At 43.0% G+C, this 144,179-nt stretch overlaps 1 protein-coding gene and 1 long non-coding RNA gene across 3 annotated transcripts; one reads left to right on the top strand and one right to left on the bottom strand.

Moving 5' to 3' along the window:
- Positions 1–25,001: 25,001 nt before the first annotated feature.
- On the bottom strand, positions 25,002–133,785 carry PARM1 (prostate androgen-regulated mucin-like protein 1). 2 transcript variants are annotated; one of them, XM_060113383.1, is made up of 4 exons: positions 133,470–133,784; positions 58,493–59,197; positions 37,173–37,251; positions 25,002–25,189 (listed from the first exon to the last, which is right to left on the bottom strand). In XM_060113383.1, exons 1-4 carry the CDS (start codon positions 133,510–133,512, stop codon positions 25,105–25,107), a joined length of 912 nt encoding a protein of 303 aa, XP_059969366.1. In that variant the 5' UTR covers positions 133,513–133,784; the 3' UTR covers positions 25,002–25,104. The 2 variants fall into 2 exon arrangements, with proteins under 2 accessions (XP_059969366.1, XP_059969376.1); XM_060113393.1 differs by lacking the exons at positions 25,002–25,189; positions 37,173–37,251 and adding an exon at positions 40,638–40,961 and having other exon boundaries at positions 133,470–133,785.
- LOC132499067 (uncharacterized) lies at positions 132,539–142,087 on the top strand. The gene is made up of 3 exons (XR_009533823.1): positions 132,539–132,753; positions 134,017–134,114; positions 141,763–142,087. It is a non-coding gene; the product is annotated as an uncharacterized LOC132499067 (long non-coding RNA).
- The last annotated feature ends 2,092 nt before the right edge of the window (positions 142,088–144,179 follow it).

Raw genomic sequence — 144,179 nt, 5'->3', positions numbered from 1 at the left:
TGACTTCAGTCAACTAAAGCTTGGACTCTGTTGACCTTTGTCCTAATTCCATGCTGAATTCTCCTCTGCTCAAGCCCCTTCATGAATATGCATGTTCCCTTAGCTTGAAACGTCCCCAGTTTTGCTGTTTGGGGAGACACTGCTTCGGGAAAGATCCCTGGTGTTCTTCTTACTTGCTGCAAATAATAAATCCTTCCTTCTTCTGATCTTCGGCTTCATTGTGTCTATTGGCCTGACACCCACCAAGAGGCAAACCCAGTTCTGGGGTAACACTAGGGCAGGGGCTTTAATCAGAACAGCTACCCTTCCTTGCTAAGGCTGAAGGCTTACCAAGCTGTCCAAGATCACGCTTCTTCAACTAGCACCTCCTTTTTGGTTTGGTCTTTGATTGTTGTCAAACAGAAAAGATTTGTGTATTTGGATCTAGTATTCTTTCTTCTGGTCTCTGCTTTGGAATGTCTCATTCATTCACTCATTCATTCATTCATTTTGCCTGTTTTAGTTCCACCTAGTTAAATCTTTACCTGAAGACCCCTGCATTTGGCTTCTTCTTGTCTTATCCAATGTCACTTCTTTTTGACACAGCTCACTCATTACAGGTGGCCTTCTTTCAGCCTTAAATATTCCAACCTTCTTTGATCTTTGGTCTTTTACCTATAATGGATTAATTTCCCTCCACCCTCATGTAACCCCTAATTCTGATTTATTAGATTAGATCGGGAATACATGTCATATGTTCCATGCTACCCTGTATTTCTCCCTTAGAGCATTTATAACATTTGAAATTAATTGCTATTGTAAAATGACTTGGGCTGACTTGGTCATTTACAATTATTATATCTTCTCCAGAACTCACAACCAGCAGGGATAGTACACTGAAGGCAAGTCCTCAAATGGATTCTGCATAACAAATATCATCGAGCAGGCACAAAACACATCACACAGCCTGTTCTGTAAGCTCAATGAAATCTTAGCACTCTGTCTTTTCATGCACCCAGACAAGCTCTTAATTAAAAGGTTCATTTGAGGCAAATGTGAAAATATTCTAGCAGCAGGACTCAGCTAAATTTCTACTCAGTATCAAATACTGCCTAAATGGTAGGATATGGAACCAGAAGAAATACCAAGGCCTAGGGCATCATTTCAAAAGATATAAGGCTACTAGATTTGCTAGATTCCTAGATTTTTTAATGTAATGGTGGTAGAGTCTATACAATATTCTTAGCCATTTCCTAAAACTGGAAGATCATTTATTTCACCAAAGAAAAATTATCTCCAACATCCGTTATACCAAGTAACATTTTCCGCTGTTGATAAAATATTAAGGTAACTGTAGTTTTATAGTAGCTGTCCTCGGAGGGTGGATTTTGATTAGAGTCTTTCAAATACCACCCCTGGAATGTGTATTTCTGATTAGAGTTGTTCAGATATTAACCAACTACCCCCAGAATATAAATTAAAATGTCCATCTATATATCACACAGTATAAGTAATACAAAGTAAATTGCAGACAATATAGCAGTTGTTAAATTTGCAGGTTCAGGGCTTCCCTGGTGGCACAGTGGTTGAGAGTCTGCCTGCCGATGCAGGGGACGCGGGTTCGTGCCCCGGTCCGGGAGGATCCCACATGCCGCGGAGCGGCTGGGCCCGTGAGCCATGGCCGCTGAGCCTGTGCGTCCGGAGCCTGTGCTCCGCAACGGGAGAGGCCACGGCAGTGACAGGTCGGCATACCCCACCCCCCCAAAATTTTCAGGTTCATGTCTGGTTTGCTTACTGGAATATAAGTTCCATGGGGGAGGGGGGTGACATTCATATCATATACCCAGAGTCTGTGCACTTCTAGACCCAGAGCAGGCGACCAAGAAATGTAGTTGGAATAAATGGAGCTCATTTGCCAAACTTTCCCCCTTCCCTCCCAATTCTGCCTTTTTACTTCTCATTTTCTTCTATCATTCTCCCTCCCTCCCTCCCTCCATCCTTCCTTCCTTCCTTCCTCCTTTCCTTCCTTCCTTCCTTCCTTTCTTCCTTCCCTCCCTTCCTCCTTCCCTCATTTCCTTATCTCTCTCCCTTTCTTTCTTCTTCTCTCTCTTTTTTCTCCCTTTGGGTCTCTCTCATCATCTTCCCCTCTCCCTTTCTCTTTTTATTTGCGTGGGAAAGTCACGTGGCTTCTTCAGAATTCTGACTGAATATTCTGCCATTGAAGAACTAGTGTTTGAAGACTGGCTTTAGCTTGATTTAGTTGCTTTGAGGCTTTGTACTTTCTTTGTTTCCTAATCTGTAAAAGGAGAATAGCAGTGATGCCTCAGTCAGGATGTTGTTTTGAGAATTGGTGGAGTATTGCCAGCACACTTAATTCTCTCCCGCCACCCGCCTCTAATTTAGACTTAGCCCCCCCCTCCTCATTAATGATTAGATTACTTTAATTTCCTTATCCATGATGTCATTCACTTCTTTCTCCAACTGGCCTTGAAAAGGTGAAAGTGTACCATCTTTGCTGGCTGTGTTCATGCGTGTGAGGTGTGTGGGGCGGGGCTGGCAGTCAAGGAGAAATGTTTTGCTCCACTCTTCTTTCTTTCCAAGCTGAGTTCTCTTAGATGCGTCAGTTAATCCCTTTCAGCTTTTGTTCTCCTATCTGTGAGAGGGAGTTATGATGCCCATCTCACATAGATGTCATGAGGTTAGAATGAGATTAGTACACGTGAAGACAGCTGGTCCAGATAGATGCTCAGCAAAGGCGAATAGAACTGAAACAATCCTTTCTAACCAATTGTAGTATCAGGGTTCAACCAGGAAGCTGACTTCTCTGAGCTATGGGTAAGGAATAATTACAAGAAGCAGACCCTATAAGTTGTGGGAGGCTGGGGAAGTGAAGGTGTACAGGGTGAGTTGGAGGATCACAGGAGACATCAGTCAGTCAATCTGAGAGCTAGGCATATCCAGCTGCCAAAGTGAGACTGAAAGGGGAGCTGATGGGAGGGCTGTAGGGAACTATTCTCTCTGGATCCACAACCACGCACCTTTTGAGGAACCTGAGATCTCTGTTAAACAGAGGTGAGCAGTCAGGTGGAAGAGCTTGACCTTGAGCGGAGGAGAGTGACAATAATGTGGAGCCCACTGGTACCTGCCTCTGTCTGTCACTCATGTCTAAACTTGATGACCTTAGAGATAATGGCTGATGCTCTATTTCCATCTTCCAAATCTCATGTAAATCCCAATTTTGACCAACTCTAACTCTGTATAATACCCAGAATTCTGGGAAATATAGTTTCAGCTTTACCAAGTTGACCTGGAAAAACCACCATACCAGTGTTTTCCATTTTACAGCTAACTCCTTTTGGCTTTGATGTAAATTACTTTTTTTTGTGGGGGGGAAATGCTAAAAATACTCCTTAACCATGATCTTAAGTTTATGGAGATACATAAAGTAATATTCTAATTGGGTCAGGCCTTCTACTTTGCACTTGAAATGCAATGTCACATAGGAGAAGGATTTTTAATGTAACCTGTATTAGTTTCCTTACAGGTGGGAAAGAAGGGTTTTTAATGTAACCTATATTAGTTTCCTTACAGATGGGAAAGGGAGATTTTTATTGAGTATAATTTGGGTTTAAATTTCAAATATACACTAGTAATGACCATATTTAGGGTCTGTAAATTTTATTCATTTGTTTGTTATTTGACAAATTTAAGTTTTAAGTTAAATTTAATTTAAAACTTAAGATTTTAAGTTTCATTGTCTTAAGATTTTAAGTTTCATTGTCTATCTTGCCATCTCTTCTCTGAGCCTCTTGGGACTGTGACATGAGAAACCTGGACTCTTTCAAACCTGTTCTTTTATATCTCCAGTGGGCCCAGAACACTGGTATGTAAAGACTAAAATAATAAATACCACCTCTAATTTGTTGAAGAGAAATAATTGTTAAGGCTCTTAAGTACTTAAGGTTAGGTCCTTAAAATTTTCTTAATATAATTTTCTTCCCTTTCTCGAGGCTAATAGCACACCTGTGAGGCTACTTAGTTCAATGTAGTTTAAAGCATTTATCATCTTCCTTGTTAAGCAATGGAGACTGGAAAGAGGAATAAGATGCTGGCACTGTCTCAAGGGATTTAAACTCTGGTGTGTTTGGAGGGAGGGGGAACAAAAATGATAAGAAAACTTTATGAGTGAGGTACTCTGGAGGAACACATGGCCAATTCTTAGGGAGGAGGGGGCAGAAATCAGGGGAAGCAAACCAGTTGTCATTCCTCTAAGATTTCATTAAGCATTAAGCACATTAAAGAAAGTAGGCAGGGTGTTTATTTCCAGTAGAGGAAACTTAAGGAGAGCTGAACATTTAATTAACCTTTTAACAGCCCTGGTTGAGTGAACTGAGACGTTTCATTCTTATTTTAACAACTTAAAGTCTGACAAGCATGGATATGGTAAAAGAGAGAGAGAAAGCAAAATAGAATGAGTAAATGGTTAAGGGAATGAAGTTTATTTCTAGCATCACCATTTATCTTCTGGGGCCCCCAACCCCCTTTGCACTGGGGTCTCAGTGACCTTCTGCTATCTCTGGTCACTCCCCCTGCTTTGATGACATTCCTTTGACTAACCAGGACCCTTTCCACCATTAAACCTTACTTTACCTTGTCAATTGCATTATTATGAACTTTCATCAAATCTTTAACCGTGGTCATTTTTAAGTCTTTTGTCATTTACAGACAGTTCTGGGTGTACTCTGATGCTTATGCAAAAATGTTCCTACAAAAGGGTTTCATCTTCAAGGAATTCATGGAAAAGACTCTGATAAGTACAGGTTTCTGGTAACTGACTATACTGCTGAACTGAATGAAGCATTTTCAGAACTCTAATGGAAAACTGATGAATTCATAAAAGTGCTAACAAAAGATCAAGATAAAAAAAATTAATTACATGGGACTGAGTGAACTGATGAGGATGATTATAATTTTTGTGACTTTCTGTTTGAATAAAAAAAAATCCCACAAGGACTCAGAGGCAAAAAATACACAAATCAATTTTCACTGCAAAGTAAAGGAGCTGTTACAGTGGAGGATTACTGGACTGACTGTCAATATTATGACATAGTATGAGTGTGTTTTGTGTTTGGTAATTGCAGTCATTGCTGCTTTTGTTGTGGTCATCCATTTACAATGCTTGGTGTCAGTTTATTTATCTCTTGTAAAAATAAAATACAGTATGTGTTTGTGAAAAAAAACAAAAAACAAAAACAAAAACCAAAATAAAAAACCTTACTTTACCTGTCTTCATCTTATTCTTTTGAAGCTCTGTTTATTAGAGTACCTCTTTACCAGGCACTCACTATCATCATTCAAATACCTTACATTCGTAGAGTTCCTTAAAGTATTCTAAGTGTTTTTAAGTATATTACATCATTTAATCAACTTATTTGAATGGATTAATATATTAACAAATAGGTCTCCCTAGGTAACATATTGATATGTTAACACGGGACTACTGGAAAGAGTACCATACTCTCCCAGGTCCCTTAGATTTGCATAGTTTTTTATACTTTGTAAAGTGTTTTCCATCTGTTTTTGATAAGGCTCCGGGGTAGTGGGAATGGGGCACTGGGGAGATTGGAAGAGAGGGTTCTTAAGGCAGAGGATCCTTTGGGGCCAGAGCCACCGCATTGCACAACCCCAGGGCATGCCATTGATGCTGTTGACCCTGGGATGGCACCCTTACAGCTGTGCAGGGCACTACCTGTGAGTAGCCAGACATAGCAGCTCTGTTTGTGGTCTTCAATTCACTCCCCTGGTGCCTCTGCCCGTGCCCCAAAATGTTGGCTTACACCTACCAGCCGGTAATGACTAGGAAGGGGCTGGATGGAGGGAATCCTAACCCTATACTTCCCAGGATGGAATAACTAAAGCCCCCATAGTACGCCCTTCTTCCAGGGACAGTCATAAAACTATGCTTGGCAGAGACATTTTTCTCTCAATGCTCATAGTAAACCTTCCTGGAGTTACAATTAGAGCAGAGGCCAGACATATAAATCCATAAAAAGCACAACATGATTTTTTCCTTTTAAAATACAATCCCATCTCTTAGGCAGCTGTTGTTTACAGCCCAGCTACTACGCTCATGTTGCCAAGGACCTGCACACAGGCTGCTGCGATATTCAGTTTTCCTGATGAATTCAGAAGGTACCTGCACTTTAGAACTAGTTTGTTTGAGTGCTATGTACTGGCTGTCAGAGTCCCTTCTTATCAATCTTTCACACCAAAGTAGTATTTTCAGGGCTTCTTGGTTCTTCTGCTATAAACTTTCTCACTGTAACATTTCTGCTTCATAGGGTGGGGAGGTCTGAATGGGCTCCCCAGACCACTGGTTGGCCCAGCAGTTTATCAAGAAGTCTTCAGAAAGTGTGAAACCTTTACAGGAAAAAGCAATAAACACTTTGTCCATATCTATTTCACATATTTGCAATGTAAGATTAATTATAGGCTTCAGAGAGATCCTGTTATATTCCTAGCAAACCAAAATATTCTAAAAGCATTGCTTGTGTCAAAAGGTCATGTGAGTCAGCTGTCCCTGCTAACATTTGGTTCATCTTCATTACTGTGTTTGTGCTGGGTGTGAATTTCAAAAAGTTTGCAAGCACTACTTCACACACAGACAGATCTTGCCCCAGACCACAAAAGGACCAAAAATAAATGGCAGAAGCAAGAGTTCTTTAAACATTTAGGCATCCCCTCCTTCCCACACCTCTCTTTGCCAGGGTAGAGGATATAGAGGCATGTGACCTTTTCTTAATCTAGGCTGGAAGCATGGAGACCCACGGAGATAATGTGATAGAGCTATGAGGGGCTTATAACAAGTGGATACAGCAGATGCTCCTCACGTATACTTAAGTGGAAAGTATCCATAATGCCACTTGATTTGAGGGTGGTTTTGAGAGTTTGAAGGGAGGAGGGTCTGTGGTTGTAGGAGCCTGACCTGTAGTCCCAGGTGCCATAGCCTTGGCCAGAATGGAGATTCCATCCTCCTCTATCTGTTCTCAACTGTTTTCTTTGAACTGTACTCTAACATTCAATTCCTGTGAACACTTAAATGGTTTTTACTTAATATTACAGATTGAAAAGTATGTCGATATTATCTTAGTCATCAACTTCTGATCAACATTCTAATTACTGTCATTCTTTGTCATCATCTTAGGTAGTTTACAGAGGTGAGCTTATATTACACACGTGCATACCTTTGTGCACTCACACCAAGAACTTCTTACTTTACGCTTGTCACACTCACAAGCTCTCTATCCACCTTAAACCTAAACTGGACGGGAGACCATTACAAACTATTATGCATAGAAAACATGGCAAGTTGAATGTTTTTCCCCAACCCCTCTTCACAATTGCATTTTATTTGGTGTTATTGATCATGTTTGTTATTTTTGATTTTCCAATCTCTCTTTACAATTGCATTTTATTTGGTGTTATCATCCATGTTTGTTATTTTTGATTTTGGCTGTTGCGTGATATCTTGATTTGACCAAAATAGTGCAAAGGCTTAAAAAGACTTATCAAAGTATAAATATGATGATAACAATAGCCACATCGATGCTGTAACTCAGAATATATGAACAGAACTTCTCAACAGAGACAGTGAATATCATGAACATACACTGTGAACTTCTATCAACCAGGACAAGAAAATCCATGGGAACAATGAATTTTCACACACACAAAAATGTATTGTTAGAAAGCATAACAATAATTATCTGAAATTGGAGTGCTACTGGCCTGACAATTTCCTCTAGTACTTAGTGTATTATATACTGAAAAACATCAAATAGAGACATGAAGACATAGGAGCCTTTGCATCTTTTTAAAACAAAGTATTATAATATATCCACTAGGAATAATTTCAGCTGGATTTAAGAAATTAACCCCCAAATAACAGTAGCTTGAATGGAAGGATATTAATTCCTTTTTCTCAAAGAAGTCAGCGGGCAAGCAGTCTAGGGTTTATATAGCACTCACATGAGCCCCAGGATCTTTTCTCTTTATTCTACCATCTGAGTGCCTAGCTCCTGTTCTTATTGTTACTTCATGGTCAAAGATAGCTGCTGTAGTTCTAGACATCACAATCCTACTCTAGCCAGCAAAAAGAAGTAAGGATAGGCACACCTGTTCTCTTTCAAGGAGACTTCCCAAAAGTCCTACACAAACACACCTATTTATATTTCACTGAGTGGAACTTAGTCACATGACCATCCTAGCTGCAAGGGAAGTGGGCAGGTAGTCCTCCATCTGAGCAGCATAGCGTCCATCTAAAATGTGAGGTTCTGATACTAAGGAGGAAGGGGAAAATTGGCATCGTATAGCAGTTTCTTCCACAAATGATCTCCACAGCAAACTAATACATTTTCCAAGGATAAGCACACAATGATGCTTTCTAGTATAATATCAACAAATTTTGTTGCTAAAGGCAAAGAAGAGACCCAAAAGGAAGAAGAATATTTAAAGTAGTACTACTCATGACAAAAATGAGCATTTATTGTACAAATCACAGGAATTTGTAAAACTAGTCACAAAGTTAATAAGTATTATGTTTGAGGGTTATTAGTAAAATTCCTTTATGACATGGTTCTGATGTGTATTGCTCAATATCAATAAAATGTAATGTGAAGGGGCAATTACTATCACAAGTGCACAATAATAATAAATATCTTGCTTTGCAGCTCTATAAAACCACTGATTTCAGAGTTTTAAAAAGCCCCTGACATTTGTCACATTAAGGGACAAGTGAGGGAAAATTGCTTGACAAGTTTTTGTTCTCTTTATTCCTGAAAACCTATGATGTGGGGAGGATTCTGTTCCTTTAATTAGTAATAACTTTGTAAGTCATGATGTAGGTAGGAAAATATACATTGAGATTAGTTCTGAAGGAGGACTAGTCATGTTTATAGCTAGTAAAAGGGATGCCATTGAAACATGAAAACACTTCCTGTTTTATTCACCTGGAATAGTTGGCCGTGAAGTAGGCCACAGGTTCTAATTTTAAAAAGTAGAGTGAAAGTCGTAAATACAAATAGTGGCTACTTAGTGCATTAAGTTCGGTGTATTACGCAAAAAATTGGGCAGCAAGTAAAACCTACTGATGGTAGGCAGAACACAGAGAGCCTGTTGCCTGTGGTGGCAGTAGAATTGTTCAATGTGTTAACAGTGGTGATATGGGATGCTACGTAGCTGACACCGTGACTTTGGCCCCCAAGCAGAGAATCCAACTGGGTCTGCCTGTCTTCTGACCTATAGAACTGGGTGTTGTTTTAAGCTGTTAAATTTATGGTAATTTTTTTACAACAATAGAAAATGAATACAAATGAATACAATTTGTTCCAGAGGGTTGGAGATAAACCCTAAGGAGATTCAGGGGCCCACAGCATCAATGTAATTTTTAGTCTAATGGTCTGAAACACTCTGGAACATTCCCTCTAGTTGTGGGCAGATTATTGCCTCTTGCACTTCCCACCACCAGGAAAGAAGACAATGCCTGATAGGTGTCTCTGATATCTGGGTGCAGCACACTGGGAATGCTGATTCAATCCATTTATGGGGTGACATGGAAGATGGCCAGCTCTGTGTGGGTCTCAGAGCAGACAAGGGATCTGCAGTTGGTCCAGGCTCACGGGCCCTTTCACACTGGGTTTGGCACCTATTCCAAACATGGGTTTGCCTTTTCTGCTGGCAAGGCCTCGGCCAGCACCACTGACGGAGGCTTATGAAGTGCTTGATCCATAAACGTGGGGTCCCACATAAAATTACATTGGCTCAAGAGACCAACACTATGCAGCAAAGGAGGTGAATGGTGGGCATGTGACCATGGTGTCTACAGTCCTATCACATACCCCACCCCCACACAGGCTGCTGGACCGACAGCACACCGGCACAGTCTGTTGGAGGTCCAGCTGAGGTGCCATCTTGGAGAGAACACTCTGTGCATATGGGATGCTATCCTCTAAGATGGAGCAGATGCCTCAAGTCATTACATATTATATGGTGCTGTGTTTGCAAGATGTGGAATGTATGGATCCTGGAAGCAAAAGGTGAAAGTAGTAGTGACTTTGCTAACATCAGCCCCAGTGGCCCCTTTGGGGGGTTTGTGCTTCCCTTCTCCACAACTTTGGATTCTAACGTTTCATTGTCTTCATTCTTAAAGGGATAATGGGTCCATCAAGGAACACAGCAAGACCATATTAAGGTCCTTAACAGGATTAAGCTCCTGCTCAGTTACTTTAAAGATCTTTCTCCAAGAGACCAGCAGGCAAAGACAGTAGTCACCATACTGGCAGGAGTAATTGACCCTGACTATCAGGCAGAGGTAGGGCAGCTAGTGGCAGGAAGAATATATCTGACACTCAGGTGATCCACTTGGGATGCTCTTGGTAACTGTTTGCCCAATTTTGATGGTAAATGTAGCAGCAAACACAGCCTGGGAAGGTCATGGTGACCAGTGGCCCATGGCCACTCTCTTTTTAAAAAATGTATTTTATTGAAATATAGTTGAATTACAATGTTGTGTTAATTTCTGCTGTATAGCAAAGTGATTCAGTTATATATATATACATTCTTTTTCATAGTCTTTTCCATTATGGTTTATCACAGGATATTGAATGTAGTTCCCTGTGCTATACAGTAGGACTTTGTTGTTTATTCACCCTATATTTAATAGTTTGAATCTGCTAATCCCAAACTCTCAATCCATCTCTTCTCCCCGTCCCTCCTCGGCAACCACAAATCTGGTCTCTATGTCTGTGAGTCTGTTTCCGTTTTGTAGATAAGTTCACTTGTGTTGTATTTTAGATTCCACATATAAGTCATATCATATGGTATTAGTCTTTCTCTTTCTGACTTCAATTAGTATGATAATCTCTAGGTCCATCCATGTTGTGCAAATGGCATTATTTCATTCTTTTTTATGGCTGGGTAGTACTCCATTGTATATATGTACCATGTCTTCTTTATCCATTCATCTTTCGATGGACATTTGGGTTGTTTCCATGTCTTGGTTATTGTGAATAGTGCTGCTATGAATATAGGGGTGCATGTATCTCTTTGAATTGTAGTTTTGTACAGATATATGCCAAAGAGTGGGATTTTTTGGATCATATGGCAACTCTATTTTTAGTTTTTTGAGGAACCTCCATACTGTTTTTCATAGTACTGTAGCTGCACCAATTTATATTTCCACCAACAGTGTAGGAAGACTCCCTTTTCTCCACACCCTCTCCAGCATTTGTTATTTGTAGATTTTTTAACGGTGGCCATTCTGACTGGTATGAAGTGATACCTCACTGTAGTTTTGATTTGCATTTCTCTAATAATTAGTGATGTTGAGCATATTTTCATGTGCCTGTTGGTCATGGCCACTCTTATCCAGAGATAGGTGTCTGTGTCATCTCTGTAATCTAGCCACCTAGACCAGCAGAGGTGCTAGTTGAGGGCAGAGAGATTCTAGAATAGGTGGTGGAGGACAGGCAGAATGAGTATCTGTTACTGCCTGTTCAATGGCAGGGATGGCAGTTTTTCTTACTAACCTTCCTCTTGTAAGATTCTCCTAGGAAAAGAAGCCAAACAGAATACTGGAAGATTTTCTTCCAGAATTTATTATATGAAGCAAGTGGATCCAAGGGGAGCAAGGAGTTGTCTACACAGGATGCCACGGTGTGTGCCACCCAGATCCCCCTCCAGCTTGTTTCATTCATTCCTCCAGCTGGTAAGAGTGTTGGTGGCAGGTAACCCTCAGAGAGTTCCCTTTCTGGGACTTTCTATAGGATGGAGAGAGCTGCCTTGTGCAAAGTTATGCAGAGGAGAGCCTGTAATTAATACCTCAATTTGAGACAACTTTGGAGGATCACCTCAGCCCCAGAGCTTCCTGTGGGATTGACTGAGACCTTTGTTGCCATGGTATTGCAATTCCAATTCACCTCTCCCCATCCCCAATAAGCCTCCTGCACACAAATCTCTATCTGGGAGTATGATTCTTGGATTCCTGACCTGTGACAGAAGGATTGTGCCAAATTATATCCTACTAGAAATACATGAAATAATAGTTTCATCGCAGAATTTCTGGTGTTGGATACCTTGGTTTTTAAAGTTGAGGATTTTTTTATTGTGTTTATCTAAACTTATGATGCAATATGGTGCACTAGTTTTATTTAGAATTTAAAAAATTATTAGCAAGGTTGAAAATATTCTTACACGTTCATTTGTAAAATGTTTGTAGGCATGACTACTATTGGACCTGGTCTTTATACGTCATCTGGGTCAATGGCCATTTCTTTGTCACTTTCCTACTTCTTTCACATGGCATACAGCAGAAGATTTTGACACATACTGGTCTTGTTTACCATCAAATAAGACACTACTTTGTCCTCCAACTTCGCAAATTCCTAGAAGGGCAAATCCATGAAATTGGCTTGGGAATATGCTCAATATAAATAAGTTATTTATTAAAGGGCTGTAAACATACCTCATGGCTTCTCTTTGTTTAAGCTTTTCAAGCTTGTGACTTCAACTCTTCCAAGGCTAGGCTATTTTCTCTGGATTCAGGGCTACGTATTTTAGGGCTAAATGTGCAGACATGTCACTCAGCATCCATGGCTCTGTACTGGGATCCCCTTCAGACTGACAAAAACTTCAGCTTTTATCTAATTTCATTAGGAAAGATTAAACAATATTAGGATATTTAGAAGCCTTTTCAAAAGTAAGAAATACTTTAATAACCCTCCAAACCGTACTGACATTTAAAAACCTGATTATGCAAAGAACTTCGTCTCTGGGACATGGGATTACTGACTGCCAAAAATAATTCAGTTGAGACCTGGAATCTTTTTTCTAGCTCCAAGAGAAGCGCTGCTAGTAGGATTAGTTAACAGACCTGAATCCCCATTTTGAGCAAAGACATCATATGTGATTAATGTAATATTTGGAAACAGATACCCCATAACTTAGGGTGGCTTAACTTGAGAAGTTCAAATCTTTACAGGCTTATCATAAATAGCACTTTAACCATAATGAACAAACTTTGTATTTATGAATACCTAATAGCTGAAGCTGATGTGCTTTTCGAATAGACTTAAGTCAATGCAAATAATCAGTGACAACACAATGTGGCGTGTTGATTTTTTTTTTTTTTTTTTTTTTGCGGTACGCGGGCCTCTCACTGTTGTGGCCTCTCCCGTTGCGGAGCACAGGCTCCGGACGCGCAGGCTCAGCGGCCATGGCTCACGGGCCCAGCCGCTCCGCGGCATGTGGGATCCTCCTGGACTGGGGCACGAACCCATGTCCCCTGCATCGGCAGGCGGACTCTCAACCACTGCGCCACCAGGGAAGCCCGTGGCGTGTTGATTTGAAAGGTGAAAACAACTTTTGATTATATGAATTCATGATTGGCTAAAGAGCATGCATGCTCTGAACTAAGCTATAAATTCTTAGCTTATCAATAAGGCATTGGTTGTCACTTTAAAAAAATCTTAGAACAGAGCTTGGGAAACCAACAGGAAAAGGTGGTAAGTGGAGTAAAGGATGGGTTAGTCATTCAGAAAGATACCTGGCTGGCAAATTTCAGATTTCAGGGGAAGCTGAATGGGCTCATATAAAGACAGGGAAGGCTTCTCTGGAGAAGTGAGCTGATGTCTTCAAAGATGAAGGGTACTGTTAAGATAGGTGCTTCATGCTTTTGAAAAAGGAGCAGGATGATCTCTGTAAGAGAAGTCACCTTTGAAACTCCTCCCTTGGAGTTGACCATTCACACTCATTCACTCATCAGTGGAAAATTTTTCCCCAAGAGAACCAAATATTGAACACTTCCAGGGTCCCTAGAGCAGTGAAAACTGGTGATTCTGATTACTAAGAAAATTACCAGGAAAAGATAACATCTTCAGTCCAATTTTCAGGAACCAAACAGCCTATGCCCACCCTCACTCACCCTCAAGATATTTTAAAATATAGATTTATATTCTGTGTTTGTTTTTACATATTAAATATGTTTGTCAAAGTGTGTATCCAAAGCGAGGGTTTTTCCCCATGATTATTTTATATTTTAATGATATGGAATGGATTTTATGGAGTGAAAGTCCAATTCAAGAGTCAACTCTGGGACTCTTCTAGCTGTCATCCACAAACTTTATTGTATATCATGGGTCAATAATATTTGCATTTCTAATTCCAGTTTGTCATACCTTCTGAGGCACGGAGAAAGGAAAAGAAGAAATGAGGGTTAACAGCCATTGAGCAGTGCTCAGTTTGCAGACAATATGCATAAAGGATCTTACTTAGTTTTTATAAGCACCATTGCCAAGTAAGTAATATCATCTACGTTTTTTTAGGTGAGGAATCTGAGGCTCAGGGAGATTAAGCAGTGTTTCCAGGGTCATCAAAGTTAGTAATTGCAGAACTGAGACCTAACTGCAGGTTTATTTTTGGAGGCTGCTTTTACCAATAATCTATCCTATAAGAAGATAAAGATATGGCATTACATTATTAATTTGAAAGTGACCTTTGTGACTTTTACTTCTTTTTATCCAAAATATGCCTAGCTCCGTGCTGGGTACACAGTAGAAGACCAACGGGGGTAGGTGAAGAAATGGATAAAGTATGACATTTGGAACTGTAGCTCTCAGGCTCCAGAGCCAACCCCCGGGCTCAATTCCTGGATTCACCACTAAACAAATACGTACCCTGTGGCAAGTCTGTTTATTCATATGGCAAAATGGGGATAATAATACTTATCTTTCAGGGTGGTTGTAAGGATTAATTGAGTTGATGCTACTAAATTACTTAAAATAGTGTCTGGTACATAATCAGTCCTCAGTGAATATTAGTTTTTATTATGATTGATCAGATAGATTCTGTCAGATTGTAGGTACGTGAACTTGGGTAAGCCTCAGTTTCCTCATTTGTAAAATATGGAAAAATAATTTGTCTTGCATGGCTATTTTATTCAGCAAGCATAGCTTTTGTCTGCATTCAGCAGGTATTAATTCACTTAACTTTTATAGCAGCCTAAAGAGGCAGGTACCCTTCTGATCCCCATTTCACAGATGAAGAAACTGAGGCACTGAGAGGGTAAATGTTTTTTTAAGGTAATACAACTGGTAATTAGTTGAATTGAGATTCAAACCCAGACACTCCAGCTCAGAGTTTGAGTTTGTAATGATGACTCAATGCTACAGATGCAATGAAATAATATTTGTAAAGCACCTGTCCAGTTCCTGACACATAGCAGAAGCTTAGTAGGTATCAGCTCTTCTCCCATCTTCTCAATAAATACCTTTTGAAATTCTCATGGAATGCAAAATGATGTGAATTTATCAGCTGGTCTACTTGCTCTCCTAACATGTCCAGGCTTGTGTGATAGCAACATCTCTGTGCTCTTTGGGGGCACCCAGAAATATGTGAACATATTTCTTTCAGATTAGGCCCATCTTAGATCATCTATTCTCTTAACGCGTTGGAGTTCCAGGAAGAAAGACATCAACGTGCACTCATGCGTGTGCAGTGATATCCTGGAGAGCAGCTGTCAGCGATGACTGTTTGCAGCAGAACAGCTGGAGGGCAGAGCTGATGTTTCTAATGACTGAGAACAAGTAATGGAAGTAAGGCAGCCAAAGAGATGGTGCCCGCAGCAGTGCACACCGCCCCACGCTACTGTTGAGAGTTCCCTGATGAGGAAGCCGTAAGAATTCCAGGTGGGACAGTTCTGTGCCATGCAGGACTGTCCTTAGAAAATCAACCTGGATTATTTCACACGTTGTCGGATTTGTAGCATTCTTCACTCTCAGCTACGAAATGCCAGTAACTCCACTGTCATACCAACGACTAAAAATCAAAACTAATCTATGCTTCCACACATTGCTTCCCTGCCGTTAAGAGGTGGTGTATCACCTCTGTTGAGAACTGCTTCTGGTCAGGCCCATGGGGTTCACCTGGGATTATGAGTAGAAGGCTTCATTTTATATTGCCTTGCAGCTTACAGTCAGGGGGCAGCCTGGAAAACCTTAGCATCAGCGCCCCCTGGGAGCTTATTACAAATGCAGCATTTATGCCCCACCCCCAAACTATGACTCAAAATCTGCATTTTAACAAGATCCCCTGTGATTTGCATGCACATTAAAGTTTGAGAAGCATTATCATACTAAATAGAAGATGGGCTTTGGCGTAAGAAGGACGGGATTGAAATCGAGACTGCCTCTTACTAGCTCTGTGACCATGGGAGGGTCACTTAACCTTTCTGGGCCTCAGTTTCTCCATTCTGGAAAAGAAGAGGCTGGCTAACAGCCAGGTGACGCTGGGAACCCTTGAAAGGCAACGGAAGTCTCAAAACTGTGCCCCCATGAGGAGGGCTGCTCGGTGAGCTTGACTGCTTTTCAGAAATGGGTGTTCAGGAGGAGACAGCAAAACCGCTCAAATAGCCTCTGGGCCTCAGGACCTGAGATTTAATCACCGTTGGGGGTTACTTATCCCGTATTTCACTGATCACTTATCAGCTCCAGAGCTTGTTTTCGTGGCTCAGTAAACCCATCTGCAGCCTGGAGTTTCCTCATCGGTGGGAGGTCGATTGGAGGGATGCGGAGGGCAGTGTGGCTGTTGGAACTTCCACGGTGAAAGTGAATAAATTAAAGGAAACCCTGCTCATCCCAGCAGGTCTCTTTATCATGCTCCAGCTTTCGGAAATCTGCATCCTTCTCCTCACAAGACCCCAAGCAGAGGCAGGGAGCTGGGAGCCATCGGTGGGTGGTTGGGGGCAGGGATGGCCATGTCTCTGCCTGCAGCAAGCAAAATGCTGAGGGGGGTTTTGAACCCTTTGTCTATCTCCTCCCCCCACCTTTTTTTTTTTTTTTTTTTTTTTTTTGGCGGTACGCGGGCCTCTCACCGCTGTGGCCTCTCCCGCTGCGGAGCACAGGCTCCGGATGCGCAGGCCCAGCGGTCATGGCTCACGGGCCCAGCCGCTCCCCCCACCTTTTTTTTCTATTTGTTGGGAGTGGATGAGTGGGCTGGAGGGCTAGTGGGAGGGGAGAGGGAAGGGCAATGAAAGTAGGGGAGAGGATCTGGTACATTATATGCAATGTGAGCTGTTCTCTCTCTTCCGTGTTCATTTAAAATTTAGGTCAAAATAAAAATATATGCATTTTGTGGGTTCATAAAACTTCATTTACTGTATCTTTAAAGAAAACAGAAGTAACAGCAATGTATATAAAAGTAATGACTTAATGACTATAAGCAAGACAAAGCAATAGCATTATAAAAACAGCGTCCAGTTCAGTAGCTCCCTTTCTTTTCTCCAGTCCCCAAGTTGTACTCACATTTTGACAGAACATTTGCGTTGCCACGTAAAGAACCACGATCAGAGGAGATGGTGGCTGAGGATAAAAGGAGCCTGCGAGTGGGAGAAGAAAGCTATGGACAGCAACGTGTCACGTGACTAGCTGCAGAAAGGAAGTTATTTGTACCTATGCATATTCTCCTCCTTGCTTTGATAGGGATATAGGTATATATATTAATCAGTTCCTTTTCTCTGCTTTCTCATGCCCCCTCTAGCCAATATAAAGCAGCTAACCCTATACTTTGGCATTTAAGTCACAGGAAAGCAAAGGAATATTGCATCTGAACTAGGAATGAATATTCTCGGAGATAAGGTGACATATGGGAGGCAGTGTCTTTCTTTTTCAGGAGCAGGTGAGTGCATCCTCAGTTGTGTAAGGGACAGTTGTATCACATTAGGGATAACATGATGTTATGTCTTCTGGGGGAAGTTCTAATCTGGGGAAAGACGAATGGACTGTACTGTCTGTGTTCAGCTCAGCATCGTTACCACCCTGTGCTCTGCAATACAGAGGAGCGGGCAGGAACCACGCTTCTTGCAATTCCCTTTCCTGAAAGGTTCTGGCTAGAACTCGTCCGTAAGAGGTTCTCAGGTACAATACGGAAAAGGCAAGGCCGTTCTCCAGAAACTGTCGCCAGCAGGTGTGTGGGCAGCTGCGGGTCTCCCGTGAGCTCCTGAGAATGACCTGCTTCACTGCTGCGGCCGGAGACATTGCAGCCTCCCAGAGACCCAAGAATGTCAGCAGTTATCTGGCACGGCTTCCCTCACCTCTTCTCTTCCCGCTCTCGCAAAGCCTGTGTAAGACTCTCATTTCTATCTGAAATCCTTAACTTCCTATTAAGATCTTAATATACATCCCAGAAATTCAAGGAAAAGTGTTTTTTGTTTTGTTTTGTTTTTTCCCCTGGTGAACCCTAGTTACAGGGCTGAATGTCCTGGCACAGGGGTTGAGCTGTGGGCGTTTGTGTCTCACACCACCCGACAACATCTGGCTTCTGACTGACTGGAACTTTTCAACACTCTGCCCAGCAGTGTTTGTTGCGGTGGTTTCTGTCCAAGTGTCAAGGGAGACATGGTCAGTGGGAGGATAGGAGGGCGGTCTGGACCATCTCACCATAGCTGCTGTGTGGTCTGGGGCCTGGGAAGGGTCAGCCTGGAGTCCCCTGCTGTTGATTACAGTGGTTGTCAGGTGAGTGACCTTGGCTGGCAGTGCCAGAATCTACACAGAGGCAGCTTAGAGTCTGGTCGGCTGGGTGCCCTATGAGTGGCCCCCTGGCTACTCTAGAAACCTTCCTACAGGTAGGGATCTTGCTTCTGCAGTGGGTACCCAGCCTTGGCCTTGGGTGGTCCCACTGGGTTCACTGGGATGGCTGGCCCAGTGTACGTGCCAGGAACCTCTGGCACAGAGTGAGGGCTCTGTGGAAGTGGTCAAGAGCATGGACTCTGGAGGTCCACCGGTGACATTTGAATGCTGCCCCACCACTTACCAGCTGTACGACCTGGGGCAAGCTTCTAAACCTTTCGGCCCTTAGTCTTCTCATCTGTACCGATGGGGATATTCACAATAGCTCCTTCACAGGGATGTTAATCCATGTAAAATGCTTAGTATCTTTGACACAGTTAGTCTATGTGAGAATAAGCATTATTATGACGACACCAAGGAAAAGACGAGTTAGCGCAAAGATGGAACCTTCGGACAAGAGGAGGCAGTTGACATCAAAGGCAGCGTCCCTAGTCCTGGCTGCTGTGGACTCATGTCCGACTCCTGGGGAGAGCAGGGAGGCTGCAAGGGGACAATAAGAGAGAGGTTTTCACGAAAACGCTGGGTGACAGCGGGGGCCTGTGTTCTTGCAGAACTGGGGGGAGGGGAGGCAGTCTCCCCCTTGGCAGAGAACACAGCCCAGCAGGGCAGCGGGAGTCAGCAGAAAGGTGACAGTGCCTGGCCGGGGGTATGTGCTCAGGAGCTGACTGGGCTTGCTGTGGGCTGCATACCAGGCACCCTCGGGATGGCCCAAAATAGCTGAGGGGGACTTTGCAAGGGATCTGAGAGTCTTAAGACCTGGCTTATATTTACATCAGATACCAACCAGTCCCGTGGGTGGAAAGGGCTCTGCTGACAGACAGACCTGGTTTGAACCCCACCTCTGCCACTTACTGAACTGTAAATGCTTGGGTAGCACGGGGCGTCGCATTCACTGTGGAGCACACAGAAGGATTCAGTCCGTGCGTGAATGCATTTAATACCCTGGAACCTCAGGTTCCCCATCTGTAAGATGGCAAGAGTGTAATGACCCCTAAAGCTGATGCAAGGGTTACATTAGACAATTGCCCACAGGCACCTAACGTTCCTAGTGAGTATACATTGCTTCTTTTTTTTTAGCAGTAGGCGGGCCTCTCACTGTTGTGGCCTCTCCCGTTGTGGAGCACAGGCTCTGGACGCGCAGGCTCAGCGGCCATGGCTCACGGGCCCGGCCGCTTCCGCGGCACGTGGGATCTTCCCGGACCGGGGCACGAACCCGTGTCCCCTGCATCAGCAGGCGGACTCTCAACCACTGCGCCACCAGGGAAGCCCACATTGCTTCTTTTGTTTTTAGTAAATATTCGGTGTCTTGCTTAAATTGAAACACAATACATTTGTTGACTGGAACGGATTAATGCTATCTTAGTGAAGAAAATGTAGTCCATTCTACACTTGCCAAAGACTACATCCTTTAAGAGAAGAGGTCATACCTCTTACAGGTGTTTTCCCAATTTGATCAGTGTTTTTCAGAGTCATTCATGACTCAGTCCTTTCTGACAAAAATCAAAATATAGCTACTAGCTATTGATGCATACTATTGACTATTAGGAGAGTAGAAGATTGAAGATAGGTTACTCAGTGATTGACACAGATTATGACCTGACTTGGAAAAGCTATAATACAGGGAAAAAATGGATCTGGAACCAATAATTCATAATATGTAAACACTATACATTATTATTAGGCTTTTTCTTTCTATACACACTTAATGTGCTTTCCAACCAATCCTGTTCAGGCAAGCTTGCAATAATGGAGCTGTTACTTGCTTTCGTGCCCATGGCAGGTCTTCGAGAAATGACCGAATGGTCAACGGGGAAGGGTCTGTTTCACGTCTGGTTCTCTTTGTTCATCTTGAGTCTTCCCCAGCAATCCTCCATGCTGTGCCACTGGAAGCCAGGTACCTAAACATATTAAATCTGACCTCAATTTTAAATCCATCATCAAATCAACTTGCTCTAGTTTGCAGGTGGATCCACTGCTCTCCTATGTTGCAAGATACATGGGCTTTGTTATTGCTGCCTTCTTCACAATCAGCATAGTCTTTGGTTGGCTTCTGGGGGTGGAAATTATATTCTGGATGATTGAAATTGCTTGCTGTTTAACTGTCAGATGGATGGGTATGCCGAATTTTTTGAAGGAGAACAAAGCAAGTATCAAATGTACTGCTACTGCCTTAATGTGACTTATCATGGATCACTACCTGTTTATTGAATCAAAGTGTTTATTTTTATAACTATTTTATAAGGCATGGTATATGGTTTTTTTTTTTTTTTTTTTTTTTTTTTTTTTTTTTTTTTTTTTTCTTGCTGTACGCGGGCCTCTCACTGCTGTGGCCTCTCCCGTTGCGGAGCACAGGCTCCGGACACACAGGCTCCGCGGCCATGGCTCGCGGGCCCAGCCGCTCCGCGGCATATGGGATCCTCCGGGATCGGGGCACGAACCCGTGTCCCCTGCATCGGCAGGCGGACTCTCAACCACTGCGCCACCAGGGAGGCCCAGGTATATGGTTAAGAGTAAAGTCATTGCTTGGAAAGTTTCTTCATTTCTGACATCCTTCAATTCTGTTTCAAGATCAGAGAGAACTTCCCACTCTGCAGAAAGTATTATTTATTGATGTGGGGTAAATTTTCTCTAAGAACAAGCCAGGACTACTTAATCTGAGCAGTACTGAGCATAGGAACCGAATGGCTTGAAGAACAAAACATATCAAAATGTGAATCAACACTGTCAGATGCAAGCTTTTAAGAACTTTAATTGATATAATTATCATTAATATGCAATACGTCTTACAACAAATGTAGATACAATGAGATCAAATATCAAAGAAGTTGCAAGTTTTTCCATCTTGAAATGATGTTGGCTAACTCACCCCCAAAAAGCAATCTGGCATTGGTCTCTTGGTTAGCACTATTACCAATATCAACTAGCACTTTAAAATCAAAGTTGAAATGGTACATTCATTTGCCAAAAAGAGATAAAAGGCAAAGAAGGTGAATCAACGTGCAAATTAGCATCTGGCCCAGTTGCAAAATTCATTTCCCAGATGCGAGGGATTGAACCATGCACCCTTGCAAGCAAGATAAAGGGCAAACAGATGACAGTAAACCAAAATCAACTCCACAAGGAACTCAGAAAACTTTGGGATGGTAAAGGCCAGGTCTACTGCTGTTAGCGTTCAGGTATCCATATGTGTTACCCTAACTCAATAGTCTGTGAGACCTATGTCCTGGGCCATCCTTTCATTCAGGGATGGAAACCATCCTTCATGGTCCCAGGAGTCAGGAAGCGGCATTGGGGGTTAGCTTGGAATTGTAACAGCTGTCTGCATCTAGTTACTATACAGCTGTCATTTCATAGATTTAAGTAAAAACAACACATCAGTCAAACAAGAAACTGAGATTACTTATACATTTATGTAATACTTAAAACGTCTATAAATATTTTTCTCCAGAAATTGAAAACACTGTAGACATGATTTCATTAATCCTCACAACACATTTGTGAGGTAGCATGGGGTGAGGTCCATAGGAAAGCATCACGCCCGACCAAGAAATGAAGACACAGACGTCCAGGGAGGGCAGGAGACTTCATTGGGGCCACGGTAAAAGAAAACAAACTTGAACCCCACTCTGTCATTTGCAATCTGTGACCTAGAAGAGGCTGCTGGCCTCTCTCATGCTCTGACATTCTCTCTAATGCATTATAACTAGTCCGGTCCCTGGAGAGTATATGGTTGTTTTAGATCCACCGGAGCCATTTCCCTTAAGTAGGCCTGAACAGACTCGCTCCCTGAGGTAAAGGACGTCAGTTATTGGCATATATTTCAGGGGTGTGTGTGTGTGTGTGTGAGTGTGAGTGTGTTAAGCAATATTTGTTGAATGCAGTTGTTAACATTTTTGGCCAACTCAAAAATAGAAAAATGCCCTTGGCAAAATAAGGTTCAACCCACTGGTATTTTACACTAACACAACAAGGAGCGTTAGAGCGTTTATGGGAAGCTGTCACCTTGCTGAATGCATCTGCTGATCCCTCTCTTTACCCTAAGGATCTGGAAATTAATAAGAGCAACCAACCCATCAAGTGCTCTTGTACATCAGCAGCCTTGGTAGGGAAAGATGCTAGTTGAGTCAGGATTCCCTGGGAAAAGGCTGGTCCCTCTCACCCAGTATTTATGACTGAAGCAACACCCAGAAGACCACCTCTCCAAAGGTGCTTCATGGACATTTTGTCAACACATCTGTGGCCGAGGGAGTAAAAAAATATATGGAATATCCTGTCATTATCGAATTGTCCTTTGCCGAACCGAAAGCCTATAAAGAGGGTGAGGGTAGGAAAGAGGGATAATTATTCAGGCCAAGCATGGTCAGAAGGGGTACCCTTGGTCATTCCTGGCCATTTTTCTGAGAATGTCCACTTTCTTTGTCCAATTTCTTTCAGAGCGGGGGATTGGCACATCATGGAAAGTGTCACCAGCCCTAATGTCTCTGCCACCAGAGAAGTTTAGCCCAGCATGGTAGCGGCTGTTTTCATGTCAGTACTTTTGCTGGGCCACAGTGAGTGACAGGAGGAGTTGAGGGTCAAGTTTCTGGAAACTAAACAGAGTCATGGCAGCAGGTCCAAGTTTAGAAATAAAATATGATGCAGTTTCAAGTTCTTTATGATAGCATAGGACACTATGACACATTCTGAAACAGAACCCAGTCTATATTTTCTATGCTATGAAATCAGGACATAAAATGCCAGCTGCTAATACACAGGTGTTTCAGAAGGACAGGGTTAGAGCCATGAAATAAAACCATCTAGAAAACACACAGAAATAAAAAGGCAACCATGCATAGCAAAAACAACCCATCCGCCAACAAACTAAATACTTTTAAGATTAAAATTGAACGAACCATTTCATTTAGGTAAAAGTAAAAACCATCACTAACCTGGGGCATCTTGTTTTGTCACAACAAGCATCACCATAAATTAGGGTTTCTCACACTCGGCACTATTGACCTTTGGGGCCAGATAACTCTTAGTTGGGGTAGGCTATTCTGTACATCGTGGGATGTTTAGTGCCTCCATGGCCTCTACCCAGTGGTAGCACCCCCAGATTGTGACACTCAGAAAATATCACCAGGCATTTTCAAATGTTCCCTGGATGGGGGAGGGGAAGCAAAATTACCTGCTGCTGAGAAGCACTGCTGGAAATGGATGCCCACAAAGATGATCAGTTCTTTCTCAAAATTCGTGATGCAGGATTTTAAAACTATGTACCCAGGGGTGTCCATTTATCAAACAGCAGAATTAGTAAGATAAATGTTTGGGAAAAATAAACGGATTAATCACCGTGTCTGTACGGAAAAGCCTCACTGAGCAACTGCAGACAAACTAGTGCCTTTAAAAAATTAACAGCAACAAGAACACCACCGAGAACAACCAGTTTACAGCCTTTATCCAACAGACAGTAAGGCAGTGAACCAGTTGCTTTGTGGGTAGAAAGCAAGGAGTCTACAGGCTCCTTCAGGCAGTGGATGTCTCTGGCAGTTACTGAGGGCTGATCTTACCTTCCCTAATGAGGTACGCGGTGTATGTTACACGCCCCTTCCCTCCCACCCTCCTCAACGCCCCCATTGCACACTCACTTCACACGTCTCTCCCTTTCTTTTCTACAGCTAAACTCATCTCACAGCCTTCTCCTGTGGAACCGCTGAAAGCTTGTGGGCTGGGGTCCCAGCTGCGGTTGACCAGAACAGGCATCCTCAGCAGAGACAGGTGTCCTGGAGGGGAGGCCAGGTAGCAGGCAGGCTGAGATCTGACAGCAGCCTGCTACTCTGCCCCTCGGCCAGCTGGCCTCCCCCAGGGCACCTTCTAGGTTCCTCTTTCCTTAATTAGGCAGCTAAGAAACTGGCATCCAGCTAGCAGAGCCAAGCAGGTGTCCTGTGGGACACAACCAGATAAATTGAGATTAAAAAGGAATCTGAGAAACCCCTGCTTCCTTACCTGCAAACTCCTCCCAGCGCTCATTGCCTTTCCCCTCATTGAGACTTAATGTAATCTAAGAAAAGTTTAAGAAATACCACACACTGAAAGTTCCCCTAAAAGTAACCCTTGACAACACAACTTGATCCCTCTTCCTGTTTCTTCTCGCAGTGGGACCTGCGCTGGGTACAGGCACCTCCACCGTGGCGTCCGGCCTGGATGGCTTAGGGTTGGCCCATGTCAGCTGCATGTCAGACTCCACTCACTTTTAAATAATTTTCTTTCTTTCTTTCTTTTTTTTTTTTTGGTACCAGAAAGGGGAAGTTGTAGCAGCCAGAGGAGAGGGAGGAAAACAAAACAACCAAACCAACAAAACAGGGCTTAGGATTGTCGCTCAATGCACATCAGGTACTTGTTTTAATTCTACTGGATAAGCACTGATAAATAAAGACAGTTATTCCTCATCCCAGGCCACCTTCCTTTGTTAGGAGTCGTCGTACAGAGGATTGTTGTAGTTTCCCCAGGACCCGTAGTCGTGGTCATCCAAGAGCCTTCCATAGGAGGAATGCCTGGTGGGAAGGAGAAGAGGGGTGTGGTTATTTGGAGAAGTTGCCCATCTGCGGACAGCCCCGTGCCCTGGGGCCTGAACTGGGGAGAGGAGACACAATTCTTCACTAGGACACCCCTCGGTAGCAGACGCACCAAGCCGGGAGGCCCCAGTCCGCAAACACCTTGTAAGTTATGACTCATCCACTGGGAGCCCAACTGGCGCCTTCTCTTGAGATCAGCTGGGTCCTTGTCTCTCTCCTTGACCTCCAGTGCTGGAGGAAGAGGCCCCTTTTCCATGGCTATTTAATAAGAAGTAATGGGAAAGGGAAGGTTGCATTCCTGGCATTTTGGCTTAGGTCCTGGACTTCATTTTCCCTGAAATGATAACGACACAACCAGAACCGCTGTTGCTCTCACCACCCCCTCCTGACCTTTATATAATGTTTTATAATCTACAAAGTTCTTCTATGTTCTGTGTTCACTTGATCCTCAGAATAAAACCATGGGCCAGGTATTGTTCATCCTTATTTCTCCGATTAGGAAAATGGGACTCAGAGATGTTAACTGGCATGCCCAAAGTCACCCAACTGAGCTATGAGTCGAACCCCCACCTCCGGGATCGGAACCCAGTTCTCTGAGCTCAGCTCCCTGGAGTCTGTTTAGCACCTTAGCTCAATGGCAATATGGGTTTATCCGGCTTTGCTGGCTCATTCTGGCAACCTGTTCCACAATTAATATTATGTCAAAAAGAAACTGAAATCAGATGCTTATCGCTCTTCGTGTGAAGCCTTTAAGTGGCCCGTCATCCCAGAGTCAAAGCCAAAGTCACTATGATGGTTTGCAAAGCCCTGCAGGGTCTGGCTCCTGTTACTTTTCTGAGCAAATCAGCTACTATGCCAGTGCCTTTTGCTCGGTTCCAACCACACTGGCCTCTTTGCTCTTTCCTCTCGTGACTGACACACTCTTGCCTCAGGGTCTTTGCACTTACTGTTCCCTCAGCTTGGAGCAATTGTCCTCCAGATCTCCACATAGCTCATTCCCTCATTTCCTTACATCTGCCCAAATGTCACCTTCTCAGGGAGGCCTTCCTTAGGAGCTCTATTTAAACTTGTAACTCCCCACCCAAAGCACTCCCTGCTTAATTTTTCTCATAGTACTCACCACCTTCTAACATGCGATACAATTTACGTATTTATTTTGTGACTGCCTCTCTCCTCGAATTAGACTATACATATGGATTATTTGCCTGTTTTGTTTGTTCTTGCCTCTATCTCCAGCACCTAGAGGAGTAAGTCCTAGATAAATGTTTGTGGCAGAAACAGTGATAGGAAAAAATACATCCTGAATATCCAATCTGTTCACAAGGTGGGAGCTTCCTGGAAAGGATTATGGCATTTTAAGAATAAAACCAATGAAAGGATTTGGAGAACACCACAAAATGAGCATCTGGTGCCTCTGAGGTTCAGGCTAGCTTGTGAATTTTGACACCTTGCCACTGGAAATCAGGTAGGCTATCTATAGTACAGATGAACATACCCACTTCCCCTAACTTTTTTCTCAGCTAGATATGAAAATTAAACAAAATGAAAATACAACCCGAGAGGCACAAAAAGCATTTGCTATATACTTCTATCTGTTGCTAAAATAAGTGCTGTCACTCTTCTAAGCTTATTTACATCTGTCAGGTAGTTGAAAAGAGATGCTTGATGTGCTGGCTTCAGACTCTTAGCTTTCAAAATTCTGATTTCAGTCCCGAGGGCTGGCTCAGTTGACCCAGTCTATACACCTGGAAACTTCCACAATATAGTTTGTTTTCCCTGAAGACCCACACTCATTTCTGTGGGTGTGAGAATGAAAGAGGTCACAAATAACACACCACTGATCTACTAATCCGCAGGAATAGGGGAGGGCAGTGTTGGTAAATGAGGTCCCACCCATCCATCGCCAACGCTTCCCCCACACCTAAAACCTCCAATTCCAATCAAATTCTTTAATAGGAGGGTTGAGAAATGGAAGTTATAGACTGAACAAGTAGAAACCTAGGGATTACAAGACTGGAGCTGGGCCTAAGTTTCAGCATGACTTACTGTGACAAGTCTGGCCAAAAGGGACCCAATAAGCACCTTCTTTTACTGATAGGATACTCTGTCTCACCTTTGTATGCTTTCTCACAGCATTTTTATATCTATCATATAATTTGATTCTCATGAAATGTCAGTTGAGCCTACAGATGTATGTCCTTGAATATATGTTTAACTCCCTGTTTCTTCATCTATAAAACGGAGAAACAAAAAAATTGCGTTAGGATTGGTGGGTGGGTTAAATGAGGTAATGCACATAAAAGACCTGGCACATAGTAAATGCACAATAAATGTTGCCCAATATTGCTTTTTAATTTTTATTATAATGAAACTTACACAAGTGCATGACTGATCTGCAAATAAAAAAGGATACTGAGTGAAAAGTGCGCCTCCCTCACTATCTCCAGGAACTCCTGAAACTAGGCCCCAGGCATAGTTATAAAACCAGCTTCTTATATTATAACTTAAAAAAAATGTTATCATGCTAGAGTGGGGTTAAAGGATTAAAAATCTTCTGGGCATCAGGTCTTACTGCTTGTGGTTATTGTAGGCAAGACTATTTGATCAGAGCTATACCTGAATCTGCTGTATTATAAGAGATGTCTACTACACACACACTAGTCAAATAAAGGAAAAAGATGGAGCTTTCATTTTTCTTTGTCTTCTCATTTGAATGAACTCTGAGTTGAGCAAAATACTGGGAAATGAGGGAAGCAAAGCAAGAAATAGAGATAAACCATGTTTGGGAGTGTACTGAACCCGTAGGGCATGTTTTAATGTAATAATGAGCCTAAACAAGAAGAATTGGGTGTGCTGGGATTCAAGCCAGGTTTGGATAAATCCTGTAATACTGTGGAAAGAGGAAGACAAACACATTTTGTGTGTGAGTGTGTGTGTGTGAGATAAGAAGAGAATCATTAATGATCACTTTAAACTATCTCTCTTGGTCAGAACCTCTTAAATCATGGCATGTTTTAGATGGAAATGGTGGAATTTTTCAGATTGGCATTTGTCAGGTCTAAAGTAGGGAAAAAACTCCCACTCTCAGGGCTTCCCTGGTGGCACAGTAGTTAAGAATCTGCCTGCCAATGCAAGGGACACAGGTTCGAGCCCTGGCCTGGGAAGATCCCACATGCCGCAGAGCGACTAAGCCCGTGTGCCACAACTACTGAGCCTGAGCTCTAGAGCCCGCAAGCCACAACTACTGAGCCCACGTGCCACAACTACTGAAGCCCACGCACCTAGAGCCCGTGCTCTGCAACAAAGAGTAACCCCCGCTCACCGCAACTAGAGAAAAGCCCGCACACAGCAACGAAGACCGAACACAGCCAAAAATAAATAAATAAACAAATAAACAAAAAACCCTCCCACTCTCAAGATTAAGAAGGTGGGGCTTGGCCCAAGGGATCTGGAAGACTGTCACTGTGACATACTGGGAGAGGTGGTACTAAAACTAAGGCCTGTTGGCTCTGCACTGCAATGCTGCTGCATTTCATTTCCATCTGAAGAGCATTCTGTATGAATGACATCCTCGTCATGTCAAGGCAGTTTCATTTACTCCGTTTCTTCATAAAGACCGGCACCCAGCAAGCCAGCATAGATAAGTTTTCCATTTGCTGTAGGTTGGCTTCCTTAGACAGTAAACCTTCCGGGGGCAGACTACATCTTACTTAGCTTCTCATTTTCTGAATGTCTGATATGTTGCTCTTAATGCAATGGTACTTTTGTAAATACTTGATAATAACTGCTTACATCCAGTAGCATATAAACAGTACACGGAGTAAATACACAGAGTTTACTTTGTCAGTACCAGCGGGGATTAATATGGCCTGTGGCAATGTGATGACATGGCTTTGAAGCACTCAGTATAGGCTCACAGTCCTTGTAAATCAATGACACTGTGCTTATTGTCACTATTAGCTAAAAGCAGAACCTGAGGGGACAAACTAGGGAATGATTTCTGTGAAGCCCTTGCCTCATTGCTTCCTTCTCAAGTGGTTTTGCTCTAACAAAGCAACACTCCCCACTCCCCACAGTCACAGTTGGTGATGCTTTGTTGGTGACAACTGGTAAGTGTGGTAGTGACATTTGTGGTTTGAGGCCTTCTCCACAACTGTGACAAGGTACCTGTTTTAAGGTAGCTCTAGTATCAATACTTAACGGAACTCAATGCTCTTTGAAAATGAATGAGGTGTTTAACTTTTTTCTGTGCTGAGACAAACATATTTTATTTTTTTATTTTTTATTTTTTTTGCGGTACGTGGGCCTCTCACTGCTGTGGCCTCTCCCGTTGCGGAGCACAGGCTCCGGACACACAGGCTCCGCGGCCATGGCTCGCGGGCCCAGCCGCTCCGCGGCATGTGGGATCTTCCGGGATCAGGGCACGAACCCGTGTCCCCTGCATCGGCAGGTGGACTCTCAACCACTGCGCCACCAGGGAAGCCCGACAAACATATTTTAGAAAACACCTTCTCCTTTATAAGGGTCAACCCCAGCAGGTCTCCAACTTTGTTTATTACTACTCCTTCCAAAGTCCTCTCTTCTCTAGTAAAGTGAGTCTTGCCATTCAATCATTGGTGCTTATTATGTGCTAAGAAGGGGAGTTACAAAGATGAATAAATATGGCTTAGTGCTGGGAAAACACAACTGAACTTGCAGCTCCTTGGTCATTAGCCATTAGGCCTTAGACTCTTAATCACCCATTAGCAAAGCTACTTTGGTGCAGCTGTCACTGTCTCCTTTGTTTTCGTTGGTGGCTTTCTTTTTCTGATTGTCATTTCCCTGCCTGGCTTCTTTCATTTATTCATTGAAAAGTTATCATCGATCAGTCCTTATTTTGGGATTTGGGGAATACTTCAGTGCAGTAAGAGACAGAAATCCCTGTCCTAAGGGGGCTTACATTCTAATGGGGGAAGACACAATAAATAAGACATGAAAAGTAATACGGCAGATGGTAATAAGTACAATAGAGGAAAATAAAGCAAGGAAGGGGAATGAGGGGTTCCATATGGGAAGTGGGGGCTGTAATTTTGAATATGGTGGTCGGGAAAGTCTCACGAAGATGTCATTTGAGCAGACACATAAAGGAGATGTGGATGAGCCATGGGGATGCCTGAGGCAGACCCTACAGACAGAGAGAACAGCATGTGCAAAGGCTCTGGGGCAGAAGCAAACAACACATCTGTGTGGTAGCACTGAACTGTAATTAAAAAAAACTTTCTATATTGGGATGGTTTTAGATTTATAGAAAAATTGCAAAGATAGTACAAAGAATTCCCATGAGCCCTTCACCCAACTTCCCTTGACGTTAACATCTGACATAACCATGGCCCATTAGTCAAAACTAAGAAATTAACATTGTGAACTACCAATTTGAAGCTAAGAAATCTGTGACCATTAGTGGTGAATTTATTTGCCCACAGTTAACCACTGCAAGTTACTGGCAACAGTTAGAGTATCATAATTCAGTATCTTTAAATAATCACCTTTACTTTGAAGGGGCAGGTAAAATTTTATATTTTAAAATCATCTGCCAGTATCATACTGGCAGACACTCATCACAGAAAAGGCCTGCACGTCGGAACACCTGCCTATTTGTCAACAAGTTCAGAGTCACGAGATAACTAGGGGAAGTCTATGGTTTAACAGATTCCCATCGCTTCCCCTTCTCTAAACCTAGTTTCTCCTGATCTGGAATAAACCAACACTGCTGCCGCACCCCAAACTTTCTTACCCAGAATCATTCACTCAGCCAGCAAGTATCTATAAAGCAACTCTTATATGTCAGGTATTGCCAGGGGCTCTCTGTCCTTCTAGTGGAGGAGACTGGCAGTGGACGCAATGATTCCAGTACAGGGAAGTGAATGGTACGAAGGAGGCACGGGCAGCATGAAACTCACCGTGGAGAGGGTGAGGGTGGGAGCTTCCCAGAGAAGATCTCTTTTGAGCTAGACAACTTGGAATTAGCTAGATAAAAAAGAGGTGAACCAAACACCTCTGGCCAGGGATCAGCATGTTCAAAAGAAACAAAGGCACGGAACAGCAGAGCATTATACCTGGGAAACTTTAGAGCCAAGTGCGTTTGAAGTGTTGGAGGAAAGGGTAGAGTAGGGTTACTCAAAGTCTGGTCCTTGGACCAGCAGCACTGGCATCACCCATGAGCTGGTGAGAGCTGCCAGTGCATGGGCCCCACCCTGACACACTGAGTCAGAACCTATGGGGCTGAGACCCAGGAAACTGTGTTTTTAACGAGCTCGTCCACTGGTTGTTTTTTTTTTTTTTTTTTTAAATAAATTTATTTATTTATTTTTGGCTGCTCTGGTTCTTTTTTGCTGTGCGGGGCTTTCTCTAGTTGTGGCGAGCAGGGGCTACTCTTTGGTGTGGTGCGTGGGCTTCTTATTGCGATGGCTTCTATTGTTGTGCAGCACAGGCTCTAGGCACGTAGGCTCAGTAGTTGTGACTCATGGGCTCTAGAGCACAGGCTCAGTAGTTGTGGCGCACAGGCTTAGTTGCTCTGTGGCATGTAGGATCTTCCTGGACCAGGGCTCGAACCCGTGTCCCCTGCATTGGCAGGTGGATTTCTTAAACCACCACGCCACCAGGGAAGCCCTCGCCCATTGGTTCTTATGCACATGGAAGTCTTGAGAATCACTGAGGTAGAGAATCAAGTCAACTAGACCTACAGAACGCCAGAAGCTGACCGGAAAAAGTCAACCTGTAGCTAACAAACACTGGAAGATCTTAGACTTCATGGCTGGCTCTTTATGGGCCTAGTTTTTCAACCTAACAACAACCAGGAAGAATCCAGTTGTAGAAAGTGTCATCACTAGAAAGACTTAAAGCAAAACAGGTGACTTCTACAAAGATGTCCTAAGGGCCAGGCCCTGTTGTGTCTACAAATCAAGATCACATTTATTTTTGTGAAGGGAACAGCCGTGTTGTCTGTCTGGGTTACCAGCACACCTAATTATAGCAGCATCCACGTTGCTGGCGATAGCAGATATGGTCTCCTGCCCAGGAGATTATCTCGTGACTGAACAGTTTTGAGCCAACTTAAACAAAACAGAACTGACTTACTTCACTCTTCAATCATCACTAATTAAAGACAACCTTCTGCTAGAGGCAGGCAGGGCTTTTGCTTTCTTTGAAAGTTGCCCTGGAATAAAGATTTCTCAGAGATAGCTTCTATTAATGAATGTATAATGTGGATGCCACTTCACAGGTGTTTAGAAAAAGCACAATGAAATTGCCAAGATGGAACATGGAAGTCTGCACGTCAACACGTAATTAGAAAACTGAGCTTCTGTGCTGTCTTCCTCCTCCTCCACCTCTCCTCTCTCCTTTGAATCCCTGATGCCTATGGAACGGGGCTGCTGGTGGCTACAGTTTACTGAGCACCTAAGTAGGAAGCGCATGATGACAATTACAACGAGGACAGCAGTTGGCCCTTCCATGGCTCTCACTTCAACCCCGGAACTGCGTGTTTATCTGTATCATAGTTTAATCCTCATAACAAGCCTGAGTTAGGTATTAGTATTCTAGTCCTATTTTACAAACAAGGAAACTGAGCGCAGAGTGATTAATGAACTTGCCCTAGAGTCCATATTCTTTACCACCATGTTATACGGTCTTTCCAGGTCATCTACATTCATTACTCCCCTTCATCTTCAAGACAACCTTGAAAGATAGGTGTTATCAGCTCTATTTTTGCAGGTGAAGAAATGAAGGATCAGGGAGATTATAATTTGCCCAAAGCCACCTAAATAGTAAGTAGAAGGGTCAGTATCGAACCTGACTGCAAAGCCCACGTTCCTCCCTCCACCCTACATTGTTGCCGGCTACAATGCGGGGGTGGATAGTAGAAAAGAGCCTTGGAAGGTTCTGGGCAGTTCATTTTTATAAATTGCATCCAAAAGTGGCTTAGGGGGCTTCCCTGGTGGCGCAGTGGTTGAGAGTCCGCCTGCCGATGCAGGGGACACGGGTTCGTGCCCCGGTCCGGGAAGATCCCACATGCCGCGGAGCGGCTGGGCCCGTGAGCCATGGCCAATGAGCCTGCGTGTCTGGAGCCTGTGCTCCGCGACGGGAGAGGCCACAGCAGTGAGAGGCCCGCGTACCACAAAAAAAGAAAAAAAAAAAAGTGGCTTAGGTTACAGAGAGATGAGGTCCTCCAGGCAGGAGATACCGTGACAAAACTAGGGGTCACGGATCCCTGAAGAGTAGGCGTGTGAAAACGGATGGCTGATCGGTTTTCTGACGCCTTCAGAGGGAGCTAGAATTTAGGAAAGTGGTGAAACTCCTGAGCCACTGTTTAGCAGAGCTCACAAGGAGTGCCCTTTTTCTGGCGGTGAGGCTGCCCTTTCAAGTGGATCTTCTTTTGCCTTTGCCAGGACATCGGCTGGGCCTGGGGTGATAGGGCGTGGTTGCAGGCCAGAAGCTAATGGTTCCCTCATGGGCTGTGATTTCAGTCACTTGCTGCTCCAGCCAAGTGAGCTAAAAAAACCACAGACAACATACTTCTGTCATGCTATTGTTCTCAGAAATGTGGGACAATAGGAATGGAGGAAATTTTCAGCCAAGGCAAAACTCAACCTTAGGTACACACACACACCCATGCATGCACATTTGTCAATTGAGCCAAGTGTGTATTTTTGATGAATGATTAGTGGGGCTTTCCAAGAATCTGGCAAAATAACACGTGAAGGGGTTTTAGCACAGCCTTGAGATTCATGAGAGCTATTAACCTCCTTATGTTATCATTTTTCCAAAATAATTACCAGAGCAGCAGAAAGAGGTTTTCCTTAGGGGGTTTCTAAACAGGGGTCTGATCACTTTATCCATCCTTAAGTTTGTAGTGCCAAAGATAAATAACAATCTTATACTTATACCATGGGGGCCTTTCTACATTAAGAGGGAGGAACTACATTACAGGGGAGAGAAACAATGACTAGTTCAATTTAATCATTCACTGAATTTATCTAGTGTTGAGAATGCTTGGAGAAAAAATATAATTAAAAAAAATTTTTAAATCTAAATTTAAAAAATTTATTTAACTTTAAATAAATTTAAAATTTAAATAATTTTTTTATTTTAAAATTAAATTTTATTAAATTTTTAAAAATTTAAATTTAAAAGTTTAAAAAAATTTTAAAGTAAAATGTTATACAATTTTAATCAGCACTCATTAGAACCAATTTTAATGGTATGTTAACAAAATTTTCCAAATCCAGTAAGTTCTGAGATGGCAGAACTGTGTCTTATGACTGATGTGACCCCATTGCTTGGAAGAGTTCCTGGCACATGGCTAATGCTCAGTAACTATCTATTGATCAGCTGTCCTACTGGCGTTCCTTCCAGCTGACCACTTTGATGATGATGATGATGATGATGATGGCAGTGCTATGTACTTGGGAAGCAGCATCCATTAATCCTTCCAACGATGCTACCAGGTAGTTAAAATTACGGCCCTCATCTTACAGAGGAGGGAAGTGAGGGATCTTGAAGCTCTGTTACATGTCCAGGTGATGGTAGAACCTGCTAGAAAGTGGTAGGGCTAAGATTGGAACTGAGATCTCCCTGCTCCTGGAGTCTGAATTCTTAGTCACTGTTCTAGTCTGCCTGTCTTATCATCAGTGGTAGGCTTCAGGTGGTAAAATTGAATTCTTGCCTGGAGTCAAGAAGAAGAGTCCTGAGGTTATTTTAACATCATTTCTGGCAAGTGTGTGGCGAGAGGGAAGTGTTTCTATTTTGTTCCATACTCTAAGAAGGCATTTTTGGTGACATAGCCCTTTGGAACTCACCACTGGTGATTCCAGAATGTCTCTAAAATTTCTCTGTAAGTTCCTTTCTTTGAGCCCCACCCCAAATCTCCCAAACACAAAGAGAAACTCTGTTACAAAGTGGGAATGAGGTACCCAGACTAGTTCATAAAAGCCAATTTAACTAATAATTAAAATACAGTGTATCTACCATGATAAACTAGTAATTAAGCCAGATGGAAAAGGGTAGCATTCAGTAAGCTATAATTCATAAAACTGTTTGATGCTCAAGGAAATATAGACTTAATGAAGAGAAAGATTGTTTTTTTAATTTGAAGACCTCTGGATCCTTTCATAAAGGCTTTTAGACACAGGTAATGCTGGCACTTTAATTCCGATTTCTCTTTGAAACCTGGCTTTCTTGTTCTTTGTACCTTAGATAGGGGTGATATTACAAGGCACTCTCATACTTGACACCAGTCATTAGATTGATTTTGTTCATTTGTAGAACAAAAGATGGAGGGAGATAAAAGGGAAGGGGGAGGGGAGGGTTCCCCAGTGGGCGCTGGTCTGGGCTGGGATGACAGGAGGAGATGAGAGGGGGCAGCAGAGGAGATGAGAAACTAAATACATGAGCTCCACGTGGGGAACCAGGACACACCTCTTAAGGGAGAAGCACAGCTGTGATGAGAAAAAGTCAAGAGTGTGCATGTGTGCACAACCGTGCGTGTGTGATTGTGTGTTGTTACGTTCAGTTGTGCATTTATTCAATTTATCGAGCATCTTCTTTATGCCAGCCCTGTGCTCACAGATAAAGTCTGGGTCCTCAGGCAGTTTACATTTTTGTGGGGAAAAGAGACAATAGACAAGCAAACAAACATATTAAAAAAACAAATAAAATCACATACAGTGAAAACAGCCAGGATGAAACTAATTGAGGCACTAGGAGAATAAATAACAAAGGCACCAAACTGAAGGGAAATCTCCTGGAGAATGTGACTTGAAAGCCATGTATGAGGAAGAACTAGAAGAAAAACATTTCAGGGAGAGGGACCAACAAGAACCAAGGGCCTGGAGAGACAAAGTACCTGGTGTGTTCTAAGAACTGGATGGAAAGCGTGTGACTGCAGCTCAGTGGTTAACAGGGAGAGAAATGTGTGATAAGCAAGAAGACGTGGCAGGGTGGGTCCATGAAGGAACTCACGCCAAGCTGAAGGGTCAGTTTAATTCTAAGGGCAGGGGGAAAGCCACTGGGGGCGTTTGAGGGAGGGAGTGACAGGTCGAAGTGAAGGAGCTTCCACAGAGATGGGCCTGGCTGTTGGGAGGAGAACGCATTGGGGGGTCAGGGACCAGTTGTGCTCATCATGGTGGCATGCGTCCTCCTGTCCCTGTTATAGGCACTGGGCAGACTGGGGAACCAGACAGCCACTTGCCTTTTGGCATTTTATAGCTGGAAGCACAATCAGTGTGAGTAACGTGGTTCTTGAGAGTTTTGATTTTACAGACGGTAGACGACAAAAGTGGAGGACTCACAGAGTACTGCAACTTTCTCTTTGGCTAAAGAAAGTAAAAACTCAACTACCATCTGTGACCACATTCTTTTCATAAGAGAAAGGATATTTTAAAACCCAAACTATAAGGATATAATCTCTGGGGGAAAAACCCAATTTTGTAGAAAACACTACACTTTCCTTGTATTTTCAACATTTTGCTTTAGAAGCGGTGAGAACCTCCTTCCAGGCTGGGTACACACTCCCACATCAGTGTTCAGAACATCAGTGTTTTGGAACCATTGAGCCTGCCTATCTCGCCCATTTCACAGGTGAGACAAGGTGAGGCTCAGGATGCATGTGGCTTTCTCAGGGTGATGATGTGAGTTAAGGGCAGAGGGCCAAGGCCCCAGTCCCCTCACTCCAGGTTCATTCTCCTTCCATTACATCATCACGCTGTATAGTCCGGATGATTTCTTCTGCTTTGCCAACTTTCAGATACTGCCCCATCTATTCCTGTCCAGGGTGCAGTATGCTGGCCATTTTCACTGCCCTGCCAAGATTTCTGAGAGCTGAGATACTTATCAAGAAACAAGAACTCAGCAAAACAGCTCACAGCCCAGAGCCTGATAAAAAGGAATTCCATTCTTTATAAAGAAGAGGAAGGTGCTGTCTTACCTGATCTTTAGATAGGCTGCAACTCCAAACACCAGCAATACCACAGCAATGACTGTCACCGTAATGGCGGCGATGCTGCCTGGGAAGGAGAAAAGGCACAGACAGAAGATGAAGGAAAGGTGTTCATTCCAGATCATTCTGCAATGCGAAACCCAGGAGCTTAATTCTGTTATCAAAATGTTTCTCAGGGGCTTCCCTGGTGGTGCAGTGGTTGAGAGTCCGCCTGCCGATGCAGGGGACGTGGGTTTGTGCCCAGGTCTGGGAAGATCCCACATGCCGCGGAGCGGCTGGGCCCGTGAGCCATGGCTGCTGAGCCTGGGGACCGGAGCCTGTGCTCCGCAACGGGAGAGGCCACAACAGTGAGAGGCCCGCGTACCGCAAAAAAATAAAAAAATAAAAAATGCTTCTCAGGCTAGGCTAAGTTCGGTAAATGGTCAATATTTATTAAGACCGTTTGGCTGGACTTGAGTCCAGAAAACAGTTCACAGTAATATTTGATAATTTTTTTAAGAATGCCACCAATCTGTTGCTGCTGCTGCTGCCGTCTGCAGGGGTAGTGGATTTAAAATCTCCTGAAGTATTATTTTCTTCTTTCATGTGCTTTAGCTTGTCTTTCTAGCATTTGCAAAATATTGGAAGACCTAGGATGCTTAGTCAAGGGTCATGACAAAATAATGCTGTTGATTTTTTAATAAAGCAGAACCACAGCGTTATATCAGTAGTGTCCACTTCAAAAGGGTCATCTTGGTAGGAGATGCACTAATTTTAATGATGCCATCAAATCAAAGCATTTTAAAAAAACACCTCTTTGGGTCATGTGTCCAGTTTTCAGCCCTGAAAGGTGAATCTGATTTTGTAGAGGATAAAGTCAACTTTGGTGTAGAAAATAAGGTCAAGTCTGGTAGGTAACGCTATGTTTTGTTTGTAGAAATAACCAGGTACAATTATAAAGTAACATGAATGTTTTATTGTGTAGTTTAAAATCTGTTTCCAAAGGCAACTATTAATGGGCAGTTAAAAAAAAAACAAACAAAAAACCCTTTGAGCACATAGCCTTGTAAGAATAACCATACTGCTTCCAGAGATTACTACTTTGGGGCACAATGCTCTTTTTGTGTGAGTTGGTGGCTAATAATGTATATATTTCAGTTTTATTTCACCTCAGAAATACCAAGAATCAATTGGGCTTTTGTCTCCTCATTGTTAAAGTGACTTTTTGGCATTAAAGTTGGTACTAGGGACCCCATTTGCTCGTTCAGGCCACTGAGAAATTATTTTCTACTTCAACAAATGAATGGGACTCTTAAACACATTGGAAAGAGCATCAGATCTGGAGTCTGAATATGCGGATTCAAGTGTGGTTCTCTCATTAGCTGTCTGACTATGGGCTAACTACTAAACCCTGTGGACCCATACACCACTCACCTGCTGTGACAGAGAAGGAAGAGCTGTTCTACCCACCCACATAAGTTGAAGAAAATTAAATGAGGTGCCCTGTGCACCAAGCCAAAGTCCAATCCAGATATACCTTCCTGGACCAGTGCCCATCTTTCATGAACTACATCGCAAAGGTGATGGATCTGTCCCACGTGTTTGGAAATTTACTATTTGTGGATGATTTTGCCACTTCTCCTTTATTTTTTCCCCCTCTCTTATGAATGGCTTTTGTATATTGTCCTTCTCATTAGCCCTTCCACCACAGGAATTAAAGCAGAGCTAAGAAGCAAATGAGTATTAACTCATTAACTCGTTAACTCTTCAGTAACTCCCCCAAAGGTCTGGGTGAAAGAAGGCTACAGGAGACATGCATGCCCCCGCCGGTTATAATTTCTAAAAGGCCAAGGAGGTATTGCTAACATTGAGACTAAGACCACAGTTTGATGTGTCTACACAGACCGACCATAATGTACCATTTTAGAGCTTCCACACTTCTGGACACTCACACGCCCATCTCTTTGCTCCTAGAGTCCTTTAGGGCCAGATTGGTATAATTATCAGTACAGTTCTCTTTCGCTTTTTACTATTGTCAAGGTAGAATTAAGGCACCGAACACTCAAATATGCAGACTGGATCAAGTAGAGAAAGTTTGAGGTCAGTCCCCTTACGGATAACCTCTACTCTGCACTTAGCTTCTCAGCCTCCAAACTGCGCTGAAACTATAACAATTCAAAGTTCACTGAAGCCTCTTAACAGCTCTTTTAAGAGCTTGTGAAATGAGGATTATTACTGCAAGGTAAGGTGATGGGGGTATTTCAAGATTCAAAAAGATACACTGATTGCAATTAGGAGCTTTGAAAACTGACCTTTAAATTTAATTTCCTCCTTTCAAAAAAATGGGAGGAGAGAAAAAATATAGTTGATTTCTCTGTAAGACCCTTCTTTCTTGCCCCAGGATACATTTAATTTAGGAAATCATAGGTTTGTCCTTCAAAGTTTCTTCCCTAACTCTAGGCAGTTGGATCTCCTCCAACTCTGCGATTTACTGGATATATTTAAATACCACCTCTACTGAAGATAAAACAGGCAGTTCCCCAACTCCAGTGCTGTTTTTTTTTTTTTTGAAACAGCAAGTAGTAGAATGACCGTCTTCCTCTCCATGTGACTGGTGGCTGTCTGGCTCTCGGTGTAGACCAGTCTTCAAACAGGGCTGTTCAAGGCCACCCTTCTTGTTCACAAAAGACAGCCGTGCAACAAGAGCTGGAATTAGCGGGTGATTCCCCCCATGGGCCCTTGAGGGCAGCTGAGCAAAGGGGCGTTTCTGAGGGTTCATATTGCCCAAAAGGAGGCCAAAACGTGTGAGGTGAAATAGATGGTACTTAAATATTCGGGCCACCTCCTTAACTATTCTGCCACCTACCAGCTCTTCTCAGAGGGTGCCATCATGGGGGCAAGGGTCTTCTGGAACTAGATGGGCTTCATCAGGCCCCCAGCCTGGGAGGGCTTGTGTCCTAAGCTCGCTTTCACCTCCACGTCAGCTGCCCCTCTCCGAAGCAGCCGGGAAGTTCATGCTGGGAAGTTCCACGCCTCAGGCCATCGCGGTTTGAGCATCTGAGGGGTTTGCTGAGCTGACAGTAGCCGAGGGTAGCAGGACTTTATGCAGGAACCGAAAAGGCCTGATTTCCTCCTTGTGAAAACAAATGCCATTTCCCCCTGAGTTCTGTTTAAACTAAACTGGATACTTTATGAGCTTTTTTTTTTTTCCTCTTAGATTCCATATATATGTGTTAGCATACGGTATTTGTTTTTCTCTGGGATAAGGAGGGTGGGAGGGAGGGGGACGCAAGAGGGAAGAGATATGGGAACATATGTATATGTATAACTGATTCACTTTGTTATAAAGCAGAAACTAACACACCATTGTAAAGCAATTATACTCCAATAAAGATGTTAAAAAAAACCAACAACACGGTATTGCTTTTATCTGTATTTTCATTAGCATTCAGTCAACTCAAAAAATGTATTAATTAATGACTACATTTTGTATGTGTCAGTCATAGGATGGGTTATTACTATAATAGCAGAAATTAAAATACCACTTATAAGGAAAAAAAATAAAGTAAACTGGAATTCCCCTTCTTGTACTTCTTCTTTTGAGGCAAGGCAGGGAGAGGAAAGATGAGGAAGGTGTGGCCAGGGCAGGGAAGCTCTGCCCTATGAGGAAGGTGTGTACACTGGGTGGGCAGTGCCCGGGGGATGGGGGATGGGGAGGTGGCTGGCATTTCTGTCTTCCTCATCTTCCCTGTTGGCACGTGTGAGTTTCAGAATGGGTGTGATTCACGCTGTGAAGCCCTGGAACCAGAAGAAATTAAGAGAGAACAGGAGGAAATTTATATATTTTCTAAGCCGAGATGCCAGAATATTCCACTGTGCCAACACGTTCTGCCTGACCAGAGGGCTGTTGAAGAGCCACGAGCCAAAGCCTCCTTGAAGTCTGGGTCTCTCTGATGGGGTTTCTCAGGGGGTCATTTCCCCCACTTTCATAACAACTCAGAACCAAAAAACAGAACAGGCTAAAGAATGATCTGTTCTACACTTGTGGGTGGTTACTTCGGTCTGGTGCTGGGCCAAGAACGTTACAGCTCCCATCTCATTGAATTCTCTTTATGAGATGAAGAGAATGATTCCCATGTGATGGATGAGCAAGTTAAGAGAGATTTAAGAACTTGATTCAGGTTTTATAAGCTGGTAAATGATTAAGCTATCATTTGAACCCAGGACTATTTCTTAGGCTTTGCATGTTTAATCATTAATATACTGGTGACATCCCTGGCCCTTTTCTCAGCTTGGCCAGCTCCTACACTTTCTTTATGACAACTAAATATCAACCCTTCTGGGAAGCTTTCCTGACACCCCCAAGCAAGTTGTAGTGTTGTTGTGTGTTCTCAGCTCTTTGTGCCTGCTTCTCTTAAACACTCTGTGTTGTATTTATGAGCTTCCCCAGACAGATTCTAATCATATTCATCTTGCATCTTATTCCCCTTCTCCCTGAACTCTCTGCACTGGGCACAGTCTCTAGCCCATAGTGGGTATTTAAATTATTTTTTAAAATGTTGAATGATTAAATGTAATACTTGTAAAAAAAATAAAAAAGATAACTGGCAGTTTTTGAGACCAGTCACTGTGCTAAGAAGGTCCCCAAGCAGCAGTCTCTCCACCTGTCCATCGTAGAACCCCTGCTGCAGGTCTTACCTCAGCATCTATTCCAGTGACTCTACAGCTATGGTCCAACCACCCCAGTGTGGGCTTGCGAGTCCCCATGGACGACTGAGCTGGAGGAGAGTTATTATAGGACTCTCTGTCTGAATAAAGTCAGAAAATATCCTTGAAGTAACCAGAACAAAATCCCAGAAGCTCACGCTTCTGGTTGGACCTGGTCAGACTACCCGAGGGAGAGGGTTTCCCTGGAGGGTATCACTTGCCCTGCTTTGACTCTGTTCTGTGCCCGTGCAGTCCTGGAATAAACTATGACATCATTTACAGGCTCTCTCCGCCGCCCCCAACACCTGCCTCTGTTTACTACGCTTCGGCTAGTCCTTCGCAGACACAGGGCGTCCTCCACACTCAGAGGGGACCCTGCTCCTGTGCAGACTGCCTCCCCATCACTTGTCCTAAAGGTGCCCTCCTGTCTTCCTGGGCTTAGCAATGTTCCCAAACCTCAAATGTTCCCCTGGGGACTCTTCTCATTGAGGGATTTTCCCCCCAGTTTAAACATCTGACCTCTTTGGCAGGATACTTGTCAATCATATCCCAAAATGAGAATGTTAGGATGTGATAGGATGAACCCGAACGACCTCCGAAAGAAAGAGCTCTCTTAGGCTCTTTAAAAAAGCTGTTATCGGGCTTCCCTGGTGGCGCAGTGGTTGCGCGTCTGCCTGTCGATGCAGGGGACACGGGTTCGTGCCCCGGTCCGGGAAGATCCCACATGCCGCGGAGCAGCTAGGCCCGTGAGCCATAGCCGCTGAGCCTGCGCGTCCGGAGCCTGTGCTCCGCAACGGGAGAGGCCACAACAGTGAGAGGCCCGCGTACCGCAAAAAAAAAAAAAAAAAAAAAAAAAAGCATGTGTCTGCGCATGTGCCAGAGGACGGAAGTGGGTGACTGGTGAGGAAAGGGGCTAGAGGGTTGACACCTGTATGTGCCCCAAATCAAATCCCTCTTTATTACACTAAGGAAAGGCTCTCTTCCGTCGTTACAGCAATAGTCTCACATCACAACTCCTTTCTCCAAACAACAATGTAATAAACAACAACAAGAATAAAAATGATAGCAACCGACACTTTACTTGCTCTGTGCCAGGGACTGTTCTATGAACTTCACCTATTTCAATTCAAGTAATCCTCATGAGAGCTCTGTTAGGTGGGTCCTCTTATTATGTCCATTTTACAGATGAGGAAACTGAGGCACAGAGAAACTAAGGACCCAGAGCCCATGCTATTACCTGCTGGGCTCTCCGGCCGCCTGGACCCTAGTGTTAGAACCGAGTCCACTTGCAGATAAAACCCGCCACTCTGGCACATCCCGTCTGCCTTCTGCTGACTGTCCAGGAATCAGGGCCCAACTTGGGGCCATGTGGGGTTTTGGGTCCTCATATGGGTGCTGGTGAAGGTGGGTCAAAGCTCAATGATTCTGGTTAACTGGGAGAAGGACTAGTTAGGAGCAGAAAACAGTCAGTACAGCCACCTAAGAAGGGCCATGTCATTGGTTTCTAGCGTGTGTTGTGGTCCAAAACACTGCTGGGAGTGTCACCTAAAGCTTACCTCGCAGCATATGTAATAGCACAGGATACATGGGGACTGTGATTTGCTTTGGGGCATGTGTCTGTTGGCGTGTGCACGCATGCATGTGCATGTAGGCTGTGATATGGGGGAGAAAAAGTGAAAATGAAAGTCTCCATTTTTGAATACTGTCACCTAAGTGGATCCTAATTTTACCATTATGGAAGGTCGCTTTGACTTCTGGCCTTGAGTGCTGCTTTGATTTTACTCCTGTTTTTCCTCCCACTCTATCCCACACCAGAGGAAACTAAGCTTATCTCCCTTTGACCTCAAATCAATATCACAAGCCTCTCCTGACTGAGCTCCCCGGGCTCCTTTTGAGCTAGGATGGTGCAGGTGGAGAGAAGCAACAGGCAGGGCTCTGAGGTTTCACTACCCAGTGGCGGAGACAAGAGTTAGGCCTGGGGACCACACAGGGGAGTGTAGCATTGAATGGACAGATAGGTGGGTACTTAAGGTGGGAGGTGGGTGGTACCAAACTCTGTATTTCTGCCTCTAACTTGGGGGAGGATGTGTGTCTATAAAAGCCAGAGTAGGGGGCTTCCCTGGTGGCGCAGTGGTTGAGAGTCCGCCTGCCGATGCAGGGGACACGGGTTCGTGCCCCGGTCCGGGAAGATCCCACATGCCGTGGAGCGGCTGGGCCCGTGAGCCATGGCCGCTGAGCCTGCACGTCCGGAGCCTGTGCTCCGCAATGGGAGCGGCCACAGCAGTGAGAGGCCCGTGTACCACACACACAAAAAAAAAGCCAGAGTAGGGAAGAGGTGGGAATGAAGATGTTCTCTAAAGGATGGGCTGAACTTGGACAGACAGCAATGAAATTTTTAGGCAAGAACCAGCTAGATGGAGGTACATATATACAATGGAATATTACTCAGCCATAAAAAGAATGAAATTGGGCCATTTGTAGAGACCTGGATGGACCTAGAGACTGTCATACAGAGTGAAGTAAGTCAGAAAGAGAAAAACAAATGCCATATCCTAACACATGTATATGGAATCTAAAAAAGAAAAAAAAGGTTATGAAGAACCTAGGGACAGGGCAGGAATAATAAAGACACAGATGTAGAGAATGGACTTGAGGACACGGGTTGGGGGGAAGGGTAAGCTGGGACGAAGTGAGAGAGTGACATGGATATATATATACACTACCAAATGTAAAATAGATAGCTAGTGGGAAGTAGCTGCATAGCACAGGGAGATCAGCTGGGTGCTTTGTGACCACCTAGAGGGCTGGGATAGGGAGGGTGGGAGGGAGATGCAAGAGGCAGGGGATATGGGGATATATGTATATGTATAGCTGATTCACTTTGTTATACTGGAAAAACTAACACACCATTGTAAAGCAATTATACTCCAGTAAAGGTGTTAAAAGAAATTAAAAAATAAAGGACATTAAAAAGAAAAAAAAATAAAATAACTGATTCTTCTGAAAGTGTAGCTATTGTTAAATTGAACTTTATAAGTAGTTATGATGCAAAATTGAAACTCCTTTATAAGGCATACAGCTTGCATGCAAATATGATACAGAACTGTTTTTTCTTTTTTTTTGCGGTACACGGGCTTCTCAATGGTGTGGCCTCTCCCGTGGTGGAGCACAGGCTCTGGACGCACAGGCTCAGCGGCCATGGCTCACGGGCCCAGCCGCTCCACGGCATGTGGGATCTTCCCGGACTGGGGCATGAACCTGCGTCCCCTGCATCAGCAGGCGGACTCTCAACCACTGCGCCACCAGGGAAGTCCCCAGAACTGTTTTTAATCAGCACAATCCAAGTTTGTCTCCATGTTAGTCCTCCTCTCTGCTGCCCCATCCCCTCAAATCTTTAAATCATTAAAGTACTGCTTAATCATTTCTTCACACAGTGGCAGAGGTAAACTTTATTAAAATTAGTCAAATATGACCACAATTGGAATCTTTTACTTCATGTTTATACTATTTTTTAAAAGCTAGTTAGTTTGCAGGATTGGTCAGTGGGCAGACTTGGGATTTAAACTTTGGGCAGGATCCCTAACATCTATACTTTTCCACTTCCTGTCATCAGAAGCCCTGGTTTGGGGACTGGCTTTACTTTTATCTAAAAGCATTTTACCTACTTGGGTAGCATATAGTTAAAAATGTATACTAGAAACACAAATCTCTGTTGAGATAATAAAAGATTTGCATTCACCCAAGCAAGTGTGTGTTTCTTTTCTCTTCATTTCTCTCTCCTGCAGGCACATCAGCTGTACTTTAAGGATGCAGGGAGCACAGGTTTGTAACCAATGCCAAACGGGGCACACAAGTCGGCACAGTTCCTGGTTACCATGGTTTTAAAATTTCCTTACTTCACTTACAATCACAATCTTTCCCAACACAAATGAAGCCTCGTTCCCACCTGGAATTTTTTTTTTTTTTTTTTTGCGGTACGCAGGCCTCTCACTGTTGTGGCCTCTCCCATTGCGGAGCACAGACTCCGGACGCGCAGGCTCAGCAGCCATGGCTCACGGGCCCAGCCGCTCCACAGCATGTGGGATCCACCCCAACCGGGGCACGAACCCGTGTCCCCTGCATCGGCAGGCGGACTCTCAACCACTGCGCCACCAGGGAAGCCCCCACCTGGGATTTTTTATAACTACCTGTTTAGGTCGCCCAACCCCAGCTCTCCTTTGACACCTGTAATATAAACTAGGCTGGGTTTCTAAGAATAGCAAACAGTGCCCCTCATCCCCTTTCCCTATAGCATCCTGACAAGCTGATGGCCACACAGCAGCTTCCCATCAACATCACGTCAGGGAGCATTCCTCTCATTCAGTGCTCTCCAGACCAAAAGGAGCCCACGGGGAGTAAGAATTCTTCCCGAAACAGGGGTGACCCCTACATCTGTATGCTATTAACAGACTCTCCTTAAAGACTGAATTCAGTCTTGGCTCAACAACATTTCTCAGGGGACATCTCTAGTATTGTGCCAAGAACAGTAATAAAAGCATTAAGAAAAACAATCGTGGTCATAGAAGTCTCAGTAGCCGTCCTTTACTGCAGTTCCCTGTGCCAGGCACTGAGCTAGGCAGAGTCAGGTAGGTATCTCCACTTAGGAGTTTAGCAAAAGCAGTTAACAAAAATCTATTCAACTGGTTAGTATGCAGAAATGGGATTCAACCTCTGAGGCTGGATTCCCCAAACATATGCTTCTCTACTTTCTGTGACCAGAAGACCTGGCGTGAAGACTGGCTTTATACATGCACTAGCTGAATAGTCTTGGGCAAGTCGCTTTACTCCTTCGCGCCTCTATGGCCTCATTTGTGTCCCTATCTCTACCTGTAAAGTGAGAATTCGTTCAATCATTCACACAACTGATGTTTATTGTTTACTACGTGCCCAACTTTGATGAATCACTTGCTTCCTCTCAGAGTGCTTTTACAAATTAAGCAGTGTATTTAAAATGCTTTGTCCATCATGAAGTGCATTACAAAAGTCTCAGTCTCTGGGCATCTCTTACCCATAAAAACTCCGAAGCCAGGAAGAAACTTGAATCCAGAAAAGATCTGAGCCAACCCTAGTATTCGAAATGATTGCAGATCTCAAGCTCAAGTTTTGCTTCCAGCCTGATCATGACCAATGGAATAATGTAATTTTACTGTTGAAAGGAAATTAAGAAGGTTGATTGCCTCTAACCCCTTCATTTTACAGATGATAACAAAGAAATTAAGAGATTTGGTTGAGATCAGACTGCATCAGTGGCAGAGCTGGGACTAGATACCTTTGAATTCCTGGTTTGCCTTCTTTTATATTTTCTACCTCTTGGTCTTATCCCAAGTAAAAGCCTTAAGGCACTGATAGCTGAGGCAATAAACAAAGACAAGACCTCATCCTCTATGTCACGACAATGTTTTCAAAATTCAAACATCTCTATATCACTCTCATGATTTTTGCCATGTCCACATCACTGATACTATTATTTTCTTAATATCTGTCTTTAAATTATTTTCTTTAGATACTGACTACATATAGCCACACCCTAAGCAATGATAGCTGTGAAATCATGAGTTTGATGTGCTATTTTAGTTTTTTTAAAAATTCATATTGAAACAAAAGCATAGATTTATTAGAATGAAAAAAGGTTCATCCTCTTGCATACTACCTGTGTAGGGACTTAAATCATACTTTTGGGAACACTGCTCCCACGAACCAAATATTCACAAAGAAACTCGGGGTGAGATGCTGGATTGGGGGTAGATCACAGCCCTCAGATCCCCTGGAGGAGGCCACGAAGAATGGAGGGCAGAGAGTCGGGGTCATCAGGGCCAGTGTCAACACCTGTCACTACTTTAGGGAATGTGGAAGCTTCATGAATACTGCTTCTTGGTGGAGGCCAAAACAGGGGAAATGTGGCACAGAAGGGACAGCTGTCCTGACTTACCCAACCCCCGGGGTAGCAGTGCAATGAACAGAGACTGTATTTCTAAGACCATGACGCTAACTAAGCCCTGATGATTGTCCCTAAACATGCTTCGTGTCAGTCTCTGCTGCTCATTCTTTCCTGCAGGGCAGATTCACAGTGCCTGGCTTTATAAGCCTATAATAACTCTTTCAAAATTACCTTATATAATAAATGTAATTCAGCCTGGGATGAATTATAACCTGTTCTGGGCTGAAAGAACCACACCTTGGCATGAGTGGGGATCTCAGCTCTGAGTCAGACCTACCCTAGACCTCTTGAGGGATGGAGGGACAGTGTTGGAGAGATTTCTGGGGAATAATTAAAAAAAAAGGTTAGAGAATCCCCTCTACTGTTTGTCCTGGATGAGGAGAAGTCTCCTCCTCTTGTGAAAATTCTGATCTATAGTGTGAGTGGGTGAGCAGTATCATGTTAGGTCATCAAATCCTTTGACTGAAGGACAAAGATATTTCTATTCAGGAGTCAAATCAGAAAGAGGAAAAGAAATCCTGACATCTCTCTGCTATCGGAGTATCTTTAATGCAATTAGCCTTGAGAGTATCAAAAAGATACTGGAAACCCTGAAAACCTGGGGGTTTTCCAGTTGGGGACAACTAGCTGTATGGCAGTGGGAAGGAGGAGGTATGTGTAGGCTGAGAAGTCAGCCTTTTGTAGCCTCTGACTTTCAACTTAAGGGGCCAAGTTGGGGATCTCAACTCTGAAGTCATCCCTTTGCAAATTTCCCCACAGAGAGGGGAGAATTATGTATCGCAGGTGCCATTTACCTCCACGAAGACAGAAAAAGAAGGTGTTTTGGTTGTTCTCTTTAGTATTTCCTCTATCTCTTCAGTATTCCAGTGATGAAAATGAGACATGACCACAGATAAAACAATACTGAAGGGGAAAATAAACCAGAAAAATTCGTATATGCCCTTTTTGAGACTCATCTAGCCTGCAGGTGAAGGCTCAGGCCCCTTTGAGGCTTATCAGCCTTGGCAAGTAAGGCCTTCCATGCTGGCATTTTCTTGGTTCCAAGGACACGGCAAGAAGGAAGGGAGGAACTTCTTAGGGCCCAAGACAGAGTCCTAACCCTGTTTGCAATGATAAACTTGCAGTGTGCAAGTTTATCATTTTTTTGTCATGGAAAAATGACTCTCGCTGGGGAGCAGAGAGTCAGTTTCAGGTCACCTGTCTCAACATCTTGACAAAGGGCAGTGACACTATAATTCCTGCAGCCCAAGGACTCGGGGATCTCTGCAGAACCATTAGTTAATTTAGCTTTGCCTCCATGTAATTAATCACCTAGGCAAGGTAGGAACCTGCTTTTGGAGACTGTATTTTACCAAGCTTTAATCCCAGACTCAGGATCCCAAGGTTTTAGAGTTAAAAACTTTGGAAAGAAAATAATTTCCAAACTTTGATGCCAGTTAGGGGAAGAAGGCAAAACTTCCAGCTCTTAATCCCCCACCCTCAGGTGCAAGTGGAGCCTCGGCAAAATCCTGTAAGCTCAGCTTTTGTATCCTCCCTCCTCCATGATTTATTTTCTCCCAGCTAGAAATCTCTAGTTGTATGCACTCTTTAACCCGTATCTTTGGATTTTCCAAGTTTCATGAAAGTGCTACTATTTCCAATGTGAACATAGTTACTTTTCTCTTTCACACTTTTTGTATTATCCTTTTCTGTATTGTGTTATAGGCAGGTGCTAAAATGGATCTTGATTACCTAATACTTACAGTAATAATCCTTTTGGGAGTCTTGAAGTGTTGTCACCAACATTTTATTTTTTCAAGTTAAAAAAACCCAAAGTCTAGAAGAGTCAAATTCTTGTTGGTAACCACACTGAGAATTAGGGACCCAACTGTAATAATAAGAGCAGCCAACATTTATTTAGTGCTAACTATGTAAGGGACTCTTTATATACTTGTCTCATTTAATTCTAAAAAGAATCCTATAAGGCAATTATAGTACTATTATTACCCTCATTTTACAGATGACGAAAATGTGACACTCACTGATGAATAAACTTGCCAGGTCATCCATCTAGTAAATGGCATTGGTGAGATCTGAACCAGGCAGTCTGATGCCAAAGTTCGTACTACAAGTAACATTCTTACCCTCCTAGAGCCTGGCTTTGAAATGACCCCATAATTCCACCAAACAGAAATATGGCAAAGTGTTTTTGATGGCCCACTTCATGGACTTACTGAGATTTTATGACTTTAACCTAAGTTCACCTTGAATTTTGAGCCTGTGTTCTATCCCTGAAGGCCTGTGGGTCTGATGATAAAAGCAAGATACTGTTAAATAAAACTCTGTCTCTTACTGGCCGATAATTTTCTTTCCCAGGGCCGGAGGACAAGGCATACTGAGGACAATATCAACTTAGTATCCATTATGTGTTCTCCTCATGCAATACTCCTGACTCAACCCACTTAAGGGGGGAAGTTCTAGAACTTTTTCTGAGGAAGACAATGGGTTAGTGCTGATCTGGTCTCACTTTCCTGTTATTGTTTTGAACAAAAAAGACATGCTCTTCTGAGTCAGAAGATTACAGTAAGTTCAGTCTGGATATGGAATCGGGAATATTCCAACCAGTTTTCCCAGTGAGCCAAAAAGCCATAGATTCATTTATGATATCAGCAGCTGTGCTTACAAGCTAAATTCCACTTCTCAGTGAAGTATTTCCAAAATCACTTTAGTCATATGTGACTAGTGAAAATATTTGAAGCAGGAAAAAAAGAAAGTGTTCCATGGAGACAAACTCTCTAAATGTAATGAAAGGTGAGACAAAGTATCTGATGGAGTTGCATTGCTACTAGATAACAATACCAGTGGTAACTAGCTGATTTTATTACCTTGCCATATATTTTTCAAAGGATATTTTGGAAATATTTTAAAACCAGATTAAGATTTAGGCAGTAAAAGTAAACCAAAGGAGAAATAAAAGTAGTAGAGACAAGAAGTTAGAATTATTTTTTACCTGAAATATTATCTGACCGTTGGAGCTCCTCATGGGAGTTTAGTTGGTGTAAGCAAGCTTAGAGGTTTAGTTTAAGTTTAAAGAATTGGGCACAAAAGAAAAAATGTGAGTGAGGATTTATAATCCATACGCTTATCAGCCTTGCAGTCCATGTGGACCAAAGACAGGAGCCAGCACGAGGGGAAAAGAGAGATGTGGTGGGATATGGGAGCTTTGACATGAGAACAAGAGTGAAGAGAAGTGGGTGAATTTGGGACCTACTAAGAGTGCAAACCAACAGCTCTCAGTGATGGAAAAAACACAGAGAGGGAAGGAGGATTGGACTAAAAGATGTTGGAACCATTCACTGTTAGAGGCCACGCCTGGGCATGTCATGATTTAATATTTGTAAAACTGAGTCTAGGATAGATACAATATTTTTTAGGATTATTGCTTTCGGATATATTTTGGGCAATCTGGAAGAATATGATCAATAAACGTTTAATGTTCTTTTACGTTTTTTTGTTAAATCCTCATTTCCCCCTTTAATATATTTTGAATATATCATCAAAATATAATGGTCATTAACTTACTATTGTATTACTTACAATACATATATATATTTTTTATTCCTAAAATCTTTCTATGTATACTTTAAAAATGATTCTTCCCCCTTTTCTAGGAGTTAATTCATTTTTCAAATCTATATCTATCCTAAGAGTTGGTCTGGAATAAGGAGGTGTTTTGACAGCTGAAAGTCCCTTGCAGGTATGGATGCAGAGAGGATTAGATATCTGTGCCTGCCTGGTGTCCTTTCTTTCAGGGTATTTATTAGCACACTTCATACTGAATAAATCTGGAGTCAGACTAGCAAATTAAAGTTCAAAGGCCTTCACCCATTTTCACAATTATGAGTCCTCCTCTTTGTAATGGAAAGCATAGGACAGTATAAGACCAGGGGCCACTTGGATTTTACAGACAAAAGAGAATACCCGGTCTGCAACAAGCCGAGTGACTATAATTTTAAAGTTTGCATATGTAGGAATTGGGGACGGTTCGAGTATAATTTGGTGTGCAGTATCAGTTCATCCTTTAAGCATTCACACGGCACCATTCAGTTCAGTTCAGGACGTCACAAACATACTGTAGTCATAGCTTCTGCCCTTGAAGAGCGCTGATTTAATAACCCAGACGATCCATATTTAACTCATCACATCTCTCTCTCTTTTCCTTTAAAAGCAAAACAAAAACTGAAAAATGAAAATGAAAACTCGTCTCTTCTGCACAGCTGCTCTTGGATGGCTGTGGCTACCACCTGCTTCTCGTCGCATCGGGAAGCTCCACCCCTCAGGCCCAGCTGGCAGCCCTGGGCGTTTGACAACATCCCATGTGGCTCATGTCCACAGCAGGTCTGGAGGCCGTAGGTCCTTCCCAACTTTTCATTTCTACGAATTCAGCTATAACGGGTACAGTGGAAGGAAGACCTGACTTAGGGTCACTCAGGAGAACTGAATTTGAATCCTGGCCTGGTCACTCAAGGGAGGACTTAAGTCACTAAACCTCTCTGTGCCTGTTTTGTCACCTACAGCAGAGATACGCCATCCAGCTCACCTTGCTGGAATATTCTGAAGATTAGATGGAGGGCTACCTGTGTGAGTCACGAGCCCAGTTCTTAGAACATGTATATTCTCAGTAAGCCTCATATGAATGTGAATCTCATTCCTTCTGCCTTGGATAATTCTAATAAACAATTTTTGTGGTATGATAAGCCAACAACAACAACAAAACCCCTGGAAGATTGTCTCTCTTGTGTTCAGTTTATAGTGAAGAGAGCTTAAAGTCAGAGTAGCTAAATGACATGGTCTGTCAGTGACAATGGCCAACTGGAAACCAGGTATAAACCGGTCTACGTGTTACCAGTCCTGAACTCCCTGCAGTTTACGTCCATGTATTCCTGCCAGTTGAATATTCTTAAGTATAATTCTGAACACGTTCTGCCTCTGATCAGAAGCCTTTGGTGACTATCAATGGCTTGTCAAGTAAAGTAAGTTGTCTCATCCTATTACTCAGGGTCCTCTAACACTTGTCCTGAAATCTTCCTTCTGGCTTCTTCTGCAATGTCCTCTTCCACACATCCTGGGATCCAGCCTGGGATCCACAGGCTACTTGCCATGCTGTGTACACACGACACTGTAAACTCCACAAGGGTGGTGACTGTCTCATTCATGGCCAAATCCCCACTGTCTAGCCAGATACCTGACTCACAGTGAAAGCTCAGTAAGAGTTTGTTGAAGATGATGGGCAGTCTTCATTATGATAAACACAGTAACAATGATAACAGCAATCACAATAGCAAAATAATAACAATAATGATGATGCCGATGATAGCGGTAAATAATAGTAAAATAACAAGCATAGACATCAACAGAGTCATTGCTCAACAGCCATTATGCTGTACATAGACCCTCACCGGGTCTCTCCGGTGAGGGTGTGGTGAGTGGTGAGATCAGTTACAGGGATATTTAGTTTCTTATCTCAACTAAACTTTTTAATAACCCCATCATTTGGAGACTACCCTTATCCCACTTTATTGGTGAGAAGACCAAGGCCCAGAGAGATTAAATAGCTTCCCTGGTACTGGCTGATTGCCTCTTTCATACATTTATCCAGCAAGTGTTCTTTCAAGTCTACCGTGTGTCGGGCTCTGTCTCAGGGGTTGGGGATGTAACCTACATCTTCCCGTTCGTGAGCAACGTCCTTGCTTTCATGGAGCTGACAGTCTAGTGGCAGAAAGCAGACACCGACTCACCAAATAAATGAGAGAATGTCAGAAAGGTTTAAGTGATTACAACGAAAGTAAAGCAGGATAAAGGGATCCATGGTGATGCGATTACTGTTTCAGAGAGGGGTATGAGGAAAGGCTCCTGAGGAGATGACAGCTGAACAAAGTCCTTCCTGATGAAAAGGAGCGAGCCACTGAAGACCCAGCAGGAAAGTGTTTCAGGCAGAGGGAATGGTAAGTGTAAAGGCCCTGGGGCAAGAGTGTCTGCGGTCTGTTCAAGAAGCGGTAAGATTGCAATGTGTTTGCTGGTGAAAGTGGAAGCAGGTGAGAGCATTGCGGCAGGGCGGGTTCCGAGGGTGCTGAGCACCGCAGGCATGACACAGACTTGAGCTTTTGCTCTGATTCAGAAGGGCAAGCAAATGGAGTGTTAGAGCTGAGGAGGGACAGGATCTGTCCTGGGTTTTGAAAAGGGTCTCTCCGGCAAGGGTGCGGTGAGTAGTGAGATCAGTTACAGGGGTATTAAAGTCCCACATGTGAGAGAGGACCGAGGGGTGAGAGGAAATTGGGTTCTGAGGGACCAGATGCAGTGTATATGAGAGATGAAAGGAGTCTAGGATTATCCCACAGTTTCTGAGGGAGGACTGGACGGAGGTGTGAGGAAATCAGTAATTCATCTGACCCCTATGACATCTGAAATGCCTAAGAGCCACCCAAGTGGAGACCATGAGTTAGCTGACAGCTGGGTGTCGACATGTCTTTAGTTCAATGAAACAAAACAGGGATAGAATTTTACATCTCCGGGCTATCAGCATGTGGATGGCATTTTAAGTCACGAGACGTGATGAGGTCATCTCAGGAGTGAGTGTGGGGAGAAGAGGAGAGCGTGCGTGTGGAGAGCTGGGGGAGAGGAAGACAGTGTGGGCCCTGGGGTGCTCCAGTGTAGGAAGGTGAGGGGGTGAAGTAAGGCGACAGACACTGAGAAGGAGCAGTGTGACGAACCAAGAGAGACTGTCCTGGAGGTCAAGTGGAAACAGTGCTTCAAAATGAGGGCAGGGCTTCCCTGGTGGTGCAGTGGTTGAGAATCTGCCTACTAATGCAGGGGACACGGGTTCGAGCCCTGGTCTGGGAGGATCCCACATGCCACGGAGCGACTGGGCCCGTGAGCCACAACTACTGAGCCTGTGCGTCCGGAGCCTGTGCTCCATAACAAGAGAGGCCGTGATAGTGAGAGGCCCGCCCACTGCGATGAAGAGTGGCCTCCACTTGCCACAACTAGAGAAAGCCCTTGCACAGAAACGAAGAGCCAACACAGCCAAAAAAAAAAAAATAAATAAATAAACAAATGTGGGGTTTAAAAAAAAAAAAAAAAAAGAAAAGAAGAACAAAATGAGGGCAGTGACCATCCGTGTCAAATGCTGCTGCTAGGTCGGGTATGCCAGGACTAAGAATTAACCCTCAGAGCTGGCAGTGTGGAGGGTACCAGATACCCCGACCAGAGCAATTTCCGTGCTTGCAACTGCGGGCTGGATTCTGCACCCAGGTATGTGCAGCACACAGGTGCCTGAATCTCCCCTGTCCTGTCTTCTCCTCGGGCCGCAATTCCCTTCATCTCCTACAACTCAGTTCATGTGCTCCCTCTATCATGAAACCTTCCCTAATCTCGCCAGTCAAATCTAACTCCCGTAACATTTACCTTGTTTTTGAATTATTTATTGGTGACTACGTCTGGATATTTGCTGAATGGATAAGTCCTTGGATTATAGAAATATGCTATGTGAACTCATACAGAATAAGACAATATGCTCAACAAAAGTGCAGTATGATTACTGCCACTATTAAGGCAGCACAAGAGTCTCTAAAACAAAAACATCTGCAGATAGTCACCTATGAGCACAGTGTCACAGGGTGCTGCCTAGTCTGCTGGGCTGATGGTGGAGCAGTGTGGCAATGCCGGTGCTTAAAGAAGACCCAATGGTGGTTTAAAGGATTTGGGCTCTGGGCCCAGCTTTACCACTGACTGGGCAGTGTAACCTTGGGTGAGTCACTCCAAACTTCTGGGATGCAATTTCTTCACCCTTGAAATGAATAGATTGTATCACATCTGCTCAAAGATCCTCCCACCCACTTTGGTTCATTCTCAGATCAGAAACTGAGTGGTGTTAAGAGTTACTTGTGTCCTTTCTTTTTACTTAAACTGTAAAATCTCAGAGGACAGGTCTTACGCTTATTAATACTTCTTTGCATCAAACACTGGGACCTGGTGGATGCACAATAAATATTCTTCGATTTAATAGATCATAAGGGATGAATCCCCTTGGGTCTATGAAATGTACACTGGCCATACTCAGTGATCTCCCTCTGACCTGTCACATCTTCCTCTCAAGTCAATCAACCTTTCCTTCATTCATTTACCCTGGAGTTCTTACTGGGGGCCATATTCCCTAGAACTATAAAGTTCTGGTTCATGACCCAGCTCTGTCACTAATTTTGTGTCTCTTAGCCCTGCTGGCTTTGAGTTGAGGAAATCAAGACACATGGTCTAAAACACAAGCCAGAACAGTGGAACAGGGCTGTCTTGGATAATCTAGCCCATGAAACTGAGGGACTTGGAAAGAGTAGTAGGTTATGCCATATTAGGGAGTCTCTTGCATGCCAAGCTCAGAATTTGTGCTCAGTATATTGATCCACCATGTCTACGGTAACCTGGAGGGGGCAGAGGCTGGAGGAAGGGAAACCAGTTAGAAAACTGAAAAAAGTAGTGCAGGTGGTGGTGAGGTCTGAACTAGGAAAGGGAAGAGATGGGGCCACTGCCTCAAGCCTGTTCTTGGATGGCACCTTTGTTAGGGACAGACCTGAGGACACTGAGTCAACACTTAACTCTCCTCCAGGTACCGCGTCCATTCTTGAGATATTCCCTGCATGCTGGCAGCATGGAAAGTATCAGACAGAAAGTGGGGATGTGGCAGAAAGTAAAGACAGAAAGTACACATCTAAACACAGCGTGCTAAGTACTGGCCGGAGGCGCAAAACAGGGCGCTAATTGGGGACGGGGCTACGCAGAGAAAGCTATGTTTGGACTGCGAGTGCCCGATTCCCTCCTTTTGCCTCCCCAGATCCACTCTCCACCTTTCTCCACTTTGCTCTCTGACTTGCCCTCCAGGAGGCTGAACTGTATGCACCACAACGGGCTTCCTTGTCCTTGGCTTCAGGCTGCATATCAGAGTAGGGGGGGAGAGGGAGGGCAGAGTATAGATTCCCTTCACTTCCAGAGGTTAACCTTGAGTTAGTTGTGTCCCTCCCCCAAGAGTCCCTACTCCTCCCAAGGTGGTCTATTCTACAAGACCCTCCTTCTGGGTTCTGGTTACTGTTCTCTCCTCCTAGGTCTGACTCATGACAGCTCTGCAATTATGATCCCCTGTGGTTTTCTTATACACCAGCTGTACCTTTGTAATTCATTCCTTTATCCCAGTTTGATTGCATCTGTCTCTCTTGTTGGGACTCTCACTGATACACACTGGGCCTTTGAAATAAGAATTTGCAATTCTTTGGGACCTTCTCCCTTAGTAAACTGTGAGCTCTTCCACGAGGAGTTATGTCTTGTTAATCTGAGCTCTGTTTCTCCCCACCTCCACTGCTTACCAGAGTTTCCGTTCATAATGGTTGTTTATCAATTATTTGTTAACAGATGTTAATTTCTCCTCAGTCACAGCCATTTCTTTGACCCCAGCTGGTGCTGTGTGGCTCAGTCCCAAATGCTCCCCTCTGAGTCCATGGCCCCTGGCAAGATGACTCAGGCGAGGGCCTAAAGCTCCATTTTCCCCTTCACCTGCTGGCTGCTCTCACTGTTTCTTTCTTTCTTTTTTTTTTTTTGCGGTACGCGGGCCTCTCACTGTTGTGGCCTCTCCCATTGCGGAGCACAGGCTCTGGACGCGCAGGCTCAGCGGCCATGGCTCACGGGCCCAGCCGCTCCACAGCATGTGGGATCCTCCCCAACCGGGGCACGAACCCATGTCCCCTGCATCGGCAGGCGGACTCGCAACCATTGCGCCACCAGGGAAGCCCTCACCTCACTGTTTCTTAATCAAGAGGCCAAATGTTCCTACTAAGGCCTTTTCCTGCCCAATGCCCTAAAGTTTCCAGACTTCACCTCAATGTCAGATGGATGTGACCTCAGAAAAGACCCTAAATCTCTCTCTATCATAATTTCCAAGACTGCAAAATCAAGATAAAAATAATACTAACTTTACAGGGCTTCTGGGAGAATAAAAACAAACGTGACATTCCACAAAAGTTGTTGTCTTTCCCATGATATATATCAGTGACTCTAAAGAATAAGCACATTCTCTCCACCCCCCGCCCTACTTTCTTTGACTGTTTCCATGAGGTAAACACGCATTAATACATCGAGCAAAATCATAATAACAACTGACATTTCCTGAGTACTTACTCTCTGCCAGGAACTACTCTAAGCACTTTATATGTCATTTCATTTAATCTCCACAAGAACCATGTATGATACAGCTTTCTTTATCCCTATTTTACAGATGAGGAAAAATAAGGACACCCTGATGAAGTAATTTGCCCAAGGTCAGAAGCCAGAACTGAAACCTAGGAAGCTCAACCCAAAGCCTTTGTTTAACCAGTCTCGTTGGTTTACATACATGAAGACGTACGTGAAGACAAATTATAAAGATTGGCCACAATTAATGAACTATCATGGGGAAATTATTAAGAGACTAAAAGTAAAGTCTGCACTTGTGGAAATTCTTAGGAATTACAATTCAGCTAGGTGTTGCACTCCAAAATTCAAACTTAATCCACTGTGTTTGGTTAACTGAAGGGCATTCTTAGCACCCCAGTGTCATCAAGACCACGTGCTCTAGCCAGAGACTCACCTGAACTTAGCGCATGCTCCACTTCCTGCATGACCACCCCGGCGGGGGCAGTGGTGGTCTCTGTGTCTATCAGCATACAGGTCACTCTGGGGGGCACAGTTGCTTGGGCCGTGGTCTCGGTGGGCACTGGCTCGGCGGGGGCATGTGAAGTGGCTATGTGGCCAGAGCTGTGCTCCTCTGCTGGGGGCTCTGATGTGGTTAGAGCTCCTGTGGGCTTGGCGCTGGTCTCAGCGGAGTTATGGCTGGTGCTCACAGAGGCAGAGGGAACCTCCTCTGGTGGTGAGGTTGAAGGGGGTGAAGGTGATGAGGCTGGCGCTTGAGGGGAGGTGAGTGTGGGAGACTCAACGGGGGGCTGCGACCCTGTAGCTGGCACCCTGGCCTCGGGAGTGTCTGAAGTGTGTTCCTCGAGCGTGGGTGTTAAGTGGATCCCACCGCTTGTTGGTGAGGCGTCTGTGTCTGTGCCCTCCCAGTTGGAGGCTGGGCTGGCGGGTTCCTCTTCTCTGGGCTCTGTGGAGACGTTCTTGGCGGATGGAGATGTCCGGGCCGATGCTGTATCTGGGAGGACCGAGTTGCTGGGTGTTCCACCGGTAGGGGAAGCGGAAGGGCTTTGCGGAGAGCTGGTCCAGAAGGCTGTAGGTGGGCTGCTCTTTGCCGGAAGAGAAACAGGGGAGAGGGTTGATGCAGACGCGCTCTGTAGCCTCAGTCCTGTAGAAGAGCCAGTACAAAGGTGGTTAATGTGTGAAAACCTGCGCGGCGAGGCCGTTTTACAGTATTTTCACGTCTCTCTCATTTTACACTGTGCCTCTGTAATTGTGAAGGTGACTTTAAAAATATTTTCTTCCCACTGTTGCTCTCTCCTCCCTTGGTGACTATCAGTAGGAACCAGCCTGAGGCTCTGCAGGAGCAATTAGTGGATCAGTCAACACAAGTCCAGCCAGTACACAGCATGAACTAACCTTGTCTTCTGCTTGCTGAAAACCATGCCCTTAAAAACCGAGACACTCTGCGGAACTGATTTTATGAGAAATGGTCTGGACGGTCGAGGGAGCTGCTGCACAACGCTTGCGGGGATGCCCAGCCTATGTGATGGGTGTGGGGATGGCATGGTTGGTGAGTGCAAAGCCAACCACTCACTGATTGGCTCGTCCCTGTCAGAGGAGCTCATTGATTGGCTGTTCCTTGCCGTAGGAGCTCACTGATTGGTTGCTCCCTGTTACGGTTGTGAGCTCCGCGACCTTGCACAGGGATGCAAGGGTTATGGGCTTGTCCACCGTGGTGAATAAAGCTGTGAGCAGATTTCCTGTGGAGGAGTAAAGGGGGAGGTCCCAAATGAAAAGCTGAGAGGAAGAAGGAATCTGAAGTTTGGAAATACTTTCTTAGACTCGAACCTAGTTCTCCCAAATTCTAGACCGGTGTCTTTACCATCATGTCATTTCGCCAAATATTCTCTTTCATATTTTGTAAAATTTAGAGTTAGTTTCCTTTCTTCATTCCTCCTTACCTCCGTTTACCCATTCAGTTTCATTCATTCATTTTTTCATCCATTTATTCATTCAAGTATTTAATATAATAAATGGCTTCTATGTACTAGCACTCTGCTAGACCCTGAGTTTATGATTTCACTTTTTATGTAACACATCTCTTGATTGCCTCTCCACAGCGCTTGCCATTCCCCAACTAGCTTTTCCTCTAGTCATTTCCATCTCAGTGGATGGCAAGACCTATCAGTTACTCAGTTAAAAGCCCAGATATCATCCTTAATGCATCTCTTTCCCTCACTGCCCCTCCTCCATCCAATCCATCAGCAAATCATGATGACTCTACCTTAAAAAGGTCCAATCTCTGCTCATCACCTCCCTTATTGTCTCAACATCACCTGAGCCACCAGTCACTTGTCTAGACAACTGCCACAGTCTCTTAATTGGTCTTCTAGCTTCCAGATTTCTTCCTTTCAGTCTACTTTTCACATGGCAGCCGGTATAATATTTTAAAGTGGCAAATCAGATTCACTGACCGAAACCTTCCCAAGGTTGTGCTTAGAACAAAATCCAAAACTACTCCCCTATGTCATCATCCCATGTTCTCCTCATCATTCTAGTTGACCTCTACTCAAATGTCAGCTCCTCCTCAGAGGAGCCTTCCCCAGACAGTCCTAACCAAAGTCACTCCTACTCCTTCCCCTTGCTTATTTTTTAAAAGATTTTTTGATTTTTTATTGTTAAAATATACATAACATTTTAACCATTTTTAAGTGTACAGTTCATTGGCCCTAAGTACATTTTCACTATTGTTCAACCATCACCACCATCCATCTCCAGAACTTTTTCATCTTCCCAAACTGAAATCCTGTACCCATTAAACAATAACTCTCTATTCTTCCCTTTCCCCAGCTCCTGGAAACCACTATTCTACTTTATATCTCTACGAATTTGACTGCTTTAGGTACCTCATATAAATAGAATCATACAATATTTGTCCTTTTGTTTCTGACTTATTTCACTTATTAGCAAAATATTGTCAAGGTTCATCCATGTTATAGCACATGCCAGAATTTCCTTCCTTTCTAAGGTGAAATAATATTCCATTGTATGTATACACCACATTTTGTTTATCCATTCATCCACTGATGGCCACTTGGGTTTCTTCCACCTTTTGGCTATTGTGAATTATGCTGCTCTGAATATGAGTGCACAAATATCTGTTTGAGACCATGCTTTCAATTGTTTGGGGTCTATATACTCAAAAGTGGAATTGGTGGTTCATATAGTAATTTTATGTTTAATTTTTTGAGGAACTGTCGCACCCTTTGCTCATTTTTATTTTTCATAAAATAAATAAAATAGTTTCTTCTTGAAACTACATATTATTTATTTGCCTATTTTACCTCTCTTCTACCAGAATGTAAGCTCCATGAGGGTACAGGGACCTGGTCTTATTCATTGCTGTTTCCTCCAAGCCTAGAAGCGTGCCTAGGTCATCATAATTGCTCAATAAGTACTTGAGGAAAGGAGGAAGGAAGGGGGGAAGGAAGGAAGGAAGAGAGGGAGGGAGGGAGGAAGGAAGGAGAGAGGAAAGGAGAGAGTAAGGGAGATAAGGAGGGAGGTAAAGAGGGAGGGTGGAAAAATGAATTAACCTAAGAACTTTATTTAAAACAATACCCCAGTATTTCTCTACTCCCTTCTACACATCACTTAGTATGGCCACATCCATCATAGCTGCCTGGGGGCTGGCTGCCTACCTGGTGTTATTTGAAGGCAGGAAACTTGCTTAAAGTGTCAACCTCTGTCCTTCCACCACAACATGCACTGATGCCTGATGTCTTGTTAGGTCTTCAACTATTTAACTCTCCAAACTCTGAGGAGATTTCCTGGGGGGTAGCATATAGGTAACAGCCAAACATGATCAAGATTCATAAGGGAAAAAAAATGGGCCAGATTTTAGCACAGAGGAAGGGAGAAAAGAGGACTGCAGAGGGATGTAAGCATTTGGGATAAGATCTGCTCACTTCTTCATTCAGCTGCATGACACACTCAGTAGCTGATGGAAAATTGTGCTATAGAATTTAACCTGAAAACAGAGTTTTCTCAATATTTAACTGAATTTAACGCTTGGATTGTTATCAAAATGATTGGTTTAATTTTTTTTTTTCTGAGAGGAAGTTACATTTTAATCAGTAAGTATCACGACAGAGGGACTTTTGTTAGCTAATTCATGATATCTGTGTATAAAGCAACAGTTTCCATCCACCCATGGGATCCTGAAAAGTTCTCTGTGTACTGACTGTATTTTCCAGTGGCTTATCATTTTAGCAATGTTGCGTGTTCATTTCTGATGGGCTTTCACCTGACCCCTGCCAAACTTACTGGTTTAATTTTATTTAAAGGTGTTGGTCAAGACCGTAAACTACAGGAAAGTTACTCTCCTAGTAAACTGGGGGCACACCTCCCAAATTAGGCCACATAATAGTCCATGTTTCTGTGGTTGACTTTTGGCAGCTGTGAAGTGTCAACAATTTCAGGATGAATACAGGTCAAGAGGTCTTTGAAATATGGACAAAACAATAGTTGGGACAAATATTATGAAAACATCAAATCTTCATATGTGACCTTAGAGCATACTGGCTTTGCATCCTGGTAGCTCTCATAACTCATTAAAGATTCTGAGGCCAAAAAAAAAAAAAAAAAAGACAATGTTTAACTACTGTTTATAGTACCATATAATAGGTGGGCAGATGGAGGTAGAGAGAGCCTTAGTCTGGCAGCTGAGTCAGAGTCTTTGGAATTCTGGGATGAATGAAGAATGAGTCATATGCAAAGGAGCAAGACTTCATTTATTCATTCAAGCTTTTATTGAGTAACTTCTATGTCCATGGCCTTACCCTCAAAGAGTTCACCATCTAACAGGACAGAAAGGACACACAACTTTCTGTAATATGATGTGATAAGCACCTTATGGAATTACAAGCAAGTTGTAATGGGAGCCCCAAGGAAAGATGAATAAATATTGTATGGGGACTGTGGAATGCAAAAATATACAAAGTCATTTTCAAATGACATTTAGAAAAGTCACAGAAGAGATGACATTTGAGTTGGTTCTGAAAGGATGAGACTACACAAGATGCCATTAAAGTGTATGATATTCAGGGCGACACCTGTCTTGTCATTTCCAGTGGAGCTAAAAGCTGTACTATGGAAATCATTATAGTGCTGAAAATGACATGCTGTAAGAATTAGTTTTGTGGCTGGAGACATCCATTTTCTTGTTTAATTCTGACTTGTATACTTTTATAACTCCTACCCTTCCTGCTTCCAAAGAGGACTGAGGTGGTCATTCCCGTAGCTACCTATTTAGTACTTGTTTAAAGTACTTTGCAGTCTCGTTCAGATAATTCCGACTCCTAACAAACAACAATGCATAGAAATTGTGGGACAACGCTGCTCATCTTCCCTTGAACAAGGCATTAAAAGCCTCTGCTTTGCCTGTTTGATGATACATTCCATATTGCTCTGAGTACATGAGGGTTGGTCTTCATGAAGATATCCAAGGCTCAGGCGCCATGAAGATATCCAAGGCTCAGGCACCATGACTTTCTTCATGAAGATATCCAAAGCTCAGGCACCATGAAGATATCCAAGGCTCAGGAGCCATGACTATACTAGAGAATGCTTGCTGTTCTAGTTGGCTCAGGCTGCCAGAACAAAGTACCACAGACTAGTTGGCTTTAACAATAGAAATTTGCTTCTCACAGTCTGGAGGCTGAGAAGTCCGATCAAGGTGTGGGCCAATTCAGGTTCTTGTGAGAGCTCTCTGTTCCTGGCTTGTAAGTGGCAACCTTCTAGCTGTGACCTCACATGGCCTTTCCTTGGTATGTGTTGGGGGAGGGGGTGATGAAGAAAGCCCTCTGGTGCCTCTTCTAATAAGAACACTAATCTCATGATGTGGGCCCCGCCCTCATCTAACCCTAATTACTTCCCAAAAGCTCCATCTCCAAATGCCATCCCATTGGCTTCAACATTGAGAATCACTGAGATAGCCTGAGGAAATATCATTTCTGCTTTATCATAGCTAGGACCTGTGTTTCCATAGGACTACCAAATTGATTAAGTCAAACAGCTAAGGATGTATCCCAGGATTTCAAAAAATTTTTTAGAGCTAGAGAGGGTCTAAGTGATGCATGATTACAGCCCCTCATTTGATAAATGAGGGAACAGACACGGGGAGGGGAAGTGGTATAACTGACCTTACACATCTAAGAGAAGAAGCTGGGCAGTGTTGCCTGGAACGAATCATGTAGAGACAAGGTCAGAGTTAGAATTCCCCACCAGCACACTGTGCCCAGCCTCAAAAAGGCCGGTAGAACGTACTTTAGCAACCACCATTATAGAATAAGAAAGGAGGAGCCCATGTGAGACTTCACAGCTAAAGAAGTTGAAATAATGCACCACCAAGGACCTACTGTATAGCACAGGGAACTATACTCAACATTTTGTAATAACCTATAAGGGAAACGCATCTGAAAAAGAATAGGTATATGTATAACTGAATCACTTAGCTGTACACCTGAAACTAACACAATATTGTAAATCAACTATACTTCAAAAAAGTCATTAAAAGTAAAAATAAACAACCCCCCCCAAAATAATGTAGTGCCCCATACACCTTCCCACCCGAAGTAGAGCTACTTTCTGAAGAAAAGAATTAGTTCTAATATTTCCTTGAGAAAATGGCAGAGTAAATAGAATAAAGAAATTGAACCCATTAACCCCTAAATTAGAGGTGACTTTACCAGACATGGTGTCCCTGCCCAGGCAGTGACAGGCTCATGTGCCTGAAATGGAGTGACTCAAAGAAGGAAATCTCTCAGACTTGGCCCAAATGAGAGATCTAGGGTTATAAGGGCCAACTTAATCTGAAATTCCTCCTTGTAAATTTACAAATAGAAGTCTTTCCTGAAGTTTGGTCAAGTTAAAGCTTTTATGTTGCAAGAATGGCTGACAGATTGTTGCTCAGAAGAAAAGCAGATTCTTAGGTGGATAGAAAACTATTTGTTTCCATGTGTACTATCCTTTGATATGTGAAAAAAACCAGGTCTGGCTTGAGCCCGGGTTTCTTGCCTTGTTAGGAAGAGAAATTTGGGGGCTGATGGCTGGGACAGGTAGGCGAGTTCTCCCAGTGCTGAGGGGAGTTACAGGATATTCCAGGGTGGAGAGTCTGCGTTCTGTGCATGTGCTCCTGCCTCCTGCCCAACTGGGTGTCAGGAAGATAGGTCTGCAACATTGGCAGCCGGTGGACAATGAGTGCCCCGAACTGTCACTTCTTCCTGGGTTTTGTGAGCAGCAAACTGGGTCAGTGCCAGAGTCCCAGATGGCCTGATTACCTGTGTTGCTCACCTGTTCTCTCCCCCTAATCCCCCACAGCATGTCCTCTCCTGCCCTTGGCTTGTCAAGTGCCTGGGAAAACATGTGACAAAGCTTTGGCAAATTCGGTGAAATTCGATCAAAACACAGTCAAGCGCTCTCCTGGGCGGCCAAGTCAGCCCGAGTGGTGCCTTGGCCTGCGGTCTCGGGGGATCATGCCAGGCCTGCGTCGCAGAGGCCCGACAGCTGCTGAAGGTCTGCACGCTAAGGAACTGCTAACAGTCAAGGCCAACTGGACCATGTCACTCCCCTTTGAGGGTGGAGGGGAGGAAAGGAAGCCTGCACAGAGGATAAAACTTCACTCCCCACGGAGGCCTAGAAGGCTCTTTGTGATCCAAGCCTAGTGTTGCCTCTTCAGCCTTGCTCCCCACCAGATCCCAGAACAAACCAGCTTTTTATTGTACTCTAGTCCTTCTGCCTCAACAGCTCTCCCTCTTACGCCTGCCTGAGTTACTCCTATTCATCTTTCCAGTGTTAGCTTAAGGGCCTTTGCTGATTCTTTTGCTAAATCCACCCCTTTCCTCCAGCCTCAACCCTTTATGTGCTCAGAGCACCTTGTATCTTAACTTCATAGCACTGAAATTGGCACGTAGCTAGGTAATCGCCTGTGGGAAGCTTTGTTTAATGCATGCCTCCCCCTGTAGACTCTAAGATTCACATGGAGCGGGGACTGTAGTGGATTTGCTCACCACATATCCTCATTGTCTGATCCATAGTTGGGATGCAAATATATACCTATATATGAATGAGAGAATGAGCTGAGGACTCTATGAAGGGCACGGTGCTGACCACTTTCTATGCATCATCTCATTCAATAGTAATATCTATTGTTATCTTGGTTTCACAGATGACAAAACAGAAGATCAGAAAAGTTAAGTAACTTCCCTAAGGTCACACAGCTAGTACCTTGAACAGCTGAAGCTTGAACCTGAAACTGTGGGGCTCCAGGCTAACCTTACAACCATTCCACTGTATTGTACTGGGAAATGCAAGGGTGTTTTGGAAGTCTGGGCCCCATGTTTGTAAAGTAATCAAGCACCAGTTTTCCTCTGTCTCCGATAATACATTCTCTAGTGTGGGCCAATAGAGTGGGCTTTAAAAAAATTACCCAACCATGTGAACGCTTTTATTCCCATTTATCCTGCTGCAGGCTCCATAATGGCCTCAGGATAAATTCTGAACTCCTTGGTTCAGCACATAGCACCTTTTATGACTTCCCAACCCCATCCTTCATGAGTCTTGCGGTTCTAGCAACCTGAATCAGCATGCATTCCTGAGCTATCTGTTGTCTCCCTCCCTGCATTTGCATCTGCTGTTTTTCCCACCCTGGCTCCCCTCTCCCCAGCCCAGTTCTGAGAACTCTGGAACCTCACCTCCCCTGTGAAGATTCACCAACTTGAAAGAGCCCTTCTTCTCTGTGTGGCCACAGCACTAATCGTAGCACACATTATCCTGAGCCATTTCTCCCCATGCTTGTCTCCTATCAGGCTGAGAGCCCTAATAACAGGGACTGCAGCTTATTGTTTGTGTCTTAGTGCCTGGCACAGAGAAAGTGCTCCCTAAATATTCATTCAGTAAAAACATGGATTTTTCTACCCTTTGAAAAACAGAAATATTCTCTGGCTTATATGCTGGGTCATGATGGCAGAAATGCATCTTCCCTTTGATATGTCTGTACGTTCCATAAAAACTACCAGCTAATAGGATATTTTGGACCAGTCTCTACACACACTTCTGCTCTTTTTGCTCACTTGTTTCCACTTTGGAGACTGCAGGGATTTCTTCTCTCTGTGCATGATATAGACTAGAGTCACCAGCTATTGAAATGCTGGCCATCAATCAATCGGCCTAAACACAGGCGGGCCTTACCATCCCTGCACTGAATGGACTAAACTTCAGCAAGTATTTAAGAGAGGGAGAGAGTACAAAATAATCTTAAAATGATATGTATACTTGAACATAAAAGCTAGGTCTTAATGTTGTTTAGGTTGAGTGAAGCCACTGTTTGGGACCCTCACACTTACCAAAATTCCCCATGTTGCATTTGGTTGGGCTGCTAAGGGCACTCCAGAAGGTTCATCTAACATCTGCAAACCCATTACTAATCAGAGTCTGGTCCAACCATATGGCATTTGAAAGCCCTCATAGGTCTAGACAGAATGTGCATGCCCCGAAGCCATCAAACTGTGTTTAAGAAGACACTTGTTCAAAGCAGAAAAGCCACATCCTCCGGAGTGTTTTGTTGATGGAAATGAGATCTAATTCTAGTCCAAAAAGAGGAAAAGGCCTTCTGTTTTCCAGCCATCGAATCAGAACGGGCAGAACTGGTGTACGGCTCAATTTCTCTATGGGTGAAATCAGGACTCATGATATCATCAGGCTCCCTGTGGAGGCTGTGAGTGCTAATGAGAAAATAACATTTGTGAAGAATGTTGTGCTTCCTGGGGAAAGGAAATACACCATTTTTTTTCTTTTCGCCAGAAGCAGCATCTGTCTTTGTCAGTCAGATGCCCCCCCCCCCACCCAAACTCATTATCTTTAAGTTGGAGGCTGACTGTGGTGGCCGGCCTCCGGAGGAGGCTTTGCTGAGCAAGGATGCCAGCAGATACCCGAAATTCTGGAGGAACCACACTGGGGCTTCTCTGGGTGGGGCAGCGAAGAGAAAGAGGACGTAGGGAGGGTGAGTACCTTCTCTTCGGCTGCTTTGAGGTTAAGGTGGATATGGGCATAAGCCATAGGTAGTGAGATGGGAGAAGAAGATGACCTAACGCCTCCTTCAGGTTGTAGGGGATCTTCTGAGCCAGTGTTAGGTTTTGCAGTGGGCCCAGTCCTAACGTGTATGGGATCCAGGGCAAGAGTGTACACAAAGGCCCACAATGAGGATGTGTAACTGTTACAGATTCACAGCCTGTGCTCCATCTAGAGGCCTGCAGCCTTCGGAAGAGGGGGATCCCTCTGGTGACTGGAGACTAAGGGGACCAGGGCAGTGCTGGGGCAGCGCAGGCCAAAGCCGGGCCTGGGACCACCTGAACCCAGGATGGAGACTGATCCGGTTGAAAAGGAGAAAAAAAAGGCTTTGTGTTCGGGTGTCATAAAATGCAGCAGTCTCTTGCCTGGTCGAAGGTCACACCCCTTCCTTACGCTCCACCTCCCACAGGCCCAAATCACAATCAAGTCATTTCTTATACTCTGAAGCCCTGGAAAGTACCAGAACTTAAGAAAGTCCATAGTATCAGTCTGCTTTGATTCTGAACCGTTTCCTTCAGAGGATCTTTTTGAAGCTGAGAATTGCCCAAAGGGCTGAGGCAACCCTGGTGCCTTCTCAGCCCCACTGCCTTGTCAGCCTAAATGCCCTTGTCCATTTCTTGCCTCACTTTGTCTCCAGCTTAGTGGGTGCACCATCCATGCCTTCTTGTTCCATGAAGAGCCGGAGCTCTTTAGGTGGTCAGCTCCATAGAAATCTGCCTTTGGCAGGACAGTTCTTGGGGGCATTCCCAGCCTGATGCATCCTGGCATTCTGACTGGTGAATCTGTAGGCAATTTGACTACAAACAGGATAACACCCATGAAATGCAGAGAGATGTTGTATTCCTGTTTGCCTCACCACCAAGTCTACCACTGATCACCTAGGAGTCAGGCAAGAGGGCAGGGATGGCTCCAGTGCAAACACATCTCCAAGACTGGGAATATGATACAGAGGAGATTTCCTGCGCTGCAGGAGAGGGCCGCGGGGGCTTTCTGAGAGAAGAGGAATGACGCATGATATTCGTGGGCCTCCTTTCCCTTCCTGCCAACATTTTCTTCTGAGGGTTTTCTGCAAAGGTGTCAGTCAGCATGAATGGTTATGGTTATGCTTCCTAGCTTCTTTTTTAAATTTTTGTGTCCTTTTAAGATAGAAGTATAACTTATATACAATAAAATGCATACATCGGGCTTCCCTGGTGGTGCAGTGGTTGAGAATCTGCCTACTAATGCAGGGGACGCGGGTTCGCGCCCTGGTCTGGGAGGATCCCGCATGCCACGGAGCAACTAGGCCCGTGAGCCACACTACTGAGCCTGCGCGTCTGGAGCCTGTGCTCCGCAACAAGAGAGGCCGTGATAGTGAGAGGCCCGCGGACCGCGATGAAGAGTGGCCCCCACTTGCCACAACTAGAGATAGCCCTCGCACAGAAACGAAGACCCAACACAGCAAAAATAAATAAAATAAAATTAATAAACTCCTACCCCCACATCTTCTAAAAAAAAAAAGTTCAAATGTCCATTGAATCGAGCTACTAACATCTTTAAAAAAAATGCATACATCTTACGTGCACAAATCAATGAATCAATGAATTTTTACATGTGTATATACCTGCATAACCACGACTCAGATCAAGATAGAGAACTTTGAGGATTGACATGTATACACTGATGTGTATAAAATGGGTGACTAATAAGAACCTGCTGTATAAAAAAATAAAGAAAAAAAAAGATATAGAACTTTTCCAGCACCCCGGAAAGTTCCCTCGTACCTTCTCACAGACATAATCCTCTGAAGGAAACTCATTCTGACTTTCATCACTACAGATTAGCTTTGCCTGTTTTTGAACTTCAAATCAATGGAGTCATATGGTGTGTACTCTTTCATGTCTGGATTATGAGACTCACTCACTGTGAGACTCTCTTATGTTGTTGTGTATTTTAATAACTCATCATTTCTCATTGCTGGATAGCATTCAATTGCATGAATATACCACAATTTATTAATCCATTTTACCAATGGTGCACAGGTAGGCTATTTCCACTTTAGGGTTATTATAAATGAAGCTGCTTGCTTCATAGCTTCTTAGTTAACACTTTTCCAATGCTTATTAAAAGCCAAATCCTGTAATACTTTTCAAGAATTAGGTCACTTAATCTTTACAATAAACCTAGGATAATTATTATTATTATCCCCATTTGACAAGTGAGCAAACTGAGGCAGAACGAGGTTAAATAACTTCCCAGGATATATAACTAGAAAGTAGTACAACTTGGATTCAAACTCTAGAAGGTAGTCTATCTCAATAACCTGTCTTCTTAACCATCTTGCTAGATAGCTGCCTGTTATAGTTAAAGCTATTAGCCAGACCACTTATTTGCTGCATGACCTTGGGCAAGTCTCTTAATTATTATCTCCTCATTGGCCAACTTAGGATAACAACAGTACTTCCATTCATAGAGTTATTGAGACGATTAAATACATAATCCATATAAGGCCGACACTGTTGCTTGACTAACCCAATAGTCATTCCCAATCCCCTCTTGCTAGTCTACCTACAGAAGCTATAAAAGCTAAATGCTCCTTTTCTAGCCTCCTTTGCACTTAGAGGTGTCTATGTGCCCCAGTTCTGCAAAATGAGGTTGATGGGCTAAGGGGTTTCTGGAAAAATTTTGCTTCCCTATAAAAATAATATATAAGGAAGAGAAATTCTCTTAGTGCCTACTTGTCCCTCCTCCTTCCTACCTTTAATGTAGATGTGATGTCTGGCACAGTGGCAGCCATCTCGTGAAGCTAAGGATGAAAGTCAACCCACTAGGGGTGATGGAAGTGAAAGGGAGAAAGAACCTTTCTCCTTGATGATACTGTTGATCTTGCCAAGCCAGGACTAGAATGCCTGACTTCAGACTTCCTATTAAAGCAACAACAAATGCCTTTGGGGATTAAGGTATTGTTCAGGTTTTCCATTACTTGCAGTATAGATGACAGACCATGTAGAATGCTTATCACAATGCCTGGTACAAAGTAAGAGCTCAGTAAATACTAGGCTATTATGTGGATCTCTGTCTAATTGGAACCTGGGCCCAAATGCCTTCACCTTCTTTAATTTGCTAATGATTTGTAAAAGGCACTTTTCAGGCATCATTAAAGAGGAACTATTCCTCCTCCCGGCGTCAGCTGTGAGCCTCCGGGATGGAGCGCTCTCCACATCCTTCGACAAAGCCATAGGCAGCTGGACCCGTCAGTGTTCCTGGCGGTATATTCTCTAGGCTGATGCCTACGAAAGCTGAGCCTCCTCCCACACCCACAGAATGCATCAGAAAGGAAAAAAAAAAACACCACACAGCTAAATAGGATTTGTATTTCTCCACCTTATTAAAAAAATGTTCAGAAACATCGTGGGGCAGTTTTCACCACAAGTCTTGTTAAGAACATGCGTGGGGCTAGGTGGCTGCAGCAGGCTGAGGGAGGAGAGCAAAGAGCCCTCAACAACAATCAGGGACCAAGGCCTTGGTACTGTTAGACAAGCTGGCCTGCCGTCAGAGCCATGAGGTGTAAGTCATGAGACACACTCACTAGAATGGCATCCTACTCTCCTTTTTAAACTTTAAGCATCACTTAGCAGCTTACTTTTAAAATATTTGATTAGACTTTTGTTTGTCTAGATCCAGTTCAACAAATACGTATTGAGTGCCTGCTCTGACCAAGGCACCCAGGTATCTAAGTGATTATGGAGGAAGGCGGACTGGAAGAGAAAGAAATTTGTTTTATATTTCACATAGCCTTTCCGTGGACAGCTGCAATTTGACTCTGTTTTCCCCTCGTGTATGTTGATGCTTAGGGCCTTTTGCACCTGACCTTTCCAGATAAAGACTTCTGATATTGGCACTGTCATGTTCCTCCTCTACCACCTCTTCTCCACGCAGATTGTCTGTTTTGTCAAGTATGCTGAAAGGCGGGTGCTGTGGTCTGAATGTTTATGTCTCCCGCCTAACTTCATATGTTGAAATCCTAATGCCCAGTGTGTTGGTATTAGGAGGTGAGGCCTTTGGGAGGTGCTTACCTCATAAGTGTGGAGCCCCCAGGAATGGGATTAGTGGCCTTATGAAAGGCACCCCACAGGACTCCTAGCCTCTTCTACCATGTGAGGACACAGAGAGAGGTTGTCGGCTAGGAAACAGGAAAAAGACCTTCTCTGGAATGCGACCGTGCTAGTGCCTTCGTTTTTGGACTTCTAGCCTCCAGAACTGTGAAAAGTAAATTTCTGTTGTTTATAAGCCACCCAGTTTGTGGAATTTTGTTACAGCAGCCCCAATGGACTAAAGACAGAAGGGAATAAACAATTAGGTGAAAGGGATTAGTAGGCTATTAAGTAAGACTCTAAAGTAACATACTCATTAATTATCATTTCTCCCCTTTAATCCTCTTTCTGCATTTTTTTTTTTTTTTTTTTTTTTTTTTTGCGGTACGCAGGCCTCTCACTGTTGTGGCCTCTCCTGTTGCGGAGCACAGGCTCCGGACGTGCAGGCTCAGCCGCCATGGCTCACGGGCCCAGCCGCTCCGTGGCATGTGGGATCCTTCTGGACCAGGGCACGAGCGCATGTCCCCTGCATTGGCAGGTGGACCCACAACCACTGAGCCACCAGGGAAACCTCCTCTTTCTGCTTTTTAAGCTATCTCCTAAACAACAAAAACTACACTAAAATTGTAAGTTTACAAACTCATGTGTCAGGGCAAAATTCCTAGAATCTGAAGATCATTGTCCCCTAAGACGTGGAAATGAGAATGAAGTTGTTACTCACTTGAGTCAAGTTCTAGGCTGGAAGTGCAGAGGTAGAATCTGCAGCCCTGAAGCTATCTGGTTTTGTGGGTGTCGAGGCCTTCGTTCCTTGGACAAGCTGCTTCTCTTTAAGACTCAGTTTCCCTGATTATTAACCCACTTCCCCATAAGGGACCCTCAGTGCTGTGCTTGGCCTCTCTGCCGAGAGGGGTCGTTTTCAGAACTAGAACTGGGTGGAAGATGACAGCTGTGGATGGAACCATGCACAGCAAGACCCGACTCATCACCAGAGACTCCAGGAGGGACCTTGTGTTTTACTGTCTCCCGGAATGTGGTCCAAGTCCTGATATGCGGTCAAAGATAGATGGACCATCCCTGGAGACTGGGAACCAGGTGCCCATTTGTTCCCGAATAAAGAGAAGGGGCCAGGAGAACAGGAATCAGTCATTAGGAAGTTCCAGGTATACGTGCAAGCTAAGAGCTCACATGAAGATACGAAGAGCACAAGCTAAGGGCAGACAAATCTTGTTTCCAGTTTATGTGTGATAAGGGTAATCTATTAACTTTGTAGGAGGGAATTTTCTCTACAGAAATGTTCCTCATAATGAACAGAATCCATTGAAATCAATACGAGGAACCATGCTTTATGTCAGAGATGTTGTGGGTAATGAATTGTAATCAAGTACGTTAAGTGACGAGGGGATCTGGCTGTTTGAAGGAATTCCATGGTGAATCCTCATTTAATGTGATTAATTACCACCTGATTTGTCACCTGTGTAAAGCATTCTGTTGCCTAAAAGTCCGGACCCTATTATGCTCTTGTTCCCTAAGGCATTCACGACTCCAGAAGGCAGCAGCTCGCTCTCCTTTTTCACAGAATTTGCATCTCAGCTTAAAATAACATAACTCACTACTCTACATACAGCCACATACACATCACCTTCAGGGTTTCACTTGTTAACCAACCTCCAATTGCTGGACCCTCAGTGTCTCTTAAATGCCTGCAGGGCAGCCTCCTCTGCTAGGAAAAGTGTCAGCAATGCCAACTGGGGAACTGCCACTGGCGTTGTTATTGGTGTACAGCAGCTCTTGATGAAAATCTTTGGGACCCATTAAAACACTACTCCATAGCCACTGCTGACAGATGCTATTAAACACATCAATCTGGAAGGACAGACTCTGGTGACGCAAGCTGAGTTGGGTGAATTGCAGAAGCTGGATAAAAATTGGCTCTGCTGGTAGCTCAGCTTGAAGAATGATTTTGCTTTGGGTCTACTTATTTAGAATAAATTTATAAGTGTTGCTGCTTAGAAAAGAATTATTCAGAAAGTAAAGGTGCCCAACCTATACCTCATGAACCACATCTTCCATCGACTCCTAGGTTCCCTCTGGCCATGTTGGGATTAGACAGGGACCCTCTAAATGTACACATGCTGAAGTTGAGGTAGAGGCAGCTCTACCTCATGGCTTTATTTCAAAAGTAATTCCCGGGTCTAAATAACCAGCCTGGCGTTCCCTCCTGTGTTCCAGTCCTCTGACTCCAAATGCCTTTTGGGTTTTGCCCTCAAAGTCAGTAAGTCTACCAACTGGTTTTTCTTTCCCCATCCAACCAGTTCCTCTGGGTTTATTTCTGTCATCACTCTTCCCCTTATCCAAGTTCTTTTTATTTTTAAAATAAAACTTGCATATAGTTAAGGTGTACAACATGATGATTTGATAGACATATACACAATGACATGATTAGTACAGTTAAGCTAATTAACAGGTCATCTCCTCACATAGTTACCATATTTTGTGTGTGATGAGAACACCTGAAATCTACTCAGATTTTAGCAAATCTCTCTTAGCAAATTTCCAAGATTCAATACAGTATTACTAACTATAGTCATCATGCTGTACATGAGCTGTCTAGACTTATTCGTCCTATAGAATGGATCCTATAGAACTTTGTACCCGTTGATCAATATCTCCCCATTTCCCCCACCTCCCCACCCCAGTAACCACCATTCTACTCTCTACTTCTACTTTTTTAGATTCCACATATAAGTGAGATCATGTAATTTTTTTCTTTTTATGTCTGGCTTTTTTCACTTAGCATAATGTCCTCGAGGTTCATCCAGGTTGCTGTAAACAGCAACATTTTCTTTATCCATTCATCCAAAGCCACACAAAGCAAACCTGGTGTTTGGGCCTGGGTATGTCTTTCCAGTAATCCTTCGGGTCCTTTTGTAAGGAGGATCTTATTCCTGTAGATATGGAGGCTACTAAGGGAAGTACTTTGTTTGCATTGTGGTGAAACATTAAGCTACACGTTAACACATACAGACACACACACACAGACCCCTGCACCACTACCACACCCTTCTAAATGACCCATCAGAAAGGAAGAATTTTTTTCTGCCTAGCCAAACATACAAACTCCTCACATATCTAACCAAAAGAAAATGGGTGGGCCGTTCCTTAGTCCATAGGGCAGATGCCCTCATGTCCTTCGGCAGGGGCTATCTGCCAGCCGGACTATGGGGACACCTCTCTCTAGCTCAGAGGCTGCTTTTAGCAAACAGATTCACATCTCACCCTAAAAGCACTTATCAACTGTTAGTCAGGTCTCTGAAGGCTGGAGCAGAAGCACTTCGCCTTGGTAAGATTATGGGGCTGTAACTGCATTCACAAGTCTTCATCCAGAAAATTTACTTTTTATTAAGTCCTTCTCAAATAGTATATAGAAAAGCCAAACTTATTCTTCATAGGATCAGGAATATCATTTCTATTTGCTGTGTAATTAAATCCAGAGCATTTCAGCTTTAGCTTCTCTCTCTGAAATCTACCCTTTCATTCACAACCTAAGCAAGCAACAGCAGAATAAAAAAGATACAAGCAAACTTTCTCAACAGTAGAGAGAAAAATAATTATCCTTTCTATGTTATGACTGTATACACAACCTAGAAAGGAATACGCCAGGTATTAATTTTGATTTCTGGTTTCGCCAGAATAAAGCCACAATCAGTCTAGCTAAATGCTACTGAGTAAAGTGAGGAAAGCAAAATTCTCTTTAAAAAAGTGGTAAAATTAGCAAGTCTGAATCTTCCAGCCTCACAAATGAGCCCCGATTCCATCATTCCAGCTGCACACAGGTTGTTTCTTCTTCGATAATATTTTATCACCAAATTCAACAGGTCCCAATCTAAACTGAGCAACTCCAAAATAATTCTCTTAAATGCTCCCTTGATGCTTCCAATGGCACTAGTTACGTTTAATGTATTAAAAGAAAGTTTGACATAGATACAGTGGGTACAGAGTAGTGGTTACCAGAGGCAAAGGGATGGGGGTGGAGGGCTCGGTGAAATGGGTAAAGGGGAACAACTGTGTGGAGAGAGACGGAAACTAAGTTTTTGGTGGTGACCATGTTGTGTGGTATACAGAAGTAGCAATATGATGTTGTACACATGAAACTTATATAATGATATAAATCTATGTGACCTCAATAAAAAATTGTCTTTTCCAAAAAAAAAGTTTGATTTTTAACATCCTATCAAACACATTCCTTGTTTATCCTTCAATTAAAAAAATTATCTGGAGTCCACTATGTATTTGATACCATGCTAAGTGTTGGGGAGAAAAGAATGAACAAGGTCATTGACTTCACGGAACTTACTATTCAGTGGAGTAAGCCAATGAGTGATGGTACAGGGCAAGGTCCAAGCACGTCAGAGAGGGCCTAAGGCACATGTGGTTCAGGGTGTTAGAGCACTTCTGAGCGAAGTGATCTCTCAGGTTGGATGCGAGGGGTGAGCAGAAGTTAGTCCATGAAGAACAGGGAGGAAGGTGGAAAGGATGGGAAACATTTTATTATTATTATTTTTATTTTTTTTATATTTATTTTTTTTTGCGGTACGCGGGCCTCTCACTGTTGCAGCCTCTCCCGTTGCGGAGCACAGGCTCCGGACACGCAGGCTCAGCGGCCATGACTCACGGGCCCAGCTGCTCCGCGGCATGTGGGATCTTCCCGGACCGGGGCACAAACCCGTGTCCCCTGCATCGGCAGGCGGACTCTCAACCACTGCGCCACCAGGGAAGCCCGGGAAAAGGGAAAGAGCATCATCTACAAAATCCCAGAATGAGAGAGTATGAAGTCTTATGTCTGGAACCTGGAATGCAAAATGATCCGGAACCAGATTATGTTGGGCCTCAGAAGGCACGTAGTACTTCTGGACTTTATCCCAGTGATTTTGAACAGAAGGGTGATGGGATCAGCTCTGGGCTCTTGGTAGATCACCCAGGTGAGGGTACAGCATTGATTGGAGACTGGCAAGTGTGGAGCCAGGGAAAGCAGCCAGAGGCTGTTTCAGAGAAGAGGAGTCGCTGTCCTGGACTCGGGTAGTGGCCACGGAGACGAAGAGAAAGGAGGGACTTGGAATGTGTCTTGGACTGGGCTCCTGTAATGTCACTCTCAGTACCATCATGTGGCCTGCACAGAGTCACTGCTTGAGGATCTGCAGAGCATACAGAGAAATCTGGGGCCAGATGGCTCTGTTCAAACCCTGACTCTGTTCCTCATTAGCTTTGTGACCATGGGTAAATTATTTAACTTCTTGGGGCCTCAAATGTAAAATAGGGATAATAATAGGGTATATTCCATAGTAAATAAACATTAAATGCATAGTTAATACATGTACCCATTTAGAATGGTGCCAGGAACATATGAAGCACTCAACAAATATTAATTATTATTATTATTAGTGTGTTTGGTATTGTCATTTCCTTTATTCACAATCTCATCAAACTTTACCCATGGCATCTAAAATAGCCTTCTCACCTTATTCTTCCCTTACCTAATTCTACTCTGTACATGACTTCTAGATTAATCTTCAAGACATCTTTCACCATGTCATTCCCTTTTCCAGATTTTATAAGCCTCCCAGATAAGTCCAAAATCCTTAATCTAATGATTAAAACTCTTTCTTATCCTGGTTTTATTTATTCTTTTCTAAGCTTATTTCCCATTATAGTGATACTCCAGGGTATGCCATTTTGGCTTACGAGAATCTAAATTTGCAAGGGATTTCATGTAATATCTGCTCTGGCTTATGATGATGCATTCATTTATGTTTATGAGAACTGCTTTGGATGATGTGCACCTCCCAAGAAGCTGAGAGCCAGGAAACAAGAGCCCCTATGAGGTCATCTTTCCAGCAGTGAAATATTTCCAGTATTTTTGGTTTGCAAGTCTATAGCAGTGACAATCTTATGCACCATTTGCATTGCTTTTATTGATTTATTTTGTCTTTTGTGGGCTAAAAAAGACAGTAAAGGTTTAAGGGTATGGTATAGAATAGTTATAAATGAACTGGATAAAGGCATTCAGCCTTATCACAGGGTAATTAATGAAGGGAAATTGCCTTGGAAGGCCATGCCATGACAACAAATGTCATCTACTGAAGTGAGAGTGTTCATCTTAAGGGGATTTGGTGTTGTTTTAATATAAGTGGCTTAATTTCAGGGCTCAGGAAGTATCAACATCTCTTGAAATTAACAGTAATTATGTTTTAGACTTTATAGGAATTTGCCTTATGGAGGTTTTCTGGAAGAAATTACCCTGGAAAGATAGAGGAAGACTGTTTTCTTCAAAAGTCACACTCTGCTTAATGTTGGGCATTGACTTCTTCTCCTCCACACACATTACCAATTCCTGCTTCCTGGCCCTGCTGGTATCTCCCCTCTGCCTCAGGTCCTCCCCATCTTTCTTCTACCATTTTACCAAAGCCTGATTATTGCTAGGTCCTCTGTCCTCTGTGAAGTCTCTTGTAACAATTACAACTCACATTGATGTTTCTCTTCTCTAAACTTCTATTGTCTGTTCTTTACACCTTTATTTATATCTTTTTTGAGTATATACTGCATAATTAATGTGCAATAAACAGTTTATATTTAGAGTGTACAAAACTGAGATGTGACATACATATACTCCTCTGAAACCATCACTACAAATTAAGATAATGAACATATCCATCACCCCCCAAAGTTTCCTTTGTACCCTTCTGTAAGCCCACTCTTCTTCATACCCTGCCTTGTCCCCAGTCCACTAAAAATATAAAATTGCCATATAGTTCATTTTTTTATCTGTTATAAAGTCAAAATCCATTGTTGATATTCTTGCCTTAAACACTCAATTATCTTGTAAGGACATGTAAAAAAAATAAGGGGAAAAGTATTTTATATTTATCCCCATATATATTCCACTTCCTGTCTCCTGATGTATCAGCTACACATCGTGGCATAACAAACTACCCCCAAACCGAGTAGCTTAAAACAGCATGTATTATTTCACAGTTTCTGGGGGTCAGAAATTAGGGTGCAGCTTAGTCAGGTGCTCTGTGTCACCTCACAAAGCTACAAACAAAGTGTCCAGAGCTTCAGTCAAAACAAGGCTCAAGTGGGGAAGGCTCTGCTTCTACATTCATGCATTTGCTGGTTGGCATGATTCTGGTGAGCTTTTGGACTGAAGACCTCAATGTCTTCACGGCTGTTGGCCAGAGGCCAGCCTCAGTTCTTTACCACATGGGCCTCTCTATAGTGTAGCACACAGCATGGTAGACTACACAATCTGAGGGAGCAAGAAGAAACAGAGGAAGAGTGTGAGCAAGAGAGAAGTCACAGTCTTTTACAGTCTCCTTGGAAGTGATGTCCTAGCACCCTTGTTGCATTGCATTTGTTAGAAGCAAGTCTCTAGGTCCATCTCATACACAGGGAAGGGAGATTATACCAGATAGTGGGGATCATTGGGAACTACTATAGAAGCTTCCTATTACATTTGGGGAAGGTATATATTATACAGGGCACAACATACTGCTATAATTTTTGTTTCAAAAAGACAATTCCTGGAGCTCTTCACTCCTTTGTTTAGATCCAGTTTCCATCTGGCATTATTTTCCTTCTGCCTGAAGGAGTTCCTTTAACATTTCTTGCATTGCTTGTCTCTTGACAGCACATTCTTTAAGCTTTTGTGTCTGAAAAAATCTTTACTTTGGCTTTGTTTTTGAAAGTTATTTTTGCTGGGTACAGAATTCTAGATTGATCATTTTTTTCTTTCAGTGGTTTAAAGCTGTTGCTTCAAAGCTGTTGCTTCACTTTCTTCTCATTTGTGTTGTTTCCAATGATAAGTCTGCTGTAATTTTTATCTTTGTTTTTTTTATTAATTGTGTCTTTTTTTCTGGCTGCTTTAAATTCATTCTCCTTTTCATTAATCTTAAACATTTCATTATGATGTGGCTTGATACAGTTTTCTTCATTTTTCTTTTGTGTGGGGTTTGTTAAACCTCTTGGATTTCTAAGTGTATAGTTTTAATCAAATTTGGCAAAATTTCAGTCATTAGGTTTTCAAGTTTTTTTTCTGTACTCCTCATTTCCTTCAAGGACATGTATATTAGGCCACCTGAACTTGTCCCACAACTCATTACTGCTTTGTTCATTTATTTTTAAAGTCTTTTTTTCTCACTCTGTCATTTTGGAGAATTTCTATTTCTTTGTCTTCAAATTTACTAATTTTTCTTAGGCTGTGTCTAGGTTCTGTTAGTCCCATTCAGTGTATTTTTCATACTAGACATTGCAATCTTTTTTTTTTTTTTTTGCGTTATGCAGGCTTCTCACTGTTGTGGCTTCTCCTGCTGTGGAGCACAGGCTCCGGACGTGCAGGCTCAGCGGCCATGGCTCACGGGCCCAGCCGCTCCGTGGCACTCGGGATCCTCCCGGACCGGGGCACGAACCCACATCCCCTGAATCGGCAGGCGGACTCTCAACCACTGCGCCACGAGGGAAGCCCTGCAATCTTTTTCTATAGGTTTGATTTGGCTCTTTTAAAAAATCTTGCACATCTCTCCTTAAAATGCTCATTTTTCCTCTATGTTGAACATACCAAGTATATTTATTATAATTATTTTAATGTTATTTTCCATTAATTCTATCACCTGTATCATTTCTAGGTCTGGATCTATTGATCACATTTTCTCCTCATTATGAGTAGTATTTTATTGCTTCTGTATATGCCTGATAAGTTTTGATTAGATGACAGACACTGTGTCTTTTTTTGGGGCTGGCCAAGAAGTTCCTTTGTTTTTTTAAGTAAAAATAAAAGACACATTTTTCCTTTTCACCAAGAACTTTATTGAACAATGTATTCACCCTTTTGTTCCATTACCTTCTGCCATTTTTCAGGCAACTTCATAATTCCACCTTCCCAAAACTTTTTATCTTTTTGAGCAGAGAACTGCTCCAGGTGCCTTTTACAGTCTTCCATGGAATTGAAATTTTTTCCATTAAGAGATTTTTGTAAAGACTGAAATAAATGGAAATCCTAAGGTGCAATGTCTGGTGAATACAGTGGATGAATCAGAACTTCCCAGCCAAACTATAACAGTTTTTGCTTGGTCATCAAGGAAACATGCAGTCTTGAGTTATTCTGATGGAAGATTATGCGTTTTTTTGACTAATTCCAGGCGCTTTTCATCGAGTGCTGCTTTCAGTTGGTCTAACTGGGAACAGTACTTACTGGAATTAATCGTTTGGTTTTCTGGAAGGAGCTCATAATAGAGGACTCCCTTCCAATCCCACCACATACACAATATCACCTTCTTTGGATGAAGACCGGCCTTTGGTGTGGTTGGTGTTGGTTCATTTCACTTGCCCCACGATCTCTTCCATTTCACATTACTGTACAGTATCCACTTTTCATCACCTGTCACAATTTGTTTTAAAAAAGGAATGTTTTTGTTACGCTTAAGTAGAGAATTTCATGCGAAATATGGTCAAGAAGGTATTTTTTCCCTGCTTAATTTATGTGGAACCCAAACATCAAAGCGATTAACATAACCAAGCTGGTGCAAATGATTTTCAATGCTTGATTTGGATATTTTGAATATGTCGGCTATCTCCTGCATGGTATAACGTTGATTGTTCTCAATTAATGTCTCGATTTGATTGCTATCAACTTCAACTGGTCTACCCGACCGTGGAGCATCGTCCAGCGAGAAATCTCCAGTATTAAACTTTTCAAACCACTTTTGACATGTTCAGTCAGTCACAGCACCTTCTCCATACATTGCACAAATCTTTTTTTGCATTTCAGTTGCGTTTTACCTTTCTTGAAATAATAAAGCATAATATGCTGGAAATGTTGTTTTTCTTCCATCTTCAATATTAAAATGGCTACACAAAAATTCACCAATTTTGATAAGTTTTTTAAAAAAAATCAACGCTGATATGACAGTTGTCACAATACAATCTAACAAGATTGTTTAGATGAAGTTAAAGACAACTAAGCACTACTAGAGCCAGCATAAGGAAAAAACGAATGAACTTTTTGGCCAGGCCAAAAAATCTGGTCTCTGTTCCTTCATCATGTTCAGAAGTAGAAATCTGTTTCATATCCTTTAGTAACCTATAACACAGGTTACCCTCCCAGCCCCAATTTTCATATATCCCTTGTGCTCATAAAAAACGTGCTCCTGGAGGGCAGAATCCATATCACCTGACTTCTTTTGCACCATGAACAGTGCTGTGCACGTGTTGGAAATATATATTTCTCTTTACATAGTCTCTTGGAAGGATGGCTGTGAAGTATCTTCCCTTTGATTTTATAATAGTGCATCCTTGTGGTCCTTCTCTTATTTCTGTCTTCTCCATATTTAGTCCTCTTTCCACTCTGTAAATACAGGAGCTCTCCTTCACAACGTCACCCCATCTGATGGCTTCAGCTATTATCTTTGTCAAATACTTAGTGGCAACTTTACAACACCAGAAGGTTTTAAACTGGAATTTATGTGCCAAATATTTTAAAGGTGAACAGAGGTGAAAAACTGCCATCTGGCAAAATTAGTCTGATTATTCTAATTACTATGCTTGGTTGACCCCCATTATTTAGGCCAACTCCCCACCTTCTGATCCTAAGCTCACACTCTCTACTGTGATTTTCAGTGTCTGCCCAACTCAGCTGGTAGTAACCTGTGACTTTCCAAGACTTTCCCTGGATGGCCCTAAGTCCCTGTCTCTTGCATCACAGACAGAGCCTGAGGTCCATTTGCTGTTTCTAGTACTGTTCCTGCATAGCTAAGTCTCATCTCTGGCTAGATCTGTATTGTGCTGAGGCCACCATTATTCCCGAGGCACTCACTAATCCCTATTTATGCTGCAGTTGCAAAATTCTTCCTCCTTCCAGCAGGAAAAACTGGTTTTGTAGATGAAGATATCAATGAAATTACTACCTTATAGGTGAAAGTCACTCCCTTAAGGACCTATTGCAGTGACTTCCAGACCTTACATGCTTGTATTAAAAACCCTACCAGTGGATGTGCTACACATTTCCATGTGGATACTCTGCTCTCACCTCAAGTCTAGTATATCCACCCCTCCCTGCTAATCTGATCCTTCCACTGTGGTTTCCATTGTCATTAATGGTGCCTCCAACCTGCTAAGCTCAGGAGTCATCTTTGACATCTTGGTCTCTTAATATTTTTACTTGACCTGTTTTCTAGTTCCAACAGTTTTACACTTATGATGTCTCCTGTATGTTCGTTTCTCTTATTCATTTGTTTTCTATACATCCCCATTTTCACTCATCCCTGACGCCTCCACCTCTAGCATCACCAATCCATCCAAAACAGCATTTCCAGGTAAATCCCCTTCAAGGACAGCTTGCTTATGTGAATTTCCTTTTCAACTTTCAACAGCTCTTCACTGTCTACAAAGTAAAGCCCAAACTACTCCTCCAGCACTGAAGGCCCTTTCCTCAGTGATTTTGGCTTATATTACCTTTGTAATCTTGGCCATTGTGCCTTCCCCCACCCAATGCTGTCAACTCCAGTTTAATTGGACTTGTAGCTTCTCTTGGAATTCTCTCAGGCCCATTGATGCCTGTTGAAACCCATGAATGTGAGCTTCAAGGTTCAGTACACATGCCAACTCCTTCATGTCATTTTCTCAAAGTTTCTATCCAGAAGTAATAGCAATGTGCTTATGCTCAGAATAGTGCCTGGCACACAGTGGGCACACAAGAAGTATTTATTTGATTAGTGAACCACTCTTTCTCTTTTATACTTTCATAACATTTTGTACTTGTTCAATAGCACTTTTATCATGCTGCCTTGATGCACTGACTAGTTCATTCATTCAAAAAGAAATGACTGAGCACCTGGGATGTGCAAGGTTCCATGCTACAGAGCTAACTGAATAATGGCTGTCTCTTTCACAGCAGTGTGAACTTGCCCACTGTACACACGAGCATCTCTCTCAAGGTGGTGTGAGTGTGTCCACTGTACACACGGCCGTCTCTCCCACACTGACATCCCCAAAGGAACAGACCACATCCTACTCCTCTTGGCTTCAGGCATGCACCCTAGCGCTGGGCCTTGTATGACACACAGTAAATGCTGAATTGAAAAGAAATGCATTCTCTTCTGAATTAATAAAAAAACCACAGCTCATACAAGAGTCGGGATGCTGACATTCTGTTTATGTCTTAAATAATTGAAAGGAGGACAAAGATGATTTAATATCCCAGGAGGCAGTAGGTGCTGACTTGCTTCTTTGTATTTGACTTTATTCCTTTCAAAACAGAACAGTCTGTCCTTATTGATCAGTCATAAGAGAAAACCACAAACAACACAAAATCTGTCAAGTTCAGTTTCTTCAAAAGGTGATCAAGCTAATTGAATGGCAAACTTTAAAACTTTACCATCTCCTGACCTTGATGTAACCTGGTTAGATAACACCTCAAATATTTTAATTTTTAATATACAAAATGAATATTCTTGTAGCTATTATTTCAAATTTAAAAATAGTCTTTACAAATAACTTTAGTGCATGATATTCTTATGTACTATTTAAGATAAGGCTTGATTTACACACCTTTCCTTAATATAATTACTGTTTTTAGATAGGACTACTAGAACATTCATTGTCTTTCAATGATAACTATCAGTATTTATAGTGGATGTGAAAGTGTTATGAAAATGCTATGTCTCTTCTCTTCTAAGAATGAATGCCCCCACCTAACAAAGGAGGGGTCCCTGCAGTCTCACCCAAACACCGTGGTCCTGTTTTCCAATCACAGCTGACCCAATGGGGTTGCAACTTGACTCAAGTTAGACCAAGCAGATTCCATCCTCCAGGAAATTGTATTTGAGACGGACACATTAGGTAGTCTGCCAGAACTACTGTTTAAATTGGGAGGGCATCTTCCCATGTGCATAAAGAAGAAGGGGAAGCCAAGCTGCAGATGAAAAATAATGTAGCAAACATGAAAGAGAAGCACAAATGACACTGAGCATTTAGTATGTGTCAGGTACTCTCTTATTTAATTCTTACAGAACTTAACTAAACTCAAGTGTTTGCAGTTGAGGAAACTGAGGCAAAGAGGGATGAATGGAAGTGGCAGACCTGGGATGTGAATCGAAGAGTCTGACTTCAGAGCACAGCTGGTTAGCGTGACATTCTCCTGCCTTGGAGCAGCAGAGTAAGATGAATGACCTCGAGACTCCGGAGAGCAGAGCCAGCTGGCTTCCTTATCGAGAGGTTTACTGGTCTGGCCTGCGACTTGTCTGAATTGTCTGCCTTTGGCTATAAGGAAGACCAATTTCTTTCATTAAGTTCTCCCCCTTTGCTTGAACAATTTCAGAGGTTTTAGTTACCTACAATCCCAAAGTCACATACTAGAGCTCTGCCCCCTTCATTTACACTCATTGTCAGACCCAGCGTTGCCACTGTCATTGAAGTTCACGTGCACATGCTCACATTCCCATTTCCAGCAACCTCCTCTGCTGTTTGTGTTCCTTTTCCACACACAGGCACACATGCGCAGCACGTCTCTGCACCTGCTTCTATGTTGTACATACAAATCAGTTACTTGCTTGTGGAAATGTAGGGAGGATAATGCAAAGGGTGAGGAAGATATCTGGCACTTTGTTTAATTGATGGGCCTGGTGAAATTATGAGGGACTATTTTATTGTGAGTCGCTGTTCGTAATATCTGCAATTAATGCTTTTAGGTAATTAAGCAGTTTGAACATTAGGGAGAGAAAGGTAATTAAATCTGTGTTTGTCTTTCATAGTGCAAAGGAAACCTTTCAAAACAACTGGGAAAAGTAAAACCTAGCCAAATCCATTTTTTACCAGGAAAGTTTCTGGCAAACTTTTGCTGGCATCTAAACATATGTAATCTTCAAATGGGTTGTGTATTGCAGGTCCCATGCATTGTAAAAATGCCAACTTTCAGCATTATTGTTATTAAGGGAAGAATTCAGGTATGTAATTTCAGTCTAGTCCTTGTGGTTCTTGGCTTTTTGCCGAATAAAATGAGGCAATTTTATGTCATTTGGGCTCTGCATTCAGACAGATCAGGGTTAAATCATTGGGTTAAATCAGATCAGGCTTAAATCAGATCAGGGTTCTGTCACTGCTTACCACCTATGAGCTATGCAACCTGGGGCAAGTCACTTTTGAACTTGGGCAAGTTACTTTTGACCTTGGGCAAGTTAATTTGCTACTTTCTGTCCTCTGAACCTCAGTTTCTTCATCTGTAAAATGGGATAAGAGTTGTGTCTCCTTCACAGGATTGCGGTGAGGATGAAAGGGACAATCCATTGTTGGGAAAGCAGCCTGCCAAGGGCCCAAACACCTGTGCATTTCTTTGCTGAGTGTGCCGAACTACAAGCCATCATGGCCATCTGACACTGAGCCATTTCTGTAGCTAGTCACCTGGCCAATTAAGTAGGTCAAAGTGACACAGAGTGACTACCATCTGACTACTGGCTCCTTGGCTCGTTCACTACTTGCTATAAAAGGTGAGCCCTAGGTCCTGGATTCCTCAGCTGCAGCACAATTGCCTGCATTGGCGCCATCTGGGCCCACTGTGCCACGTGGGATTTAGTGGCAGAGGAACGGGCCCAGCCATGAGATGCTCCTGCTATTTGCTGTGCCGTAAATAAAAACTGTCTTGCTCTTATTCACTGAGTCTCATTGTCGACTCTCAGCCACTTGGAGTTTTGGCGAGCCAGTCTTCTTGCTTGCTGACTCATGTCCTTTGGATCTTTTTTGGAGGCTTGTTACCCCTTGCCATCCTCTCTGACAGAAGTTGGCAAGCTTTCTGTAAGGACCAGATAGTAAATATTTTAGGCTTCGGGGCCACAGATCATCTCTATTGTGTATTTTCCTTTGTGTACTTCTGTCTTTAACAACCTTTTAAAAATGTAAAAAACTGTTTGTAATTCACAGGTTAAACAAAAATAGGCTGAGGGCAGGATATAATTCCACTCTCACGAGGCTGGTCTTCTTCCCTGATAACCACACAAAGCACTTAACACAGCATGTTCTAGATTAGTGAAAAGTCAAGAAATGTTAGCTATTCTTACACTAATACTTTCTATTTGTTAATCTCTAAACCTGAGGCAATCCTGTTAGTACTCAAAATAATGTTCCCAGATAGTAGAGAAATTTGTTACGCATACAATGCACAATTACTAGTTCTTTCCATTCTTACAAGTGAGTTCTGCTTCTCTGGTAACAGGACAATTCTTTATATCAGGCTTCCCAATGTGGTACCAAGAACAGGTTACAGGTGTATATGTAGACACTGAGCCCCTTAAACTTCAGAGCATCTGGGCAACTGGTCCTGGGCACTCTCCTCTGTTTACCCTAATGTGCTGTGCAAATGTTATCATTTTCTATATGTTCCAAGGCCTGCCAAAGGTTGTTAAGCCCTGCTACAAGTCATTAAGTTATTGTTTCACAAAGTACGGCTTTGGTGTATAATATAAGGAGGTTTTACATTTTGCGAGCACTCTTTCAACCAGAGTGTAAGAGGCATGGCACTCGGAGAGGCTCACGGGTCCTTTTACCAATTCCAGGTGACTGCAGAATGGTCTCTCCAACTGGCAAGGTGATAAAAATAAGTCACACTAACTGGTTAACTCTTAATGGTCCAGACAGCCTCTGAGGAGAAAGATGAACAAAAACCAGCCAGGAAGACATCAGTGACATCACGAAAAAAGACAACGAGATAGGTCTTGAAGGCTTGCTGGACTGAAAGGTGAATGGTTAAGGGGAAAGGGTAACCAAAGGGAACTAATAGTTCACCGTTTCCACAAATTTCCAGGCACTAGTTCTGGTTAAAAAGGCAAACTCTCTAGACAACAAACCTAAGGAAAAATGAAGACAGGAAAAGTAGTGGAAGAAAGAAGGAACAGGAGGGGAGGAGGGAAGGAAGCTGAAGGTAAGGGGCTATGGGCTGCAGAGGCTGCACAGGGGACTGGAGACATTCACAGGGTGACATAGATCAGGGCCAGGCATGGCACCCAGCAGAGCCAGGCTTCAGGACAGGGTGATAAATTCCTACTGGTGTCTAATGGCTGGACCACACCAGCATCCCATGGCATCACTGCGTCACGGAAGTTCTGTAACAGTGACCTTGAGTACCCCGGGGATGCAAGGATAATGCACAGTCCGCTTTGCTTTCTGAGTCAGGAAAGCATACATTTCAGGAAGATTTCCCTCAACAAATAGTCATGAGTCAAGACTTCAAAAACTCCCTCCGTAAAAAGATAGAGATATTAGTTTTCTGTAAAACCTCATCCCCAGACCATATTTGGGAAGGAAAATCACACTCTACTACGAATCTCATAGTGTGTGAGGGGCGGGGTGCAGGTCAGCGGTTTTTTTTGTTTTTTTTTTTTCCTACGATACGCGGGCCTCTCACTGTTGCGGCCTCTCCCGTTGCGGAGCACAGGCTCCGGACGCGCAGGCTCAGCGGCCATGGCTCACGGGCCCAGCCGCTCCACGGCCTGTGGGATCTTCCCAGACCGGGGCACGAACCCGTGTCCCCTGCATCGGCAGGCGGACTCTCAACCACTGCGCCACCAGGGAAGCCCCAGGTCAGCGTTCTTAATGAGCCTTTCCTGGTCCTGAACGTAGTCAATTCCTCTAGTTTTCCCTCTGACTTGAGTGTAAGATTCTGAGTTATCCTTGCACATACATGACAGTATCTGATGCCTGGAACAATTTTGTGTGTGTGTGTGATGTTGAGGGTGAGAGGGTGGTGAAAATCTGATTTTTTTCTGTTACAGTGTTAATGGAAAAGTAGGGGAAGGTTCATAAGGCTAACAAGCATGTTTTACAGGGTCAGAGACCAGAATCTGCTGAATAGTGAGCTGATGGACCCGGGGTGATAACGACTGCCTGCATAAAAAGAGTTAGAATGAAAACTCTATGTGTCTTCGAATAATGGCAACTTAGTTCAGGCACATCATTGGGGAAACTGCTTTAGAATTTTTTTTCTCTTAAAGCTTGACTGAACTTCTCAGAAAATGACCCTGAAGGAAGTGTTTTTGAAAGTTGTCCCGGAAATGGAAGGCCATTGTCTCTGGAGTAGGTCCACATTCACCAACAGTGGCCATGTTTCTAGTCTTACTCCGAGGCATCAGCAACTTTATTTGAAAATTACACTCATGCACTAAGGGTGACCAGCGGTGATCTTTGGATGGCTGGAAGAGGAAGCTGTTATTTTTTTTTTAAGTTTGCTTGCTGGAAGTTTCTAATTTTCTACAGTACATATATATCACAACTGTAATAATGCAAAGCTCGTAAAAAAAAAAAAAGAACTATATCCAAGCCATTGTGGGAGGGTCCATTACATAGAGGTTGGTGTACAAGTTGCTTGCTTTCTCTGAGCGTATTAATCTAATTAATACAATGAATGGAGTCAAAGGTGATGCAATACCAGTGCGTTACCAACTTCTCTGGTATGTAGGTGGCTGTAAAACGTCTGGGAAATGTCAAAACCTAGTAAGGAATATCCCTTCCCTTATTCCCAGACACACTACTGTCTTTCAACTATCCCAAAGTTCATAAAGTGGATCAAGGAAACAGAGATCACTAAACTACTGCTGGTTGGAGCTTTATGTCCCATGTTTTTTGTTTTATTTTGTTTTGTTTTCCAGAAACAAAACCAAAATCACAACCTAACATGACTGGGAAATCCAAAACGCTCATTAACTATGCTGTCTGGTTATGTCTAAGAAGAGCTCATTTATCGCTAAAGCTAGGTAAAAGGTGGTTTTTAAAACAATGATATATCAGAATTTAACGCATCTAATAGGGGCTGCAATCTTTCAAAAATTGGATGCCATGATTTACCTGTCTTAATGCTCAGAGACTGTACTGACATTTAAAGCCTGGGGTGGCGGGGAGGGAGGAGAAATGTGCAAACTGTCTCTTGAGGAACATGCAATGGTAGCTTCAGCTTTCAGAGCGGGGCAGGGCTGGGCATAGTCTGACTGGCACAGTAGAGTGGGGTGGCAGGGCAGCGACAGTGTCCAATGTTGCCCCTGAAAGTCGTCCCCTCAAATTGTAAGTGGTCACAATAATGTTTGTCTCCACATTCACCTTTCTCTACTGTGGTTGCGACCACTTCCGCATTCTATGCTAATAAACCAGAATGAGGAATGCAAATATTCTGGCAGGCAGGTATGGCCAATAAAAGACCTACATGTCTCCATGTCTCCTGACCTTGAATGGGCAGAGCCAGATTGAAAGAACTCCTCTGGAAACCAGTGCATCACGTGTGACGGTCTTCTGTGGTCCCCTATCCTAGGGGCAGCTACTGCAGAGAGCTTATTTATGGTCAACTTAGGAAAAGTTAAAGCAGGAGTCAGATGCTTTTCCTGTGATCTCTTTCAAGCTTCAACTTAACTACATTTCTCTGTATGATGTTATCTCTTCTACAGGCTCCTAGAGCACCAAAGATGAATCATAAATCTGTATATGTGAGAGCTGCTAATTAAAGTATCTTTATTAAAGTTATCTTTTTGTAAGAATGTTGTTATTGCTAAAATAAATGCCATTTAAAAATGCACACACACACAAAAGACTAAGGACATTTGTAAATACTGGTATCGAGTCACTTTTGACCCCATTCATTGTATTAATTAGATTAATCTGGTTAGGAGAGACAAGCAAATTGTACACCAAACTCTGTGTAATGAACCCTCCCACAATGACTTGCGTATAGTTTTTTCTTTTTTCTTATAGCTTTGCATTATTACAGTTGCTATATTTATATGCATACATGGTAGAAAATTAGAAAATTCAGACAAGAAAACTTAGAAAAAAATAACAACTTCCTCTTAAATAAATATGGAAGTCTAAAAATCCGGACAAGTCCTCTTGGTGTGATTCAACAATTTCCAGTAGCCCATCCTCCAGCGTCATATCTTTGCTATGTCAGGAGGGAGCCGTGGGTCCAAGTGTCCTGAAATCTGAGGGAGGTGGCCTGAGTTCCCTTGGTCAACACCTCAGGAACTTGTGTCAGGAAGGAAGAGACAGCCAGAATCTACAAAGTATGGACAGTATAGGTCTTTTACACCTGAGAAATGTATATTTAACTTAATGGCCAGCTAGAGGCTTGTGCCACTGTAAGAGGGTTCAGGGGGAGAATCTGAGGTTACCCAGACCTTCAGGGCAGGATTTGGTCTTCAACTTGTACTCCCTTCCAAGACTCAGATGCAGATAAGGAGAACTGACTCTCCAGTGGTCCAGAAGAGATCATGTCCCCAGCTCTACCCTGGGATGATGATTTAACACTGGGGAAGTGCCCAGTGTTAAAGTTTCCAAGATGCTGAGATCTTTAGGGGGAAATAGAAGTATTTTATATGCTGAGGTCATTTATTCTTTTAAACTCTTTAAAATCTGTTCATAGTTATTGGAAAAAAAATGTTACTCTCTTCCACATATATTTTTCCAGCATCATCTAATTGGTAGGTTTTGCTAATTTTTCTCTTTCAAGTTTAAGCTGCATACAACGTGTACCACCCTGAAAAGACCCGGGTTTTACACTTTGCTGACTGAAAAACAAAAACAAAAATCAAAATTCAAACCAGCAAAATCATAAACAAGGCTTCTAAAAGCAATGGGGAAGTGGGAGGAAGAGGTAAGTTTAAATACTACTGCGTAATGGGGATTGTAGAAGGTACATTCGTATATTATTTTGTTTAATCTTCAGAATAACACTGTGGGGTATTATTGTCTCCTCATTTACAAATGAGAAAATGAGGCTCAGAGAAATAAACTTCACATAGCAGAAAAGGGTCAGAGCCGATGGTTTCAACTGCCACCTGCCTGAAACAAAACCCATGCGTTCCCCTCTGTACTGGACCAGCTTCCAGACGCCCTCAACCCTCCTATGCCCAAACTGTAAATTTCATTTCATCTCGCTGCCTGGAAACATCAAGATGACATCATTAAGGACTTCCCACTGGAAATAAAATAATCTAGAGAACACAGAGAGTCAGCAGTTAATAGGCTCAGATCGATCTGTTACTTTCCTAGGGTCTCTGCCCATCAGAATAAGAAATCATGGAGTACTACTTTGTGTATTTACCAGAAGAGTTTTCACAAGGATGTGAAAGTAAAAGACAAGTCCCCTAAATGGAACTATTGATTCTAGAACCTATTTACAGCAGAATGTCAGAAGTCACACGATGCAACTAGAAAGCTGCGCTACAAACATGTTGAGAACATTCAGATTCAGCTGGGATGTTTACAAAGGCAGAGATTTCAGAAAGGTTTTAACTTAGATTTGTGTTTCTCTCTGAAGTTATCTTGTTGTTATGAAACAGACACACACACACAACTTGATACTAAACGGACTAAATGGAGCTTTCTGAAAGAAACACACAGAGAGGTTTCAAAACCAAGTAAGCAAATGTGGTTGAAAGGAAGTGTCACAGGCTTTAAAAATAATCTTTTTTAAACTGTAAAAAACAAAACAAAACAAATCCAATGTTTAGGGCAAAAAAGCAGGGATCCCTAATGGTGGAATGAGGTCTTGCATAGGATGGGGAGGTTCCAGGGCCACGCAGCCCTGCCTCTAGCTCAACCTCCCTCCATCTCTGGAGATGCTCAGGGAGCTGGTGCAGACAGCGCTGCTCCTCCAGGCGTGATTTGGGATCTTCAGGGTTTTCACCCCATTTCCCACTCAGAGCCAGGGACACGCATGTTATCAGTACCCTGGCTCACCTGTGCACAGCCCCAGCCAGACCCCCACTGCCGGTCACCTCGAGGAACTGTATGTGAATAAAGAAGCATCCCTGATATCAAATCCTGGTGCTCGTGGCTGTCTTCTGGTCCTGGTGGGGACTGGCACCATCCTGCTAATCGGCGCTGCAGAAAGAATGTGTCCCTATACCTTGGACGTCTCAGAAACCTTTAGGACTTTCTCCTGGAAAGAGTAGACTAGACCAGGCTGGGAGAAGGTGGGATAAGGTCATTAAAAAGTTAAGCCAGGGCCTCATTAACCTCACTGGTGGAGAAAGGCCCCGGAAGGGACAATTCAGGAAAGCAGCACTTGGAACCTCAGAGCTCACCTTGCCCAGCTGCTACATTGTCAGATGAGCAAGCCCAGCACAGAAACACGACCTCAAAGGTAGTAATTCTCAGCCGCACTGTTATTTCATGCACCATTAAGAGAGATGAAATGCTGCCGATAAACTAAGATAGGCCGTCGGCCGTGAGATGCATCCCAGTTTCAGAGGTGGTAAATGTAAAGGAAAACAAGTGGGTGTCTTAGAATGGTTGAGATGTACTAAGCCGCTTGCCCCCAAATGCTCAGAGCTCAGTCCTTAGGGTTTTTTTTTTTTTCCTCTGCTACACTCTGTAGCTGCATTCACGGACAAAACCCCCAAAGCTCAGAGCTTAAGTGACTTAGGCAAAGTCAGTGAGCTAATAAGGAGAGAGGCAGGACTCGAACTAGACCCGGAACTCCTTCAAGATGGCTCCCATGACTCTATGTGGCCTTTGCTCCAAGGTATTGATCTCTGGCTCTGGAAAACTAAACTGAATTCCTCGGCAGAACATTCGTCTCCTAATTAGGTTTTGCATATGATAATATAAAAATTAATAAACTGCTTCCGTGAACACATGCAGACAGGTTGAGAGCAACCAGAGTAGGCATTTGCCAGTGGGGAGGACATCGCCTCTGGATTTACAATGTGCGCAGGAAAATCTATGAAGTAGATAATCCGCAGGCCTGGCAATGAAAGAGCTACTTGTGGCAGTTAGAGTTGATGTTTCATTAGGTCTTACTGGAATACAGGAGAGGGGTGAGAACAATTTTATTTTCCATAGGCCTAGCCCTTCCCTTCACCCCAAAGCTCGTGCTAAGATTCCTCCACAACTCCTGTGCCCACGAGTAAATGACGAAAGTTTACCCTGCTTGTCACTAAATGCTCCAGGGGCTGACGTATGAACTCCCCAGCCCCAGGTGACCCAGAGCCCCCTCAGACTTGAGAAGAGGGGCGAGGCCACACAAGAGGACAGCTCCCTCTGCAGTGTCATCTCTGGCCAGGCTGGCATCAAGGCACGAATTAGGCTTGGAAGAGAATGATGTGGAATGTCTCACCTGGCTGGCTCCCCAGGAACCCCGGATACCGTGTACCTCCTGTACACACACTGTCACTTCGAAGTTTAGCTTAGGGAGGCATGGCCTCTGATTCCTCGTATGGGGAAAAGCTTCCTTTAACTCAGAGTGTTCCATCATCTGGATTACAGGGGAACCTAGTCCCTGGGCTGGTGTGAACTGCCTTGATTTTGATTCTTATTTATTTATTTTTTTAACATCTTTATTGGATGGTGTGTTAGTTTCTCCTTACAATGGTGTGTTTGTTAGTTTACAATGGTGTGTTAGTTTCTGCTTTATAACAAAGTGAATCAGTTATACATATACATATGTTCCCATATCTCTTCCCTCTTGCGTCTCCCTCCCTCCCACAATTTTGATTCTTATTGATATTGGATCTTGAGTACTCCAATGACTTGGACAATAAAAAAGGGTGCATCCGGACTCACTTGGCCACTGTAAGGTGCCCTGCCAGCTCGGCCCACAGATTATCTCAAGATGAGGGTGCAGTGCACTGTGATCTCAAAAACAGTGGGAAACCAAACCCCGAGGCTCCCTGGCCACTCTTGCTGCCGGCCTGGTAGCAAGGTGTTGGGGAGTGCCCCAAAGAGAAGGAGCTGGGGAAGGAACAAAGGTATGGCCTTCTCAGGAGGTGTTTGGTTCCACTGCCCCACCGCCCAGGCTTTTGGCCTTTATCTTCTTTGCTTTCCCTGCCTTGTGAAGAAACGCAACACTCTCAGAACTGCACCTTCAAACAAGCGGCTTGAGAAAATGTATCACTGCTCTCGAGACACTGTTTGCACCAGCAAGATGGGCACTTTAGCTCTTGTGATGAAATGGGAGCCCGCCTGCCCTCTCTGTCCTCTTCTGGCTCTGGAGGACCACTGTGTGGGTCTGGAAGGCAACACCTGGGTGCTGGCGCTGGAGAAGATGTGGTGGCCGCTGCACGCAGATCTGGTGTCTGCTTGCTAGCAACCTGGACGATACAGCCTTCTGGGTGCCGGGCTGTACGCCCTGCCTCTGAGTGCCTTCTTGTATGTATGTTAAGCAAGAGTTATGGTTTGTGCCTTCCCTCTGAATGCCTGCAAATGCTCTTTAAGTGACCTAACACAGCCAGGAAGGCGCCCTGGACCCTCCAGCACGACCACCAGGGCCCGTGAGCTTGGTTTCTCTGGGCACTCCTGAAAGTGAGACGGAGCAGCCGGAGAATGTCAGCTGCCCCTCCTCACGCCCTTCCTTGTCGTCAGGAGAAGCCCTATGTACACACACCGTGGCGACCTTGACAACATCAACCTGCGAGGAGAGACGGGCAGCCAAAACACAGTTTACTGCCTATGCGTACACAGTCGAGTCTGGGTCTCTGGGAGGTTATTTCTAGTTGTGAACATGAACAGCTTTGAAGACCAGCTCATCCTAGGCTATTATTGTCTTCCACAGCCTTTCTTTCTTTCTCCCTTTCTTTCTTTCTTTCTTTCTTTCTTTTCCTTTCTCTTCCTCCTTCCTTCCTCTCTCTCTTTCTTTCTTTTTCTATCTTTCTCTCTCTCCTCCCTCCCTCCCTTCCCTCCTTTTTTCCTTTCTTTCTCTTTCTTTCCTTTTACAAAGAAATATTTTTTACAACTGTGGTTTTCACTCCTGAGCTGTACATTACAGTGATGTTACAAAATTACCAGCGTTCAAGCTCATCCCCAGTTTCAGGTTAAATGCTCTGGTGTGGGGCAGTGACACTGGAATGGCACAGTGTCAAACCTCAAGACACGAATCGTGCAGTTGGAGACATTCTCGATTCCTCACAGCCTTTCTTAAACATAGGAAAGCACCACGACTCTTGGAATGAGCAGAAACCAAAAATCCTACAGAACTGCCTGTATTTCTAGGATACGATTTTAACCTTCCCAAACTTAAGCTTGGTTTCATTCTCTCCAATGAAATTACACCATGTACTTTGCTGCCTTTGAGTAAGGAGGAGACAGAAGTACGTGATCAAAAGGAAAAGTTCTTTCTCTTGTTCTGGGAAAAAAATTGGATGCAAAATTGGCAAAAGAAAACACAGCAGACAACTGATCCTAAAGTACCTTTTCTCTCTGTGGTCAGCAGGACCGTGGCAGGGGGTGGAGGCTGGTTCCACAATTAATTAGTTTCAGTTAATTTAAGTGCCAGTATTATTCCCCCCTCCTTTTCTTCTTCCATATACACTGATGAATAATCAGGGTATGACATGTAAAAATTTCAAAACTCATTTGAAGTTGAGGTATAGGAAGCACAGAAGTCTAATTACAGAATACAGTACCCACACAAAGGATGAGGCATAAAACCAGAATAAATCGAATTTCTTATTTCCTGACCTGTACAAACGAAATTATCCAGACCTGATATTTTAGTAATCTGATTTCCAAACGATGCAATGTTTTTTTCCTTAATTTTTCTTGAGACAAATGCTCTAATTTTATATGTAGTATTTGGGGGAAAGTAAAGTTCAGTGTCTAATTTTTTCTGATCTATTTAGAGCTATTTTCCTTTGCTTTCTAGGAGGCAAAATAGAGAGACAGAAATGGGATCAAATTCTATAAATAAATTATGGTTGGCTTGTCCTTAAATATTATAAACTGCTGAAAAGCAATGAAGTCATAGACATATATTAATTTTATTTTGAAAGCTGGCTAAGAGATGGCATTAAAATTAAAGAGCTTTGCAAGAAGGAAAATGAAAGGAGGGTGAAAAAAACCCTGCGAAGACTTCAGAAATAATGAAACAGTTACATTTCCTTGCCAGCCTTTTCCAAGACATCAGGATCCTATGTTTGCTGCTTTATCCACTGTGCTGGTGTGATACTTAAGTAACCACCAAAGTTGGGGTAAAACCTGACAACCTGTCAGTGTGTTGCTTAATAATGGTTACATTTTGCCCAATATTCTAGCCACTATTTCACCTTCTCCATAGATTAAAATATCCGCTAAGGAAAAAACCACAAGTTCAATAACAGCAGAACAAGAGGACCTACAGGTAGACATGGATTTGCTTGGATTTTATGAACTTCTTTCATCTCCTTTCAGAATTTAAGAGTTAGGAGAGTCAGAATGTGTTAGCTTATGAAATTTATTTTGGAACTGAAACCAAAAAAAAAAAAAAAAAAAGAACAACTTTAAACTTAAGTTTTCACCAGCTCAGCCCATGTGCCAGTGTCAGCCTCCATCAGCCCTCCCCACAAGCTCTCCCCATGACACAGTCTATCTCTCTGCAGACCGAGCTCTAAGCTGCCCCGCAGCCAAAGCCAGGTGGAGAAATGGGGCTATGTGAAGATAATTTTACGTCAGAATACAGGCCAAAAACCAAAACTGGTTCTGCTTGATATTGCCTGGCTGTCCTCATTTCATTACTTGGCTTTACATGGAAACACAGTGCTCCCAAACTTACCCAAATTACAAACCACCATGACATTTTACACCAAGAGTAATGCAAAGGGGGACTGAGCTTATCAATTTTTGCAGACCTGGATATGTTAATGCGAATGAATGTGCTGGACCAGCCCAGAGGGAAAGAAAGCCCTCCTATAGTTCATCCCTTGACCTCAACTGGCAGATGTATGGGATTTGCGTTTGCACTATAAGTAAAGTTCTTACATCTGCATAAGGATATTTTGACTGGAAAAATGACTTCTGCTCTGGGAAAGAACTGCCCAGTGGATTCTAGGTACCAAACCATCTGTAAAATTAGATGCCAAATCCTCAAAGTTTGCTGTCTCCAGACACACAAACCAATCAATTTCGGAGGAAACTGGCTCATATAGCATTAACCCGGTAATGCCAGTGGCCAAGATCCAAATGCTGAATGTGAAATCACAGGTGGAATCTGCTCCCAGGCTGCACCATGTCAAGACTATGGATGCAACCAAATCATCTGGATAGGAGTCAAGCAGGGTGAACGCTTGTAGTATAGGCGCCACTCAAATGGGAATCAGATGATATTGGCATGACTGATGATGACAAAGCCTCTCTCCACTTCAGTCAAGTTCCTCTGAGCCCTCTTGTCTGGACCTCAACCTTGGGGCCCCCTCATGCCCCTCCCCATCCTGTCTTTGGCCTGCCTAGCCCAGTCTGAGCAAGAATCCTGCTAAGTCAGTTTAGTGAGAATCCCCCCACCTTTGATTTCTGATCACCTTTGATATCTGACCAAGTTCCTCATCCCTCACCTTTGATGTAAAAGTCCTTGGCCTGCTTTGAGCAAGATTCCTGCTAAGTTGGTTTACCCAGAATCACCCACCCCTTGATATCTCCTCTTAGTGATTTTCCATCCACTGACCCTTTCACCCTGCTCCTTGGGGGATGCCCACTTGAAATTGTCGTGTTCAGAGGTGAGCTCCATCTCTCTCCTCTATTGCGATAGCCTTGACTCCTATTTCAATAGTCTCAAATAAGTCTTCCTCACCATTTTAACAAGTGTCAGAATATTTTTTTTTTCTTTAACAGTGATGACTGTACTGCGTTAGGGGCCGAAAGCTTGACCTTTGGCGACAGTGACAGTGAAAACAAATGTCACGGTCTGCTTAGCAGGGAGTTTTCCTTTTTGTGATTACTTTGTTTAAATAAACTTCTTTTTAAAACTTCAGTCATTTATTTTACTGCCTTCCCCTACTAGTTTAACAAAGAGCCAATACTGACTATTTTAGTTTTGAGGCTTTATCTTTAAATAAACTGCTTATTTTGGAATAATTTTAGATTTACAGAAAACAGTGGCTATTTTAGTTATGAGGCTTTACCTTTAAATAAACTGTTCATTTTGGAGTAATTTTAGCTTCACAGAAAAGTTGCAGAAATGTTACAGAGAATTGCCATTTACCCTTCACCCAGTTTCCCCACTGTTAATATCCTACTAAGAAATTGTCATTGATACAGTACTATTAATTAAACGTTTAAATTTAATTAAAACCAATATTAATTAGACTTTATTTGGATTTCATCCATTTTTCCATTCATGTCCTCTTTCTGTTCCAGGATCCAATCCAGGTACCACATTGCGTTCAGTTTTCCTGTCACCCTAGTCTCATCTGGTCTGTGACAGTTTCTCAGTCTTTGTTTTCATCACCTTGACAGTCCTGAGGAATACTGATCAGGTGTCCAGAAGAATATTTCCCAATTTGTGTTGGTCTGATGTTTTTCTCATTAGACTGGGGCTATGAGTTTTTGGAAAGAATATCACAGAAGTGTCCTTTTCATCACATGATCAGGTTTTTGTGACTGTTTTGCTTGTTCAGAGTATTGCAAATGTGGCCCCTTTTGCTGGTTGACCTTAAAGCAAGACTGTTCGCATTCCACAGCTATCCAAAGGGAAATCCACTATTCAAGGTATCAGTGAGGAATTTTACTGAAGATTTTTCATGGTGGAAGGTGGGGGAAGGTAAGGAGAAAGTAGCATGGCGTATAACATAGCACAAGTTAATGAAAATCCCCACTAATACCAACGGTTCCCCTTTTTGCACAGGAAGTTCAGCCCATGTGGCCTCTACTTGCCTGGAAGCCCCACAGCTCCAGCCCATCCACACCCCAGATCCCTCCAGCTCCCATCTCATGCATCTTTACACCCATCATCTTGTTCAGCAAAGGCCCTACTGAAGACCCATCTGCACAGAAGGCACCTGGAGATAGTAAATAAGAAAAAAAAAATTTCAGTCACAAATAGCTTTTTTTTCTTTTACATAAAAGAAAGTTTTAGGGCTTCCCTAATGGCGCAGTGGTTGAGAGTCCACCTGCCGATGCAGGGGATGCGGGTTCGTGCCCCGGTCCGGGAGGATCCCACATGCCGCGGAGCGGCTGGGCCCATGAGCCATGGCCGCTGGGCCTGCGCGTCCGGAACCTGTGCTCCGCAACGGGAGAGGCCGCAACAGTGAGAGGCCCGCGTACCACCAAAAAAAAAAAAAAAAGTTAAAAAACAAACTTTTCTACCTACTCTCTATCAGACAAGAAATGACTTCAACACAATGTCCCCTCATGCAAGATGAACTGGAGAATTGAGCAAATTGTCTTGGTCCTGGTATCTGTGGGATGGGATGAGTGCGTAGGAGCTGATTTTGCCTAAATGTTCAATATTGCCTTTCTTCAAAGTCACATTTACAAGGCGACCGCAAATTCACTCATTACTTTGCTTTCATTGTCACTCACTCTCGGCTATGTCCCAACTAGTTTTGAGGCAAGACTACCCCTAAACCTTCCAGGGAACGAGAAACTAACAGACAATTATTCTTTGTGGTAGTTGCTAATTCAGCTAGTGCCTACCTGTAATGCAATTTTTCTTTCATTTATTTATTTTTTAATTAATTTTTATTGGAGTATGGTTACTTTACAATGTTCTTTCATTTATTTATGTTTTAATTCAACAGATATTTTCTAAGCTCCTACATAGTATCTAGGACTGGGCTAGAGCCTAGGAGTGGGTAGTAAGTAAAACAGACACAATCCCTACCCTCATGGAATCTATAGTCTAAGAAGATACATACTAAACAAAAAATCATAAACATGATGTGTCATTTCAAGCTATGAATGAATCATAGCTTGGCTGTGCACAGTCTGGCTGTGCGGCCCCCACCTGCTCCTGCTACTCGGGTGCTGCCTTCACCTGCCAGGTTCTTCGACCCTAGCTTGGGGCGAGCAGAGCTGCACCCAGTAGAACTAAAGCCGTTCCACGGTTATCGAAAACTGAACAGCAACCTTGGGGGACCTGGGTCATCATGTACTCCTCCAGCTGGAAGCTCTTTCTCTGGCCTCAACTCCCGTCTCAAGGCCCCACCTTCCACCTACAACGGTGTCTTCCGCATCCACCGTATCGACCTCTACCAGCAGGCCTCCTCACCAGATGCCCTGCGCTGGATGCCGAAGCCTTGGGAGCGGACGGGGTCACCTTCTCAAGAAGGGCCGTCCCGAAGGGCAGAGGAGCCTGGGTCCCGAGGGGACAAGGAGCCTAGATTGCCCCCACCCCGCTGAGGGAGTGCCCTTTGTCCCCCCCGGGGGGGCTTGTATGTAGATTATAAATATATAAGGGGGAAAGGGGCGGGTGGGGAGGAGTTGCAGGGCTGGGGCCTCGCTTCCCCTCCTCCCCCCTCCCCTGGTCTCCTATCCCTGGGGCCGTTTGTTAAAAAAGAATAATAAAAGGATTAAAAAAAATCATAAAGAAAACATCAAGGAAGGATGCAATGAGACCTACTTTGAGTATGTGTGTGTGTGTGTGTGTGCGTGCGCGCATTGTGTGTGTGTGTGTGAGAGAGAGAGGGAGATTTGCAGGGTGTGGGGAGGAGCTGACTTGTTTTTTTGAGAGTGGGGTGTCAGGGAATGCTCATCTGAGGACTAGCTTTTGCAGGAGGCCTAAGGGATGAGTAAGAATGAGCTAAGCTGACTGAAAAGCACAGTTCAGGCTGAAAGGAGAGCCTGCAGGAATGTTCTAGGAATTGCAGGTGACAGTGTGTCTGGAGCACAGAGATGCGTATGACCTCAGCACTCACCCCAGGCCAGGTTAAGACCACGTTCAAGATGGTGAACACCGTCCTCCACGCAGGGCACGAAGGCGAGTGCTCAGGAGGGCAAGAGTTAAGTACCTTGCTTACTTCACAGAAGAGAATAGTGACAACTGAGAATAAATAAATGCTGGCTGACCTGCCCATGCCTCCCTCAGTTATGCCCCCTGCCCCTCCCACGCCCCACCCACTGCTCAGGAAGGAGGAGAATGAGGCAGCAAACACGCAGGTCAGCTCCCCGACACCATGTGCCATTCCTACCCAGGGTCTGCTACAGAGAAGGGCTAACGTTTCTCTTTGCAGAGGAAGGAAAGAGCTATTGTAGACCGGGTAGCACAACAGTCTCCCGCAGATCTGCCTCTGAGGTCAAGGATAACTAACTACACGGGCTGTTGCAAAGACTTGTGTCTTCATCTGACCATCCCTACTTAATGAATGATTCAGCTAAGTGAGTCATTCAATCACCTCATAGTCCAAGGATAAAGAATTTGGGCTCATACTTTGTGAACAGTAAAAGAAGGTCTGTATTTTTGTTGACACTTTGGTTTAACCACCAGGCAAAGTAACAAAAACAACAACAAAAATACTCCAGTATACCGACAACAAAAAAGTACTAGCTATGAAAACAGTGTTCTGGGCATTTTGTATTCAATGAGCTGTTGCCAATACATAATGTTTTCCATTAGCATTTGTCAAAATCAGGGACTAAAATATCTGTCCGTGAGTTATGGATTATTGGGGATTTACTGGGTGCAGTATTTATATTCGAAAAAAAGGACCAGAAATGTACATGGTAGGGAAAAGAGAGGTGGCTGACAGTGACAACAGAAACCATGAAGCTTAGGCAAGATGCTTTCTAAAGTAGAGAGGATAATCCAACCAAACTTCAGGATAATAAGAGCCCAGGCCAGGAAGCCAAAAGACCTGCTGGGTTCTAGTGTTACGTCTATCATATCCGTGTGGCCCTAGGAAAGTCAGTTTCCCTCTCTGAGCCTCCATTTCCACAACTGTAAAATGGTAGTGCATGGGGGGAGGGGAGAATGAGGAAAGTTTATATCAATCTCTAAGGTCCCTTGTATTCTAAACATTTTGTGATTCCACGACTCTACACCTCCACTGTCTAATAGAGTAGCCATTAGGTACGTGTAGTCATTTAAATTTAATAAAATTAAATAGGATAAAAGTGCAGTTTCTCAGTTGCACTGGTCACATTTCAAATACTCAATAGCCAGATACAGCTAACGGATAGTGAACTGGCTGGTGCAGAAAGAGAACATTTCCGTTATCACAGAAAGTTTTATTGGAGAACCCTGTCTTTCTTTATAAAAGACACTTGAGAAGCCTAATAGGAACACTGTTCATGTTTTCAGTTCTTGATTTTATTGTAAAATTAATGATTGCTATGACGAATACCACTACTAAGAGTTGACATTTATTGAGCACTACTATTGCTGGAATTGTAGCAATTAGTCTATTTTGATTTAATCCTCACAACAACCCTCTGATAGGTACCATTATTTTCTGCATTTTATAAATGAAGAGAACAAGATTCAGAGTGACAATGTGCGTTGTTCAGAGCCACATCTGAGAAGTGCCAGAGGTAGGCCTTGAGCCCTTTGACTGTTTGTAATCCATACCCCCAGTGTTTCACCCTGGCCCCAAGTTTGGTCTCTGGTCTTGTTGTCTCATGGCCAAGCCTCATGGATTCCTCACAATCCCCCTATTGTGGACACTGGGTCTTTGTACCTGCTTTGTCTATGATGCCTTCTCTTTCCTCCTTTCCTTTGTTTGGGAACTTCCTATTTATCTTCTTAAAATATCTAAATATTACTTCTCCATCTGGCAAAATAGTTACCCTGTCTGCTTTAGGTTTCTATAACACTCCATTCATACCTCAAACATGGAGCCCACCAGGCTGCATTATAGTATCTGTTTGCAAGTCTGGTCTTCCACTAGACTTAGTGCATTCAAGATGAAGTGTGTGCCCAGTACTTACAGTTTAAAAAGGTGCTGAGTCAATGTTTGCTAAATGAAAATGTCAAAATCTCCTTCTAAGATTAGGTCACCACTTTTTCCAACCATTCCAGCTTATCTAGATGCTTTCCACTTTCCCTGGAATTTGCAGTTTAGATGCATTCATTATCTGCAAGCAGAGGGCTCTAGGGCCTTCAGGCAGGGAGCAAAGTTAAATACATACATACATACATAATCATTTTGCAGACATGTAATTCTTCCCGAGTCTTTCTGCAAGCAGGCTGTCATCTACAAGCAAGGAAATCTGACACTTCCTACCAATTCTGGTGACGTTTTGCCCACATTTTCTACCACGTACCAGGCCTCGGCAGTGCACTGGGCTACCTGCTTATAGCGACAGAGGCCATTCAGAAATATTGCAGGCCAACAGGGTGTAGCTTGGCTGCTGTCTTGCTTCAACCCTTCCCCAAAGCAACAGGACCGCAGCAGCTTTATAAAATGATGTTAAAATTACTCACAAGGGTCTTGATGCACAGTTAAAAAGACACCTGGTCACTTCACACATTCTCTCTGGGACCAGACGGCACCAGCCCACTCCCTGCCCTGTAGCTATTCACCCCAGACAGAAGATGGAAGAAAAAAAAAGTTATTCCTGCCTTTCCTGTCCTCTAAAATCATACAGGTACCTCTAGAGTCATCTTTTTGCTTCTGCATTTTAAAAACAGCTCAGGTAGGTCAAAACCTAAAGTAAAAAAAAAAAAAAGGAAAAGAAAAGAAAAGCCTAATTAACTGACCAAACAAAGTCAGAATTATTACCAGAACAAAGTGTGGGAAGAGAAATACTATTTATCGAAGACCTTCTGTATATCAGGATTGTTCTGGGTAAATTAATCTCTTAAAATGCAACAACCCTAAAAGATATCTTTAATGATCACATTTTACAGATGGAGACATGGAAGCCCAGAAAAGAGGTGCTGAATCATTGAAAGAGCACGGGTTTAATGGCTGAGAGATCTGGGTTCAAATTTGGAATCCATTAGCTCTGTGGCTTTGGAAGAATTACTGGACCTCCTCAAGCCTCTGTTTTCTCATTCAGAAGTAGAAACCAATAGCACCAACCTTCCAGGGCTGTTGTAGAGTCGGAAAAGAAAATGCCTATAACGTGCCTAAACACGATGGCGGGCATCTTACTAGGTTTCATGTTAATTTCCCTTCCCCCCTGCTTGTCTGCTAAATGGCAGAGCTGGAATTCAAAAGCAGGATCATGGGCACCAAACCAAGGTCTTTGCAAATCTGTAATGAGAACTATTTTGAGCTGCTCCTCTACCACTGTGGTGACAGAATCAAACTAGCTGAAGCTGAGCCATTCTTACCTTTGTCCTGGCAAAACACTCTCTATTGTTTTATATATCTATGCCCAGATGTAAATCTTTCAGAAGTTAAAATCAAAACAAATAAATCATGTATCTCCCAGTGCATTATAATGCCCTTTCAGCACAGCCTGATCACAAAAATATCTCTTCCAGCCACTTAATGTCATATAACTACTTAGGAAAAAGGTTTAACGTTGGCAAAAGATAATAGAATAATTATTGGGTTTCAGTTCCTATGGAATTTGCAAAAAGCCAGTAAGACATAGGGAGAAATAATAGCCTTTTTTCTCCTCAATCTTCCTCATAGTCCCCCAACTTTGAAGTAGGCTATGTATGCTTCTGGAAAAAAAAAAAAGTAAGTCCACAGAAAAAGTTCTTGTAAAAAGGTGTAGGCTGCATTTAGAACTGGGAGGAGTTCCGTCTTGGTATTTTCTTGCTCGTCAGAGATATATTTGTCCTTTGCTTGGTATGGAGAAAGATTCTGAACTTGTAGAAAATTCTTCAAATCTACACTCCAGGGAACGCACTGTTTATGTTACCGCAGAATTTATTTTGCAGACAGCTTTCTCGCCAATGCACAAGTCTATGAAAATCGTCTGACCTGACAACGTATGTCCCAGTCTGTGCACCCCTCGCCTACCCCCAATGCCCTGAGAACACTGTAGAGACAGCTGTGCTGCCATGAACAGGTGCAAAGTTGGAGTCGTGAGATCAGCCTGGAGTCTGACTCTGCCCCTTTCTCTGTGGCTTTGGGTTGTGTCACCTCACTTCTATGAGTCTCGGTTTTTCTCATCTACATAATGGGCGTGCTGGCTGGCTGCCAAGAGCTTGTGAGTACTGAGTGTCAGTTTGCGCCTGAAAGCTCTGTGGAAACCATAAGATGCTATGTGGATGTTTTTATTAGAATTTAAGGATCAGGAGCCTAAAGAACTGTAGGCTCAGGGCAGTATTTTCCATTTTTAGATTGAAATTCATACTCGCCACTAGTCCAATTAATCTTGGATCATTTTGGGGGGGGCCTAGAGTTTGGAGGCCTTAAGTAATAAAAGTGGCTTCCAAAATACTGAGCTGCGTGCAGGAATATGTAGCTTTTATGACATTCTATATAACACACTGTAATGGAAAGAAAACCAGTCCGGGAAGTCAAAACACCCATGGCTGACTCCCCAGGCTCTCACTGACTGCCCCAGTGACACATCTCTGAGCCACTTTGCTATTCCCCTCCCCACTTCTATAGCCTTAATTTGAAAGGACAATCTCCGCCTTTGTGGGTGACCCAAGGCGAGGTGAATGCATGTAATAATAATCTGTACTTTGAAAGCCACAGCCCAAATAAACATAAGCCAGCACTACTGCAGTGTAAGGGTGCCCTCAAGCACCACACCACCCCTAGGTACCTTATGAATTGTCAAAGAAAGAGTAAATCCTTTAAGGGTTAAATGAATCACAGAATGAATATTAGATGCTCTTAAATTTATTGGAGAGCCAGAGTTCAAGTACTGGATACAATCTATGGAACGTCTCCCAAGAAAAAGAAGGCACAGAAGTTCATTCATGCAATGTTGGATACGATGTTCTGTGAACTTCCTGGAACTCATTTATGGATCGCTAAATTTGGTAGGTCTCAGGTTAAGAATCTGTTTTAGATCATACAGAGTAGATGCTAAAGCTCATCTCATTTAAACCTCTTATTTAACAGATGACAAATGGAGGCACGGAACTTATCAGTGACCTTACCATAAATGTTAGATATGGTTTTAAATATGCTGTTTTTTTCCAATTAAAAAAATCAGCAACCCACATAAGAGTACAGAGAAAGCTCAGTTATTTGGACTATTTCATTTACCAGAATATTTACTTCATCATCTCTGTTAAATCAAGACCAACTTATGCATATCTTATCCATTTTCCATACCGTAAATTGAATTTATACCTTGAAATGATGCCGTGTAGCAAGGAAGCACAGACTGAATTAATCCAGTGTCCCACTGAAAGCCAAACTGCTAATGCTTTTAGAAGGATACTTTATCCACTAGGGCTTAAACCTAAATTCTTAGATGAATTCGGATCTAACTGCTAATCAGGTTTCCTGAATTTACACAGCTTCTGGCTAATTGCCTATGTTCTGCCAGATTCCTCATCAAAAATAAAAATCGGGCTTCTCTGGTGGCGCAGTGGTTGAGAGTCCGCCTGCCGATGCAGGGGACATGGGTTCGTGCCCCGGTCCGGGAAGATCCCACATGCCTCGGAGCGGCTGGGCCCGTGAGCCATGACCGTTGAGCCTGCGCGACCGGAGCCTGTGCTCCGCAACGGGAGAGGCCACAGCAGTGAGAGGCCCACGTACTGCAAAAAAAAAAAATAAATAAATAAGAAAAAATAAAATAAATAAAAATAAAAATCAAGTGTTACTTAAGTCTGATGCTAAGAAAAGTTCATTTTTATAAAAATAAAATCAAGAAAATGCGTGAACAATATAATTTGCACATTTAGGAATCTGGGTAATGAGGGCCAACATTCCCTTTGCAGATTGGGATTTGGTGCCTATTTTTTATTCACTGTCAGCACAACCAGTGGGAATGGCTCTTTTGCAGGTACAGCAGGGTTGGCTGTGTCTTCTGAACACAATGTTGGGACAGGCCATCAGCATCACCAGTGAAAAGAAAATGGGCAGGTAGGACCCTTGCGTTTACAGCAAGGTCCGATCGCCACATTGTGCATTGTAATTGCAACACTGCAGCATTTCTTTTGTTGGACATTTTGAGTCAAACAAGGTCATATTTGGGTTGTTAAACACCCAGCAGTAAGTGCTCGGCAAAGAACACAGGTGCCTTTTCACATCCAGCAGTAAAGTTTCATCAGTACGGCTTGGCACAGCTGTATGGAAGACAAATGATGTCACTTTGGCTACAGAAGACCTGTCAAAGTACAACTGGCACACACCAATGAACCCGTCTCTCTAATTCAAGTTTTATGTGCCTTCCTAGAAAGCCAACCCTGATTAAGTCAAAGGGAAATTGAGTCTTTTCCCTAGAATTCCTGTCCCTTCATACATCATCTCAGAAGGCTTTGCGTTTTTCCTGGGTAGTTCTTGTTTTTATTATTTTTTTTTACTGAGGTATACTTGATATACAATGTTGTGTTAATTACTGTTGTACAGCAAAGTGATTCAGTTATACATCTAAATATATATTTTCTTTTTTTAATGTATTCTTTTCCATTATGGTTTATCATAGGATACTGAATATAGTTCCCTGAGCTGTACAGTAGGACCTTGTTGTTCATCCATATATAATGGCTTACATCTGCTAACCCCAGCCTCCCACTCCATCCCCCCCCCCAAATCCCCTTCCCCTTGGCAACCACCAGTCTGTTCTCTATGTCCGTGAATCTGTTTCTGTTTCATAGATAGGTTCACTTCATATTTTAGATTCCACATATAAGTGATATCGCATGGTATTTGTCTTTCTGACTTACTTCACTTAGTATGATAATCTCCAGTTGCATCCATGTTGCTGCAAATGGCATGATTTCATTCTTTTTTTATGGCTGAGTAGTATTCCCGGGTAGTTCTTGATTAAATAGTGAATGATCTCTTCTCCGTGATTTTGAGAAGAATTTATTGTGGGTATTGAGCCTTAGCGCTTCACAAGGTATATTCCAGATCTACGCCTAGTTTCTGCCTCAAGTGCCATGGACTCTCAAGCAGCAGCCATGCTACCCTCAGAGAGGAGGTTTCTAGGTGGCCAGGCCAGCTACCATACAATTGGTGGCCCCCAAATCGGCCAGCTTGACTTGTCAAGGGAAACAAGCTGTTTCACCAGACGTGACCCACTTTCCTTCTTCCTCCTGTCAGGTCCCTTTGGGGTTCGAGCCCCAGCTGGCTCATCTGCTTTCCTCAGTCAAATGTCTCTGGAGAGGCCAGGATGCTCTCAGATGTCAGTAACGGTGGGGATCACTTTTCAGACTTTCATGTTTCTTGTCACTTCTTTCATTCTGGAAGAATTATCCTAAAGTCCAATCTCCCATGGAAAAGTTTGGTCATTCCAAGCATGTGCCCCAAACCAGATACATGAGCTGGTTGACCTGCTCACCATTATATAACCTCAGATTTCCTGATTAACTCCTTTAATCTTAATTGTTTTAGAAAAAAATTCAAAGCTTCTAAAGCTCTTTACTCCTAGTCTCTTGGGCACTGACATTGGGTCCCAGGCTGTCTTACCACATTGCTTTGGCGAAACAATGGCTCTCCCTGGGATTTTAAAAATATAATGAGGCTGTTCTCTTGCTTTGTAACTTTTTATCTCAGCATGAACTCAGCTCTCATCAAGGAGCTGTGTTTATAGTGTCAGAGCTTAAAACTTTTTTTTTTTATTCTTTTAAGAATAACCCAAATCAATAAAGGCTTCAGTAGACCTCTCAGTTTTCTTAGAATATTTCTCTTGCCTATATAGGCAAAACTATCTGAATAATTAAATCTCCTATAAGTGAAATTATATTTCTTCCAAGGGAAAGACTTGCCAGTGTTGATTTTCACTCTGATTTATAAGGAAAGCTATGATTCCAAAAACCCATTGAATAGGCAGCTACAGAACAAAATAAATGCCCATGTTCTACCTAATTAATATCCTAGTTACTAATCAGAAGACATGGATGCACATGATTATGGCTGTTCCACGTGTAGGATAACCTGTTATTTTATGGGGAGGAAGTGTTGAATTTTACATATTACAGAAAAAGCATGAATCCACTGAATATCAATTTTCCCAGAAAAAGACATTCTTTCTATGCTACTTGGTCTCCTCCTTTAAAAGTTCTTCTAAATATTTTAGTAAGGAAGGAAGCAGGTAAGAAAGGAGGGAAACACACATCCTACCCACAAATACACACACAAACACACACTGCCACACACTTTTCATGTTGGCAGACAGAAATCCACTGTTCTACAATGTCACAATTTCTACATTTTTCCACGAAAGATTCCTGTGACCTCCTGTGTCCCACATCCAATAATACATTACTCACAACTGAGGAAAAGAGACTTTTTAGGGAGTCGATCATGCCCTCTCTGCACAGAGGGGAAAGGTATGGTATCTGTAAGCAATGAGCTCCACCGCCGAGGAGCAGAAACTATTTTCATCTCCTGGCACTTTTTGCTTTTTCTATTCTCTTCCTGAGTCTACCTCATCCCCAAGGCTTCACACAATATAGTATTAAGCATGGCAGAGGAAAAAGTGACACAGTGTCCTCCAAATAGTACACATGCTACTAGCCATGTCCAAATCAGAATGTTCCTGAATCATCTAGAGGCCTCTCACAGTTGGCAGACTGGCTGAGTAACTTCTGAGTAGGAGAACTGCTATTGCTTAGGACAACCCATTCTGTGTGGGTCTCTAAGGAGGGCCATTAAAAATCTCATTAATGTAGACCTTTGGTTTTCAGTGAGCCTGATAAGTTTAGAAACGTGTGAAGGCATTTCCTCCCTCCTTCCTTCCTTTCTTTTTTTTTTTTTTCCTACCAGGGAAGCCCCTCATTGTGGTTTTTTTTTTTTTTAATTTTAATTTTTTTTTAATTTTACAAATTTAATCAGTTATACATATACATATGTTCCCATATCCCCTCCCTTTTGCGTCTCCCTCCCACCCTCCCTATCCCACCCCTCCAGGCGGTCACAAAGAACCGAGCTGATCTCCCTGTGCTATGCGGCTGCTTCCCACTAGCTATCTACCTTACGTTTGGTAGTGTATATATGTCCATGCCGCTCTTTCACTTTGTCACAGCTTACCCTTCCCCCTCCATATACTCAAGTCCATGCTCTAGTAGGTCTGTGTCTTTATTCCTGTCTTACCCCTATGTTCTTGATGACATTTTTTTCTTAAATTCCATATATATGTGTCAGCATACAGTATTTGTCTTTCTCTTTCTGACTTACTTCACTCTGTATGACAGACTCTAGGTCCATCCACCTCATTACAAATAGCTCAATTTCATTTCTTTTTATGGCTGAGTAATATTCCATTGTATATATGTGCCACATCTTCTTTATCCATTCATCCGATGATGGACACTTAGGTTGTTTCCATCTCCGGGCTATTGTAAATAGGGCTGCTATGAACATTTTGGTACATGTCTCTTTTTGAATTATGGTTTTCTCAGGGTATATGCCCAGTAGTGGGATTGCTGGGTCATATGGTAGTTCTATTTGTAGTTTTTTAAGGAACCTCCATACCGTTCTCCATAGTGGCTGTACCAATTCACATTCCCACCAGCAGTGCAAGAGTGTTCCCTTTTTTCCACACCCTCTCCAGCATTTATTGTTTCTAGATTTTTTGATGATGGCCATTCTGACTGGTGTGAGATGATATCTCATTGTAGTTTTGATTTGCATTTCTCTAATGAGTAAAGATGTTGAGCATCCTTTCATGTGTTTGTTGGCTGTCTGTATATCTTCTGTGGAGAAATGTCTATTTAGGTCTTCTGCCCATTTTTGGATTGGGTTGTTTGTTTTTTTGCTATCGAGCTGCATGAGCTGCTTATAAATTTTGGAGATTAATCCTTTGTCAGTTGCTTCATTTGCAAATATTTTCTCCCACTCTGAGGGTTGTCTTTTCGTCTTGTTTATGGTTTCCTTTGCTGTGCAAAAGCTTTGAAGTTTCATTAGGTCCCATGTGTTTATTTTTGTCTTTATTTCCATTTCTCTAGGAGGTGGGTCAAAAAGGATCTTGCTGTGATTTATGTCATAGAGTGTTCTGCCTACGTTTTCCTCTAGGAGTTTGATAGTGTCTGGCCTTACATTTAGGTCTTTAATCCATTTTGAGCTAATTTTCGTGTATGGTGTTAGGGAGTGATCTATTCTCATACTTTTACATGTCCCTGTCCAGTTTTCCCAGCACCACTTATTGAAGAGACTGTCCTTTCTCCACTGTACATTCCTGCCTCCTTTATCAAAGATAAGGTGACCATATGTCCGTGGGTTTATCTCTGGGCTTTCTATCCTGTTCCATTGATCTATCTTTCTGTTTTTGTGCCAGTACCATACTGTCTTGATTACTGTAGCTTTGTAATATAGTCTGAAGTCAGGGAGCCTGATTCCTCCAGCTCCGTTTTTCGTTCTCAAGATTGCTTTGGCTATTCGGGGTCTTTTGTGTTTCCATACAAATTGTGAAATTTTTTGTTCTAGTTCTGTGAAAAATGCCATTGGTAGTTTGATAGGTATTGCATTGAATCTGTAGATTGCTTTGGGTAGTAGAGTCATTTTCACAATGTTGATTCTTCCAATCCAAGAACATGGTACATCTCTCCATCTATTTGTATCATCTTTAATTTCTTTCATCAGTGTCTTATAATTTTCTGCATACAGGTCTTTTGTCTCCTTAGGTAGGTTTATTCCTAGATATTTTATTCTTTTTGTTGCAATGGTAAATGGGAGTGTTTCCTTGATTTCACTTTCAGATTTTTCATCATTAGTATATAGGAATGCCAGAGATTTCTGTGCATTAATTTTGTATCCTGCAACTTTACCAAATTCATTGATTAGCTCTATTAGTTTTCTGGTAGCATCTTTAGGATTCTCTATGTATAGTATCATGTCATCTGCAAACAGTGACAGCTTTACTTCTTCTTTTCCCATTTGGATTCCTTTTATTTCCTTTTCTTCTCTGATTGCTGTGGCTAAAACTTCCAAAACTATGTTGAATAAGAGTGGTGAGAGTGGGCAACCTTGTCTTGTTCCTGATCTTAGTGGAAATGGTTTCAGTTTTTCACCATTGAGGACGATGCTGGCTGTGGGTTTGTCATATATGGCCTTTATTATGTTGAGGAAAGTTCCCTCTATGCCTACTTTCTGCAGGGTTTTTATCATAAATGGGTGTTGAATTTTGTCAAAAGCTTTCTCTGCATCTATTGAGATGATCATATGGTTTTTCTCCTTCAGTTTGTTAATATGGTGTATCACGTTGATTGATTTGCGTATATTGAAGAATCCTTGCATTCCTGGAATAAACCCCACTTGATCATGGTGTATGATCCTTTTAATGTGCTGTTGGATTCTGTTTGCTAGTATTTTGTTGAGGATTTTTGCATCTATGTTCATCAGTGATATTGGCCTGTAGTTTTCTTTCTTTGTGACATCCTTGTCTGGTTTTGGTATCAAGGTGATGGTGGCCTCGTAGAATGAGTTTGGGAGTGTTCCTCCCTCTGCTATATTTTGGAAGAGTTTGAGAAGGATAGGTGTTAGCTCTTCTCTAAATGCTTGATAGAATTCGCCTGTGAAGCCATCTGGTCCTGGGCTTTTGTTTGTTGGAAGATTTTTAATCACAGTTTCAATTTCAGTGCTTGTGATTGGTCTGTTCATATTTTCTATTTCTTCCTGATTCAGTCTTGGCACGTTGTGCATTTCTAAGAATTTGTCCATTTCTTCCAGGTTGTCCATTTTATTGGCATAGAGTTGCTTATAGTAATCTCTCATGATCTTTTGTATTTCTGCAGTGTCAGTTGTTACTTCTCCTTTTTCATTTCTAATTCTATTGATTTGAGTCTTCTCCCTTTTTTTCTTGATGAGTCTGGCTAATGGTTTATCAATTTTGTTTATCTTCTCAAAGAACCAGCTTTTAGTTTTATTGATCTTTGCTATCGTTTCCTTCATTTCTTTTTCATTTATTTCTGATCTGATTTTTATGATTTCTTTCCTTCTGCTAACTTTGGGATGTTTTTGTTCTTCTTTCTCTAATTGCTTTAGGTGCAAGGTTAGGTTGTTTATTCGAGATATTTCCTGTTTCTTAAGGTGGGATTGTATTGCCATAAACTTCCCTCTTAGAACTGCTTTTGCTGCATGCCATAGGTTTTGGGTCGTCGTGTCTCCATTGTCATTTGTTTCTAGGTATTTTTTAATTTCCTCTTTGATTTCTTCAGTGATCACTTCGTTATTAAGTAGTGTATTGTTTAGCCTCCATGTGTTTGTATGTTTTACAGCTCTTTTCCTATAATTGATATCTAGTCTCATAGCATTGTGGTCGGAAAAGATACTTGATACAATTTCAATTTTCTTAAATTTACCAAGGCTTGATTTGTGACCCAAGATATGATCTATCCTGGAGAATGTTCCATGAGCACTTGAGAAAAATGTGTATTCTGTTGTTTTTGGATGGAATGTCCTATAAATATTAATTAAGTCCATCTTGTTTAATGTATCATTTAAAGCTTGTGTTTCCTTATTTATTTTCATTTTGGATGACCTGTCCATTGGTGAAAGTGGGGTGTTAAAGTCCCCTACTATGATTGTGTTACTGTCGATTTCTCCTTTTATGGCTGTTAATATTTCCCTTATGTATTGAGGTGCTCCTATGTTTGGTGCATAAATATTTACAATTGTTATATCTTCTTCTTGGATTGATCCCTTGATCATTATGTAGTGTCCTTCTTTGTCTCTTCTAGTAGTCTTTATTTTAAAGTCTATTTTGTCTGATATGAGAATTGCTACTCCAGCTTTCTTTTGGTTTCCATTTGCATGGAATATCTTTTTCCATCCCCTTACTTTCAGTCTGTATGTGTCTCTAGGTCTGAAGTGGGTCTCTTGTAGACAGCATATATATGGGTCTTGTTTTCGTATCCATTCAGCCAGTCTGTGTCTTTTGGTGGGAGCATTTAGTCCATTTACATTTAAGGTAATTATTGATATGTATGTTCCTATTCCCATTTTCTTAATTGTTTTGGGTTCATTATTGTAGTTCTTTTCCTTCTGTTGTGTTTCTTGCCTAGAGAAGTTCCTTTAGCATTTGTTGTAAAGCTAGTTTGGTGGTGCTGAACTCTCTCAGCTTTTGCTTGTCTGTAAAGGTTTTAATTTCTCCATCAAATCTGAATGAGATCCTTGCTGGGTAGAGTAATCTTGGTTGCAGGTTTTTCTCCTTCATCACTTTAAGTATGTCCTGCCACTCCCTTCTGGCTTGTAGAGTTTCTGCTGAGAGATCAGCTGTTATCCTGATGGGGATTCCCTTGTGTGTTATTTGTTGTTTTTGCCTTGCTGCTTTTAATATGATTTCTTTGTGTTTAATTTTTGACAGTTTGATTAATATGTGTCTTGGTGTATTTCTCCTTGGATTTATTCTGTATGGGACTCTCTGTGCCTCCTGGACTTGATTAACTATTTCCTTTCCCATATTAGGGACGTTTTCAACTATAATCTCTTCAAATATTTTCTCAGTCCCTTTCTTTTTCTCTTCTTCTTCTGGAACCCCTATAATTCGAATGTTGGTGCGTTTAATGTTGTCCCAGAGGTCTCTGAGACTGTCCTCTGTTCTTTTCATTCTTTTTTCTTTATTTTGCTGTGCAGCAGTTATTTCCACTATTTTATCTTCCACCTCACTTATCCGTTCTTCTGCCTCAGTTATTCTGCTATTGATCCCATCTAGAGTATTTTTTATTTCATTTATTGTGTTTTTAATCGATGCTTGATTCATCTTTAGTTCTTCTAGGTCCTTGTTAACTGTTTCTTGCATTTTGTCTATTCTATTTCCAAGATTTTGGATCATCTTTACCATCATTATTCTGAATTCTTTTTCAGATAGACTGCCTATTACCTCTTCATTTGTTAGGTCTGGTGGGTTTTTATCTTGCTCCTTCTCCTGCTGTGTGTTTTTCTGTCTTCTCATTTTGCTTATGTTACTGTGTTTGGGGTCTCCTTTTTGCAGGCTGCAGGTTCGTAGTTCCCGTTGTTTTTGGTGTCTGTCCCCAGTGGCTAAGGTTGGTTTAGTGGGTTGTGTAGGCTTCTTGGTGGAGGGGACTACTGCCTGTGTTCTGGTGGATGAGGCTGGATCTTGTCTTTCTGGTGGGCAGGTCCACGTCTGGTGGTGTGTTTTGGGGTGTTTGCGGACTTTTTATGATTTGAGGCAGCCTCTCTGCTAATGGGTGGCGTTGTGTTCCTGTCTTGCTAGTTGTTTGGCATAGGGTGTCCAGCACTGTAGCTTGCTGGTTGTTGAGTGAAGCTGGGTGCTGGTGTTGAGATGGAGATCTCTGGAAGATTTTCGCCGTTTGATATTATGCGGAGCTGGGAGGTCTCTTGTGGACCAGTGTCCTGAAGTTCGCTCTCCCACCTCAGAGGCACAGCACTGACTCCTGGCTCCTCAATTTGGGATGATTTGTTGTCTATTCATGTATTCCACAGATGCAGGGTACATCAAGTTGATTGTGGAGCTTTAATCCGCTGCTTCTGAGGCTGCTGGGAGAGGTTTCCCTTTCTCTTCTTTGTTCTCACAGCTCCTGGGTCTCAGCTTTGGATTTGGCCCCGCCTCTGCGTGTAGGTCGCCGGAGGGCGTCTGTTCTTCGCTCAGACAGGACAGGGTTAAAGGAGCAGCCTCTTCGTTACTGTGGCTCACTCAGGCCGGGCGGGAGGGAGGGGCACGGAGTGCGGGGCGAGCCTGCAGCGGCAGAGGTCGGCGTGACGTTGCACCAGCCCGAGGCGCGCCGTGCATTCTCCCAGGGAAGCCGACCCTGGATCCCGGGACCCCGGTAGTGGCAGGCTGCACAGGCTCCCGGAAGGGCGTTGTGGACAGTGACCTGCGCTCGCACACAGGCTTCTTGGCGGCGGCAGCAGCAGCCCCAGCGTCCCACGCCCGTCTCTGGGCTCCGCGCTTTCAGCCGCGACTCGCGCCCGTCTCTGGAGCTCCTTTACGTGGTGCTCTTAATCCCCTCTCCTCGCGCACCAGGAAACCAAGAGGGAAGAAAAAGTCTCCTGCCTCTTCGGCAGCTCCAGAGTTTTCCCAGACTCCCTCCCGGCTAGCTGTGGCACATTAGCCCCCTTCAGGCTGAGTTCTCGCCGCCAGCCCCAGTCCTCTCCCTGCGCTCTGACCGAAGCCCGAGCCTCAGCTCCAGCGCCGCCCGCCCTGGCTGGGGAGCAGACAAGCCTCTCGGGCTGGTGAGTGCCGCTCGGCACCGCTCCTCTGTGCGGGAATCTCTCTGCTTTGCCCTACCCAGGTATGTGGGGAGTTTCTTGCCTTTTGGGAGGCCTGGGGTCTTCTGCCAGCGTTCAGTAGGTGTTCTGTAGGAGTTGTTCCACGTGTAGCTGTATTTCTGGTGTATCTGTGGGGAGGAAGGTGATCTCCGCGTCTTACTCTTCCTCCATCTTACCCGGAACTCCCCTCCTTCCTTTCTTACTTTCTTTTTTTTTCTCTATTTTTCTCTTATTTTGCTTGTCAATTCCTGTAAGGTACTACTGTGATTTAGCATTCAAGGGCCAAGGGATGCTATCCACGTGTTATATCCCCTCCAAATGCCCAGAACATTCTGGTTGAGAAATACCTGATTTAAACAGTCTCAACCAAACTTCTACCATCAAGAGCAATAAATAAATAGATAAGTAAACAAGTAAATAAAAAATAATTTTATTTTTTATTAAAATTTTTATTAAAATTATTTTAATAAAATAATTTTATTTTTAAATAAAATATTTAAGACAGCAGCTGCTATCTTGAATAAAAGTAACTCATAATTGATTAGGTTATTAACTGCTCCTTTTATCAGTGGAGGAGGGTCTTTCATGAACATGGCTTAGATGTGAAAATAATATAGTGGGTATGGGTTGAAGTGTGTCCCTGCAAAAAGACCTGTTGAACCCCTAACTAGGGGGTACTTAGTACCTGTGAATGTGACCTTAGTTGGGAATCCGGTCTTGGCAGATGTAATCAAGTTAAGATGACGGCATACTGAGTAAGGGTGGGCCCTAATCCAATCAAGACTAAATGACTAATATCCTTATGAGAAGGGAATTGAAACAGACTCAGAGGGAAAAAGGCCATGTGAAGAGGCAGAGATCAGAGTTAACACTGTCACAAGCCAACGAACACCCGGGGCTACCAGAAACTGGTAGAAGCAAAGAAGGATCCTCCCCTTGAGGCTTTGAAGGGAGCATGGTCCTGCTGAAACCTTGATTTTAAACTTCTAGTTTCCAAAACGGTGAGAGAATCAATTTCTGTTGTTTTAAGCCATCCCAGTTTGTGGTAATTTGTTATGGCAACCCTAAGACAATAATAGCTAATCTATATTTGTCCCAAGCTTGGAAGGTTGGCATAGTTCAAGGAAGCAAGGAGTTCGCAGCAAACTGGGGCAAGTAATGTTTGGGGACAGACACTTACTAACCGGCAACCTCTGCTGGATAACTGAGAAGCCAGGAGAAGGTTTCCCTTTCTATCCAGGAAGGTACACTACCTCTTAAATTCCTCTACCTGTGAATCCTTTAAAGACAATCTTCACTGGATTCACTTAGCCAGAGTGAAATTTTATTTCATAAAGACATGCAGGTAAGGGTGGTCCCCCAAAGGTAGCAAGCTTGTCTGGGAGTTGACTCTCATTCCTTTCCAGATTTCCTGTGCTGATGTGTGATGGCGTGAAGCAGGCTAACTGGATCTCCTCTCCTTTCTGTGCTACCCCTGGGGCCTTTCGGTGTTCAGTGCATTCACCATGCCTCGCACTGTGCAAGTCCTCATCCAGGTGATGTCCCAGCTTCCAGGCCACTTTCCACTATCTCAAGGTATCTGTCCTCTAGGCCACCCCCTCAGGCTCCATGCTCATCTACACACCAGCGCATGGCAGGCAATATGGTGACCTTCTATTTCCACTATGCCATCTTCGTTAGCTGGAATACTTGTATGGAGACAGTCAGTTATCCCATCATCTAATATTTGGTCACCCAGTGTACACCTCATAAAATAAATGCATAAGATCAATCAATCAATTGAGACAATTCTTTCATCTATTATTTTTCAAAATAATGTGTTGGTTAATTAGCATCCTCTAATGGAGATCAGTGAAGTTTTGTGTAATCATTGATTTGTTTTTGGTACCATTATGAACTCATGAGCTTAAACAATGTGATTCAGACATTTGAAATTATCCTTATGGATGCTCTAACTGTTCTATCTTTGGCCAGTAGGAGCCTCAGTAAGTGGTTCTGAGTCCTTTTGACAGGAGGCTCGTAGTCTTTTTTTTTTTTTTTTGCGGTACGCGGGCGTCTCACTGTTGTGGCCTCTCCCGTTGTGGAGCACAGGCTCCGGATGCGCAGGCCCAGCGGCCATGGCTCATGGGCCCAGCCGCTCGGCGGCATGTGGGATCCTCCCGTACCGGGGCACGAACCCATGTCCCCTGCATCGGCAGGCGGACTCTCAACCACTGCGCCGCCAGGGAAGCCCTCGTAGTCTTTGATAACATCCCTGCTGTCTGGTATAACAAGATCCCCCAGGCTCATCTTATACATTTCCTAACCCTGACCTGGAGTTAGCCATTTCTCCTGGAGCCTTCATTCCTTGTATTGGAAATAAAATTTAGCAACCACCATCTGAGCACCTGGATGACTCTTAGGCAGATGCGAGTCTGCTTCTCCTTCTTTGGAGGGAAGCAAGCAATTTGGCCTGGCTTGAATGAGTCCTCACAGACTGTGAGAAGATAAAGCGTGACAAGCGACCATTTGGAGTTACTGTAACAGTCCAGGATGAGATGATAAGGTTCTCAACCAAGGCTGTAGCTGTGGGGATGGCGAAGAGGATCAGGGTTGGGAGAGATCCTAGAGACTAAATTTACACAAGAGGATTTATCAACTCACTTGGCAGTTCAAGGCAAAAGACCGCAGACCTGGGTTCAAAGCCTAGCTCTATCGCTCACCGACTGTGAGATCTGCATCTCATTACTCAACTTCTGAGACTTAAAAACCTGAACTACAAAATGGGAATAGACTGCCTATCTCTTGGGGTGGTTGGGAGGATTAGATGAAGTTGCAGATGAAATGAACATAGTATAAAGTGTGATAACTACGACAGCTAAAAATTAAACATGTGAATTTCCCCTCTTCCCAACAGGCCTAGATTTTTCTACAAAATGAAGGGCTTGGCCCAGATCACACCAAAGCCTCTTCCAGCCCTGTCTGCTCCAGCCCCCTCTCTCTAGCATTGTTCTCTGATAATGCCATGGAGTATTAATAATGGATCTCCCAGCATTTTCCTAAACCACATTTGATTGATTATTTTATTGAAAAGATGATATAACAGATTTAATGTTGCCAAAAGGGAAATAAATCGTATATTCTTCTGAGGGCTGTTTTTCTTATTTGATATCAAAGTTGACAAATTTCATTTTAGAAAAACTTAAAGTGATGTTTTAATTTAAAATTGCTTCCATAAGAGACCAACACGGAAGATATTAAAAACTAACAAAGTACCTAAAACACTGATCAGTTAGCTCAGAGCCTCTTAAAATACTTTCCAAGATGGCTGTCCTGATCAATGATTTATGCAGCACTCTGGCTTTAGAAAATATAATATTACTTTGTCAATTCCTCCCCAGAACCTTCCTTGCCCATTAAGTCAGTCCTGTAAACCTTTCTGAAGTTGTTTGTTTTTCTAAGATCTTATTTTTGAGGACTCTGTTGGAAGGATTTTTGAATCAAGATTTTGAGGACAGTAGTAGCCATCTAGCAGTTACTAGAGCCACACTGACTGTTGATAAAGAGGGATTAAAATATTGATTACAACTTTACTTCTTAAATTGTGAAGGTAATACAAACATTAAAATAAACTTCAGGCCAAACAAATGAGCATAAAAAGTGAGACTGACCCAAATCTCATATGATGGCAATAACCAGTGTAAACTTCTAAACTCTTTTCTCCACAGGCACATACATGACATTTTAACTATTTTATCATGAGGTACATTTTATCCCTTTGCTTGCCCTTTTGATATGTTGTGAAATATAAAGTTGCAATATAGTAGTTCAATATATTGTCACCATTTCTACCTGTCAGTACGTAAATGAGCCACCTCATTCTTTTAAGCAGTTGCTGAATATTGCCCAGTTGAATAAACATGGAACTGTTCATTATGATCTGACTAGTACTTTATAATTACTATTTACATTGCTCCCAATTTATTAATATTTTTAAAAAGTTCTTTTGAGATTGACATATATACACTAATATGTATAACATGGATAACTAATAAAAAAAAAGTTCTTAACCAAGACAAACAAATAAGACTTAATCGTGTCTGGACAGGGGATGAATACATTCCTGTCAATTTCTGTGTATTTTACAGTCTCCATAATAAAAAATGAAAAACAAATCAGTGCTTGAGTGCAACCTTGAAAAACTGTTATAAAATGAGAGAGAACTGTCACTTACGGACATTCAACTTTTTTTAAACAAAGACTTGGCTGTAAATTTCTGAATGTCAAAACCCCCATCTCCCCTCTGCCTGATAACTCTCCAAACTGAAACCCTATCCTCGGTGATGCAGTAAATTTTGCTCTTTCAGCAGCCACACTTGGCTTTGAGATTTTGGGTGTCACAAGCCTCCTCTTGTCAATGTCTGTTCCTTTTCCTTCCAGTGGCACTCACGGCCCCAGACACAGTTCCCGGTCGGTCCTGCAGCACAAGGGCCGGCCTCCCCTCCTTGCCCCTCCTCTGTTCACGGTCCATCCTGCTCTTCAAAATGGTGGAGCGTCTTCCCACCTCAGGAATGGACAAGTGACCTCACTGAACAAGCAAGGAGCATGTTTTTCATATAAAGAATCATCTTTTCCCTTCTTTGGTTGGTTTATACGTTGCTCTTCAAGTTGATATCATCTTAAATTTTACTATTATACGTTAGGCTTCAAGACCAGTATGTTGTTCTTTTTCAAGATCATGTTCTTTTTGGCAGCTGCTAAATGAGTAGATGTTTTTATTTAAGGCAGAAAGTAACATGAGTCTTTGTTGGGTGACGAAGCTGGGGGATATGCCAGCCTGGGTGACTTTAACACCAGCCACGCCAAGGGGTGTCAGCCCTGCAGGGTGGGGAACAAGTGCATACAGGATACAGGTCTGATTTTAGTCAGGACTTCCCATCACTTCTATCTATCGCTTGGACTAAAACACAATTCACATTTCAGAATCACCAATGAAGAGAGAAAGAGTCTGTAAGGCCAGGAAATCTCCTATTCTGTCCTTCAGCTTATTTGTGACTAACTTACACCCTCAATACTCAGCATTTGAATTGACTTAACTTCCTCAGACGTTACTGGGACATTGCCAGTCATGCCTCCCTTTGACTTAAATCACTTTCATCACCAGGCTCTTTTTAGCTATTCAGAAAATTCTCAAAAATGTTCAAATAGTAGAAGTATCTTTATCTTCTCTAGCTGAGCTCAAAGTTGACTTTTTTTAAATTGGCCAGAGAGTTTAAGAAGTTTCAGCTATTTTCAAGTGATAGCCATGATAAAAAATAAAAGGCTTACATTTTTAAAAGAAGTGTTTTATATGTGCATAGCTTTAAAAAAGCTGATTTTCATGTTTAGCTTTTGTAACCCTCAGTGAAAACGAAAAGCCTGACTCTTTTTTAAAAACAGTTATTTGGAAACACTAGACACAAGCACTTGATAGTAAGCAAGTTTGCCAATGTCTCCTTTTGGGGGGAATCTAAGGTGAAATTTAAATTAAGTCTTCATTGAGCCAGCCCTCAAAAATGTATTTTAGGGCTTCCCTGGTGGCGCAGTGGTTGGGGGTCCGCCTGCCGATGCAGGGGACACGGGTTCGTGCCCCGGTCCGGGAGGATCCCACATGCCGCGGAGCGGCTGGGCCTGTGAGCCATGGCTGCTGAGCCTGCGCGTCCGGATCCTGTGCTCCGCAACGGGAGAGGCCACGGCAGTGAGAGGCCCGCGTGCCGCAAAAAAAAAAAAAAAAAAAAAAAAAATGTATTTTAATCCTTCACTTCAACAAATATTTTCAGTACCCCCCTTTGTTCCACACAGCACTGGGGATACCACAGCAAACAAGAGGGACAAAAATCCCAGAATGGGGGGACTAGGGATGGAGGAAGAGAGACATTAAAGGAAAAAGTAGAGGCAAGAGGCAGATGAGGGGCAATGGGAATACGGTGTCGGCAGGCAGAACAGACTGCAAATTTAAAAATGTTGGCCAAGGGCTTCCCTGGTGGCGCAGTGGTTGAGAGTCCGCCTGCCGATGCAGGGGACACGGGTTCGTGCCCCGGTCCGGGAAGATCCCACATGCCGCGGAGCGGCTAGGCCCATGAGCCATGGCCGCTGAGCCTGCGCGTCCGGAGCCTGTGCTCCGCAACGGGAGAGGCCACAACAGTGAGAGGCCCGCGTACCACCAAAAAAAAAAAAAAAAAAAAGAAAAAAAAAAAGTTGGTCAAGAAGAATAAAAGAAATCAAAGAGCAAAAACTGCATGTTCTATGAGGTCCAGATTAAGAAGCATTGATGAAATTGACCAAAGCCTTGCTAATTTTAGTATGTATTACACATTTTCTTAATAAAATAAGACTGTCCACATGATTAATCTCTGGTGGCTTCTGAGCAGGAATTCAGGATAAAGATCAGGTTTCCAGGACTGACTGTAAATACGTTCATCCTTTGGGAACACAGGAAAGGAAATCTAATGATGCAGAAATAATCATAGAGCAGCCAGGAAAGAAAGAGACCAGAAGGGGAAGTGCAAACTGGACGCTACAGCCAAAGAGCCTGAAGTCAGTAATCAAACACCTCCTCAAAGTATGCTTCACAATTTCAAGGGGTGGGGGAAATAAAAGAGTAACTGACAAAAAAAAAAAAAATGTTGGTAAGGTAAGTCTCACTGAGAAGGTGACATCTGAGTAAAGGTTTTAGGAAGGTGAGGGAATTAACCACATGGATATTTAGAGAAAATATGTTCCAGAGAGAGGAGACAGCCATGGCGTGCAATAAGCAAACCAGTGTGGCTGGTGCCAGGGAAGCAGAGGAGAGGTAGAAGCCCTGGTCCAAGATGAAGGGGGAACAGCTCAAGTGGGTCTGGATGGCTGCCTTAAGGACCTGGGCTGAGATTTCACTCTGAGCACAACAGAAAGCCACTGCAGAGCTGTGAACAGAGCAATGTCATCACCTGATCCATTTCCACTGGATCGACAGCTGCTCTGTAGAGACTAGACCTTAGGAGGGAAAGGGTAAAAGCTGAGAGGCCCGAAAGGAGGCCCCTGCAGGATTCTGGGGGCTCACACCACAGACAGCAACGGAGGTGGCAGAAAGTGTCTGACTTGATGTATTTTAAAGGTAGGGTGGGGGGCCTCCCTGGTGGCGCAAGTGGTTGAGAGTCCGCCTGCCGATGCAGGGGATACGGGTTCGTGCCCCGGTCTGGGAGGATCCCATATGCCGCGGAGCGGCTGGGCCCGTAAGCCATGGCCGCTGAGCCTGCGCGTCCGGAGCCTGCGCGTCCGGAGCCTGTGCTCCGCAACGGGGGAGGCCACAACAGTGAGAGGCCCGCATACCGCAAAAAAAAAAAAAAAAAAAAGGTAGGGCGAACAGATTTTCTTGAAGCGTTGGATGAGGGGTGTTGAGAGAAAAAGAGACTCAAAGATGACTCACGATTTTCAGCCTAAGCAACTGGAAAGTTGGAGTTGCCATTAATTGGGATGGGGAAGGCTTCTGCTGGGGACTATTCTGGGAGATCCAAGAGTTCGTATTTGGACGTGTTGCGTTTAAGATGACTGTGAGATGGTCAGCTACTGATTTTCTTCTGACCAAGTCAAGAGCCCTCAAAGAACATGAGTTCCCTGAGGGTAGACTTCTATTTTGTTCATTGCTGTATCTCCAGAGCCTTAGACAACACATGAAGATCCTCCATTAAAAATTAATTTAACAGGGACTTCCCTGGTGGTCCAGTGGTTAAGAATCTGCCTTCCAATGAAGGGGACATGGGTTTGATCCTTGGCTGGGGAACTAAGATCCCACGTGCCCCAATGAAGATCCCGCAGGCCGCAACTAAGACCCGACACAACCAAATAAGTAAGTAAATAAATAAATATATTAAAAAATTAATTTAACAAATATTTGCTAAGCACTCATTACATGTCTTGCTCCGTTCTCCATGCTGGGGACACAGCTGGGACAAAACAGCTAAAATTCTCATGCATCTTATATTCTAGGAGTGTGAGGCGGACGTGCAAATGAAGTAAAATAAAATCTTCTATGCATTGTTTACTAAACTTTTGTTGAATGTTTACTCACATGGCACTTGATGTGTATTATCATAACTCTACAAGGAGGAGACTGAGACCCCAGAGTTGGCATCACACCAGCCTGTCTTCCTCCAAAGCCTCTTCTACCATACGATGTAGCCTCTCAGAGAAAGTAACACAAATCCCATCCTCATCGGGTAAATACCAGGGTTGTGTTTCTCTTCAAATAAGCATTGAACGGGGAATCTGCTCAAAATAGGACTCTCCGTGAAGAGCAGTCTAGGAGGCCAGCCCGGAAGCGGGCAACCCCAGGTCACTCAGCCCTCCTTCATGCAACCAAACCACGCAGCTGAATTCCTCTTGACATTTCAGGGCATTTTCTTCTTCTTCTGCCCCTTTCACAATGCGGAGGGTACCTGAATTACCTGCCATTAAGGGCTGTCACACCGTTTCCTCTGAAAGGCTCACTTTGCAACCTTTCACAAAACTAGAAAGGTGTACTAAAAGAGGCTTGACGGGCATATACATTTGAGGAGGAATCTCTTATCTCCTTCACCTAAAAATGAAACTTGATGAATTTTCCATTCCCAGTAGCAGCATCAAGGAGGTGGTTTGGTCTTTAGTAGCCCCCAGTAATTTCAACAATCACTTCCCCCTCGTTCAGCCACCTGACATTCTCTCCATCTCATGCAACAGACCACTCCCAGCCTCTTCCACGTATCCTACGCAGAAATTCTGAAACAGCCATGGCCCCTGCCCTCTGTCCATTTCTTATCCAGTTTCCACATGGAATGTGATCTCACACTTCCTTCCCCTCCTACATTTCCTAGAAGGTAAATGATGAATGATCATTTATCCTCAAAAACTGATAATTCTTTCTCATGCTCAGACCTGTCTGAACAGTTCTTCAAAAAGGACAATTCCACGGCTCTCTCCTCTGGAACGCCATCTCTGACAACATTGTAATTTTTAAGACCAAACATGCTGAGTTCTCTTTGGTTGGGTGATGGCCGTATTCAGCTTGATGTTACCTCTCATGCAGCTGACCCATCAACAGCAAGAATTTCCATGACCAGCCGAGTGTGTGATCCACCAATAACTTGCCTCTTTTCCCAAACCAACAAAGAGGTGTTCAAGTCCACTAGATTTCTTCAGGACCCTCTCATGGACAAACAGGCTTTGAGACTCCCTCATGTAATTCTGAGATGTACTGAGTCATCTCCTAATGTGACACATTACCTTAGCTCAATAGAATGACCAGAGTCTTAAACATTTCCCTAAACACACATAGCTTTTGCATGGTGAATAAAGAGGACATCCTTTTATCTTTACAATAATTATTACTGTTCTTCCTAAAGAATCTAAATTACAGTACAAAGCAAGAATCATATAGTGTGGAGGGTTTAACAATGAAATAACTGTTCAATGCCAGCATAATGGTAGCTGCCTGTCATCTATCTGTGGATCACAAAAGCTTTTCCAATGGAAAATGAAAAGATTTTATAAGGGGCAGACAACCCCAGTAACAACCCATCGTGGATAAAACAGTGGGTGAAAAAACTCTCTCAGGAATGAGGTTATGCTTCTGGACTACACAAGCTGGAAAGAGTATCATAATTTTAAAGGTAACATATATTTTAATAACCCCATACAGGGAAATATAATATGTTCTATCCAGTGAGAAGCTTGAATGATAGCTTTAAGTTTACAACCATGGCCAAAAAAATGAAAAATGAATTAAACCTTCTCTCCTCCAATTCTTCTCATGTGCAACACCTGCCCTAAAGTTTCTGTGCCCTCATTTCCTCCTTGATGGAGAAGAAAATCAGGTGTCAGAATTTGGACTGTAACTGGAAGATATTATCATCAACACTGTATTCTATCATGCATCTTATTTTGTATTGAATAGACGTGTTTTCTAAATATCACACCTGGTAACTTTCCACAATTTTTTTTCCACTTAACATTTACCTCGTCACAGATTTGGCCTTAAGTATAAAGGTGCAAATTTCCACCACAGTCTAATTGCTGAAAGGATTTTTTTCCCCCAATCTGCCTTGAAATTCTGTCTAATATGCTGCTTCAGGCTCCATATAGCCACAGATTTCAAGTGATACCTATAGACCTCTCCTGCAGGAATTATGCAAACCTTATATAATAATTGTGAGATGTGTTAAGATCTTGGCACAGAAGACAGCATTGAAATCCAAAGCTGTTCTATTAACTTTCTTTTTTAATCAGCTGCCAGCTGGATTCTGGAAGGCTCTTAGTGCCAGCTCCTATGCAAGAACACTGTTACCATTTCAAATAGTATACTGTTTTTTTTTTTTTAAAAGGAAAGGTCACAAAAGGGTAAAGTAATGTAGCCTCAGGGAGGCTACAGAAATCCCACCGGTTGTTCAGAAAAACACAACAGTGCACAGTAAATGGATATGCAATCCGATTCAAAATGTTCCATCGGAGAGCTGCCTCTGAATCCTAACGTTGTAAGTTGCTTTCAGAGAGACAGAGTTGCTTCGAAATCTCCGAGTCGTCTTCCCATCAACAGATTGTGATGAATGAATGAAATGGAGCGGGATGGCTAAAGCTGGGTGGGGCAGGGTTCAAAATAAAGCCAATCGTATGTCAAACCCATTGCACTGATGAAGCACACATGGAAGGTCAAAGGTAGAGTTGCTAGAATACAGGATGATCAGTTACATTTGAATTCAAGATAAACAACGAAGAATTATTCAGCTTAAGTGTGTCCCAAGTACTATGTGGGATAGACTTAGAATTCGCTATTTATTTGAAATTCAAATTGGACTGGGCAACCTGTATTTTTTTTTTTTTTTTTTTTTTTTGTGGTACGCGGGCCTCTCACTACTGTGGCCTCTCCCGTTGCGGAGCACAGGCTCCAGACGCGCAGGCTCAGTAGCTCCGCGGCATGTGGGATCTTCCCGGACCGGGGCACGAACCCGTGTCCCCTGAATCGGCAGGCGGACTCCCAACCACTGTGCCACCAGGGAAGCCCGTAACCTGTATTTTTAATTGCTAAATCTGGCAACACTAGCGAAAGGAAAATTAAAACAGCTTATTTTCAGTTGACATTATGCCACCTTGCACCAATGAAAAACACAGATGAAAATGATTATATAATCGCCTATTTTGTTGTAATGGTTTCTATTACTTATAAAATGGCAGAAGTCTCAAGGTTTATAAACGATATTAAAACAGGTAAAAGAAATGGGCTATGCTGCTTTAAAGGATCATGCAGACTATTTAAAGATCCACACATCAGAAAATCTGATGTTACATCAATCCCCGTCCCTTAAATAATTTAAGTTGTGACTACGAAATGTAATGCCATGAACTACATACACAAATCTGTCTTATTTTATAGTAACCCTACTTGCACATTAACTGGATGATAACCTATTAGCCCTGCATTTCCAACTAAAAAGCAATCGTTGCATCAGGCAGGTACCCACTATTTGCCTACCTCTTTTCATAACCACTGCTGTCTTCTAAATGAAACATTAATTTTTTCTAGGCAACTGTTTTATTCAATACCTTGCTAGCAAAGCAAAGACAGCCATCTCTCTGTATCTGTGGGATCTGCATCAACCTTGGGCCGAAAATATTGGGAAAAAAATTCCAGAATCCAAAAAGCAAAACTTGAACTTGCTGCATGCTGGCAACTATTTACACAGCATTTACATTGCGTTAGGTATTATAAGCAACCTAGAGATGATTTAGAGTATACAGGAGGATGTGCGTAGGTTATATGCAAATACTATACCATTTTATATAAGAAACTTGAGCATCTGAGGATTTTGGTATGGGGGCCAGGTTCTGGATACTTAGGGATGACTATATTTGATTCCTAAACTAACGTATCCAATTTCAGTAACAGATAACTTCTAAAAGGGAGAAAACCATCGTAAATGTTAGAGCAGGATTCCTTTCATTGGGTGTTAAAACAGTCAATCCACTTTGAAAATATTTTTTAAATGTCCCTCTTCGTTGTTTCCAGTGGATGCTGTACCCCCCAGCCCCACCCCTGTCCCCCCAAAAATTGTAGTTTAAGAAAATCTGCTCAAACAGTGTAAATATTTGGCCAATATTTTTCTTATAAAAGCACAAGCACAATGAAAGCACCACTAGACCAGGCCCAAATGATCAAGTTAAATTAGAGATCTGGCCATTATTGATGTTTTTGGATTCTGGAGAGAGCCATTCTGGATCATTCATATGCCATGAAATGCCTTTTCCTAAGTTGTTTGATCTGAATTATCCAAAATGTGTGGCTCTGGGAACCTGACCTTAAGGTTTAGCTGAGTTGGGCTTTTGAAACACACCAGTCTGCAAAAGACTTTGTGGAAGAAATAACATCTTCTGTGAGACTTTACTTCTGTTTGTTACTGAGTGTTTTTTGGACTTTTGTGCTCAGTTTGAGCTGGCACATTATTAACCTTTTCAAATTAGGCATTTAGTAGGCTCAGCTGAATCTTTTCTTAATTTGCACATGAGTGTTTGCCAGAACAGCTGGCATTGTGCTGGAATATTAGTTTAAATCTTCAATTTACATAGTCTAAGCACAAACACATAAACTTTGGAGAGGATGACCTAACTGGTGCCAAAGACAGTCAACTTTATTAATAAGAATAATAGCAACAACAATCACTAATAGTTATTGAGTGCTTACTATGTCCCAGGCATTATAGGTATATTCAGTTATTTACCACTTTTAACAGTCTGAAGAAGTTTTATTTCCCCATTTTTGTAGATAAGAAAACTTGAGAGGTTAGGTTACGTGCCCTAAATTATACAATTAGTAAGTAGTAAAACTTTGCTTTGTACTGAGGCAATCTAGCTGCAGAATCTGCAGCCGTGCTTCACCACTTTGCAACACTGTCTCAGTAAATCTATCCATAATAATGGAGAACTTCCACCTTCTCAGGTAGGTTTCACAGCGAAGGAGGTGTCACTTTGTGACACAGACTTCAGGGGAATAGGAGGTAACCAGGCTAAAGGGATGCAAGCCACCCCTTCACCTCCACTCCCAACCAACCACAGGCGACCTTGCCGTTCCCATAAATGTGTGTGCATTTTTTGGTTTATTTTTTAACATGTTTATGATGAGATTTACGATATGGCTTTAATATGCTTATGATAAAGCCCTGCCATATATCAGGACCTATACTGAGAACAGAGCCATAAATGTGTAGGGTGGGGTCTTCCTTTGAGGATAAGGACATTCGAGATGTTAGTCACTTGGAGAAGAGCTAGCTGACAGGCCTGGGACACAAATAGGCTCTCTAGCTGGGTGGCCGACTGGAATCTAGCTCTGCTGGTCTTGATCACCAAGGGGCCAATAAGTCAGCTTGGGTAATGGGGCAGAATGCAGTACTCTCCCTGGGGTGGGGCAGACAGGGCAGAACCTAAGGCAGGAAAAACTGGGTCAAGGGACTTTTGCCTCTCTTACCTATGCTTGTTTCCCCTTGAACTCCTTGAATGTTTGGAAAAGGACTCTGGGAAGTTCCAGTATACCTCAGATGTCTCAGTGAGGGGATTTTTTTTTTAATATATTGAGCCATAGAGCACTGGAGAGCAGCAACGACGGTGGTGGGAATGAAAGAATTGAATCTAGAGAGGACAGGGAGTGGGATGAAGATGGAAGCTTCCTGTGGCCTGCCTTCCTCCCTCCATTCTTGGTTCTGCTGCCTGCCCTTGGAGGTTCTGGCTTGTAATTTAGAGGCAGTACTCTTGTATGCCTAGAGTACTGGCCTTAAAGGTGTTTGGGGATGGTTTGTAAAATAGCCATGCTAGTTTTCTACCACAATCAACTCTGAGAGAACTGAAGACAGCCCAAGGTTTCTCTCTTCCTTCTTTTTAAAATACAAGTGAATAAGTGTAGAGATCTACTTTTGCTGTGTTGTTGACAATGCACAGGTATTTACAAGTGTCCATTATACAGGCTGGAGAAAACACTATGTATATGTATTGAGTAGATTTATTAAGCTAAAAACGTCCCCTGCTAAGCCCCATTCCTGGCTCAAGAAAGTATCACCTCAAGAGTTTTACGGAAAATTTCCTGAATCCTCTAAAGATGGGGGTGGGGGGGTGGAAACGCAACTGCCTGAAGAAACTATCTAGAGCTTTGCCAAGGGAGCCCCAGGATGATCCACTGAAACACGCATGCCATTTTCATTTCAAGAACACTTGTCCCTCTCTCCTTTACAACTTTTTCTAGAAAAGTTATATTTTAGTCTCTCAAAACACCTTACTTTGGGATGTAAACAACCTTGTACGGTATTTATGCCTATTTTTGTATTATTTTCCTGATAACTTATTGCAAGTAGCTCTAACAACACACTGACCCCCGAAGAGATTCCTTCGGAGGCACAAACTCAGAGGAAAGGACACTTCATCAGTCTGTTAGGGAGATGTACTCAGAAACATAACTATGTCTTCCGGGGTCAGGGGAACCCCAGAACTGGGAGGCTGTGATCTTCTTGGCTCTGACTTCAACACATGTGTGCAGGGATGAGTGAGGCTGCGCAGCGGGTCCCCAGCTACCAGCCTCCTCAGTCTGGGCCATGAACAAGGTCAAGATTCTTGCCGCAGCAATAGCGAAGCTAAACTCTAAAACTGGCCAAGAAAAAAAAATATATATCTATATCTATATCTATATCTATATCTTGAACTCCTTAGGGAGAAAAAAAACCCACAATACACTGCCTTAGTAGGGTTAATCCCGGCGTTGCCAACTGCCAGAGTTGTTAAAAAATAAAAATTAAAGACAAGCCACTAAATAAAATTAGCCAACAAACCTACCTACCAGCTGTACTGGCTCACTGAAGGTTTTCTGAGCCTCAAGCCTCATGAAAGGATTTCTAGAGAGGAGAAAGGAAGGCACCTGTCCTGTCACTTCGTAAACGTCTCTTGGCAATCCCGGGGCTAGGAAGTCGGCTGTCACACTTGGGGATACAGGCGCTCCCAGCCTGGCCCAAGGCTGCGCAACCAAAGCGGCAGGAGACCGGGAACCCTCTGCGGACGCGCCTCCAAACCTTGCAGACACCAGAGAGAAAAGGGAGCTTTCTCAGGCGTTCAGCAAGTAGAGGAAAAAGACCCGCTCTAGCCTCAAGTTGGGAAACTTCTCCTCAAAACTGCATCATCCTTTGTGAGCTGCCTGGAAACCCCTAGTTTCTTTTCAAGGGATTGTAACGACTTGTGTCCACAATTATAGGAACCCAAGCAATTCAGGAGGAAAAAAAATACACATACGGACTACAAGCATGAGTCAAATGGCTTGTGATTGTGGCTTTGGAACATTCTTATCTAAACACGCCCGTGTCCCCGCACTCGGGCTGCTTTTTCCACCAGTGCCTCATCCGTAGTCAGTTGTCCCTTGTCTGCCTACATTTTCTGGAAAAACTGGATACCACCCTCAGACGTAAAGCGCTGTTCTGAATCTCTCCTCTGCGCCCACCAAGCCGAGCTCAGTGCTCCGGCTCCTCTCTCCCCAGGCCCTGCTTGGAGGCCGCTGCCATCCGTGGTCCTGAGGCCAGCGATGCGCGCGTGGGGAAGCCGTCCCGAGGGTGAGTGTGTGTAGGGGAGTGGGTGGAACGAGGAGGATGCTAGTTTTAGCCAAGTTAACAGTTTCTGCCAGGGCACATATTTTGGGGGAGTTTCCGGGCCATAGGGTAGAATTGCAAATCCCCAGGGGTGATCACGAGCTCGAGCCGGGTCGGAGCAGCTGCCGTGAGACTGTTAAGGCCGCATCACCCCCACGCGTCACTAGGAAGGGTCGCCGGAGATCGGAGACCACCAAATCTCGGGGAAAGCAAACCAGTCCCGCCGGGTGCGCGGCCACGGCTTAAAGCTTTCCCAGATGCGACCCCCACCTGCTTCTCCTTCTTATCCCTCCCTGAGTCCAAACGCGTTAAGAGGTCTGGTGCCCAACTCCGGCAGGGTGTGCTCGGAGACCCGAGAAGCCTCTAGTCTCAGTCAGTGTCGCCAACACGGGTTTCAAACGCATCGTGCAGCCACCTGTTTCACAAAGCCCGGAGTTTGTGCGGGCGCGGGCTGCGGCCGGAAGAACCCTGTCATCCCCCCGGTCCGGCTCGGCCCAGGATCTCCAAAAACGCACATCGCTCTAAATCCAAGTGCGCACGCAGCTCTGCGAAACGCTGGAGGCTCGCACCACTCCGGCACCCAGCGCGCGGCGACTTATTTCCCGGTCTCCCCGGTTCAGCCCCCGCCCCCAGCGCTGGTCGCCGGGCCAGCCCTCCGCCAGATCGGCGCCCCAAAATACCTGCCGTGAAGATGCAGAGAGCGAAGAGAGTCTTGTAGACCATGGTACCCTGGTGCTTGGTGCCGAACCCGGCGCGGGCAGCGGGAGAGTTTGCCGGGACTGACCGAGCGCCCAGAGCGCGGGCAGCTCCTCCTCTGTCCGCTGGCTGCGGTGGGAGCGGGCGACCGGGCGGCTCGGGCGGCGGTAGGGGAAGCTAGGCGAGCGCCGCGCGGCTCCGTCAGCTGCTTGTACTCCGGCGCCCGGCGCGCTTCTGCTCCATCCCAGCCGCCCGGGCTGCCTCCGCCGCCGCGACTGCCGCCGCCAAACCCCTCCCACCCGGGTCCCGCGGAGATGACAAGGCCACCCCTGGCCTTTCCTCTCCCAGCCCTCGTGTCCCGGGAGTCGCGGCCCAGGGCGGCCTCTGCTGGACAGTCAGGGCGCGAGACCCGAGTTTTGACCCGGTTCAGCAAATGTTTGGGGCGGCTAGCACTGTGCTGGGAACTAAGGGGAGGCAAAGAAGTGGGAGCAGATTTCTGCCCTCAGGAATTTATCTCAGCTTTTCTTACAGGAGAAACAACCTTTAATCACGTGACCGTGTGCCATCTTAGGTGTCACCTCGAAGAGCCAAGACCCCACTACTGTAAGAGAACATACACTTCTTTCCAAGTATGAGAACCTTTTCCTTTTCTTTCATTTCTCCAGTCGTTCCTGCGTGTACATTAAACCCTCACACACATTCAACCCCACTGCATTTCCTGGTGCCTGAGCCAGGATGTCTGCCATCCTACTCAGCTGCTTACGAGAAGAAACAGTACTAATGTCAGGCAACAGTGATCATGCGGTAATTATGAGCCAGGCACCCTACTGGGTGTTGTATCATGATGCTTCTAACAACCCTACGACATAAGAATTATTATTTCGGGCTTCCCTGGTGGCGCAGTGGTTGAGAGTCCGCCTGCCGATGCATGGGACACAGGTTCGTGTCCCGGTCCGCGAAGATCCCACATGCCGCGGAGTGGCTGGGCCCGTGAGCCATGGCCGCTGAGCCTGCCCGTTCGGAGCCTGTGCTCCGCAACGGGAGAGACCACAACAGTGAGAGGCCTGCGTACGGCAAAAAAAAAAAAGAATTATTCTTTCATTTTAAAGATCAAAAAACTAAGGCACAGAGAAGTTAGGTAATGTGCTCAAGGTCACATAGCTGGTAAGGGCTGGATCCCGTAACTGAAGAGTTTGTGTACCAGGGCATAATAACAAAGGCTGACATTTCCTGAGAATTGCTGTGTGCTAGACAACTGTGCTGTACAGGTATTAACCAGGTCAGATTCTCAGAACAATTCTTTGAAGTGGGCACTATGATAGCTTCATTTTCAGGGGAGGAAATGAAAGCATGGAGAGGTTTAAGTACTTGCCCAAGATCACACAACTCGCTAATGGTACAGATAAGATGCCTGCCTAGGGACCTGGGGTCATCCCTGTACTATACTCTCTCTTCAAAGCCCAAGGTTTCTGTGTGTTCACACAGATCGAAGCTGATCCTTCACTTAATCCTCTCCACCACCTTAGACTTGCTTATTTTCTACACCTCTATCAGACCAGATGCTAGATCATCTTCCGATATCTATGTTATTATGAGCCTGGTGGTCCCCTAGTCACTAGAGCTGGGATTAAGGAGCCTTCCTAAAGAACTGATTTGCTCAGGACCTAGCAGTGCTGGAGAACAGCTTTCTTTCTTTCTTTTTTTATTTTTATTTTACTGAAGTCTAGTTGATTTACAATGTTGTGTTAATTTCTGCTGTACAGCAAAGTGATTCAGTTATATATATATGTTTATATGTGTGTATATCTATCTACATATTTTCATATTCTTTTCCATTATGGTTTATTAAAGGATATTGAATATAGTTCCCTGTGCTATTCAGTAGGACCTTGTTGTTTATCCATTCTATAGAACAGCTTTCTTGTTCTGTGACTTCTTTCTCATATACCAGACAGAGCCTCAAGTTGTATTTTCTCACTCCCTCGGGCCTCATGACTTTATCTGTGATGATGTCAGTTCCTCTTCCTGACCCCACCATCATCACTTGTAGAGCTTGTCATGCTTCCACAACCAGATTAAACTGAGCTCATGTTTTCTCTTTTGTCTTGGTAAATTTATTGATTCTTGTTGAAATGAGAAGTCAAAGATATTACAACCAAATGCCCAACCCCCTTTCCTCCTCCCTGGACAAAGAAACTGCAAATTTATTTTATTAAACAAACTCTCTTAATGCTTTTGACCTTCAGGTCCTTCTGGTTTCTAGGGTAATCTATGTGATGATGAAGAATTACTGCATCTGTGTGGTGACTGCCATGGAGGCAGGGACCACACACAGATGGAATTTTGCAATCACGTTCTGTAAGGCACTGGTGCTTTTAGATAGGGCCATTTAAGTAAGTGACCCTATGACAGAAATAAAGATTTTCAAAAAACACTTCACAGAAAAAAATTGTTCAGTTGAAATTCAACAGACATTAATGGAGTCCCTTAGTAGTGTAAAGCATGTGTGACAGGCTTTGATATCTAAGATGATAGTTTTGTACCCAAAGGATTGAGATTCCCACGTATGAATCAGTTAAAATCTCCAAAGTTTTCGCTGTATACAGAATAGAGTTGAAAATAATTTCTTTAACTAAAATAATTCATTTTTATTAACAATTAAAACTTTTGATTTATTAATTTAGTGCAAACATATTTGATCACTTACTAGGTGCCAGACCTTATACTAGGCTGTGGGAATGAGACAGGTTGTAACAGTCAAGGTAGGTAGGTTATGCTGCTGTAATAAACCACCCCGAAGTCTCAGAGGCTTAAGCAATAAAGGTTTACTTCTCGCTTATCATCATCTGCTTTGGATCCAGGCTACTTCCCAGAGTAGGTATCTTCTACATCAGGATTCGGTGGTATACTCCATATCAGAAACTGCTTCTATACTCAGGAAAGAAAGAGGAGGAGAGTTATGTGCAGCATTTATGTCTTCCATCTGGAAGTGACGATTCTTTTCTTTTTAAAATTAATTAATTAATTTTATTTTTGGCTGCGCTGGGCCTTTGCTACTACATACGGGCTTTCTCTAGTTGTGTCGAGTAGGGGCTACTCTTCGTTGTGGTGCGCAGGCTTCTCATTTCAGTGGCTTCTCTTGTTGCAGAGCATGGGCTCTAGGTGTGCAGGCTTCAGTAGTTGTGGCATGCGTGCTCCATAGTTGTGTCTAGCAGGCTCGAGAGCGCAGGCTCAGTAGTTGTGGCACATGGGCTTAGTTGCTCCGCGGCATGTGGGATCTTCCCAGACCAGGGCTTGAACCCGTGTCCCCTGCATTGGCAGGCAGATTCTTAACCACTGTGCCACGAGGGAAGTCCAGAAGTGACGATTCTGCTCATATTTCACTGGTTAAAGGAAGTCAGTGGCCATGCTTAACTTCAAGAAAGCAAGGAAGCACATTCTTCATGGTTGTGATGTATGCCACAGTGGTTAATTGTCCCTGCCATCAGGAAGCTTATATTCTAGTAGTGAGGAGTCAAACATTGAATGATCCCAAAAATATATGCAATAATTTATTATGTTAAAGTGGTGGGGGATGGGAGAAACGGGTGAACTGTTTTATAGTTGTTTGTTAAAATAAATTGAATAAAAAAGAGTTCAAAATATATGCAATACTTTATTATGTGAAATGCTATAAATAATAATACCCACTAACATGTATTGAGCTTCTGCTCTATGTTCTGTTAGGGATTGTTTCAAGCATTTTGTGTAATCTGTAAACTTTACACTCTGTAAGTTTATCCCAATTTTGCAAATAAAGAGACTGAGAGATACTTAACAAAAGTTTAAGTATGAAGGAAACCAAAAGATGCTAAAGATCTTATGGCAGGGGGACTTGCACTCCTCATTGGGGTCAGGGATGGAATTTGCATGTAACCTTTTAGTCATGCCTTATAGCGAAAGCCAGTTTCTTCAGAGATTTCTTGGTTCTTTCATAATGCTCCACTGGGATAAAATCTAAGATAAACCTGCCTTTTACTGACTCCCACTCTTTTTTTGATCACTGATTAAATGAATTGCTAGGGTTGTAGACATTCAATATTTTTTAAAAAATTGCCCTTGGTTGACTTAGCCTTCGACATCCTGAATTTATCATAATTTATAGATAAAGTCGGGTAATACATTTTAGTTACTATGGAAGTGTTAGCTCTGGACTTTTGGATTCATCATGGCCTAGGAGAGACAGAATAACTCAGTTGAGAGAGCTGGGTAAGTAAGGCAGTCTGTGCAGTGGTTAGAGGCTGAGTTCTGATGTCTATTCCATGGTCCCCATAAGCTGGGTTCCAATCCCCCCTCTTCCATCTACTAACTGACTTATTACTTGGTATCTCTATGCCTCAGTTTCTTCCTGGCTTCATTGGGAAGATTAAATGGATTACATATGTGAAAGGCTTGGCATGTTCTAGGTGCCAGTAAATGTTAGCTATTATTAGAGGAGAAACTTTGATGTACATTTAAAACTCATTTGGGGGGGCTTCCCTGGTGGCGCAGTGGTTGGGAGTCCGCCTGCCAATGCAGGGGGTGCGGGTTCGTGCCCCTGTCCGGGGGGATCCCGTGTGCCGCGGAGCGGCTGGGCCCATGGGCCATGGCTGCTGGGCCTGTGCGTCTGGAGCCTGTGCTCCGCGGCAGGGGAGGCCACGGCAGTGAGAGGCCCGTGTACCGCAAAACAAACAAACAAACAAACAAAAAAACTCATTTGGGGATCTAAAGTACAAGGAGAAAACATTAATGCTGGCTGTAGCTATTTCTTCATATAAAAGGTTACGAAACTTGGATTCTCCCCTGGGCATTTCCACTCCTGCTACATCTGAGCTGCAGGGGAAAGCTCTAAACTGTCGCTGACAGCTCCTCCCCCAGCCCCTCATCCCCAAAGGCAGGAGTGCAGCAGTCTCAAGACCCTGATATATTTTGTCTTGGTTTCATTTCTCTTCCCAAGTTGCACTGCAAAAATATCTCCGTAGCTTTTGCTATATACTTAACTTTGCTTCTCTCTTAACTCCAATTTCCTTTTAAAAATATTAATGGTAAAAAAGATTAAAGGCAGTGATGCAATATGAGAAAAAGAGGAAATTTGGAACTTTGCCAAGAAATATCTGCTTGAACAAAGGCAGTTTTAAAAGCGCATGATGAAACATAATTGTTTCCCTGATTTAAATAAACTCGTTTGGAGCACTTTGAGGACACTAAACCACATGTCACTAATTTTTATATTAATTAAGGAGGAAACCCTTAAAATATTTCAGGAAAGAAGAAACTGGCCTCTTGGAGGTGACGCACATAATGAAACCTCTTTTTAAACTTGATTGAGTTGATACTGTAGATTTGCATTGTCCAATAGAAGTAAAATACAAGTCATATATGTAATTTTAAAATTTCTAAAAGTCATATTTTGAAAAAGGAGAAAGAAACAAGTGAATTTAATTTTAATGCTATGATTTATTTAACTTGATATATCTAAAATATTTATCATTTCAGCATGTAATGAATAGCAAAATATTAATAGGATATTTTACATTCTTTTTCTCATTGTAAGTCTTCAAAATCCAATGTTTATTCTGCATTTATACAACATCTCAATTCAGACTAGGTACATTTTGAATACTCAGTAACAAAACATGGCTAGTAGCTATCATAACGGGCAGTATGGCGATAGAGCACTGGGCCCAGTCTCTTGCCTTGCCTCATGGATATCTTCTGTAAAAGTACAGAGGCAGTGCTGGTGGGCCTTTCTTAACTGACAGTGGAGTAGTTGGAAGCCTAAGACTTGCTGATTGCGTGGCCTCTCACCCTCATTAACTTCTCTAAATCTCAGTTTTCTCCTCTATGAAGTGAAGACCATGATAATAATTACACCTTACTTCAGAGGATTACTGTAAGGATTTATAATCCTTATATTATTAATTAATTAATTAATGCATGGAAAACATTTAGAACAGACCCTAGACAGAGCAGAGCCTTAATAAATGTTTACTTGTTGTATTTGGTAAGAATGGTTATGATGATGATTACAAAATGAGTATTAACAGTAAAGTCTTCCCAATTGTCAGTGTAGTATTAGCGATTCCTTACCACTCAGAGGCATTGACAATATTGCTTGTCCCTAGAAGTCTACTTTTACATAGTTTAGAGCAGCATTTATCAAACATTTTGGTCTCAGGACCCCTTTGCACTTCTAAAATTAGAACTCTGAAAACTATTTGTTTAAGGGCCCTTTCAGGTAATTGCGGGTTTTGTTCTTTTATATTGCAACAAAACTCAATAAAAAGTAGTTTCTTAAAAGTTAGTAGCAAGGTGGAATCTGAAAGCATCTCAATAAAATTTTCATATTCTGTTACATTAAAATCCATTGGTCTATTTTGCACTTTGGATGTGTCTTTTACCCATGTGTGATTTTGTAACATCATGCATTGATCATATAGAAAATATTGGTTCACTGAGTTACGCAGATCTTCTGAATTTTAACACATTTCATTATACAACATCAAAAACTATACTTGTTAATATCTCCACTTATATCTTCAAAAAAGTCTTTAAGTATTGGGAAGCTATCAAGTTAGTGGTAGAAGATACAAGTTTGGCAAAATTTTAATTTTCACTTGAAAGCTTGGTTGCTTTCCTTGAAGTGACATCTAACATCACAGAAAAAATGCCTGACAAATATCCAAGTCTGAATAACCACAGTTTGTCTTTTAGTTGTTCTTTTAAGTAAAAATTGTGTTCTGCAAAAAAAGTGGTTAGTTAAGCTTGTGACTCAAGTAATCACATAAGTGCATTTCCTTGAGACAATCACCTCCCTTTGGCATGCAGCAAACATGCTTTATGCATACTTCCCATTTATTTACATAACATATGAAAAAATATACATATTCAAAATCAAGATTTAACAAAGTTAATAATTTTTACTCCTCTTTAAGGGAGTTCTTAAGTGAAACATGCTTTTTTCCGCTTTAAACTAGACATACATGGTGTTGAAGAATACAATGACTACGAATATAATTCGGAGCCACTGCTTCATTTATGCTGAGGCACCAGACATTTTCCCACAATCGCTTTTGCATCATCAATGCAAAAATTTTTTAAAAGGACTAAAAAATAAAAAAGGTAAATAGCATCTTAGTATTATGAAAATAGTCTTGACTTTGCAGACCTGAAAGGACCTTGGGGACCCCTAGGAGTCTGTGGACCACACTTTGAGAACTGCTGGTTTAGCAAAAACATCTTAGAAGGTTGCTGAGAACATCAACTGTTTTATCTGTCCAGAGCAGCCCTTTCTTCAGAGAAATTCTCTTTTCCCTTCTCCAAGCAAGTGGTTCCAATGGTGGTTGCATCTTCCTGTGGAGGCTGCCTCTTTTTTCACAGTGATTGGTATAGGGTGGACATCAGGCTCTGTTTGTCCTACTCAGTGCACTTCCCCAGGATTTTCAAACTTGGGACCAGAAAATACCACTAATAGTTGCTCTCTGAGATGATGTTATGGGGTTCTGGTACGCTGGTGGACCACTCCAGCATGTGGAAGGAACTGGTCTGAATTAGGATACAGAAACTTGATTCTTGGAGAGAAGTAGAAATGGGAGGAAATATGCCCAGTGGCATTCTAGTCCCTAGTCCCTAGTCTCTAAGGTTCAACCACATCCTTGCACTTCTCCCCCCCCCCACCGCCCCCACCCCCACTCTGTGAGCATTTTCATGAATTTCCCCTTTTGGTCCAGCTAGTTCAAACTGGGTTTCTGCCACCTGCAACCTAAAGCAATTGGCTAATGCAGAAGGTAGCAAAAACTAATTTCCAAAGTCACTCAGTGTTCAGTAATAGTGACTGAGGATAGCTCTTCCCATTCAGAAAAATTTAATTATCAGCTCTGGGCTAAAAATAATCATAATAAAAACATACCACCGCTACGTTATTGAACTGATGTGTGGCAGAGCAAGTCAGGATATTCAGCTTCTATTTCTGAAAAAAATTCATGTAAATGAAAATGGTTAAGCCCATGAAAGCAAGTGAGGTTCACCATTGATACTAAAGGTTTAATAATACATGATAAATTTGAATAATTTCCACAAATATTTGTAATGAAAAATACAATGAATAACCTGGGCTTTAAACACCTTACCTTTTCACAATATTTGTGAATTTGTCCAATAAGGCCTTTTTTCTGCCCTACACATATTTTTACCACCATCAATCGTAACACATCTTAGTAGATTCCATTTCAGGTTGTACTGAATTGATGTTTTTTTTAGGTTCCTTGAAAATATTCTTGGATTTCCCTGGTGGCACAGTGGTTAAGAATCTGCCTGCCAATTCAGGGGACATGGGTTAGAGCCCTTGTCTGGGAAGATCCCACATGCCACGGAGCAACTAAGCCCGTGTGCCACAACTACTGAGCCTGCACTCTAGCGCCCACGAGCCACAACTACTGAACCCGTGTGCCACAACTACCGAAGCCTACGAGCCTAGAGCCCATGCTCTGCAACAAAAGAAGCCACTGCAATGAGAAGCCTGCACACTGCAACAAAAAGTATCCCCTGCTTGCTGCACCTAGAGAAAGCCTGTGCACAGCAATGAAGACCCAACACAGCCAAAAATAAATAAATTAATTTAAAAAATATTCTTGACTCTAGTTTTACTCAGAGTATTCATAGGGTGAATTTTTCAGTCATTTCAAACTTGGTATTGAATCCTCAAATAACTACAACAGAACATTGTTATTGGTAACATCTATTGATTCATTAAGAAACAAGGAAAAACATTAGAAATCATTTTTGTTGTTGTTGTTTTTAAGTTGACTATTGATGTTGCTTCTAAAGTCCTCAACTCTTTGAACAACTGTTCTCACAGAGAGCCTAATAGTCCAACAAGTTTATTTTCTCTGGAAACTCTTTTTGGCCACTGCAAACAAATACAATTTAATTAACTCACAATGGTAAACCATTTTTCTTGCTTAGTTAACAAATGAGCCACTTGGAAAGTTATGTTGATTGTAGCTTCATTTTGGTTTTTAATTTTTGTGGAAAAATTCTGATCTAGGGAGATATTTGTTTTAAATTTTCTAATTTTTCTGACTGTTTTGGGAATGTTGTGCATTGGCAAGAGTGTGACAATTATTTAGTTTGGTAATATTGACCTATATTGTATTCTCTTAGCATAGCAATAGCATAATTCTTTGCAGTTTAGATAAAATATCCATGTTCCATTGTTTCTTAGAAGTGTGATACTTGGAGTCTACATTTCTTTTCATTTTTCTTCTTTGTTTCTTTTGACATGATGGGTACGCAATAAAAAAAATGTGGTGGTAGGGTGATATGTGTGACACTCAAAATGTTATCAAGCTATGACCGCATCACTGTGATTTGTAGTGCACTGAGCAGCAGTGTGAGGCCATGAGAGTACCACATGCAGCCTCTGTCACAGCTAGTCAACACCACACTGCTGCTGTAGTGTGAAAGTAGTTGTAGGCAATATGAAAAACAAATAAGAGTAGCATGTAGCTGTGTTTCAATAAAACTTTAGTTATAGACACTGAAATTTGAATTTCATGTAATTTTTATTTGTCATGAAATACTCTTCTTTTGATTCTTTTCAAACATTCTGAGGTCACAGGCAGTACAAAAACAAATTTGGCCTCCTGGCCATAGTTTGCCAACCCCTGCTCTAGAGAAGATTTGCATTTGATTCTGCTAGATATCCTGGATTGGTTCAAACCTATATCAATTTCAGCTTATTAACCTGGGTTTTCCTGAACTGAGTCATGTATATTCAAACTCCATATTCATGTGAGGTTAGGGCTATAGTTCTGACTTATGAGGGAGATTCTTCTTCTTCTTCTTCTTTTTTTTCCTTTTTCTTCTGGAGCTGAGCTGAGGCCCTGATAGACAAATCACATTCTGTGTCTCCTTTCACCATCAGACGTATGTATTTTTTCTAGCTTACCTTTTTATTTAGGTTGTAGTCATCCTTCAAGGACCCTTTCTTTATGCAAAAACCCCCTAATCCCATGACTGCTATTTATGCAAGTCAAGCCCTTATCTCTTGTTCCCTATGTGGTCATTAAACCTGGGGCATCTACACCTTCAGAACTGCTGACCACTCTAATAACAGCTTCATTCTCTGTCTCTGTGGGGAAGAGGGACAGGGGATTTCCTTTGCTTTGTTGTGAGTCCAGTTATATATTTACAAATTTTATAGTAGTTTACCCAGCATTTTAAAGTTATTTTGCATCAGGAGGTGGTTTTTAAGAATAACTAGACCTACATATTTACAGATGTAAAAGTTCCTTGTATTTTCTTAGTCTCTTTTCCCTCTTTTTCTTCCCTTTACTTTCTATAACTCTGTTTCTATTCTTTAAAAACATATTTATTGGAGTATAATTGGTTTACAATGGTGTCAGTTTCTATTTTAAGCCTCCCATCTCATTAGGCTGGTGGAAAATTTTAACCCTAGTCATTCTGACTTAACCCCAACTTCCTGCATGTTTTTTTCCCCATAGTTCCAGAATCTTATGCAATGGTAAAGTTTGGAGTGGGGTGAAAGCATCTGGTTCTTGAATTGTCCATCTATTTTCAATCCCAGGTTACAATTGAGAATCAGTCATTCTCTTCAACATGGCTCTTCATATCCAGGGGCTCTCTGCCAGGGTTGGGTGTAGGAAATTTTGCAA

The sequence above is a fragment of the Mesoplodon densirostris genome, chromosome 1, assembly GCF_025265405.1.
Source record: "Mesoplodon densirostris isolate mMesDen1 chromosome 1, mMesDen1 primary haplotype, whole genome shotgun sequence".
In the NCBI taxonomy this organism is placed as follows: Eukaryota; Metazoa; Chordata; class Mammalia; order Artiodactyla; family Ziphiidae; genus Mesoplodon; species Mesoplodon densirostris.
This window is presented reverse-complemented; position numbering and strand designations above follow the sequence as displayed.

Bases quoted from the DNA above. Each gene is read 5' to 3' on its own strand.
- PARM1 (XM_060113383.1), bottom strand. From the start codon at position 133,512: ATGGTCTACAAGACTCTCTTCGCTCTCTGCATCTTCACGGCAG. The intron at 59,198-133,469 runs GTATTTTGGGGC...GCTCTTCTACAG, and splicing joins TCTCTGCATCTTCACGGCAG to GACTGAGGCTACAGAGCGCG. The intron at 25,190-37,172 runs GTAAGACAGCAC...CCTTCCCACCAG, and splicing joins GCAGCCTATCTAAAGATCAG to GCATTCCTCCTATGGAAGGC.